The sequence below is a fragment of the Indicator indicator genome, chromosome 12 (genome assembly GCF_027791375.1).
Source record: "Indicator indicator isolate 239-I01 chromosome 12, UM_Iind_1.1, whole genome shotgun sequence".
Classification (NCBI taxonomy): Eukaryota; Metazoa; Chordata; class Aves; order Piciformes; family Indicatoridae; genus Indicator; species Indicator indicator.
This window is the reverse complement of record NC_072021.1, coordinates 18,390,788-18,528,683: the sequence shown is the minus strand read 5'-3', so window position 1 is coordinate 18,528,683 and position 137,896 is coordinate 18,390,788. Positions and strand designations below refer to the sequence as shown.

General features: G+C 40.1%; 1 protein-coding gene and 1 pseudogene across 1 annotated transcript; both read right to left on the bottom strand.

The window, feature by feature from the left end:
* LOC128970454 (basic proline-rich protein-like) overlaps positions 1-3,506 on the bottom strand; it is a 3,700-nt pseudogene extending 194 nt beyond the window's left edge.
* Positions 3,507-23,676: 20,170 nt separating this feature from the next.
* Positions 23,677-104,052, bottom strand: KHDRBS3 (KH RNA binding domain containing, signal transduction associated 3). The gene is made up of 9 exons (XM_054385505.1): positions 103,965-104,052; positions 79,482-79,600; positions 71,352-71,468; positions 66,850-66,996; positions 62,827-62,966; positions 53,289-53,481; positions 41,564-41,646; positions 27,368-27,426; positions 23,677-23,768 (listed from the first exon to the last, which is right to left on the bottom strand). Exons 1-9 carry the CDS (start codon positions 104,050-104,052, stop codon positions 23,677-23,679), a joined length of 1,038 nt encoding a protein of 345 aa, XP_054241480.1.
* Positions 104,053-137,896: the final 33,844 nt, after the last annotated feature.

Below are 137,896 nucleotides of genomic sequence, written 5' to 3'. Positions count from 1 at the left end.
AGGAGGAGGGAGGGAGGGGGGGGGGGGGAGGGGGAGGGGAGGGGGAGGAGAGGGAGGGGGGAGGGGGAGGAGGGGGGAGAGGGGGGAGGAGGGAGGGGGGAGGGGGGGGGGGAGGGGGGGGGAGAGGAAGGGAGGGGAGGGGGGAGGGGGGAGGGAGGAGGGGAGGAGGAGAGGGGGGGAGAGGGGAGGGAGGGGAGGGGGGGGAGAGGAGGGAGGGGGGGGGAGGAGGGGAGGGGAGGGGAGGGAGGGGGGGGGGAGGGGGGGAGGGGGGAGAGGGGAGGAGGGGGGAGGGGGGGAAGGAGAGGGAGGGGGAGAGGGAGGGGAGGGGGGGGAGGGAGAGGGGAGGAGGGGGAGGAGGGGGGGGAGGAGAAGGGGAGGGGAGGGGGGGAGAGGGGGGAGGGAAGGGAGGGGAGAGGAGGGGGAGGGGGGGAGGGGGGGAGGGAGGAGGGGGGGGGGAGGGGAGGAGGGGGAGGGGGAGGGGAGGGGAGGAGGGAGGGGGGGGAGAGAGGAGGAGAGAGGGGGGGGGAGGGAGGGGGAGAGTGAAGAGGGAGAGGGAGGGGAGTGGGGGAGGAGAGGGGAAGGGAGAGGAGGGAGGGGCGGGGAGGGAGAGGGGGGGGAGGGGGAAGGAGGGAGAGGAGTGAGGAGGGGAGGGAGGGGGGGAAGAGGAGGGAGGAGAGTAGAGGAGGGAGGGGGGAGGGAAGAGGGAAGGGGGGGGAGGGAGAGAGAGAGGGAAGGAGGAAGGAGGGGAGAGGGGGAGGGGAGAGGGAGGGGGAGGAAGGAGAGGGGAGGAGGGGGAGGGGGAGGGAGAGGAGTAGGAGGGAGGAGGGGGAGGGGAGGGGGAGGAGGGGGAGAGAGGGGAGGAGGGAGAGCGAGAGAGTGGAGAGGGGACGGAGGAGGGGGGGAGAGAGGAGGGAGGGATGGAGGAGGGAGGAGAGGGGGAGGGAGTGGGAGAAGGAAGGGAGGGGGGAGGAGAGGAGAGTGAGGGAGGGAGGAGGGAGGGGGGAGGGAAGGGAGGAGAGGGGAGGAAGAGAGGGAAGAGGGAGGAGGAGGAGGAGAGGAGGGGAGGGGGAGGGGGGAGGGAAGGGAGGAGAGAGGGGGAGGGGAGAGGGGAGGAAGGAGGAGGAGAAGAGGAAGAGGAGAAGAGGGGAGGAGGGAGGAGGAGAGAGGGGAGGCGAGGGGAGGGGGGGGGAGGAGAGGAGGGGGAGGGGTGGAAGAGGGGGGGGAGGGAGAGGGAGGGGAGAGGGAGGGAGGAAGGGGAGAGAGGGGGAGAGGAGGAGAGGGAGGAGAGGGGGGAGAGGAGGGGAGGAGGGAAGGGAGGGAGAGGGAGGGAGGGGGAGAGGAGAGGGGGGAGGGGAGGGGGGGAGGGAGGGAGGGAGAGGGAGGGAGGAGGGGGAGAGGGAGGGAGGGGGGAGAGTAGAAGAAGGAGGGAGGGGCAGGGAAGGGAGAGGGGGGGAGGGGGGGGGAGAGAGGGAGAGGGGGAGGTAGAGGGAGGAGAGAGGGGAAGGGAGAGAGGGAGGGGAGGAGAGGGAGGAGGAGGGAGAGAGGAGGGGGGAGGAGGGAGAGGAGGCGGAGGGGAGAGGCGGGGAGGGGAGGAGAGGAGAGGAGGGGGAAGGAGGGAGGGGAGGGAGGGGGGGAGAGGAGAGGGAGGGGGGGGAGAAGGGGAGAGGAGGGAGGAGGGAGGGAGGGGGGGGAGAGGGGAGGGGGGGGAGGGGAGGGGGGAGGGGGGGAGGGGGAGGGGGAGGGAGGGGAGAGGAGGGGGGGGGAGGGGAAGGGAGGGGGGGAGGGAGGGGAGGGGAGGAGGAAGGGAGGGGAGGGAGAGGGGGAGGGGAGGGGGGGGAGGGGAGGGGAGGAGGAGGGGAGGGGGGGGGAGAGGGGGAGGGGAGGGGGAGGGAGGAGGGGGGGAGGGAGGGGAGGAGGGGGAGAGGGAGGGAGGGGGAGGGGAGGGGAGGGGAGGAGGGGGAGGAGGGGAGGAGGAGGGGGGAGAGGAGGAGAGGGGGGGAGGGAGGGGGAGGGAGGGGAGGGAGGGGGGAGGGGGGGAGGGGAGGAGGGAGAGGGGGGAGGGAGGAGGGGAGGGGAGGGGGGGAGGAGGGGGAGGGAGGGGGAGGGGGGAGGGGAGGGGGGGGGAGGGAGAGGGGAGGAGGGGAGGGGAGGGGGAGGAGGAGGGGAGGAGAGGGGAGGGGGAGGGAGGGGGAGGGGAGGGAGGGGAGGGAGGGGGGAGGAGGGGAGGGAGGGGGAGGGGAGGGGGGGAGGGGAGGGGGGAGGAGGGAGGAGGGGAGAGGGGGGAGGAGGGAGGGGAGGGGAGGAGAGGAGGGAGGGGAGGGAGGGGGAGGAGGGAGGGGAGAGGGGGGAGGGAGGAGGAGGGAGGGGAGAGGGGGGAGGGGGAGGAGGAGGGGGAGGGGAGGGGGAGGGGGGGAGGGAGGAGGGGAGGAGGGAGGGGGAGGGAGGAGGGGGGGAGGAGGGAGGGGAGGGGGAAGGGGGGAGGGAGGGGAGGGGGGAGGGGGAGGGAGGGAGGGGAGGGGAGGAAGGGGAGGGGGGAGGGGAGGAGGGGAGGGGGAGGAGGGGAGGAGGGGGAGGGAGGAGGGGGGAGGGGGAGGAGGGGAGGGGGAGGGGGGAGGGGAGGGGGGGGAGAGGGAGGAGGGGAGGAGGGGAGGGGGGAGGAGGGGGGGGAGGAGGGGAGGGAGGGAGGGGAGGGAGGGGAGGGGGAGGGGGGGGGGAGGGGAGGAGGGGGGAGGGGAGGAGGGGAGGGGGGAGAGGGGGGAGGGGGAGGAGGGGGGGAGGGGGAGGGAGGAGGGGGAGGGGGGGAGGGGGGGAGGGAGGGGGAGAGGAGAGGAGGGAGGAGGAGAGGAGGGAGGAGGAGAGGAGGAGGGAGGGGGAGGAGGGAGAGGAGGGGAGGGAGGAGGAGGAGGGAGGAGGGAGGGAGGGAGGAGGAGAGGAGGGGAGGAGGAGAGGAGGGGAGGGGAGGAGGGAGGAGAGGGAGGAGAGGAGGGGAGGAGGAGAGGAGGAGGGGAGGAGGGAGGAGAGGAGGGGAGAGGAGGGAGGAGGAGGAGAGGGAGGGAGGGAGGAGGAGAGGAGGAGGGGAGGGAGGAGAGGAGGAGGAGGAGGGAGGGGAGGGAGAGGAGGAAGGAGGAGGGGGGAGAGGGAGGAGGAGGGGGAGGGAGGAGGGAGGAGGAGAGGGGAGGAGAGGGGAGGAGAGGAGGGGAGGGAGGAGGAGAGGGAGAGGAGGAGGGAGGGGAGGGAGGAGGAGGAGGAGGGAGGAGGAGGAGAGGGAGGAGGGAGGAGAGGAGGAGGGGAGGAGAGGAGGGGGAGGGAGAGGAGGAGAGAGGAGGGAGGGAGAGGGAGGAGAGGGGAGGAGGAGGAGGGAGAGAGGAGGAGAGGGGAGAGGAGAGGAGGGGAGGAGAGGAGAGGAGAGGAGGGAGAGGAGGGGAGAGGAGAGGAGAGGAGGGGAGAGGAGGGGGAGAGAGGGAAGGGAGAGGAGGAGGAGGAGGAAGGGGAGGAGGAGGAGGAGGGAGAGGGGAGGGAGAGGGAGGAGAGGAGGAGAGGGGGGAGAGAGGAGAGGAAGGAGAGGAGAGGAAGGGAGGAGGGGGAGGGAGAGGGAGAGGAGAGGAGGAAGGAGAGGGGAGGAGGAGGGGAGAGGGAGGGGAGAGGGAGGAGGGAGGAGAGGAGAGGGGAGGAGGAGGGAGGGGAGGAGGAGGGAGAGGAGGAGGGAGAGAGGAGAGGAGGGGGAGAGGGGAGGAGGAGAGGAGAGGAGAGGAGGGAGGGAGGGGAGGAGGAGGAGGGGGGAGGAAGAGGGAGGAGGGGGAGGAGGAGGAGAGGAGAGGAAGGAGGAGAAGGGGAGAGGAGGAGGAGGAGGGAGGAGGGGGAGAGGAGGAGGAGGAGGGGGGAGGAGGAGAGGGGGAGGGAGGAGGAGAGGGAGGAGAGGAGGAGGGAGGAGGAGGAGGAGGAGAGGAGGGGAGAGAGGAGAGGAGGAGGGAGGAAGGGAGAGGAAGGGGAGGGAGGGAGGAGAGGAAGAGGAGGGGAGGGAGGAGGAGGAGGAGAGGAGAGGAGGGGAGAGGAGGAGGGAGGAGAGGGGGAAGGAGGAGAGGAGAGGGAGGGAGGAGGAGGGAGAGGAGGGAGGAGGGAGAGGAGAGGGAGGAGGGAGGAGGGGAAGGGAGGAGGAGGGAGGAGGAGAGGAGGAGGGGAGGGAGGAGGAGAGGAGAAGGGAGAGGGGGAGAGAGGGGAGGAGGGGGAGGAAGAGAGAGAGGAGGGAGGAGGGGGGAGGAGGAAGGGGGAGGAGAAGGGAGAGGAGGAGGAGAGGAGGGAGAGGAGGAGGAGAGGAGGGAGGGAGGGGGAGGGAGGAGGAGAGGGGAGGAGGGAGGAGAGGGAGGAGGAGGGAGAGGAGGAGAGAGGAGGGGGGAGGAGGAGGAGAGAGGAGGGAGGAGGAGGGGAGGAGAGGGAGGAAGGAGGGAGGAGGAGGGGAGAGGAAGGGGAGGAGAGGAGGGAGAGGAGAGGGAGGAGGAGGAGAGAGGGGAGGAGAGGAGAGGGGAGGAGGAGGAGGAGAGGGAGGAGGGGGAGGAGAGGGGGAGAGGGAAGGAGGGGGAGGGAGAGGAGGAGGAGGGAGAGGGGAGAGGGGAGGGAGGGAGAGGGAGGGAGGAAGGAGGAGAGGGGAGGAGGAGGAGGAGGGAGGGAGAGGAGGAGGGGAGGGAGAGGGGGAGGAAGGAGGAGGAGGAGGAGAGGGAGGAGGAGAAGGGGGAGAGGGAGGAAGGGAGGAGAGGAGGAGGAGGAGGAGAGAGGGAGAGGAGGAGAGGGAGGAGGGAGGAGAGAGGGAAGGAGGGAGGAGGGAGGGGAGGGAGGAGAGGGGAGGAGGAGGAGGAGGAGGAGAGGGAGGGAGGAGGGAGAGGGGGAGGGGAGGAGGGAGAGAAGGGGAGGAGGGGGAGAGAGGAGAGGAAGGAGAGGAGGGAGGGGGAGAGGAGGGGAGGGAGGGAGAGGGGAGGGAAGGGAGGAGGAGAAGGGAGGGGGGAGGAGGGAGGAAGGGGAGAGGGGAGGGAAGAGGAGGAGGGAGGGGGAGGAGGGAGAGGGGAGGGAGAAGGGAGGAGGGAGGGAAGGAGGAGGGAGGGAGAGAGAGGGAGAGGAGGGAAGGAGAGGAGGAGAGGGGAGGAGGGAGGGAGGAGGGAGAGGAGGGAGGAGAGGAGGGAGGGAGGAGAGGAGGAGGAAGGGGAGAGGGAGGGAGGAGAGGAGGAAGGGGAGAGGGAGGGAGGAGAGGAGGAGGAAGGGGAGAGGGAGGAGGAGAGGGGAGAGGGAGGGAGGAGAGGAGGAGGGGGAGAGAGGGAGAGGAGGGGGGGGGAGGAGAGGAGGGAGAGGAGGAGGAGGGGGGGAGGAGAGGGAGAGGGAGAGAGGAGGAGGGAGAGGAGAGGGGGGAGAGGAGGAGAGAGAGGGAGGAGAGAGGAGGGGAGGGAGGAGGAGAGGGAGGGAGGGGAGAGGAGGGGGAGGGGAGAGAGGAGGGAGGGAGGGAGGGGAGGGAGGGGAGAGAGGAGGAGAGAAGGGGAGGGGAGAGGAGGATGGGGGAGAGAGGGGAGAGGGAGGAGAAGGAGAGGGGGAGGGGAGGGGGAGAGGAAGAGGGAAGGGAGGAGGAAGGGAGAGGGAGGAGGAGGAGGAGGAGGAGAAGGGAGAGAGGAAGGGAGGAGAGAGGGAGGGGAGGGGAAGGAGGAGGTGAGGGGAGGAGGAGAGAGAGGGAGAGGGAAGGGAGAGGAGGGAGGGAGAGGAGGAGAGGGAGGGGGAGAGGGGAGGGAGGAGAGGGAGAGAGGAGGGGAGGGGGAGGGGGAAGGGGGAGGGGAGGGAGGGAGTGGGGGGAGGGGGGGAGGAGGGAAGAGGGTGGAGGAGGGGGAGGGAGGAGGGGAGGAGGAGGGAGGGAGAGGAGGGAAGGGAGGAGAGGAGGGAGGAGGGGAGGAGGAGGGAGAGGGAGGAAGGAGGGGAGAGAGGAGGAGGGGGAGAGGAGGGGGAGTAAAGAGGAGGAGGAGGGTGGGGAGGGGAGAGGAGGAGGAGGAAGGGGGGAGAGGAGGAGAGAGGAGGGGGAGGAAGGGAGGGAGAGGAAGGGGAGGGAGGAGGAGGAGGGACGGGAGGAAGGGGAGGAAGGGAGGAGAGGAGGAAGGAAGAGGGGGAGGAGAGAGGAGGAGGTGGAGGAGAGGAGAGGGTGAGGAGGGATGGAGGGAGGAGGGGAGGGAAGGAGGGAGAGGAGAGGAAGGAGGAAGGAGGAGGAGGGGGAGGAGGAGGAGGAAGAGGGAGGCTAGGAAGGAGGGAGGAGAGAGGAGGAGGGAGGGAAGGAAGAGGATGGAAGGAATAGCGAGGAGAGGGAGAAGATGGAGGAAGCAGGGAGAAGGTGAGAGGAGGGCAGGAAAGTGGAGAGGCTTGGGAAGAGGGAAGAGGGGAGGGAAACAGAGAGGGAGGAGGAAGGGAAAGTAGCAAGGGGGAAGGCGACGCGAGGGGGGGGGAGAGGGGGACAGGGGGGGGAGTAAGGATATGGGAGCGGGGCATAGGACGGATAGTGTCAGAGCAGGAGGTGATGGTGGGAGACAGTTGATCGAGGAGGACATAGGATGGTAGGCAGAGAAGGGTAGGGAGGGCTGTAGAGAAGGAGAAGGAAGAAGGAGGAGGATAGCGTGAAGAAGTGAACACCGTCCAGGAAGGAGAAGGGAAGGGGAGTGGAGCATGGAGAGGGAGTCGGTTGGAAACTTTTTAAAGGATTCGTAGAGAGGGAGCGGAGGGGAAGGAGTATGGATGGCAGGTCCGTTAGTATAGTGGCCGTTTACGAGGATATATTATGTTTTACGTTGGGCAAGTGTGGGTTGGGGGGCGAATAGGAGGATGTGATGTGGGATGTTGAAGAGATGGACAAGCGGAGAGGTAACTAGGGGTAGGAACTAATATATGGTAGTGAAAGGTCTAAGCGCAAGTTTCAGGTGTAGTGTTAGTGTGAAAGTCCTAGTAGAGAGACTATAGGAACTATTGTGATGTTGAGGATTGTCGGAAAAGGAGGAGAGAGGGGAAACGCAACAAGTAGGCAAAGGGGGGAGACGGGAGGAGGTGGGGGGTGGGGGGGGTGGGATGGGGAAGGAAAGACACAGGGCGACTAGGGGGCAGATCGGGAGAGGCTAAGAGCGGAGGATACGGAGGACTTGAGGGGCGTAAGGAAGGGGAAGAGGGGGAGGGAAAGGTGATGGGGGCAAAAGGAAGGGAGGAGGGAACGAGGAAGGATAGAGGAAGAGGAGGGCTCAGGGGAGGAGCCAGGAACTGAAGGAGACAGAGACGAAAATGGAGCAGAGGGCCAAGGAAGTGAGGAAGGGAGGCAGGTGAGCGGAAGGTAAGGCGGATTCGCGAAGGGAAGCTAAACAGGAGGGAGGCTAAGGGCAGGAGTAGGTGATAGGGAGGATAACTCAGGGTGTGGAATGGATGACGGGAAAGTCAAGGGGTGACAAGGAGAGGTGGAGTGTAGGAGATTGTGGTGAGGAGGGCAGGTGGAGAAGACGGGCGAGGAAGAGGGCAAAGGCAGGCGAAGAGGAAGAAGAGCCGAGGGGATTAGCAGGACAGGAGGGGACAGGATGAGAGGGCGGAGCGGAAGGGTAAGGAACAGGGAAGGGAGGAAATGAGCGGAGTAGGAATAGTGGGATCAAAAAGGACTAGGGAGTTAGGGAAGGAGGGAGCAAGGAAGTCTAGGTCGGGGGGTGTAGGAAGGGACAGGGGGGAGGAAAGGAGGAGGGGAGCGGGAAGGGAAGAGGCAGGAGGAGAGAAGGGGTGCGGAGGCAGGAGATGGAGGAGGGCATAGGGAAAGGCGGGGGGGAGGGGGAGGAGAGATGAGGTATGCGTAGTGAAGGGGGTAGGGAAGACAGGGGAGGGGAAGGGAAGGAGGGAAGGAAGGAGGGGAGGAGAGGAGGGTGGGTGGGAGAGGAGAGCGAAGGGCGGGGTAGAGAGGTTGTATAGGGAGGGATAGGCAACGGATAGGGAGTGGTAAGGGTGACCCAGGGAGCGGAGGGAGGGGACGAGGGGAGGCGTGGGGGAGGTTAAGACAGTCGGAAAGGGGAGGAGGATAGGGTGGGGAGGCTAGGGAGCGGGGAGGGGGGACAATAGGGGGGCAGGAGAGGGAAGGGAGGAGGAGGGCGCAGGAAAGGAGGGGGACGAAGGAACGGAAGATGGCACTCCCGAGGCGGTGAGGAGAGAAGGAGGAGGGGGAGGGAGAGGAGGAAGGGAGAGGGAGGGGGGGTAGGGTGGAAGGATAGTGGAGAGGGGGAGGGAGGAGGAGGGAGAGGGAAGGATGGGGAGGAGGAGAAGAGGAGGGAAGGAGAGGGAGAGAGGGGAAGGAGGGAGGGAGAGGAGGGAGGGAGGGGAGAGGGGAAGAGGGAACGGGAGAGGAGGGGGAGGGAGGGGAAGTGGGAGGGGAGGGGAGGAAGGAAGGAGAGGAAGGGGGGAGAGGGGAGAGGAGGAAGGAGGGGAGGGAGGGGAGGAGAGGGAGTGGGGAGGGAAAGGGTGGGAGAAGGAAGAGGGGAAGGAGAGGAGGCGGGGAGGGGGAGAGAGGAGAGGGAGGAGAAAGGAGGGTAGGAGGGGAGGATAGGAGGGGGGAGAGGGGGAGAGAGGAGAGAGGAGGAGGAAGGAGGGAGGATAGGGGAGGGGAGGAATGAAGGATGGAGGAGAGGGAGGAAGGTGATGGGATGAGGGAGGAGGGAGAGGGAGGGGAGAGGAAGAAGGAGAGAAGGTGGAGAGAGAGGAGAGGGAGGAGAGGAGAGGGAAGAGAGGAGTGGGAGGGGAGGAGTGGGAAGTGGGAGGGGGAGGGGAGGCGGAGGAGGAGAGGGAGGAGGAGAGGGGAAGGGATAGGAGGGAGAGAGGGAGGAGGAGAGGAAGGAGAGAGAGGGAGTTAGGAGGAGAGGGAGGAGAGGAGAGGAGGGAAGAGAGGATCGGAAGGAGAGGAGGGAGAGAGGAGGGGAGAAGGAGGAGAGGAGGGAGGGAGGGAAGGAGAGGGAGGAAGGGAGAGGAGGAGGAGGAGGAGGGAGGAGAGGAGGAGGGAGAGGAGGAGGAGGGAGGAGGGAGGGAGGAGAGGAGGGAGAGGAGAGGAGGGGAGGAGAAGGAGAGGAGGAGGAGAGAGAGGAGAGGAGAGGAGAGGGAGGAGAGGAGAGGAGGAGGAGGAGAAGGAGGGGAGAGGAGGAGGAAGGGAGGAGGAGAGGAGAGGAGGAGGAGGGAGAGGGAGGAAGAAGGGAGAGGAGAGGAGGGAGGGGAAGGAGGAGAGGAGAGGGAGAGAGGAGTAGAGGAGGAGGAGGAGGAGAGGAGGGAGAGAGGAGTGGTGGAAAGGAGAGGGCGAGAGAGAGGAAGAGAGGAGGAGGAGAGGAGGAAGGAGAAGGAGGGTAGAGGGAGAGGAGAGGAAGGAGTAGAAGTGCAAGGGAGAAAAGGTGGGTACTTGGACACAGGGTCCATGCCTATGTGCAGATATAAGGAGATGACTTTAATTAATTGTATGCCCTACGACGTAATACGAAGAAGAGTCCTTGTCTTTTACTTTTTCTTCTTTGCCTCCTTGTTTTTTTCATATCTTCTCTCCCTTCTTGTTTTCTCTTTTCCTTCTCTCCTTTCTTTTCCTGTCGTTTCTTCCTTTCTTTTCCTCCCTTCCCTTCTTCTTTTTTGTCTTTTTCCCCTTTCTTCTTCTTCTTTTCTTTCTTGTCTTTTTCTTCTTCTCCTTCTCTTTTTGTCTCTCCCTCTCTTTCTTCGCTTTTTCCCCCTTTCTTCTTCTCTCCTTCTTTCCTTTTTTCTCTCTTTCCTCTTCCTTCTCCTCTTCTTCCTTCTCCTTCTTCTATTTCTTCATTCTCACTTTCTCTCTTCTTTCCTTCCTCTTTCTTTTCTTCTCCTTTTTATTCTCTTTTCCTTCTCTTCTCTTCCTTCTCCCCTTTTCTTTCCCTTACTTTCCTTTCTCCTTCCCCTCTTCTTCCTTCTTCCTTCTTTCTTTCCCCTTCTCTTCCTTTCTTCTCCCTTCCCTTCACATGTCCTTGCTTGCCTTACTTCATTCTTCATTACTCTTCCTTACTCTGTAATCTCTTACTCCTTCCCTTCTTTTCTTTTCTCCCTTCTTTTTCTCTTTCCCTCCTTTTTCTTTTTTATTCTTACCTTCTTTCTTACTTCGCTTACTTCAACTCTCCATTATTTTAATTACACTTCATTCTTTATCCCTTCTTGCTGTTTCGAGTTTTTTTTCCTCCCTTCCCCTTCCCTTGACTTTCTTCTACTTCCTCCCTTTCTCTCATACCATATTGTTTTGTTCTTTTCATTCTTCCCGTGTAACTTTGTTTGATCTTGTTCTTCACTTCCCTTTGTTCTTTTCTTCCATTGTTCCTTACTTTCTCTATTGAAGTTTCCTTACGTCTCTTCTGTTTATTTATCTAGTACATATTCCTTCAATTCCACAGTCATTTTTCATGTTTATTCTCGTCGTTTGTGTCTCTTCAATTTACTTCCTCTCTTGAATGATCTCTCATGTGTCAATTATACCACTGTAATTCACCGCTTTTATTGTGAATGCAATTGAGCTTCTATTATGTGTGTAAACGTACATTCTATCGGTACGAGTTTAGGGAGTGAAGGATATGGAATTAGGAATGTTGGAGTCTCAGGAAAACAGGAGGAGGTATATTCACAGTATATGTAGAGGCTGTGTGTCCGGGAATACCGGAGTGTAACTGCTTCACGGTATGATTGCATTAAGGGTGTTTGGAATTATGGGGTGTGTCAAAACTAGGAAGGAGGAACGGAGGTGTAAGACGGAGTGGGGGTGAGGAACTGGAATGCATAGGTGAGGGGCACGGCATATCGCAGTCGGTTTATGGGTGAAGGGGTGAGGGGGGGGGAGGAAGGAGGGGACGGGAGGGGGTAGGAGAGGACCGGTGAGAGGAGGACGGAGGAATGTTAGGAAGGAGGGAAGGGAGTGGGAGAGGGTAGGAGGAGAGGAGGGGGCAGGGAGGAACCGAGGGAGGAGAGGGGGAGTGAAGCAGGGAGGTAGAGCAGGTGGCCAGGGAGAACAGTGCGAGGAGGGAGGAAAGAGTAGGGAAGGGGACGAGGGAGGAAAAGGAGGGAGGGAGGAGGAGGAAGAATGAAGAGCGGAGGAGGGGGGAGAAGAGGAGGGGGAGGGGGAGGGAGGGGGGAGGAGGGGAGGAGGGAGGGGGGAGGGGGAGGAGGGGAGGGGGGGAGGGGGAGGAGGGGGGGAGGGGAGGAGGGAGAGGGGGGAAGGGGGAGGGGGAGGGGGAGGGGAGGGGGAGGGGAGGAGGGAGGGGGAGGGGGGAGGGGAGGGAGGGGAGGAGGGGAGAGGGGGGAGGGGAGGGAGGGGGAGGGAGGGGGGAGGGAGGGAGGGAGAGGGGGAGGGGGAGGGGAGGGGAGGGGGGGAGGGGAGGAGGGAGGGGGAGGGGGGAGGGAGGGGAGGAGGAGGGGGAGGGGGGGGGGAGGGGGAGGGGGGGGAGGGAGGAGGGGAGGGAGGAGGGGGAGGGGGGGGAGGAGGGAGGGGAGGGGGGAGGGGGGAGGGAGGGAGGGGAGGGGGAGGGAGGAAGGGGGGGAGGGAGGGGGGAGGAGGGAGGGAGGGGAGGGAGGGAGAGGAGGGGGGGGGAGGGGGGAAGGGGAGGAGGGGGGGAGGGGGGAGGAAGGGGGGGAGGGAGGGGGGAAGGGGAGGGGGGAGGGAGGGAGGAGGGGAAGGGAGGGGGGAGGGGGAGGGGGGAGGGGGGGAGGGAGGGGAGGGGGAGGAGGGAGGGGAGAGGGAGGGGAGGGGGGAAGGGAGGGAGGGGGAGGAGGGAGGAAGGGGAGGGGAGGAGGGGGGGGGGAGGAGGAGGGAGGGGGAGGAGGGGAGGGGGAAGGGGAGGGGGGGAAGGGGAGGGAGGGGGAGGGGGGAGGGGAGGGGGAGGGAGGAGGGAAGGGAAGGGGAGAGGGGGGGAGGGGAGGAGGAGGGGAGGGGGAGGGGAGAGGGAGGAGGGAGGGAGGAGGAGGGGGGAGGGAAGGGGGGAGAGGAGGGGAGGGAGAGGGGGGAGGAAGGGGAGGGGAGGGGAGGGAGGGGAGGGGGGAGGAGAGGGGGGAGGAGGAGGAGGGGGGGGAGAGGGAGGGAGGAGGGGGAGGGAGGAGGGGGAGGGGAGGAGGGGGAGGGGAGGGGGGAGGGAGGGAAGGGGAGGGGGGAGGGAGAGGAGGAGGGGGAGGAGGGGGGAGGGGAGAAGGGGGAGGAGGGAGGGGGGAAGGGGAGGGGGAGAGGGAGGGAGGAGGGAGGGGAGGAGGGGGAGGGGAGGAGGGGGAGAGGGAGGGAGGAGGGGAGGAGGGGAGGGAGGGGGGAGGGGAGGAGGGAGGAGGGGGAGAGGAGAGGGGAGGGAGGGAGGGGAGAGGGGGGAGGGGGAGGGGGAGGGGGGAGAGGGGAGGGAGGGGAGGGGGGGGAGGGAGAGGGAGGGGGAGGGGGGAGGGAGGGAAGGGGGGGAGGGGAGAGGGGGGAGGGAGAGGGGGGGAGGGGGAGGGAGGAGGGGAGGGGGAGGGGAGGGGGGGGAGGAGGGGGGGGAGGGAGGGGGGGAGGGGGGGAGGGAGAGGGGGGGGAGGGGAGGGGGAGGGGAGGGAGGGGAGGGGGAGGGGGAAGGGAGGGGGGGGAGAGGGGAGGAGGGGGGGGGAGGAGGGAGGGGAGGGGGAGAGGGGAGGGGAGGAGGGGGGAGAGGGAGGGGGAAGGGGGAGGGGGGGGGAGGGGAGGGGAGGGAGGAGGGGGGAGGAGAGGGGAGGGGAGGGGGAGGGGGGAGGAGGGGGGGGGAGGGGGGAGAGGGGGGGAGGGAGGGGAGGAGGGGGAGGGAGGGGGGGAGGGGGGGGAGGGGGGGGGAGGAGGGGAGGGGAGAGGGGGGGAGGAGGGGAGGGGAGGGGGAGGGGGGAGGGGAGGGAGGGGGGGGAGGGGGGGGAGGGGGAGGGAGGGGGGGGAGGGAGGGAGGGGGGGAGGGAGAGGGAGGGGGGGAGGGGAGGGGGGGAGGGAGGGGGGGAGGGGGGAGGGGGGAGAGGAGGGAGGGGGGGAGGGGGGGGGGGAGGGGGAGGAGAGGGGAGGGGGGAGAGGAGGGGGAGGGGGAGGGGGGGGAGGAGGGGGGGGGAGGAGGAGGGGGAGAGGGGGGGGGGGAGGGGGGGAGGGGGAGGGGGGAGGGGAGGGGAGGGGGAGAGGGGGGAGGGGGGAGGGGGGGGAGGAGGGGGAGGGAGGGGAGGGGGGAGGGGAGGGGGGGAGGGGAGGGAGGGGGGGAGGGGGGAGGGGGGGAGGGAGGGAGGAGGGAGGGGAGGGGGGGGAGGGGGGAGGGGGAGGAGGAGGGGGGGAGGGGAGGGGGGAGGGGGGGGGGAGAGGGGAGAGGGGGGGAGGGAGGGGGGGAGGGGAGGGAGGGGGGGGGAGGGGGGGGGGGAGGGGGAGGGGGGGGAGGAGGGGGAGGGGGGAGGGGAGGGAGGGGGAGGGAGGGGGGAGGGGAGGAGGGGGGAGGGGGGGAGAGGGGGAGAGGGGAGGGGGAGGGAGGGGAGGGAGGGAGGGGGGGGGAGGGGGAGGGGAGGGGAGGGGGGAGGGGGGGGGAAGGGAGGGGGGGGGAGGGGGGAGGAGGGGGGGGGAGGGAGGGGGAGGGGGGAGGGAGGGAGGGGAGGGAGGAGGGGGGGGGAGGGAGGGGGGGAGAGGGGGGGGAGGGAGGGGAGGGGGAGGGGGGGAGGGGAGGGGGAGGGAGGGGGGAGAGGGAGGGGGGAGGGGGGGAGGGGGGAGGGGAGGGGGAGGGAGGGGAGGGGAGGGAGGGGGGAAGGAAGGAAGGAAGGAAGGAAGGAAGGAAGGAAGGAAGGAAGGAAGGAAGGAAGGAAGGAAGGAAGGAAGGAAGGAAGGAAGGAAGGAAGGAAGGAAGGAAGGAAGGAAGGAAGGAAGGAAGGAAGGAAGGAAGGAAGGAAGGAAGGAAGGAAGGAAGGAAGGAAGGAAGGAAGGAAGGAAGGAAGGAAGGAAGGAAGGAAGGAAGGAAGGAAGGAAGGAAGGAAGGAAGGAAGGAAGGAAGGAAGGAAGGAAGGAAGGAAGGAGGAAGGAAGGAAGGAAGGAAGGAAGGAAGGAAGGAAGGAAGGAAGGAAGGAAGGAAGGAAGGAAGGAAGGAAGGAAGGAAGGAAGGAAGGAAGGAAGGAAGGAGGAAGGAAGGAAGGAAGGAAGGAAGGAAGGAAGGAAGGAAGGAAGGAAGGAAGGAAGGAAGGAAGGAAGGAAGGAAGGAAGGAAGGAAGGAAGGAAGGAAGGAAGGAAGGAAGGAAGGAAGGAAGGAATGTATGTATGTATGTATGTATGTATGTCCTGGACAACCAGCCAGGAGTTTGTCATTCAAGTTATAGATGCATAAATCGGAATTGAAAAATCCATCTTGTTTCTTTAACAACATTTAGAGATTCCTTGTTACTCAATGAGTAGATGCTGTTTCTCCAGAAGCATAATTTACAAGTTAGTCACAGCATTGTCTGCATGAGGAACAAAAGTTCTGTTGTTATGTTAGTAGCTGTATCATCTTAGCAATACTTTGTGCATAAAGGCAGTAAGCATGCAGTGTGTGTATATACTGCACAAAGGCAGTAAGACATGCAGTTTGTGTATATAATATACATACAGATATGGACAATTTATCTTTGTTAATGAAAATTATTTTGACCATCTTAGTCCTCACACATTATTCTATTAGCCTGCAAATCAGGACAAAAAGGGAAAAAAAATGGCTCTTGTGATGTTTAGAATTATACAGGCATCACAGATCCATGACTTTCAAGTTTAGACATGGTTATTATATCTTTCATTCTAGTCTGCTATGGGAAAAACCAACAGAAGCCCATTCTTCTCTTTTTAGTCTGCTGTCGTGGTTAATTACTCATAGGTAAGCCTAATTTCTCATTTAAAACTGTAGGATTTTTACACTCAACACTAGTTCTTACTTTTTTTCCCCTCCATTCTTATAGTCATTTAGTCCTTGTTATTTTTTTCTTTGTGCAAGTAATTATAAAACATAATCAAGCTTTTGAAGTCTCTCACAGTAAGATAGCTTCTGTCATCTGAATTATTCTTCTCAAGAGCCCTTACCAAATATGCTAAATTATGTACATGTGCATATAAATAATATTCAGAAGTACACAGTGTCCTTTGAAAGGGGTACTGATTAAGTCATTTACAAAAATTATCTGCTTATAACTTTGAAGAATATCACAAAAGATTAATTAAATTATTCCTACTGTGTGAGGGATTCCAATACCAGACTATATAGATAGAGGCATAACCCACCCCCAAAAAAAAAATCCAACCAAACAAAAAATGGTAGTTAGCACAGACCATGCCTGTGATCTATGTTTCTCTGGCCTAGAAAGTACCACTTCAATTTTCTGACATCATCTCTGTCTAAATCATGTGTGAATTTCAGGGAAGAATTGTTGGAATAGCCTCTGCTAAAAAAAAAAAAAAAGGAAGACATTTTACAGATTGGGAGCTATTGTATGTCTCCCTTGGTAGTTCAGAGAATGGAATGATTCAGCTCAGTGCTTTTAGAATTTACATCGATTTTGATCAATCTATCTTCCCCACCCCTCCAGTCCAGTTTCCCGTTGTCTAATGTGCTTTTAAAATTTTCTTTTTAATTTTCATTTTTTCAGACCTTACTGAGTGTATTACAGTAAATGCAACTCATGATCACCCCTGTAAAACATACCACAAAAATTCACTATAATCCCTTATGCGTTTTTTCAAGAGGTAACTGCCTGAGGATCATCTGCTTTCTTGATTTAGACTTCCTTAATTCTGTTGGTCTTAGAGGGACTTTATTCTGGCATACAGTCTTCGAGTGAATAATGAAAAAAGGAACCAAAAAACCCACACAGGCTTTCCTTTTTAATATTCTGTATGAGAAACCATCACCAGAATATTTTAAATATCTAAAGGAATTTTCTATTCAAACCATTTCAAGTTAGAGCCTCAAGTGTTGTAAAAAAAGTGAAACTTAGACTAAACAGAATAAGATTAATTTGCACACGTGGGTAATTCTGATCAACATCATGATTAGGCAGATGATTTCCAAAATGCATGTAGGCAGCAGTCACCATAGTTTATATTTAATCTTCTTCTTTGCTTTCAAGTCTGCAATTAACTGTTCCAAAAGGTCTGCTGCATTTTAAAAACAATTAAGTATTTATATTGTGATATGAACACTGAAAAATGATTTAATAAAGCCCAAAGTCTGTCAATACGTTTAGCAGTGTAATTCTGTATTAGTCTTCCTCATATGAAGCAAGAGCATCTTCATCTGTGGATTTTTGAGCTGGTAATTGCACTGTTAGAATAATGAACTTGCAGACAAGTGTATTTTCCTTCTTTTTAAAATATTCCTAAGTAAATGAATTTTGTGAGATATAGTCTGCATATTTTCCTCTCAGTAAGAAACCCACAAGCAGCAGCTACTTCCACATTAAGAAATCCTGTCAACAGAAGAATGAAAAACAAACAAACAAACAAACACAAACTCCAGACAAACCAGACCCAAGGCAATTTACCAAATTCATAAAGTGTGTTTCATCTTTGTGAGATGTTTAGGGCATCAGGCTCTCTGACAAGCAGATCAACCAGTTAAGTTACCATTTGTTCTTTTGCTGTAGAAGACAAGTAACAAGTTCATAGGTTGCTGCTTGAGTAAGCATTTGGAACAATTCACTGTTCTGCATTAAGAGGGCAATGAAAATAGTCTATAGAGGTTGGTAAGAAAAATAGCTTCCCTTTACCTTTACAAAGGGGCTGGCATTTCAATTTAGATGAAAACTTGTTCTTGATTCTAAATCTCGGTACAAATACAAATACAGTATCAGTTAACCTATTTTATACCAAATAGTTCTAGGTTAAACTGGTTAAATGTTTATCTTTGCAAATGCAGAAACTCAACTCCATTGACTTACATTTGATTTCTCTCAGGATACGAGCAGAACCTTTATTTGTCAGGAATTTTAGCTCAGTAACTTTGTCTTGAAAGAGGAGCTATTTTGATTACTGGCCATGAAGATTCCAGAGAAATTCAGTCATAAACCTTTATTAAATCTAAATTATTTTAATTTCATAATTTTCAAGTACATCTTTGACTGAAAAGTGAAAGTTTCCATAAAGTCTGTTCCCTAATTGGCTATTTTTAGGAATGACATCTCAAGCATTTTTAATACTTTCCAAATGAAGAACCTTAAAAAGAACTACACAGCAAAGCAACTTTATTTCTGCCATCGGCTATGGTTTCTAAGCATTTTTAAAAATCCAAGTGTGCCAGATATTCTCTTGCCTTGCAGCTGTAGAAAAAGCCTGCCTGAAGACAGGGGTCAATGCACTGCAAACTCATTGAAGTGTCTGAGGCCGCACAAACATTTATCATCTTAGAAATATATGCTTTAAGACTAAATACCTTAAATAATTTCCATTACCAAAGGGGTTTTTCTCCACATTAAACAAATGCAGCTGTCTTGAGCAAAATTGCTGAGCTAGTGAAAACAATCTCAGCCCCTTTGTCCAATTAATCTTTTTCATAATCTTAAAAGATATTCCAATTCTTAGTGCACATTTACTCAGTAGCAACTGTATTAAGGTTCTTGGACATTGGTAGCTTGAAAACTCTACTACAAGTTGGGGGTTTTAGCACACCATTGTGAAACTGGTACAAAAATATAATTATAATACCAAAAAAGTAAAAAAAATATTGCAAGGTTGTGGGATAAAAAGGGAAGCAGAACCATTCAAGGGCAGACTTGAGCCTATTTAAAAAAAAAAAAATATATATATATATATAATGATAGGTGGTGAAGTTGAACTTTTCATTTTGATCTATTAAGTTTTTGGTTATTTGCACAGAACTGCAAAGCACCAACTTGAAAAGTATGTTCTGCGATGTAATTTTGAAATACATATGACCACAGGACTTGTTCTAATGCCTACAGTCACAGAATATTTCATATATTCATTAGGTACCTCAAATGTGGTGACATCAGCATCAACATCTTGCAAAGACTGTGATGCAGACTGGACAACTCATCAGAAGCAGCAGGCTCATGTCCTTGCTCAAAACCTCTAAGTAAGGCAGTAACATGCAGAGCTGGTATCACGGAACAGAGCATCAGGACTGTCCTAGTGTAGGTTAAAGTCACCAGAGACAGTGCTGACAATGCCAGTGGTCTCTTGAAGTGAATGACAAAGCTGTTTCAATGAGACCCAGATTCCACTCTAAATACAATCACAAGAAGTAGATAAATCTCTACCTTGTGATAATAATCAGAAGAAATGACACTCAGGCTTCAAAATAGAGAGTCAGTCTTTAAGTTCTTAGTGAAATGAAGCAAAGTACTTGCAAGATAAACAGCTGGATAGTCTGCAGTCAGCCAGCTTTGACTGGACCCTTAACGATTCCTGTGGTAGGATACTCAGGACAAGATCTCAGCAAAATTAGCAGATTTTCTAGATAGCGTGGATAGTCAGATATTAAAATAAATTATACTAGCAAAATATTTTTAGTAGTGTCATTAAGAAGGTCTGGTGGTCATGACTTCAGAGTGGAAGGCTTGCTACTTCACTCCTGAAATAGTGCATAGCACTCCTCAAATGAAATTGTGTTGGTAATCCTGGTGTCCAGTCCAAATTACAGCAAGTGAAATTGCATTCCCCTTATCTACATTCCCCCCTATAGCATCCATATACCATTTTTATACTTGGCTTGCATTTGAAATGTTAGGTGCTGTTCCACACCAGAGACTCCGGCCCATCACTCTGAAGGGAATGATTACACATCTTTTATGCTTATTCAAAGGTTGTTGCATTTTCCTTTTACTTATTTAAATAATTACTATTGCTTGCTGTGGAAAATATTGCAGGAATGCAGTTATAGTAGAGTGAGAGGTGATGGCAAGGAAAATATTTTCAGATTGTGAGAATGATAAACTAACTATAAATATTTGAAGGTTAAAAAGCTTTTTTTTTTCTTTACACTGTCAAAGTTTTATTAATCTATTAAAAATTATATTTTACTCAAGACACTTTGATCCATGCCACGGTTAATTTTCTTCACATCCTCATACATTTCAAAGCTACCCTTCAGTAGTCAGTATATGGTATTAGAAGTTATGAATGTTGAATAGAAGGCATGTGGTGTGAAGCTATTAAGGGATACTGCTTATTTTCAAAATAAACAAGACAGACCCAAATTATGCTTTCTTGGAATAGATTTGAGATTTAGTGAAGGAAAAATGCATCTGATGGAAGCATACCTGAGGAATGGGTCACATACTTTAAAAGTATCATTTAGAAAATAAGACCATCAAAGGTTAAATTATCAGAATTTTATTTATGTTACAAATTGTCACAATCACAATTAATGTAAAACAGAAAGCACTGAGGAAATGTGACTGTTAGATACAAGATTTGAGGTGTAAAAACCTCATCCAAGACTCTAATACTAGAAAACCTGTGCTGTTCATTAAACATTTCTATGCATCAAACATCAAGTGAAGAGAATAAGCAGCATATTATAATTGACAGGGATTAAACCACCTTCAGTTATACAAGTTTCTGAAGGAAACTGAAGTTGGTGTATCATTTCTACCCAAGTTTTCTTTTGGGTAGATCTGTTTACAATTAGCTATTATGAAAAGCTTCAGCATAAACCACCAATCTTCATTTTAACTTCCCCATGTTGTTCATACATCAGACAAACTATTTCCAAAAGTGTTTAAATTCTAGTCATGAGACTTCACACACTCTCTTCCACTTGCTGCATAAGGCTAAAAAGGAACTAAAGGAACATGAAGTTGCATTATTGCTTTGTAACAGGAACTTAGACAAAAATTCTTTATTGAGCTCCAAATAAAACATTGTCACATTAATATACAATTAAGAGTTTAAATATACAACTGCTTTAAAAAGTGTATACTGTTGTACACTTTAAGGCTTTAATACAAGAAGTACTGAACAGGATTTTCATACTCCGTAGCCTGTCTTCTTGTCTAGGCACACGGGTAAGAACAATGCTCTAAGCAGTCCGTAATGAACATAGCAGAAGTTCCTGGAAAAGAGCAAAATATTATTTATTTGTATACATCTTGAGATTAATGACTATGAATTCTCTGAAGACTGTCAGATTATAAGCAGTGGGATAAGGCAATTATGCATACAATGTATGCAGATTTATGGAAACCACTGCAGAAACTGCCACCATTGAAATTCCGTACAAATGCAACAAAAAGTTCAATGAAGGCAAACTTATTCAGTACAAATGCAACAAAAATGTTCAATAAAGGCAACCCTAATAATAATAAAGGCAACCCTAATAATATGGTTAATTAAAATTATTAACATTACTTGCTTGATTATGATTGATTATAATCATTAATACTAACTTGACTTGGTAACTTGCTGTACCCTACAGCAATTGACCAGTGTTAGAATACAAACCCTATTAGAACGGATAAAGGCTTCCAAGGTTACTTGACAGTAAAAGAAAGGCTGCCTTCTACATTAATTTTTATTTTTAAAATTTAGACACCTTTTCAGATGTTTCTTCCCTCTTAAAAGTTTAATGGATTTAATTTCAGAGATTACTCCAAAGGAAAAAAAAAAAAAAAGAAAGAAAAAACACCATAGAAATGCAACAGCAGACAATGTTTATTTCAGGAACTGTCAAGAGAAGTTCTGTGCTACAAATATGTAGTTTAAATATATCTAACACCAGCCATACCACCACTGACTACTCAATCTTGTCAGATGCACATCTGGCATGTGACCAAAACAATCATTTCTGACCACAGGGTAGGTTTGCTTTTAGCAAGGAGGAGAATTCTCTTTTCATTTACTCCTGTAACCTGCAACATCCAGTCATACAACACCCTGTCACCCAGGGGGGCGCCCCAACAGCCTCTGCATGATTCATCAGGGAGACACTCTTTCCCACAAATGGAACCTGAAGCAATTTAAAGGTTTTATAGAACCTTCGGGACAGAGTAGCAGAGAGTGGCACAAAAGCATACTGACACATGCATTCTCCATATAGGAGGCGCTAAGGAAAGAGCTGGATAAATATCACAGAAGGCTGAAATCACTTCTGTTACACTTATTTGTCTAGTAGCTGTCCTTGCTACTATTTAGTTTCAATCCATCAAGTCTCATCATAGGCGGTATAAAATTTCATATTTGCAAATGAAAACTTATGTAACTCATCATATTATGCAATTTAAGATGTAAGCAGAGATTTGGCAAATTACCTAATAAATATATTTAAAAAAAAAAAATCTCTAACACTCAGTTTTGACATAGCAATTTTAGCAGCTGGTAATATTTGCCCTTTGAGCCTTACAGGGTAGAAACCTTCCCCAGGATCTGTTAACCTTAAAAGAGCCTTTGCTTTAAATCTTTAGAATACTCTCAAAATTGTTCTAAAGCCATTTGGTATGTACAAAACATTCCTTTAGCCTGTGACAGCAGTCTCCTAAATTTACTGTGCTGTGCAGAGGCAGTGCAATGTATGCAATACTTCAAAGTACAGAGCTCTATTTATCTAAGTCATGTCAACCACAGGCACTGAGATCATAATGTTAGCTGGAAGAATTACCATTCCAAGTAGGAAATAAAAAAAAAAAAAAAATCTGTTTAAAATCTGAGCATGAATACAGTTAAATTTTTATGTTGAATTCACCAGAAACAGTAGAGCTAGCTATTCTTCAGCTGATGTTTCCAAATGGATTTGTTCTTTCGTTTGTGCCAAAAAGTCAGCCTGCTTCTGGTTCAGAGATGCTTGACTTAAAAAAACCATTATACAGAGTGCTTTCTTCAGCTTTGGAACACTGTTTTAGACATGCTTGCTGACCAGATTAGAGTCTCAAATTCCCATTTGAACACTGTTAGTATAAATTAAACGCATTTACTTACACTTTCTTTTGTCCAATGAAATATTAATTGGTTGGAATACTCACAAAGCCATGTATATCTTTCAATAAACTAACAGCCAGAGGACAGTGTCCACACACTGGAACACAGGTTAATGTTCTATTCAGTGATAGTTTAGAACTGTGAGTTTTCCCACAAGAACTGAACACAGCCAACGATTTTTGCTGGCTTCCAGTAAATGCAAATTCCATGAAAATTCAAACCTTGTATATTAAGAATTAAGGATCTGATCAGAAGCTCCATTATTTATTTGACAATTTCACGGATCAGTAAAGGCACCTACCAAAGCATCAGAAGACTAAGGTTTTTGTTCTCTTGGCTGCCCGAGGAGGTGGATTTCCTGATAAGAGAAAATAAAGATCTTTATTATATTTCAAAGGCTTTCAAATAAAAACTAAAGAAAACAATGTAAATCAAGCTGATTAATAGCAACTTAATGATTAAGAAAAAGCTTTAGATAACATTTGTAACGTTTAAATTACTAGAATTTATGGAAAAATAATATATTACAAACTATTGGTTATGAGGTTTTACAGTTGTTTAATAGGGAATAGTTTGTCCAAATTTAACTAGCTAAGCTAAGGCTTTTTAGATTACTAATACAAACTAAACGTTTTAAAATGAGAATTTATGTGTCCTCAAAGTCTTTCCTACATTCTAAAATGAAACTTTCTAAGTTGTACCCTCCCTGTTTTTTATTGGTTATAAATTAAGTGAGATTAAAATCTTATTTGATTTATTTACCTTTGCAAATGAAGACCGTTTTAAGGGTTACACATCCTCTGCCTCTGACGAAAGCGACCTCAATTAGTCAAGTCAGAAAGTCTTTAAAAGCTTTGTGTTTATTGCATCCAGCACGGAGCGAGGTGGTCATTAACGTACCAAAATTCTCATAAAGTTGCACTAGTGAAAAAATGCTCAACAAGATGAAAACTAGTCACATCTTTTTCAGAAAATTCATTAGCTATTTTAAACCATTTTTAACAAAAAATATTTTGATTTAACGTGGCACTCACGTGGATCCATACCATTTGGATACTTTAAACAGCATTTATATCTATTGTGAGCAGATCGATAGACATTTAGGTTTATACCATTTTTGTTTAGAAGAAACTGTGCAATGTTTAATGTGAGCCTTTTATGCTTGTAACTGTTAAACATTTCTCCCTGTTTACTACTATTTATGAAGTTTTATTATAAGATAAAGCATAAAATTACTCTCACACACACTGATTTTCTTTCAAAAGTTTATTTAGTATCAAGCAAGGGTAAAACTTTGCTTAACACTACAGAACATTTCAAGACTTGAGTTACAAAATACCACATTATTTGCATTTGTAATTTGCTTCCCTTTTTACGCATGTTTGCCAAGAGATAATCTAGCAAATGGCTGAAAATAAAAGCTAAAAACTAAGTTGTTGAAAACCTTTAAAATAAAAGGTTACGCTTATGTTAAAAGAATGGACTAACATATTTAGTAAACCTATTTTTTGTTTGTTTAACACTAGTTAATCAAAGGTTATTTTTTTGATCACCTATTTTTTCAAATACAGTTTGGAATATAACAAAGTTCCTCGCTTTACACATCCTTCTGTCCAGGTTGTTCCTTCAACAAAGTATTTTAAGTTCAGTCCATCCATTCAGATTTTTATGCACTTTGATTTAATAAAAAGGGATTGTTCATAGAAAAAATTACTTTGAACAGTATACAGGACTGGTGGAGATTGGATATTTCACAACATCAGACAGTACAATCAGTATCTGGCATATGGCTGGTCTCTGTAGACTCCTTTTGTTGTCCTTGCAGAAGGTGCCTTGTGTCGCGAGTTGCTCCATTCTTCTTGCCCTGCAAGAAGGGAAAAAACAGTTAAGCTTCCTTCCAGTGTTCTCGGATGTTAAACTTCATTTCTTATATAATTGTGAATTGGATAGTGAAATTATTTACAGAAACCAAGGTGTACAAAGTGAAATCTGACACATGAATCAAAAAACAGCCAATCAACCAAACAAAAAAAAAAACCCCTGGGTACAACACCTTCCCATGAGCTATTCCACAGTGTTTTTTCAGCACATAACAGCAGGGAGTGCAATAGCCCAATGGCAAAAATATTTAGGGCTCTGCAAGTATACTAAATATCAGCTATAGTAGCAAACCTACAAATAATTAGGATGAAATGAATGGATGACATTAATTATGTATAGGCAAATAAGCTACCCTCAGAAAAGTTTCTTTGCATCAGTACCAATTTAGGTTTAATTCAAATATTCAACCCAATAGTGAAAAGCCTTGACTATCACTACAAAGGCTTGTGGCTTTTAACAATCTGGGGGGAACATTCAGCATCACTGTAAACATCCACTTCTTCTAAAATACAAGAAATTGGAAAGCAGAGTATAAAAAGATTAAAAGAGCAAAGGAAGTTGCTTGATTGAATTTTGAAAATGAAGTTTGCAAAATACTTATGCTGCATTTAATACATCACAAGCATACCACATTTTAGTGGTAATAAATACTAACATAGACTAGCAAAGTGTCATCTTAAATGAGCTGGACCTACTCTGCTAGGCATTTACAAGAGGGGAAACACAGGGCTAAGTGCAGAGTATGACAAGACAATAAACTTTTAACAGGTAAACTTTTAACAAGTAAATTCAAGTCAGTAGTACCTCAGAGAGAAAAAAACCCAAGCAACCAAAGAACAAAAAAACAAGAAAAAAACAAAGAAAAAAAACAACAAAAAAGTGGAAAAAAATAAACAAAAGGCAAACCTCTGACAACAATGTATTTGCTTCCATATTTACTTTGAAAGATTGGCCCTGCCCTAGCAGACAGGGATCCAAGTGAACCCAACCCAATTAAGGGTGGAAAACAAATGCTTCATAACCCCAAATCTAGGCCTTACTTTGTCTTTATAGTCTATTACAAAAAGGAAAAAAAAAAAAAAGAGGAGAGAGAAAAAAAATAAAAAGGGGGGTCAACAGTCAAAGCACCCCCATACTTTGAATGGTAAGGTAACTTGCTCAGACAACAGACATCTGAAATTAGGTGACAAGAATCCCACAAATCAAGGGCTCAGCCTAACAATCTCTCCATAGAAGTCTCACCCTAGATACATAATTTAACAAAATGTAAATTGTTGCTTACAGAGCCCAGATTATATATCATACCTAGACAGTCAGAACATTTGCCTAGGAGGTAAAAGGAACAAGTTCAAATTTGGTGTAAACCTAAAAAAATTAAAAATGTACCTCAGGCAAGTTCCACAGGAATCTGATAACAGAATGGCATAAACAAGCAACCTTTTGTACTGCTTCACCATATAGAAAGCAAGGCATACAATAAGGAAGGAAAAGAACCCTAGCCTAAAAGTGAAGGAAGTTGGCTGAGGGGTAAGAATTCAAAAACCCCTTTCTTTTAAGCACCATTCCAAGAAATAGTTTGAGTGGAAAAAGTCTTGGTTACAGTTTAAGGGGAATACTTGCTCCTTTTCAATCAATTGGTCAAATCAGAGGGCAAATTAGAGTCACCTTAATTTTTATCAGCTTTAATTCTTGTGCCATTCAGGGTTCTGAATTCTAAAAATACTGATTGGCATCTGAGCTTCTCAGGAGAAACATTTCAGGTATCTTGGGGAGATCCAGGCTGGATGTGAGGAAGTTCTTCCCCATGAGAGTGGTGAGAGCCTGGAACGGGTTGCCCAGGGAGGTGGTCGAGGCCCCATCCCTGGAGGTGTTTAAGGCCAGGCTGGATGAGGCTCTGGCCAGCCTGATCTAGTGTGAGGTGTCCCTGCCCATGGCAGGGGGGTTGGAACCAGATGATCCTTGTGGTCCCTTCCATTCTGACTGATTCTATGATTCTACTTCCTGGGAATCTGTTTCCTCCTGGAAGGTACTAGGAAATCTGCTCACTATGGAGTCTAATGAATTTTAGTTTGATGCACCTAATGTTCTTACATACTCTAAGGATAATTAATAGTATGTAATTCTGCATTTGAGAATCAGCTAGTTAAGAAATGAAGAGCACAAGCATTTATTTGTATGTGCAAAAATTTCAGTGGGTGTAACGTATAATCATTCTTCAAGGTATTTATAGTCTTCCTCTCAACTTGAGCAAACACATCACTTAATATTCTGAGTGGCTGTGCTTTGATAAATAGAACATGAGTTTTAAATGCGAAAGCAATGAGAAATCCATATTTTCAACCTTAAATACTCAATCCACATTTTTCCCCATCAGTCAACTCTATCTGCATTAAGCAGTTTCACACATTTTTTTCCTCATAAATTTTCAATTCATGAAATAGTCTTAGAAATGTCAGGCTTATAATGGCAAATACTGCATTATTTTAATGCTGAAATAAAGATTTAGGCTATATATCAACAACAATTGAAAGTGCAGTGGGACAGAACCACTTAAAGGGACCTCCCCTTGATGAGCTGACTTTCCCCTTAAGCAAAATAATTAGTTTAAGCAGACAACACTGAGCAAACTTCTTTATTAGGTGCATTTATCACAACAACTTGAGGTAATGTTAGTTTTCAGCAGGATGCACTTCTAAATGGAGTTCAGGAAAGACACCATGCAAAAATTTAAGCACAGCTCTGAACTCACTGAAGTATCCATTACCCAGAATCACAACTCTTTTACACTCTTTTACTACCAATCCCCAACTGTTTAGAGACTCGAGTGACCTAGATCATATTTCTCTAATCTCTACCCAGAGATTTAACATTTATCTCTTAACCAAAGGTGCCTTTTATTTATCATGTTTTATGCTTCTAATCCATAATGGATTTTTTTAATTAAACCCATCAACTACCATAATTTAAGTTTAAAAAATACGTGATCTTTACCACTGCCACTTGTTTCTTGCCTCATTACACATTGTTTTGTCTCCATACAAGTAACCCACTGCCCCCCATGACTATTAGCTACCTATAGTACTTTCATAACCTTTACATAACGACTCCCTGCTTGATTTCACAAGGCTGATGCATGAAAATGAACCAATACAAAGACACACAAATCTAAACTGCACTCAATTAGGCTCCAATTCAGCTGAGAATTTCAGCACATTTTTACCTTGTACCAAGTTTCAGTGCCAGTTGTGCCACTAGGAAGCATATCTTTTCAGGTCCCGAAAAAACTGTTCTATGCTCCATGTTTTTTTTTTCCCCTAAACCTCATTGAATGTGACATGAAATGGGTACTTACAGAACAATTCAGATTTTAGTTTCATGTAACTATGTTAGCTAACAGAAATACAGAAACCCCCTTCAGTATTTTTCTCAATAACCACATTATGAGCTCTGTGACAGTGCAGGGATCCCTGCACAGCTGTCACCCACTGCAGAACTGGAGCTTGCCTATTGAAATCCTTCTTTGATTATATTTTTTCAAGAGTCTACTATGATGACAGTCATTCAGCTCATAAATCTACTTACCATAAGAGTCATATGTTTCTTCACTTAGTCCATGGCCGTAGTCATAATAATCTGCTCCACTGCACAGAAGGAAAGAAGTAGGAAGAATAAGAAATAAAGAAGTTATGTTTTGAGAAGCAACTATTATCATTACACATTCTACCTTTTGAAAGAAGAAAGTTTGAAGGATATAGATGTGCCCTAAGATAAGAAAGGTAAGCATGTAATAATGACAGCTTAAGACCTCAAAAGTAACTATCATGTTTCTTTCCTACCACAGCCAGACCCAGGGCTGCTGTTATTTGTTAAATACTCCATAAACTGATGCTACCGAGTCATTACCTTCTGAGTGAGAAGGAAATCATGAATATATTATCATTACCAAGTAATCACTAATATTGACAAAATGTTTCTAAGATTAGATTAACTGCTAACAAAAAAAAAAAAACCCAGAGAAAAAGTACTTTATGGCCTTAAAACAAATTAACAGGTAAGCCATTTACATAAATAACATCAGAATCACTTTTAAACTGACACAAGACAAAGATAATTTCTTGTGTTTGGGTTGTCTGTGTTTTAGTTTGTTGGGTTTTGTTTTTTTCTAACTAAAAATGTTTTAAATCCAACAAAATAATCCAGGCCAAATAATAATGCAGTTCTGGTGTGTACAAACATCTAGAAAGTGTAAATAAGTACTTGTTATTGCTAGCACAAGGCTTTCTAAACAAAAACTTTTAACAGACTGCACTAAGACAACCCAAAAAAAGGACTTGTACACAAACTAAACGTAATCAATATTTTGTCAGTCCATGTGATGAGGATCTCAAAATAACCAAGCCAAAGTCTGAAGCATAAGAAATAACAATTTTCCTCAGCAGTAGCCAGTGATAAAACAATCTTTATTCTGACAACCAACTTAAAACTGATGTGCACTATCCTTCCACCCAGTACTTGATTATTTTAAGGCTGTCATCAAGTTTAGAAGCCTGTAGCAGCTGAGCCCTATCCCCATATCTGTCAATCCTGTCAGAATGACTTTTGCAGTGTTTCATTTCATAGACCTAAAATATCTATTAAGCAAAAAAATGACTCATTCTCCATCATGTAAACTGCAAAACGAATAAACATTATAAAGAGAAAAAAATTTTACTTATACTGAAAGTATATCACGACCCATCTTTATTAGATGAGAAACCCTTCAAAATTAATCTGTTCCAAAAGTACAAGTTATAATGGGAAGTCAGGTTGCCTAGTGCAATTCAATACTTTCTACTGACTGCTTTCATTTGTGCTCTGTAACAATGCCAACACACTCTCAACTCAGCTTTATGCTAAAAAACTGCAAAACTTGTCTTCTCTGAAAGAGTATGAGCAGAAGAAAATGGTGCACACAAACGGTTGTAAGGAATTCTGGACTGAAAAATAAAAAAGGAAAAAATAAAAAAGGAAAAAATAAAAATATTTACTTTTTGTCTCATTTATAACAGTCTGAATAACCCATGGAGCAAAGGGGGTTTAGAGGAATTACTGAAAAACCTAGTACTGTATATGAAGTTACAGCTTACAGAACTGTATTTTTTTTTTCAGAGCAATCACCTGCTAAAATAAACCTAGCCAAAGGAACCTTCAGTACCAAAGTTTTAAAAATTGTACATTTCAGCTCATTAACTGAGATAGTAGAGGTCAATTCTGTCATGAGCAATTAAGTAACTCTATTAAATAATTTTCCCTCTGGACAGAAGATACAACATCAATTCTTGTTTTATAAAGCATCCTTGACATTTACACTTTCTTATATAGGTTCTCTAGCATCTTAGTATTCTGACTTAGGACTACTGAAACTCTGCATTTCCCTTTAATGGATTTATTCTGCAAGGGATGCCCTTTTCTTTCTTTTCCTTCATTTTATCTCATAGAATGAGAACAAAGCCACAGGACAAGTTCTTTTTCTTTAATTCCTGTGTCTCTGTCCTTTCAGAACAAGGAAAAAAATTACATGTATCCTTTTAACTTAGGAAGATTAGAGCTGGGGTCTACTTTGACTTCCTCTGTTTTCAGATGTGAAATCTTCTTGAGAATGTTTTCTTCACTATTCAAATGTTTTCCCTACTTCTCCAGGTGTCTATTTTGTAGACGGATAATTGCATTACATATACAGTCAGCTGAGTTTAAGCATCTTCATAACCATCAAGCAAGCAGTACAAGTGCAAGCAACACTGGAATATCAGTTATTATTCAGATCTTTTGTACAGTTAGAGTTCTTGCTTGTATCTCCTCCTACTTATTTTTTTCCCAATCCTATTCCAGCACAATGTTTTGGGGATAATGAGAGAAGAGATGGCAAAGAAAAAAAATGTTTTGATTTTCCACGTCAACATAAAAACTTGCAACCATCTAATGTTATAGAAGAATTAGCAAACAATAAATTTAAGTAAGTCACCTCTAATTGCTGAGGGATGGTCATTAATCCTGCAATGCTTAAAGGAAGTGCAAAGTGAGGCTTAATTAGTTTAAATAAAGCCAGGGGGAAGTGCCTGGGAAGTGAGCAACCTTAGATTTTAGCACTGCATCACTGATGAAGTAAAGCCTTAGAGGAGATGTTTTATCTAGTGAAGCAGAGGACTGAGAAGCTTCCTGCCATTTTTTAGAACCACAGTGCTCTGAGACTGTCTTAAAATACTTTAATTTAGAGTTATTCAACATAAGCCTTCAATGGTCTTGTGGAGTATGACCTGAATTTCTCAGGCTTTTCTGCTAAGCTGATTGTTTCTGAAAATATCTTGATGAACCAAAACAGAAGAAAAAACATTATTAAAAAAAATAAAACAACCAAAGAGCAGTAACTGCTCTGACAATGCTTAAGGAACTCTTACTACATTAACTATTATTCTGACTATAAATGTTGGAATATTCTCTTTGGGCAGGTGTCGACAGAACGGTAGAGTTTCAATCTGACACTCATGATGATGTATCACAATAGGTCATTAGGCCATTTTTGAGACAATCATGGAACAGACATGCCAACCAATGTGCAAATACTTGGTAGCACTTAAAAAAATTCAGAGTTAAAATATATTGTGACTAATGAATGCAACTGCTATGGCTCTTTAGATTTCATAAAGGCATCTTCTAGAAATATGCCATTTCTGTGTTTGAAACCAAACTAGCATGGCAGGAAGCCTGATACATAAGGGGAGAGCAAAAGGTCTAATTGAGAGTTTCTAGTTTACTGGATACCAGGTTTAAGCACTGAGTGATCTGAATCTTTATTTTCAGTGATGAAAAATGCCTTTGCTAAAAGTTCAGCTTCTTGTAATCCTTGCTAGGGAAAAATAATAAAAAAAAAAAGGTCTATTTTTTCTTTCACATACTGGTATCAGAAGTAACTCAGAAAATTATTTGTTTAGACAGAAGCCAGGGCAATTTCAGAAAATGAAATAAAAAACAACTTTCAAACACTGAAGTTTCCTTTTGCACTAAGAGTAGCTCCACTAGCACCACCTTTGTCCTTCTACACAGAGGCTGCACAGAACAAAGCAGAAAGAACAAATGATCTTTCTAGGAAGAGGTTCGATACGATTGACCCTGACTGATATGATCACATCTGAACCAAACCCTTCACAAGGACAAGTCTTTCTACCATTCCTATCAGATCTTCATGCTCAGCTGCTTCCAATATCAAAAAGCATCTGCCAGCAGTAAACAGGAAGAGTGTCCCACATGTTATTGTCAACACAATCACTGCAGTGAAACTTCTCATAACTCCATAATTGTGTTGAACATTGAGCTATCTGTTCTTTATGGTTCTGCAGCTTGCTAGAACACCACATTCTGTAAGCCAGCTTACAGCAGGATAAGATAAAACCAGGATATCAAGAAGGAATTCACACTGTTTCTTGCATCTCACAGGTTTTTATTTAAGGTCCAGTTCTGCCACCTCTTATAAGTTTCTTTAGTACAAACTCTCACCCCTGCATCTCAAAGTTTGTCTATAAAAGATAACAACCTGAGAAAACAGCTGATGCCTATGTCAAAGCTCTATACAATACAGAAAAGTAATACAATTTTCCTTAAATTACATCCCATTGTACTCTCATATGGACAAACAGCAAACCTACTACTCATAATCCTAAAAGATGACCAGAGTGCCCCCTCAAGGATTCCCTTAGCTATCAATATTTAAAAATTACTTTTTATGGCACAAATTGCAATAAATTTCACCTCTGAATAGCAAAAAGACCTCAGGCATCTGTATTCTGGTGATATACCTACCAGACATAGAAATGCCTATCTGCACATTTCTAGCAGACCTCTATGCAGGTCCCTAAAGCTGGGAGTTTTACCATCTGAAATGTTCAGTTATTGTTGTCTGTGAACTTGTTCTTCCTTCCCCCTCACCCCCTCCACTATTTTTTTAATCTCTCAGAACAGGAAAGGCAAATGGCAAGTAGCAGAATTGGCTGAAGCACACAGTATACATAACGCTTCTCACCAAAAGCAGCAGTAAGGAGTTATAGGTTTATATTAAGGCTACAAATAGAATACAGCAGCAATCCCTTCCTAGCCATGAAAAATGATAAATGTCAAAAATTCATTACATCAAACAAGAAAGCATCAGGAGAAAAACTAAAAATTCAGGCTGTGTAACCATCAGCATTTTGGTTTGGTCTGTGAATTAGAACCAAGCCCCAGCCATCTCACATCACATTTGTCTGGTTTGCAAAGCAGTTCATGGGAACTGAACCAGACTCTAACCAGAAGAAACTATGCTGCAAGTCTTAAACTATCCAGGTGTGTATCAAATATGTTCTAACTACTAAAAGGGGAACACATGTACCAAACATTAGCATTGGCAAAGGATGTGTTTTCTCCCCTTTCCCTCCAAACACACACTACTAGGGACAGTGGAAGCAGCAGATAATCAAAATCTTTAGACTATCCATTGCAGTACTGGAAAGGGCTGTGGGCATTATTTCATCTAAGTCTTGGTTATCCCTCTTGAGTCTTGCATAAGATGTTGTTAGAAATCTGAGATGGTATTACTTGTCACAGACTGGAGCACAAAACAACCTGCCTCTAATATATCACCCACAAAAGCTGCACAGACAGTATGTCACCATTCTGTCATCAGAAATACTGCTCAGTAAGATACACATCATACCATCTTGTCTTTATAATTTACAGAAGGACCAGTACAACTTTCATCAGTTTCCTTTATATCTTTATTCACTGGTTGACATTGAAAAGCATTTGAGAGAAAAAAAAAAAACCTGTAATTTTGTCCCAGTTTTATATAATTATAATTCAAAAATAATGAGTGCCATCAACAAATGTATTTGATTTGAGCTCATGGCTGATTATCACAAGCATCTCAAAGATCTTAAAAGCAATGTATTACTATGTTTTGGATCTTTCCAGTGCTCTCTAATGCCCCTTACAAAGCAGGGTTTGAACCTTACCTCAAGTACCATAAGGCAAACCTCTTCCTCTGTGCTGAAGACAATTCAATCCACTAAGACTTGTTTGCTGGGCTCATGTGGGCTCTACCAAATATATCAACATATATGTTACAAGCACATTGCACCTGATAATTACACCATGAAAAACCTCAAATTTTGATGGTTACTAAACAGCATTTTTCATTGCCTAAACTGAATAATGCCAAAATTGTTCTCAAAAATACATATTACAGCTCCCAGTCTTTTCTTCTAAAATAGAATACAGGCAGGAGAAATATTTAAATAAGACCAATTTAAAGTTTTCCTGCAACCACCTCCCTTTTCTAAAGTTGCCCAATTAAATAGATATTTCCTTACCAATGGAAAGGTGCAACATTTTTCTTCCCTTGGAAGCAAACCAAATGCTATAGGATAGTCCAAGAGAAAAAGATGCAATTTTCAATTACTGCTAGTAAGTAGACATACTATGTTGACTACCAACCAGCAAAATAGGGTCAAATCATCTAAAAAAAATGTGTTCTGTGATAAAAATACATTCTGAACTAACGAGACCTGATTTCTCATGCCTCCCTCATTCAGTACACATTGGCTTCCAAGTGTGAGTTTCCAGTAAAGTTCCCTCTCTGCTCCACATGGGAAAATAAATCTCCCCTACGTATAGTCTAAACTATCCACTGCAGATGTGAATTTATGATGCTGTCCTTTCTCTATTCAGAGAGACTAGTTTCTTTTCCTTTTCTTGGTATCTCTTAATGAAACTGGTAGAAAGTTTATTATGTAAGACATTTGAAAAGTTATTTCTAAATGAATAACAGCTTTAATTTATAGGCCTCATTATCCAAGTTCTGTCTCCAAAGACCATGTATCTAGTGGCATTGCTGCAGCATCCTGCTGAGACCTAGCAACTGGACACTCTCCTTCCTCTGTTACCAACTTGATCCAAGCTTAAAGCAGCTTTTTTAAAAACAAACCAATGTACTGTAATTAAATTGACTAATTCCACAAGCTACCATTAATAATTACAATATAGCATTTAACATTTCAAAAATATTCACAGTTAATGAGTTTTTCTTCCTATGAAGAACTTCTTAAGAGATACTATTTAATCTATCCTTTTCTCATATTTTCACCTGTTTAATCAGTCATGGTCTCTAATTATATTGTGGTTATTCAACCACTAAGTTAAAGATGTATAACCACCTAAGTAAAATTAAACTAATCATGCAAAACTGAATAATCTAATTTTATGGGGTTTTTTTTGTTGGACTTTTTTTTTGTTTGTTTGTTTGTTTTGGATTCCTCACGTATTTTAAATTTCATATTACTACTTTTTTGTCACCGTAACACCTTTATGTAAGTTTTCTCCATAGATCTCAACTTTTAAATGCAATTTTGTTTTCTAAACATTGAGGAGTAGTCACAAGTGTAATAGCAAAACCATGTAGAAAATGACCTTTAATTTGTATTTAAAAAGACTTTAAGTATAATTGCTACAAATTAAAAGCAATTCTAATTTTTAATACAGTGAAGTCATCTACTAATGTCAACAAGCCTTCTCCAATTTTGAGTGCAGCGTGAAATAAGCTTATATTAAGATCAATTTTTCCTTTAAAGGTAAGTTTTTTCTATTGTCATAATTTTGTTTTTCCTGCTTACTGATGTTTGAGATCTGATTTCAGTCCTGATTAAACCGTTAAATAAAAATATTAAAAATGCAAGCATGTATTCTAGATTCACAATGAAAGGTATCTGTTCTACTGAGGTACTTCTGAATATTTTATCTTGCCACATTAACAGGCAACAAGAAAAGCAAAACATCTATCTAAATCTGAAAAATCTTCCAATAATATAAGTGTATAAATTAACAGGAAAGCAAACAGCAAGGATTTTCAGTTAAGAGATACATTAGCTTGTTTATGCTAATGTTTTTGAGCCTTTATATGTGTAAAATTATAACCTCCAATAACTACATACATACCAAGTGTTCATAAGCAACAATTGCAAAATACTAGCCATTTGTAATATCTCCAGAAATCAAATTGCTGAGGATTGATTTGATTTATAAGTCAGGGCATGGAATACAAGCATCTACTAGCATAAAAATCCAAAGAATTACATCCTGAAAAGCCACAGTAACAGACACTGTTTTGCATATGCTGCATATTTATACAACCTGGAAATGCATAATTGCTGACAAACTTAATGTAAATTTAAAACACTGAGCATCACAAACAAAATGTTAGCAATTAAATTTCAAATACCAATAGCAAAACTTCCATAAGCTAATTTCAAATCCATAGACTCAGCTGTTTATGAAAATCCTCCTCTTCTAAACAGTAATGTCATCTTTTGCATGACTACTAAGCAATATTTCAGAAAACACCGCAAAAAGAGTTCCTCACGGAAGATGAGAACCACGTCATCTCTGGATCTTGGCGAGAACTACTTACTTGGAATCAGGTTTTCCAAAAACTAAAGTATCACTGGAGTGGGACAAAATTGCAGATTTAGAGGTTTGAAGGGATTAAAAACTGTAAGTTTAGTTGCATTATTTAGGTATCTGTTGACCAATGTCCATTGCCTGATTTCGAGGTGGGGTTTTAAGTCCACTCTTGAACCTGACATCCAGTTACATTTTTCTTAACTACCGCAAGCTGCAAAAACCAAACTTCCTCAAATCTTTTAAGCCACGGGGTCGTTGTACACAGTATCCTGCTTTAAAGGAGTTATGTCTTGAATTACACACTGTTGAAAAGAACAGTAAAAAATAAAGCCTCACCACATGGCATTTCATAACATTGAGCTTTTCACATGCTTAGGAATTACCACATAGACAGTTATATTTTTATGCTTTTAGATACTTAGTTTAAAATAGAGATGTAGCACGTACTTCTCACTTCCTAACAGATTAATCAATAAAGAGAGTGCACTAGGGGAACTGAATATAGATAGCTATACTAAAGAGAACTTGTGATTTCCCTCAATTCAGATTAGCTTGATGATGACTAAGTTTTGCAGGCAGTTTACAGGTATTTCACAGAATCACATGTTAGTATGATTTGAAATGGCAGTAATTATTGTTAGACATGTGAGGAGAACAACTGAGAAGCCCATGGCACAACAGTTGTTGCTGAGAGCATTCTAGAGCATTAATAGCCAAGTGTGGAAACCAGAAAATATTGCAGAAAATTGTAGACAAAGCAAGCAATTACCCTAAGTTGTAACCTTTCCCCTTTCATATCAGTGCTTAAATTCTGCAACAGTGAAGGTCAGATCACCTTGAATGAAGATCTAAAAGAGTTTTAGAACAAAGTTCTAATTAAACACAAAATTATGAAATTACTGCAAGAGTTATTTATTCTTGTCCCTAAATAAACACAGACATCCAATTACACAAACTATTCCTTTTATAGTTGAGGCTGATCTCTGTTGTGGTAAATAACATGAAGCTAGACAAAAGCTTTTCTTTTTTTTTTTTAACTAGGAAAAGAAGTACTCAGCTTTAAATGCTAGCAGACAAGTCTGAAGAAGTCATTTGAAACTCCTGAATGCTGTGAAGCAGGCAGATGGGGTTCTCCACTTTTTTTGAACTACAGTAACTGTGCTAGTCATTCGCTTTTGATAGTAAACTTAAAAGCACACAGTAAACCTTCAATGCTGATGGAGAAGTAACAAACCCAGCCCCCTTTCTCAACAACCTTGTCACATAATCTGAATTTTAGTAACAAACCTCATTCTCTGGCATGTTAACTCTCTGCAGCATCTGTCACTGCTATGAATGGTTGATCATAAGTACCTCTGTAGTCATCTCAATGCTATTAAGCAGATGGCAGCGCTAAATCCGAATGATGTAGTACATCTCCCTGGTGGACTTTGTTTCCATACACTACCATTATTCTACAATTCCTCAGTGATAAATCTTATGTATTCTAGAGAACATTAAACAGTGAACTGACAGTGCCAATTGATTTATTAGCATCCATTTCCCTTTGCCCTATTATTGTCTTCGTAAACACTTGTGCAGATCACGTATGGGGCCACTAAGGGACAAAAACACTTCTGCTCAATTTGAAACATATTTCAGAGATTTAAAATACTTAGAAATTTCTCCATTTTGAAAATGTTTTAACTGATCTACACATTTAAATGAAGACCAAACTAAATGTCCCTACTTCCTCCACAATATTCTGGGTTTTCATAATAAAACTGGCCCAGCACTAGGATAAGGCCATTGAAATCCTCACTACTTTCCACAGTAAATCCAATTAAAGAATTACAGATGCAGAGACATTTGAAGGAGTCCTTTAAGAGCCAGTTAGGCTGTGAAAGGATGCATCCATGCTGGTGAGGGAAGCTGACAAACCCACATGCACCTGACAAAGGCATATACTAGCACTGGGAGTCACAAAAATGGTTTTCCATACATCATGCACTACCATAAGATTTAAAAAATGGTTTTGGCATACAACTGTACATTTTAATATACTACAAAGGTATGGAGAGGAAATTTTATGAAGGAATTACCGACTGCCCTGCATGACATAGTAATTCAGCCTAGCTCACTGTTCTCCTTACCTGGGTGTTAAGTACAGAGCAGGTGGCTATGCATTAAGTGATCAGAGTGTTTGATAGTTTTCTTTATTTTCTTTTTGTTAAATAAATTTTATGTTGGAGATTTTTTTATACCAATACTTAACACCTCTGTCAATTAACCATCTCAGTTCAATCTGGTAAAAATATCATCAAACAATATTCTGCAAAAAACTACATACATAATTTAGCTGCATCTCTTCTAAAAATCAGTTATCTAGTCAAGCTCAGTACAGTTCCAAGGAATTTTTAAATTTTAAGTCTTTTTGACTATTAAAAAAAAAAATTCTGTTAAAAGATACCCTGAAACATTACTTGAGGCTTTGCTGCATGAACAAACAACTGCAGATAGGAAAATGTTTTAAAGGAAAACAAATTTTTACACAATTACAGAGCATTAAGATGGGAACTTGGAGAAAACTGATGCTTCTCTCCCTCTTAGTGCTGTGACAGATTGTAACTAAAACTTCAGATGGCCAAGCACAAGCAGGGATAAAGTCTTTTACAATTTTGAATAAAATGCCACAAACTTTTAAACTTTTCAGCAGCAAGCAGTCTGCACTCAAAGGAATTTTTTTGCAGAGATATGCAAAGTTTCAACTACCTTAATGCATACAAATACACTGTCTACTATTCTTCATCCATCTCAGATTCGGCCACTTCTGGGAAATACATTAGAAATGTCAAAATTAAAAACAGTAAATGAGAGTCATGCTGTGTTGTGCTGAATGGTCAAATTTGGAGAATTTCCATCTCTAATAGAGGATTCACTAAAATAAACACATTACAACAAATGTAAGTATTTAAACTGTCTCTACTGTGTCACACTTGTAAACATTAATGAGATTTGATGACGTGCAGGAAGGAGTTTCACATACTGAAAAATTACTGCAAATAATTTGATGTGGAAACTTATCTTTTTAGTTTACTATCTATTTCTCAAGTTTCCTCTTTAATACACAATATCATTAATATCATGGTCTTCTAGATAAATTAATTTCAGAATACATACTAGAAATATGAATACTTTAAGATAACTACTTCCAATTTATAAAAGGAAGGACGAAAAGTTATTTACACATGCTAGGCACTAAATGGTGCATTTTAAACGTGAATGCCCTTAGGTGCACGTGAATTTTCCTTCCATGCCTTATGAGGGAAAAATATCAAGAATGATGTAAGGCAAAACTATGGAAATGATACTTTTCCCTAATTTCCATCACAATAAGAACATTGTAATGCACCTAAATAAATATCTCAGTGGTTACACAATGACATTTTGCAATATGGGCTACTATTTGATATTCAGATTAAAGACAGGAATACTGTTCTAGGTAGCTCAGATGGCTTTACAGTTATTACTTTTTGCCTGCCAATACAATTTAAAAAATCTTTTTGCCAAGCCAGGAAACGTGCCAGAAAATGAGTGTCAAATGAGAAACATAAAAGTGAATCATTTCTTGTTTTCTTTTACCACACAGCACATCATAAAATTATGCAGTGGGGGGAGGGAGGAGAAATGAAGTAATCATTCAGAAGATATGTTACAAAATCTAACAGTAGGTGTAATGTGAAATTACAAGTCAAATATGAAGCAGAGCAATAACTTTATGAAGTACCTCCTTCAAGACTGGGCTAAACGTGTGGAAAATAAGAAAATTATACATAATGTATTTGTCCTTCTTAAAAATTATTTCATTACTTGGGAGATTTGCTTTTTGTTAATTTTAGTTGAAAGGAAAAAAAGTCCTTAATGAAAACCTTCCTAACATGGAAAACAAATACAACATCCAAGTCATTTTTAGTTTTGGGTCAGGAAAATGACTTTGTAATGAAATAGAAATGTTTGCGTGTAATAAACTCATATACCAACACTAGAAGCAATAAAACAGAATTACCAACATAAAAGTTGTTTACAATACTCTGTAGGCACCAAGTATCAGACAAAGGTATTTTATAAATTCATAAAATGGTTTGGTTTGGAAGGACCTTAAAGATCATCTAGTTCTAACCCCCTGCCATGGGCAGGGACATCCTCCACTAGCCCAGGTTGCTCAAGGCCTCATACAACCTGGCCTTGAACACCTCCAGGGAGGGGGCATCCATGACCTTCCTAGGCAACCTGTTCCAGTCTCACCACCTCACTGTAAAGAATTTCTTTCCAATACCAAGTATAAATCTACCCTGCTCAAACTTCAATGCATTCCTTCTCATCCTACCACTACAATCCATTATAAAAAGTTCCTTCCCAGCTTTCTTATAGTCCCCTTTCAGGTACTGGAATGCCACTATAAGGACCTCCACAGAGCCTTCTTTTCTCCAGGCTGAACAGCCCCAACTCTCACAGCTGTCCCCACAGGAGAGGTGCTCCAGCATTCTGATCATCTTTGTGGCCCTCCTCTGGACCCACTCCAGCAGTTTGATGTCCTTCTTATGCTGGGGGCACCAGAACTGGACACAGTACTCTAGGTAGAGTCTCTTGAGTGGAGTAGTGGTGGGAATCATCTCCCTTATCCTGCTAGTCACAATTCTCTTAATGCAGCCAAGTATACAGTTGGCTTTCTGGGCTGCAAGCGCACATTGCTGGCTCACGTGGAGTTTTTCCATCAACTGACAATCAAGTCCTTCTCCTCAAGACTTCTCTCAGGCCATTCCTCACTCCCTTCTATTCTGTTAGTTCTCAGTCATGATGACACTTGAACTTTCCACTAAACTTTTTCACTAAGTTGTTGAGCACAAGAAAATAATAATTCATACAACAAAATTTAAGTTGCATGTATCAACACTGCAGCAAAGCAGATGTTCTACTGTAAACAGATTTGTTCTCAGCTTTGCAATGAACAGTTCTGGACTATTTTAGATAAGGCAACACTGTATAAAAAAAAACTTACACCTTTAGTAGAAGGTAAAACCAGTCTAAGCAGTATCTATTTATCAACATCACCGTATCTACCAATATCTCCCTTTCCTACTGTTGTATTCCCAGTGGGCAAGGTCTGAAGCTCTAACCATCCCAAGCAGGCAAAGGAGTAATTGAAGAACTATAGCACTTTATTTTACCATTTTCTCAATGATGTTTCACAGAACCACAGAATGATAGGAGTGGGAAGGGACCTCTGGAGATCATCTAGTCCAACCCCCACCATCAGCGCAGGTTCACCTAGAGCAGGTTGCACAGGACAGCACCTAGGCAGTTTTTGAATGACTCCAGAGTTGGAGACTTCATCCCCTCTCCAGGCAGCCTGCTCCAGTTTCAACTGTTTGAAGTTTATTGCCATAAAAAGTTTAAGAAATTCTCACAAAAATGTACTACTGATCAAATGCTTGGTCTAAGGAGTAAAAGAGTGAGAATAAATTACAGCCCAGCAGAAGGTGCACAGAAGTTCTCTTCCCAGACATACACATCAGAAGTACCTAACAGTGGGAACAATCAACCAAGCTGACAAATAATGTCATGTGACATTTGCCATTAAGTTCAAATTGCCACCTAATACAAGTAGTTTGTACTTCACAGCATTTCCCCATAACTGGGACACATTAGTATTCCTTGTTATTCATGGAGTTTCCAAAGAGCAACTTCTTTGAAGAAAGTAAAAATTTAAGAAAATAAATCATAAGTCCTTAAAAATACTGATGTGAATGAAGCAGGGGAAGGAATATAAGCAGTAAAAGATCTAAATTTGTCAGCAAGACAGTTCCACAAAGGAGTAAAACTAAAGAATGTACTTTTTTACAACCAAATAAAACACTGGTATATAACCCTGTTTAAGTAGTAACAAAATGCAATTCTGTTCCAGTTGATTTAATATCTTTTATTATAAAAGGTTTTTTTTCCACTCCTTTTTCCTCCCTGCACCCTATCCCTTGCAGAATGAATCTGAATTAAATATGCCTAAATTTCCTGAACATTTGAGGACTTTCTGATTTATGATTTGACAATAATAAAACTATTTCAAGTTCTCTTTTCTGGTTCTTTTCAACCAGTCAGTAACTTGATTTTTATACTCATGTGATACTAGAGACAAATAACACTGGTAGTTATTCTTAACAAGCCCCTTAAAATATTTTTGCTCTTTAAGAAGAAATTGAAGAAATCTTTAAGGAAAACTACCTTTATAACTAACTTCACAGTATTTCAAATGGAGTGACACCAGACTTGGAGACTTACCTTTGTGCTTGAGTGCTATAGCTGTTATCATACGAGTCATAGCTTTGCTCATCATAAGCAGTTCCATAACCATCATCATACTCCTGAAATAATATAAAAGAAAAGTAATATTAACTGTTTTCCTTTAAGAATCTTTCTGTCAGAAAACAAAACCAACTAACAGGATAAATTAGGCAGGGATGACAAACAATGGATTCTTCTAGTAGAAAACATCTCTAGTGACTGGAATCTGACAGCTTTGTGGCCAGTAAGGACAGCATTCTATAGCAGAAACCAATGACATCCTCAAAAGAATTGAGAGGAAACTGAATTTACTACAGGAGTCTAGCATTTTTTTCAAATAATTTGAAATTGCTTATGTGGAAAAGCAAGCAACCTGCCCATCAATACTGCTTTGCTCCCAAAAGATGAGTGAATATGATTGTTTCCCAGCAGTGATTAGAAGTGTCTATGAATATTTCCATCATGAACGAGTAACAGCCTATTCTTAGGTCTCAAAAAAGAAATGAGGATTCTTTCAACTGTCCATTGTGAAAAAATTCATGGATAAATAGACCCACTTGAAAAGGAAATGCATTATTTCCTCTTTCAGTAATTCACTGTCCTGAAACTAAATATTAGAGTCTGCGTCGGTGTGAGCTGAAATTCACCCCCCACCAACAAGTAACCAGGCTAGCCCAGTCTGGAAGCAAATGAAGGCTGTATTTACAAGCAAAGAAATGCAATGAATATGTACAAATATACAAAATTCACAACATTTACAAATATATACAATCAACAGAAAAACACAACCAATCTCCCTCTGCTTCCCCCCTAGGGGACCCTCCCAAAGGGGCCTCCCTCTCCCAGGAGCTTCCCCCCCAGCCCCCCCTGGACAGAGAAGCAGAGTTAGTTAGAGCAGAAAGTTGTTAACTTAGCTGCCAAGATCAGTGTGTGTTATCTTCAGCCAGAAGAGAAGAAGAAACAGCAGCCAGACAGCCCAGCAACTGCCCCCACTGCCGAACGCAGAATGTACAGAATGCCTACTTTGTTTTGGGTAACAGTTCTTAAACATTTCTATCTATCCAATGGAAGTGTTTAGAACAATCAGTATTTTGCTTTCTTACACCCAATAGTGACTTATTTACATTCTTTCACTTTCTCTGTTATGAACTTTGCAAGGAAAAATTAAAAAGACAGTTTCAAACCATCACAGAGTCTTAGCATTTTCTTTGCCCATCTGATATGGATCTCTTGATAAGCCACATACTAAACCCACAAAACCATTGCCTCCTGGCAGTTATTCTGAACAAGCACTTTATTACTTATTGATGCAATACACAGACATCTGTTAACAATACAGACATTAACAGCAGAAGCTGTCTGAGCCAACTTATTTGCTCTGTTCCAGAACATTTATGTGACATTTTGTCTCCCCTCAGAACCTCCACACTGTGAACCAGCCATCCCTAAGAGGTGTTCCCAAACTTCAAACTGTGCACACACAGAAGAGACAACAAATGACAGTGAAGGACTGAACTTAACCTTTTAACATCCTACAAAAGCTTTGCCACTAGGCAATCACTGGAGATTTCTTAAGCAATAAGTTCTACTAATCACAAATACTTGACTAAAAAAAATTGATTATAAAAGATGGAAAAAATCAGACTACTCTGAAGTTATTGTGTATCTATGACTTGCTGAAGACAAAGGACACAATAATTTTGAAACAGGAAGACAGACCCTTGTCAAGGTGCTTAGCAGAACAAAAAGACAATTTTGGAGAGGTCCATAGTGTAGCACACCTACATGTTTCTACTATTAGCATTTCTTTTCCTCAGAAATTTTGCCCAGAACTCATTACTGTTCACAATTTTGTGTATTAATAAATTGACTACTGCAAACATTAAGCCTTGCCTTACTATATTGAAAAGGGTCTCTTATAAGCTTTGAATGTAAAAGTAGTTTTTAAGTGGGACTTGTCACTCAGTATTAAAGAGATCAACCTGTTCTGTTGCTATTACTATAATCTACCTGAATAGATCAATTCTTCCATTTTATTGCTGCATTTACATTTATACAACCAAAAATTTACATTAAAACCAAGATAAACTTCATCTGCAACATGCTGCAAAAATAGAATAGGTTTAGAGAGCTGCTCTCAATAGCTTGTTCTGTTAAGAGATAAGAGATTCAAATTTCAAAACATTTGTTTACTGTGCACTATTCCCTTGAAGAAGCAATTAAGCAGAGGCAGCTGAAGTATGTTTCAGAGCTTTTCCTGAATTAGGTCTGACACAGTTCTTTCTCTTAGTCATACAGTATTTGAAAGCTTTTGCTTTCAGGAGGTTACAAATAAGGTTGGCCAAAGCAGAATGTTTTATATTTTAGATTAAATCCACACTAGTTGAGTACTTTCTTTCTGAAACACAGACCTCTTGCAGCTTCAATAAATCTATAGTATCTAGGTGAAATATTCTTGGCCATATAGCATGTTTCAGTACTATAAAATATGATGCTAACTTCAAATAACTATCACTTTTACAAATTTATAATGAAAATGAACAGGATGAAACTTAAATACATGCAGATATTCTGTACCAAAGTACATCAAAGCTGACAGGCTTTGGTATATAGATTTCTTTATTATATAAGAAGAATTACATCTTCATCAGAGGATTTTAATTACATTTTTCCTGCTGATTTTTCTGCTGGTTTTTCTAATGTATTTAAATAAGCATTAATTTTTGTATTTAAAATCATTATTGTTCATGTGAATGATAGCATTTGCATTCTGACTACCTACCAAATGCAGTACAATGGACTTCCCACTCTACTTCAATTACATAGTCTACAAATAGCTCTTCCTAAAGATACTCAGTAATCAAAGTTTACTGGAGAAGCTGTATTACCTCTCCCAAGGTAACAAAAAACCCCAACCCAAACAAATAAAACAAAACCAAACAAACCCAAACAAGATCGTAAGTTCCTCTCACGAACAGAAGGATTTTTTTTCTGTTATTCTGCTTTTCAGGATAACCTGGTGCTGTACACTTTGTGCTTAAAACAAAAAACGTAGAAAAAAGAGCAGAAAATGATAACGTCCTAAACTACAGGTATTTCCCATACAATATTTGAAATACCAACCATGAAGGTATGAAGAGCAATTGTCCTGACTTCTGCTCCTTTCATTCTTAAGAATCTTTCCCCAAAGTAACAGAACAGCTAGAATTAGGAGACAGATAATCTGAAAAGAATATGAAGTTATTCTGTAAACCTTTAAACCAGACTATCAGCCAGAATGACCTTACATTTCCTCCTAAAGAGAGAATCTGCATGCAGGTCCCTCTATAACAGTAGCCAAAGAGAAGCACTGGTAACAGTAATTGTTCAGTGCAAAGTGCAGAAATTTTTCATGAACAGAACTGAAAGCAATGTGTAAATATGTACCCTTCAAATACATTAAGTTGTAACTTATTAGCACAGGTCAAAAGATGGCAAAAGTAATGAAAGCAATCTTTGCAAAAATCTCTGCCTACTCAAAACATTATAAATCATGCTAAGCCTTGCTCATCAGTGTTTCTTTCTAATAATTAAGCACTCTACACACACTCTTGTTCATCAGCAATAGGAAATGGTGGCTTTAAATCATAATCTGCTGGCAGTGACAATGACAGACTAGTGTTTGGGCCCTCTTTAGGGGAAATTAACAGTGTTTCAAAAGCAATAAGACAAGAGAAACAGTAAGAAGAGGGTAAAAAGTTCCTATTAACAAAAAGGCCATTTGCAGTGCTGGCTAAAAAAATATCATGAAGTCAATAAGAAATCAATTTTCCATCTCTCTCCAACTAAAAAAAATCCATCCAAGGGAAAAAAACAAGGCTGTTATCACTACAACTCAGAGGTTGCCTTTTTCTTTTTTTTTCCCCCATCATTCTCTGAAATTAATACTTACAGCAGTACTTTATCACATAATACTGCAGGAATGTCTTCCTTTTGGATAAAATCTATCACATTCAAAAAAACCCTGTTTGTGTAAATGTTAAGTTGAAAGAGAAAGAGCATGAGACAGTATCAGCACAGTGCAATGAAGATTTTTGGGTTTTGCAAATTAGAATTGTAAAGGGAAAGCATAGCCTTTTTGGTATGTGGAAATAACACACCCCCATCATGTAATCAACAGGGAATATGGGGCAATCAAAACAAGTATAGGAAGCTACTACCATCTAAAGTCTAAGAGATAACATTAAAGACGTTAGCTGCAAACATGCACAGACTTCAGGATCTTATTTTGTAGATTTTAATCTGTTTTTGTCTAGAAAGAGTTTAGTGCATATTCAACCAGGACAAATAAAGTATTCCTGGAACAAGAGATGTACTAGTGGATTGTCTTTTATACATCTCCAAAAATAAGAAGACTTCCTAATGAATATAGACAGTAACACTTAAACCCAGTTACTGTCAGACAAACCAATTCTGTCAACAGCAGGGAGCAGTGTCAGAATCAGAACAACTCACCCCCAGTCAATGATACAAAATCAGAAGATGGACAACTTAAGCTACTTTGAAGAGAAAACTTTGTAAGCATATGATAGGTTAACTTTCAGCTTCAAGATAGATAGGTGGAATATCTTTTCATAATTTCTTCCAAAATATTCCACTGTTTCCACAGCCAAAGTGACTGGAGTTCCTGAAAAAATAAAGATTTTCCATTCTCTCTCCACCTTATCCTGAAAACCCCAGAGAAGAAAAATAGAAAAGATTCAAAATAAAACAACTAACTGAGGTACTTATTTTTTTTTTCATGTTAAATAGGACAATAGAGAAAAAATAAATGTAAAAAAAATTATAATTATCAAAAAAAGTAAAGAAATCATGGATTGATATGAACTTCATCTTGACTCTAACAATCTTGTTAACACTCCTGAAAAGCCAGAGTTCATTAGATACAATACTTTCACATATTAAATGCTTAATGACTAAGTGGAAACCACAGCACAGAGGGGAACAGACAGAATGAACAAAAGATTTCTCTGTTTCTTGGAGAATGAAGCTACCTCAAGCCCTTTTCCAGGAATTCAAACAAAAAGCTTCTCATTCAAAACAGCTAAGCAAATAAAAACATTTGAAGTGAATGTCACAAGACTAAGGTAAATTAAAACATAGTATGATTCTTACAAAGCAGCTTTAAAATTATACTTGAATTTTATTCATGAAGAATTTAAATTACTTTCAAAGTCTCATGTCTTTAGAACCAGCCTTTAGTTTGCCTAATATTTTGCTACCTTCACTCCAAAAGCATGTATTTGTAACAAAAAATTTTTAAAAAAGCCTGAGGATTTTATATAGTATAAAGTTTTTGCTCTTTTTTTTTCCCAACTGATCTTTCCTTCCTCAACCATAAACACCAAGAGAGCAAATGAATGTCAATGAGAAACAAGTCTACTTAAAAATCAGTTCACAATGCAAAATCAGCATTGTATTAATAGCTCCAGGAAATTGCTTCCACATCACTCCAATTTTGTTTTTCAAAATCGAAACTAAATATGATCTCAATGTAGAGATAGGGAATTCAAATGAAATGCTGGAGATAAAAACAGAATTTGCACTAGTTGTCAAGGCAGGTACACTAAGTACCTAAATATACTATAGGTTATTCAGCTGAATGGGGTCTCCCATGTAAATGCTAAGACTTTGTCTTCATTCTTTTCATTAATGGTAATTTACATGCATGTTTTATAATCACTGGATCATGAAATGGATTTTGTTCTTAGCCATACAGCCAAAATACTTGTAAATGAACGTCCCTTAAGTCTCCCCAGAAACTTGTAAAGATTTCTTACAAAATCAAAAGGACAGAAACTGCTACCCCTGCCCCTGTGTATACTAGGACCTAGGGTATCCTGGTGATCAGCATGCCATCTCCAGAAAGAACTAAAGGAATATGAATACCTGTGACAGTCATTTGAAGCAAGAGCATTCCACCACTGGCGAAATACTGACCTTTCACTTAAAAGAGACAACATCACAGTATCTGATCATTGTTTTGGGTAAGAACTCATTAGACAACACATAAGGGGAATGCCTTTTGGATCTTCCCCACTTCTCTCAAGGAGCACAGTTGTATATTATTGTAATAAACTGTAATATATATGTACTTTGCAATTTATCTGGTCTTACAGCATGTGCCTAGTATGAGAATTACAAGCTTAAGTGTGAATTCAGTCTGAAACAATGTTTCATTCATCAGTAAAAACAATGTATTTCTGGAACTATGCAGAAATGTATGCTTCAAGAACTATAAATCTTAAAAACTTAGCTATTCCCAACTTTTAGGATCTTTCACAATCAGGGAATAACTAAACATCTATTTCAAAAAGTAAATTTTAAAGTTTCTTGTCAATGTCTTTGTTGCATCCAAGAGTTCTGTACATCCTTCTAAGCAGCCTGCATCTATATCCAAGTTTAAAAAGCAAACAAACAAACAAAAAACTTGGCATGGAATTGGAAGTATTTCATAATGTTCCTTTTCAAGTTATAATTTCCTTAACATAAGAAAGGCTCCTTTGGTCATACTGGTAGACATTCCATCTTAATACAGTTTTATTAGAGAAAGCAATCTCATTGAAGCATTCTAATTGAAACATTAATGGCTAGAAATTATACATGTGGTCACTGCATTAGAAAAATCTGCCACTGAGGTAACCCTTGTCTGAACAGAAGAAAACATCAATGAAATTTCCAGAAACAGAGATAAAGCTCTGCAACAACTTTCCCACACACAGACTAGGGAGGAACATTTAGATCTGATTGTTTTCTGATGTAGTGTTGAAGCCCTGGCCATAACTTGCTAGATTGATGAGTTTTAATTTTCACTACAGACATTCCGCACTGCTGTGGCCATGGGTTTAAATCCATGTTTGAAGTCCAATTCTCAGTGCCTAAAGATCTGATTATGAACTCAAATAAATCACTTTGCCTTTAACAGTCAGCCAAAATGACACACTTTCATCACAAATTTATTCCTGTAAAGCAATATTTACAGATTTTTTGCAAAATATTTACCTTTGTGGAGTGAAAATAGCAGCAAATAAAAAAATCAACCTTAAAAGCACTTCAGCCAAAAGCACTGCTGTTTCTAATTTTGATAAAAGCCTCAAGGGTTTGAAACTGATGAGAGGACAACAGGAAGAGGCAGAAAACAGCAACTGTTACTAGAAAGTAATTGATACTAAATAGTTCTGTTCTAACTTAGCTGTGATTGAACTTTCTTCAGGGAATTGACACTGTTGAAGAGTAGCGAATTGCCAGCATACTGTTGCTAATTTCCTGCTTATTGAAAATTATGGAAAATCTAGTAGTTAAATACAATTTCTATTTCTTAACAGAATAAACTGCCAACTTAAAAAAATAATCCATGAAAATATTTTTACTATTATAAAATTTAGTTCACTGAGTACAGTAAAAAGATTCACATAAGAGTACTATGTCTCTGAAACTATCTGTAAGTGCTTCAACAGATCTGGCAAACACCTAATACGATTTCCCTTATCCAAGTATTATAAAAATAGATCTGGACATGCTTCATATATCATAGTGGACTTTCTCTTGACCTAAGTAATTGAGGACATAAAAATGGGAGGTGTGTTAAGCTTTCAGAGAAAGTTTATCACACCAGAGTAGTGAGTGTGAGAACAGTGATTATAAAAGCTGCCTGGTCATAAAGGCCTTAATTTTTCCTATCATCCAAGCTGATGCTACAACTATTAAAGGGAATGTTTACAGAAAATAAACTGTCATTTAGTGGCTTCAAAAACTTATCAGACCAACGACTCTCAGGTATCTCAGCCTCTCCTTGTAAGACACATGCTCCAGTCCCTTAATCATCCTCATGGCCATGCACTGGACTCCCTGCAGTAATTCCCAGTCCTTCTTGAACTAGGAACCTCACCAGGGCAAAGAGGAGAAAACCTCCCTCTGTGACCTATTGGCCACACTCTTCTTAATGCACCCTTGGTGCAAGAATTCCTTGATGGCCTGGAGGGCACATTGTAAGTTCATGGTGAACTTCTCTACCAGCACGCCCAGGTCCTTCCCTGCAGAGCTGCTTTCCAGCAGGTCAACCCCTAAATTGTATTGATGCATGGGGTTATTTCATCCCCAAGTGCAGGACTCTGCACTTGCCCTTGTTGAATTTCATGTGGTTCATCTTTGTCCAACTCTCCAGCCTGTCCAAGTGTACTTTCATAGTACTTCAGAGCAAATGGGCAAGGACTTCATGTACTGAAAATCTTGCATCACCTCTGAGATATTTACAGAGTTACAGAAGCAAGTTGTTGAAGACTTACATGCACAATATAGTCTGTTTCTTTCTGAACTTTTATAGTTTCAAACACAGGCTTGCAAGCCAAAAGGGAACGAAAAGCTTCATGAATCCTTGCAGACTTTCCTATCCTCAGTGGAAAGTCTTCCTGTGGTAGGCTGCCCCTGACTGGATGCCAGGAACCCACCAAAGCCACTCAATCACTCCCCCTCCTCAGTGGGACACAGAAAAGAAATAATTTAAAGCTCATGGGTCTAGATAAGTACAGAGAAAGGTCTTTCATCAGTTACTGTCACAAGCAAACCAGACTCAACATGGGGAAATTAAAATAATTTATAACCAAATCAGAGTAGAATAATAAGAAAAAAAAAAAAAATCTGTAACGCCTACCAACCACCCTTCCCCTTCTTACTGGGGTCAATTTTACTCCAAAATTCTCTACCTCCTCCCCACAAGCAGTGCAGGGGAATGAGGAATAGAGGTTTATCACGTATCTCTGCCACTCCAGTGTCCTCTTCACATTCTTCCAGCACAGGGTCCCTTCCACAGGGTTCAGTCCTTCATGAACAGACTGCTCCAATGTAGGTCCCCCGTGGTGTCTTAAGTCCCATCAGTAAACTTGCTTTAGCACAGGCTCTTCTCTCCTCAGAGTCACAGGTCCTGCCAGGAGTTCACAGGGTTCCCACATGGCCACTGCTTCCCTCAGGTACACCCAACTACTTCAGTGGGGTGTAGATACTTGCTCCACTGTTAATTTCTGTGTGCTACAGGGGAATCATGCATGCCTCAACCATGGTCTTCACCATGGGCTGCCAGGGAATCTAAAGCTCCAGCACCTTCTCCCGCTATGTTCTTTGATGACCTTGGTGTCTGCAAAGTTCTCACATTCTCATTCCTCACTGGTTGCAACTGCTGTTGTGCAGGTTTTTTTCCTCCCCTCCCTTCCTAAATGTTATCCCAGAGGTGCTGCCACTGTTGCAGATTGACTCAGCCTTGGCCAGTGCCAGGTCCACCTTGAAGCTGACTCTGTTAGACATAGGGGATGCTTTCCAGTATCTTCTCACAGAAGCCACCTCTGTTGCTCCCCCCCCTCACTACCAAAACCTTGCCACACAAACCCAATACACTTGTAAAACCTGCTCTGTAACCCTTCTAGACTTCTCAGTCTTGAAGCCTCCAAAACTACACGATGCTTAAAATAACTTCCTATGATACCAGCGATCTCACTGATGTTTTTGTTTTACAGATGCTTCTCAGCAAACCATGACACCTTACCCCACTCAGATACTCAGTTTGGCAAACCAGTGCTTATGCCATACGGCTGAACAGCAATTAAAGAAAGGACTAAAATGCCACTACAGCTTTCTACCAGGCTACCTTAGCCTGCAAATGATAGTTAGGGCACTTTGAAAATGTACTACAAATGAGCAGGTAAAAAAAAATTACCACGTAAAAGCTTTTACCATGCAATACACAAGCAAAACGTTTAGTGAGTCACCACTGCAACACAACAGACACAGAAAACATGGTAATTTAAAAATGGACCAGCTAGCATTACTTTGTCCATTACAGCTTTAAATATACCTATTCCAGCTAAGATTTTTTTTTTGACAGAAAAGTGATCTAGTTCTAGACATCAGTCTTTTCAGAAGTTACTTAGCAGAGCACTATTTTACTTCATAGTGTTATTTTTTTATCCTCTCTCAAAACTAAATCATATATCACAGTACTGATTCAAAGAGCTTCTACTTCTATGTCACTTCCATACATACATGCTATAAGCAGTAGATACAGAAATGTGAAGTTACTCAGGGATGTTTATTTTCTACCATATTAGCATGCATTCTACATGGTAGCATGGGAAATAAGGTGTTTAATGAGGACTAATCCCTTTGACAGTATTGTGAAATGGCCACTCATTTACTGTACCACCTTGACTAGACAAGCCAGATATAGCCAGGGGACATTTAGATAATTGTTCAAGTACTAGTTCTCATAACATTAATAAATGACATTAATTTCTTCTAAATTGTTCATGTACTAATGTTTGTACTTATGACATCAAATTTTCTGCATAAAGCTGTGTTATATAGAAAATTAGTTTTCTGATAGAAAGGATAAAGGTTGACATTTGATTTACAAGGTTTTTGAGTGAGCAGTGAAAGAAGAGGGAGAAGATGAGTGGAAAAAAGTTTGAGAAAATAACAAGAAACGTCTACATAGCAAAACCATTTTCTGGAACTCAGAACTCAAAAACTCCTTTTCCACTAGTCTGAATAACAGAGACATAGTCCAGACAGATCTGGTGTTGTAAAGGGGGCACGTTAAAAGACATAAAACAATATAAGCACTATTCTTGAAAATGTCATTTTTCTATATGACAAAATCCATTTTTATGATGATACTTTTGATTTAATTATTTTTTTCTTTATCTCACTGCTCTGTACGTTCAATTTAAATTAAATTTATGCCAAATAGCCATAACTGTCTATAATTTTCAGTCATGCACAAAATAAAATATTTTTATATGTTTTTTAATTTTTAATACAATAAAACCAAGGTAAATATATATGGTTTATTGAGCTACACTGTTCATTCATTTAGGATCGATTCTGAAGCTTGAATAAAAATATTTTAATTTTCTAATCATTGACAACTATATAACCACAAAGGTTTAGGAAGAAGAGTAGAATATTGTTCTCAGTTTTAGCTGGGAATTAAAAAACTACTGACAAAGTGTTTTTTTCAAATTCTTTGTAAAACAGAAACCTAATGACGTTCATTTTAGTACATAACTATTTTGCCAAATGCACTGTAAATATCTTTATGGTATTACATATAACCTGAGGTTTTAACATGAAACAGTTTAAAGGGCTGGAGCACCTCCCCTGTGAGAACAGGCTAAGAAAGTTAGGTTGCTTAGCCTGGAGAAGCAAAGCCTTCTAGTATTTAAAGTGGGCCTACAGGAAAGATGGAGAGTGACTCTATCAGGGAGGATGGTGATAAGGGGTAGCAGTACTAAACTGAAAGATTTACCTTGGTCATATGGAAGAAATCCTTTGCTGTGAGGGTGGCAAGACACTGGAACAGGCTGCCAGGACAAGTTGCAGATGCCCCATCATTTGAAGTGTTTAAGGCCAGGTTGGATGGGACTTTGTGCAACCTGCTCTAGTGGAATATAACCCTGTCATGGCAGGAAGGTTGGACCTAGATGATCTTTAAGATCCCTCCCAATCCAAATTATTCTATGATTCTACAGAGCCTGAAAATTTGACAAGAGATGACCACATTTGCCATAGATTCTGAGTTCAAGACTTTACTTAGTACCTAAGCAAGGGATTCTACTAAATTCTAAAGTGATAGTTAGGATCATTCCTCCAAAATGAAACACTTTACAGATGATATGTCAACAGCTTGACTTACATATTCGCCATATGTCTCCTGTGCCGGAGGTGGTGGCAGGGGTCGGTAGCCTGCAGGTGGAGGTACTCCTCGTGCCCTGGGTGCTAGAAGTCCACGACTGCGACTGACTGGTCCTCTACTGGGAGGCACTCCTCTGGGTGCTGGTGCCCCTCTTGGTACTCCTGCAGGTGGTGGAGGCACTCCTCCACGGCCCCTGTGGATACATGAATCACTTACCATTAAATATTACAGCCAGGGACCATCTTTCAACAATTCCCTCCCCCATTTCATGACAATTTCACTTTGCTACAGCCAGAAAGTGTAAAGAAGTTTATAGAGTGTCATTTTTCTGTACATATTAGTCCAATTACACAGAGTATGCAAAAAATTCTGAACAATATAAATTAGACATAATTCAGTGATGAACTTCTTACTACCTGGAGCCATTCTTGCACACTGAGAAACCCAAACCAATTTGCTGGAATCAGTGAACTTCACTAGAATTTAACTTGTAGTATGTGAAATCACCATCATAGAGTAACAGAGTAATTTGAAGCTGTTAGGCTGTACCATACTCAAATCCTGCACAGAGGAGTCAGTTGCAACTATCTTCTGGTCCTGTGTAAGCTTCTAAACGTAATCCAAAGATCACTCTGCATGTACGAGTGGGTCAGAAAATGTCCATTTTCTTGTGGTTCTAAAGAGATTTCCAGCTCTTGCAGGAAACATTTAGACATGTAATGAACATGCAGGGTGATTACAGGATATAAAACTTGATGTGCTACACGTATTTAAGAACAAGAAATAACAGTGTGTTTGGGTTTAAAATTCTAAAGAATGATAAGCATTAACTTGTATTCCATTAGACACTTCACATATAGATGAAAAATCTGAGACCTAAACTGAAATAGTTATCAAAAAAATATTTGATCCATTTAGAAGTGGCATATCCCATGCCTCCCTATACTAAAGGGAGAGACTTAGAGGTACAATCTAAGAAATTTGTATCATTTATTCTCTTTTAACCATGATAACTAACACATTTTTAATAGACATCTCCTTTGTAAAGGAGATTACTTCACCCTATGAACTACAACTGAGTTTAAATGACTGCTCTATAGGCATACAGACTTGCTCCAAGGAAGTCCTGGCCTTACTGTATGCTGTAACAGATACAGGGAATTAAAAAAAAAAAGCACAAGCTCTACACCACCTTTCTACTTATCGAGTCACCATCTAATTAATCTTCAGAGTAGTATCTGATTGCAAACACCGTCCTGATTTCAGTAGAAATTTCCAACTTTAGCTTTAAGATTTAATATGCCATTTCAAGTAAGTCATAATTTTTCATTGGTAAACTTATCAGAAAAAATTATGATTGTTTTAACAGTTAGCATTTGAAAAACTGCATCACTAAATGAAGAATGCAAATGTAAACACTTCATACAATCAGGATAGATTTTATCAATTTTCAGTACTGATTAAAACACAGTCAAAGTAATTTAAACAAGCCTAGAGAGTAAGTGATTTAAAACTGTGCTTATTACTTGGTTTTGGCTAATCTGTAGAATGCCTCCTCAGGACAGGGTACCAGCTGCTTATTTGACTTCATTGTAGTGGGGGCAGGGGTGAGCAGTGAAGTTCCCAGACACAGCCTGCTGAAGTAATATAAAGAAATAGCAAATGTGATACTTTCCAAGTGAAGCCAAAGAAAGGGAAATGAACCTATTGGCATAGACAACAGTCAACACCAAGTGGAAAAAAAAAGTCAGTAAAAGGACTCAAGAATCACTAGCCATAATCTTCATGGCATCCTTCATACAAGGTGCAAGCGAAAGCAGCAGGAAATGGGACATGCTGAAAAACATGGAAAAACATTTGAGGGAGTGGAGAAAAAAAAGTACAATTTGTCATCAGCACAGACTTGTTCTCAAAGAGTAAGTAGAACACCAGATACATGTGATAAGAAGGTCTTTTCTGCATTTCAAAAAGAGTTAATGGAATCGGAGTGGTGATGGGTGGGAAACCATAATTCTGATTTAGGAGACCATTCACACGCTATTTTAAGAGGAACCACTTTGAATATATCATATACTTTTCCAAAAGCAATACATGAGTTCTGGTATTCCTTAATTTGGACAAGGTTTGACATATAAATTATGTTTAAAGGGATTTAATGGTGAAAATGTATATACACAGTATGGGAAGACATTTAGAGAAATCTCATGGGAAGTCAGAGCAACCACAAAATTGTCAAAAATCTTGAGCAAAAAGAGCTCACTTAGGTAGAGGTATTAAAAAGAGGTATCACTTGAAAAGCTGAACCCATCTCCAACAAAGGACAAATACTAATATAACAAATGTAAAATACTCAGGAAAGCAGGTCAGAGAATGCAAAGAATTTATAAAAAGCCTAAAACAATAGAAGTCTTTCAAACATCCTGAAATTGGAAAACCTGCCAGAGTCTGAGGCCAAATCACCAGTGCAGAACAATAAGATATGTATATGTATGTATACCAACAACTTAAACGTATACAATCAAGAAAGACCAGACAAGCTTCTCATGCTACCGTCTTTCCTTATGGGGAATGCATTGGGTGGTGTTGCCAACTGAGACAAATTACAGAACAGAATTAGTAAGTAAAAGTAATTGCACTACCTTCCTATAAACTACAACAGGAGTTCAGTCATCTATCTCTTTAATCTGTAGTTGAATCCCAACATGGTTAAGGAAAGGGAAATAAGCCAAAAAAAAAAAAGCTCAAAGCAGCAAACTATAATAAGAGGGAATACTTAGGATTTAATGTACAGACAAGCACCCAAATTCACAGTTTCTTTATGAGGATCTTATGGGGAAACAGCAGACAATATCCAATAACCCTTACCTATGAGGCCAGCCATAGAATGCTATCTTCCATTCATCTTAGAATGCTATCTTGTTTATCAAGCATGACTTTCCCTTTGTGAATCCATGATTACTATTGATGAACTTTTTTCTGTGCCTGAAGTGGTTTTCCAGGATTAGTTGCTCCATCAGTTGAGGCTGACCAATCCCACAGGTCTCTCTTGCCAATTCTGAATGTAGGAGTGACATTTACTTTCCACCAGTCCTCAGGCATCTCTCCTAATCTCCGCAATTGTTCAAAGATTTACAGTGGCTTCACAATGACATCTGCCAGCTCCCTCAGCTCTCTTGGGCATGTCCCATTGGAGCCCACGGCCTTGCATCCAGTTTGCTTATCTATTCTCTAAGCCAATCCTCTTCCACCAAGGATATGCCTTCCCTCTTTGGGTTCCTCGATTTCAGAAAGCCACTCTCAGTAGTAAAGACAGAGTCCAACACCTTAGCATTTTCCATGCACTGTGTCACCAGGGCTTCTGCTCCATTCAGCAGAAGGCCCACATTTTCCCTCGTCTTTCTGTTGGTACTGAGGAATTCCTGAAAGCACTTCTTGTTGACTTTGACATCCCTCATTACATTGCTGATGATTCCTGCAAGTTCTCTTCTCATGTCTACATAACAGACATGTCCATCCTTTAGGGGCCAAATTGATAGTCCTAGGACTGTTTAATCCCCAACACATCTCATAGAATTCTCATCTGTCTGTGCTTTAGCTAGTCCTTCCACATCTCTTTTTACCTAATTTTTTAAAAACTCTGCTCTTTGGAATCCTATGTGAGTATGCTACCCAGAATTGCCTAATTTCTTTGGATGAGGGAAACTCTACTCTTTAGGTACCTATTAACAGTATTTTCTACTAAACAGACTGTAGAAAGCAGTATTTTCTACTAAATACACTGTAGTAAATACACAGTACTTAAACATACTCAGTAAATCCTAGCCAGGTGCTCTTACTGTCACGTTCAGACATGCTGTAGCAAAGTCATCATCTATGTACTTAAGACCATTGAGTCCTACTCTTGAAGAAACATCTTACTGCCCTAAACTAGGTTATTATGGCTCTAAGAAAGTTTGAAATACTTCTATCTGATCTTTATCACTTTGTTTTTAATTTTTCTTAATGTATAAATCTGGCAGTGGTGAATCCAGTGGATGATGTTAACCCTTCCCTGATAAATCCACAGGCAATTTAGGTAGCTAAGTTAAGGCTAATCTTACTGTCAAAGCTGTGTAATTAACTTGCAGGGTGTGCACTGGAAAAAAAAGGTCTTTTTCAGTCTGGGCTCCATGGACTAAAAACAAATCCCAGTAACTAATTTGATCCTTTGTTTCACTACGCTGAAGAGTGCACCAGAACAGTGAGGGGGAAAAAATTCTAATTTAATTCATATGTCACAGCATCCCTCAAAGATAATGTCATTAAATGTATTTTTTGTTGAAACCTAACTCTTCCCCTTCCCATAACATTTCATTACTTATACCTGCAATTTAGTATGAGAGAAAAAAGAACAGTAAGTGAAGCATGTAATTTCTAAAAAGGTATGATATATACATTAGAAAATATGAGAATATGCCTTTCACTGAAGTGAAAGAATATGCTAGTGTGATTTGTAAATACTGTAATTATAGAAGATAATTTCAATGTAGGAAACCCTGAAAAGCATACTTTACTGTGTACAGTTAAATTATTACTTAAGCATTGGATTTTTGTAACTGATTAGCCTCCCACAGTTAGAATAAAGAGTTTAGTGTGTGGGAAAACATTCTAAAGAAAATCTAATAACATTTAGAAGCACATTATACTATAGCAGAGTCCAAACATGAATATTTAATAATTCACAGGCAATATAATCATTTATTGCCACTAGAACAGTATTTTACCAACTCATACAATGCATCCATAAAAACTACTGAAATACTTCCTCTTTGACCTTTTTTAGAAAGATTTGGTTTTTTTACATTTCTACTTTATAGTAGTCCCATAGTGTTTCTAGAATTTATTTCCAGCAACCTAGTTTATCACCCTTGACCATCACAGAGCATGTAGCTGATACTCCCTTCCAGCTTCCCTCAGCAGTAGCTCTACTTCCAGCTTTTCATTTATGACTTTCTTCTCTCTACTATTGTGCTTATTTTTATTTCAAGTTTCACCTTTCACTGAATGACTGAGTAAGCGTAGTTGTGATTTCACAATCAGAATAGATCAGGCTTTCCTTCACTATTAGCGAAGAGTTTATATGACCTGAAGCTCCTTTTTGATATCTCCCCTCCAGAAGGGCAAGCAAACATAAGGAGCTTTAAAATAAAAGTACGTGTGAAATTTAAGACCAGTTCCATAACACTGTATTACTCAATGAGGAAACACTTTTAATTCTTTAATTTTAGTATTTGTCATTCCATATCTGAAAACGGTAACACGTGTCATGTTTCAGTTTTGCAAAAAATGGAAGGCAACATGACGCTAAAGAAAATGCACAGAACATAGTATTTGTTCTTGTCCTAGACTCAGAACATGCTTTGTCATTTTTTTTTGAGCTACACAATCTTGCAGTATGCTACCTACATGTCCTCCATAAAAATTTATTCTTCGAAAAAGAAACCAGTTTATTCCAGACACATGTCCTGAGAACAATTGGAAACTGTGAACACAATGCAGCATTGATCCACATCACCTCATATTACTTCTGACATAAGACAGCAAATTCTACAACTTCTGTAACAGTATTATCAACTTCTGTAACAGTATTATCAGTCCCTAGATAGAGTGGTAGTCATTCAACCATTAAGATCTCATCCAAGCATACACTGAAATATGAATAGAAGGGAAAAGAAAAATAACCACAATCTCATGCAAACATAAACCAGAATTCTGCTGTTTCTTTGAGTATTCCCTACATGTTGCCTCTATGAGAAATTACGTTTTCTTCCCCTCAGTGAAACTAAAATACACTTTCAAACCCAACCAGCCCTTCAATAATCAAAGCGGGGGACTGCCTATAAGAGAGGTGGAGAGACACTTTTTATTAGTGCCTTTAGTCACAGGACAAGGGATAATGGCTTTGAACTGAGAGAGCATAGGTTTAGATTGAACGTATGGAAGAAATTCTTTATAACAAGGGTACTGAGATACTGGAACAGGCTGCCTAGAGAAGTTGTGGATGTTCCATCAACAGATATGTTCAAGGTCAGATTGGATGGGTCTCTGAGAAACCTTATCCATTGTCACTTCCTATGGCAGAGGGATTGATGTAGATGATCATTAACGATTCCTTTCAACACAAATGATTCTATGAGTCAGTGATTTCTAGATGAAAGTGACATGAATTGGTCCTCCTCAACATCAAGGTAGCAAAGATTTACTCTTGTTCACAGACTTACTATTATCATCGTCTAGAATTTTGATTTTACAATGTATCTTAAGAGTCAGAATTGAGTGATCCTTAAATCTTTTTTATTTTATCTTAAAACAGGAATGTGAAGTTTGAAAGAAAATGCTATTTTACTTGCCAAATGTCCTTAAAGGTATACATTAACGTGTAAGTTACCACATTTATTTGCAGCCTTTAGTTTATCAGAAGTCTTGAATTCACATTTTGGTATTATTTATATTGCACTGATTCAAGTACATTAAAGAAATAATGATTCTGAAAGAGGTACATCTAGCTACTCAACAATGACAGTATCACATTGACCATCATGGATCCTCTAAGCTTGCTAGCACAATAAAGTAACTGGTATGATCTTTCATTTTATACAGTCACCTCAAAAAAAAAAAAATCAAAACAATTAAAAGCCTTGTCAGTTTGTGATAAACATAAAAGGAACAAAAACTAGACTATCACCAGGGAGAGAATTTTTGTGTTCCTTCTCTTTTTGCACAGAAGAGGCAGTTACTACCTGAACTGGTTAAATGCTCAGCATGAAGAGAGATCACAGAAGTGCTGTAAAAACATCTGAAGGTCATCTTTAACAGCATTAGGAAGAAGGAAAAAAAAAATAAAAAACCAAAACAGAGGGAAGAGGGCAGAACAAAGCAGGTATATGCCCAATATTAATGATGAGAAGGAAAAGCATATTTCTAAAGGTAAAGCTCAAAACACATGTATCCCTTCCATAACAAATTCCATCCAATCACCCCCCAAATATTACTGGGCCTTGAAGTCAAAAAATTCAGTCAAGAAAATTTGGAACAAGTCAGAAATAGCAGAATTAAAAGTAACAATATAAAATAAAAAATAATTAAAAAAACAAACAAACAAACCCACAAAATCCCCACAACCATGAAGAATTTACTTACCATATAAAGGAATACCTGTGCACAAGCTAGAATTTTGTATGCAAGAACAAATGTATTGTTTCCTACAAAGTAAAATTTTGGTATGGAGCTAAACATACACGTAACAAGTCTTCTTAAAAGAAGGCACTTGATAAGATGCATTATCTCCAGTTTCAACATGTCTGATAAGGAGTAAAAAAAGGCATAAATTAGTACTTCGGTTCTTTTTAGTTGAACTATTCAGGAATAATAAAGGCTTAAATCAGGAACTTAAGCACTCAGTAATTGCATCCTCAACAGGATGTTCCACATATCAAGGCTGATATCTTAAAAATTCTATGGATTATAAAGTGAGGTTAGGACTTGAGGTTTTATACTTCACTTCATGAATGTGCTTAAGCTTTGCTTCAACCTCTCCTGGATATCTACAGGATACTTGCTATTGGAACTGTTTTATTTAATACCAGGACAAAGCCTTTGACAAAGCCTGCCTTCAACAAAAGTATTAGTGACTGAAATCAATTTGTGCTACAAGGAGCATGGCATTACAAGTGAGTTTAAGATCTTAAAAACTCAATGGCTCTAGTATCTTAGAAGCAATGGCATTAAATTTCAATTTAAAAAATCTTTTATGCTAACAAAGCTTCAATTTGAGGGGAAAATAATCTTGGGGTTTAAGACAAGACTTAAAGTGAGGACAAAGCTGTTCATCTGACTTCCAGTTTTCTTTGAAACATACACAAAAAGGAGATGACAAATACAATTTCAAATTGTCATTTCCAAACCAATTTTAAATTTCCTCTGAAGACACTTCAGTTATAAGCCAGTAGGATGAACTACAAAGGATTGTGAGCTACCTAAAAGTACATATGTCATACATGAAATGTAAGCTTGAAAAAATTCACCAAAATCCAGAGAATGGGATAGTGATGTAAGAACTTGAACAAAAAGCTCATTATGCATGCATGTGCTAGATACTAGTAGTCGAAAGTAGGTATAGAACTTTAGTGATAAGATCAGACCAAACAATAACTTCTGTATCCAGCTAGGTTAATGACATGAAAAATGAAGACAATATGAACAGAACAGTGAGCCTATCTGTACTGAACATCTGTAGCAGAGCTGTTCTGGGCATCTATGAGAAAGTTAAAAATAGATATTTAAGAACAGAAGCAAAATTTGCAAAAAAGCTATCTCCAAAATCAAGGGATCTCTAATTGGCAAGCACTTCTGTATGGCTGAATAACAGTGATGAAGAAGTGAACCTTTTTATATAATTACTACTACTCCAAACAACACTAAAATAAAGAAGCTGAATGGATATATTACATAATATTATGTAAGATACGAACAAAAATTTATGGAAAATTATTTTTACAGGGTAAAAGTAAGGGTAAGTGTAAATTCCCTAAGATTCATTCTGCATTGCATTTGCAATCATTATTGCAAGATACATGTAACTGTAAAGGGATCTGTAAATGGAATAATTCCTTAGTGCTTTTTCTTCTAGTGTGCTTAATCTGAGTTCAAAATACTTCAGAATATTGTTTTGAAATTTTAAAAGCTGAAATGTTAAGTTTCAAGCTTGTATTCATAAGTGCCATGGCCACAACTGAAGGGAAACAGTTGACTGTAGAAAACTGTTACACTTAGCTGCTGCAGTCACAACCTCTCCACACTGTAACAGAAACAGTTATGTGCTTTATTTAGTTTGTTTTCACACTTTGAGACTCAAAGGACTTGAAGCTGTCATCTTAGTGCTGCAAGGAAGAAAGGGGATGCTAGAGTGAAAAATAAAGCATCTCCTGTGCCAAAGAAAAATAAAGCAAGAGAAGCTATAGACTTGTCTATTCCTGAATCAAAACCCTCTTTTTATGAAATAAGCATAGCACAGATGAGACTAAATCCAAATTCTACCTCCAAGTCACTTGCATAACATTATTTTACTGTGACTATAGAAATTTTGTAATGCAGCATAGGAAGTATGTGTATTCTGTAAGTTAGAGAAATTAATCCAAAATCATGTCAAAGCAAGACTTCAAACTTGTGATCTCCACAGGGCCAATGCGCAGACCTTACATGCATCTGTGGGACAACTGAAAGAAGCCAAGCAGCACAGAACTAATCTTACTGTGCTGCTCACAGCAAGACTGCACATCTTTATGATGGACACTGTTTACTAATATTCAATATTGGTATTAAAGTTAATTCAGTCTAAGCGAGACTACTTTCAACAGATCAAGATTTGTTTCCCTCTGTTGCTCTTATTTTGGGATTCCTTCACATTTCACTACTGTATTCTGGGTTTTTTTGGTGTTTGACAAGAGCAGATAAAAATATACACATTCAAGTTCAGTTCCTCTGCAGCTGACATACTTACCTGGACAAAGCAGGAACTGGTACTCCTCTTGCTCGAATAGATGGTTTTCCACGAACTACTGGAACTTCTGCATTTTCTGAACCCCCATTTAAATATGTTAATTCTTGAAGCTGTGCCTGTCTGATTTCATCATTGTAGTCCTAAAACAGAGGGGAAAGTGAGAAAAAAATAAAATTGTTCAACCAACATACCAAGCTGGTCTCAGCAAACACTGCTCCTCAAAGTTTCCTCTTAAAATTTTGAATGTCTCACGAAAAAAAGCTTAATATGCAGAATATAAAAGGCATACTATTCAGTCAAAAATATCTAAAAATTCTACATATTAACTGCATTGTTTTGCTCAAGGATGTTTCTTTCCCACTGAATATTACCTTCATCAGTTAAAATGGCAATGTTAAAATGCTGTACATAAAGACAAACAAAAATAAAATTAATCAAGGTCCCTTTTCTGAGCTGAGATCTAGTTTTGTAGCTCCAGTTGGAGAATGATAGCGTGCTGAAAGCATGAAAAATTGCATTGCCTGGTATTGCAAAGCAACACAGAGTACACTATAGAAAACAGCCTCTGACAACTATGGAATAGATTAGTCATCTACACTTAAAATCAGAAGTTAAAGACAGAATAACAATGAAACGTATGCAATAGAAATACGCACTAATATCTAATAATAAGAGCTCCGAGAATTTCAATTCTAGAACACGCAAGGATAAACAATTTGAAGACACATGGCTTGTTTCTCATTCTGCACAAATCCTCTCTCAAGGTCTATCGAAAAGAAAGCTGAAGCTATTTACATAGAATTAATATGGTACTTCTCAAATACACAAGACTCTCTTCAGGGACCTTGAGCCAACCTCCAAAACTAAACACATCACACAGGAATAAAATAGATAAAGCAATGAGCTCTTGAGCTGTATATATTTTTCTGCCACTTCTCTTCTACTTCAAGTAAGTCAAAGAATGCATCTGTAAAGGTGAATTAGAAAAAGAAATATTTTACTCCATGTTTATACATACACAGTATGAAAATATCAATAGGTCCTCTAATAAGAATAAAGTGTTACTTCTGATATAATAGCTTTTATCTTCTGCAAATCCTCCTATTTCAAAAGGAGGTAGGTTTGTCCAAATGCTGTCTTATTTTCAGATTTCACTTACAAGATAGGGATCTGCATCTCTTATTGGAAATCCAACTTTTGTTATATTTATGTACTAGGCAGGTACCAAAAGACTATCAGGCAGCCTTGCAGCAAACAAGTCACTGAAACAACTCCAGATTGAAAAGAGATTGAAACATCTATGAACTCAAAGATCTCACATACACCACTGCAGCTGCTGAGGCTGAACTTCAATGCAATGGTGCTTGTTCATGAATCTAAAAAGACCTGAGAAGAGAAGCTAAGGTATTTTTGCTGTAAGTAACTACTACAAGGCTATTCTGCATCCTATATTAGACTGGACATTAGGAAAAAAATTTTCACAGAAAGAGTGATCAGGCATTGGAACGTGCTGCCCAGGGAGGTGGTTGAGTCACCAACCCTGGATGTGTCTAAATGTCGTTTAGACGTGGTGCTTGGGAATATGGTTTAGGGGTGAACTTTGTAGAGTAGGATTATCGGTTGGACTTGGTGATCCTGAGGGTCTTTTCCAACCTGAATATTTCTGTGATTCTGGTATATTCTAGCACCAGCTGTGATTGCATATTAGGGCTTGATCTGCAACCTATATCTCTATAAAGTTCAGTGTCTACATTTCTTGAAAGGAAAAAAAAAGCCTAGTAAGAACAGAAATTAAGATCACATTCATACATACTGATAACAGGACTTCTTGAAATAAAACTGATAATTGCTAAGAAGGCCAAAACAGACCTTATAGTACAAAATGTAATAAGGAGGAAAAACAATCAAGCCACATTTCGCAACAGTTCACCAAATGGTAGTTTCTAGAGGACAAAGCTGCTCCTTATTACTTACTGGAGTGGCTGCTACATGGGAAGGAGGGCACAGAAGAGATTAAGACATTTAGAACCTTTAGAACCAATCTGATAAGATTACATTTGAAAAGCCAAAGGGAAATTAAGACAGAGTTGGCTTGATTCCATAGTTCAGAGGAGATTGAACCAATGCTACATACCGATGTAATGATCAAAAATTGAGATGGAAGTGTACAACCAACAAATGGAACTGCTCATTATCAGTCTAATTCTAGTGGCTTAGCAGTAGAGCAATGGCTACATTTTGATAGGATTAGCTCAATGAAGAAAAATGCAACCTCTGAAGGGGGCAAGGGGTTTAGATGTATCTTTATCTTCGATGCACACAAAAAGCCCTTATCAAATTGAGCATATTTCCAACCAAAAAGGAAACAGCTGTTTGCTTACTCAAATAGCAAAAAATTAATTCTCCCTTACTTCTTCACTGAAAGAAACCATAAATCATACACATATAGTAATCTTTGGTACTATGACAACTCAGCATTCCTACAAATATTCTTTTGAGTATCCTCTAGCTAATCAATTAGTATGTTTGAACAGGAGTATGTTTATTTACCTCTTATTATATACATCAAGATAAACATTTTTGAAACCTGCAGACAATGTTATACTGTGGTGCTTTCTTTTTTATATAACTTAAAATGATGCTCAAAACATTTCTTTGGGGTTTTTTTAACTGTCTTAAGTTGCATCTACATTACTGTGTCATTTCACATCAGGATGTATATTCCTAAACAAACCTCCTGATGACCATCACTTATAATTTGGTTCAATTCATGGAGTAGTATCGAAGCATATGAACTAACTTGAATTTAGCCAAAACATGCCAGAAGAAACACTCAAGGAGCACAATTGACTCCACAATCCACTTGGGGATGGTTTCACGGACTGAATAGATTTAGCTGAAATCCCCAAAATGAATACAGTACTGCTGTCAGGCCACTAGCAGCAAGTGCTTCATCCTGTAATACAGCTGGCAATTCCAACCTCATCAGGCTGTAATGGTCATACAACAGGCATCCCACGTGGGCCTGAACACAGCTACATTAACTCCGCTGCCAAACATTTATGTGCTACTGTCACTCAGATACACACCTTAGAGCTTCCTTAGCTAGGTCCCCCATGTTTCCATTTTCTGACATGAATCAAGACTAACGTTTAGTTAACATTTTCAGCAGCAAAAAATCCCAGAAGTCAATGTACCCTAATGATTCTTTGCTTTCTATATTTATCCTGTAACCAATAAAAATAGAACGAGATTTCACTGAAGAGTTAGGAACTTCAAACAGCAACATCACTTCAAATGCCCCAGCTTCTTCAGAGGACTTGGACTGTTACAAGCAGTTTAATATAGCAAAGCAATCAAGGTTGATCCATATGAGAAGCAAATGAAAGAATTTTGTGTAAAGACACTGGAAACCCTGCAACACCATTGTCTATATGTATATCTCAGAACTCAAGTACAAACCTATACCAGATATCACAACTCATTTTATATATTCATACATTGCAAGCTGAAGTATATACCAGAACAGAATTATCATCCAGGTAGCACTAGCTCTGAAAATAAAAGAAGGATACAAGATAAAATGATATTGATTATCAGCACAGAACACTAATCCAGGATTATGGGTGGGACTAGTACAACATAAAAATTTCTCTATTCTTAGTGAAACAGAACCCTATGCTTATGCTTGAGTTGTACCTAGAACACTTTAAGCAAAGAAAGTTGTTTTTTCCATTATTTACAGGCTTTTTACAATTTTTAAATACTTTGGACATGACCAGTTAAGCAAGAATAAGATGTTCTTTTACTATAGGTCATATTATGAGATGAAAGTGTATGTGGACAGTTATGCATTCACTAAATAATCACCTATATCAAAAGGAAAAGTATTTGTAAGCAACAACGATTCTTTTGCAGGTGAAGGAAATTATGCAACATGACCAATACCATAGAGTAAGTTAGTTTTAGAGACATTTTCTCACTAGAGCACCAGAATTCTTATGAAAAAGTTAAAATACTAACAGGGATGAGGAACTTCTTGATTTCTTCCAATGCATGTCCCATTCTGGCATATGCTTCTGCCGGTGGAGCAAATACTTCAATTAAAACATGCAGGTCATCATTTAGGTGAAAGTACTTTGCCTCTCCACTTTTTCTCAACTCTTCCTCCTAGAAGATAAAGAAAACATTGAAGTTATAAAATGCTAGAGTATGAAATTGCATACTGTTCTGATACACTTCAAATCCATCATGATGCTATAATATCAGAATAGTATCAGTGAGTGACTTAAGACAAAATAGGACTCATCAGCTTCTGCTCACATACAGAAACTGTAGCACAAGGGATAATGTTCCCAGTTTTCCCAGGTGCAGCAGTTTCATGCAGAAGATGCTGAGAAAAGTAAAAGCTGCAGCCTCTTCTCAAAAGTGTTTAGAAACGGGCTTTATTTAATATTCCACAAAAGCAAGATTCTTTTATCAGTGTTATTTCAATTGTAATATTATTGTACTGCTCAGACACTTCCCATTTTCTGTTCTGAGATTTTGACCACATGAGTGCATCCTTCACAGAACTGTTGCTGCTCAGACATGAAACTACGAGCACATGGAAGGAGGACATTAAAGAAAAAAGTTCACTAGCTATTTCAGAAGAGAGTTTATTTCTTTTATTCTACTTCACCCAGCCCACTTCAATATGATTGAGAATCTATGATTTCAATGCAGTGGAGCAGAACTCACTTATTTCTTAATTAACTCAATTAATTCACAGACCTAAAGGGCATTATTTGTTAGTTTCGGGTAGGTTCCCCCACAATGTTTTTTTGACAGGTACATTCCAAGAGACTAAACAACCATTAAAAAAAATCTCATTGTATTACCAGATGTTATATCAAATTCTTAGCAGTTCTGATATTTGGAAAACAAAGCCCTAAGAATTCTCCCCTACTGTTTATTCTATTTAGCAAACACCAGTTAAGTACTTCATCCTTTAGATTACTAAACCTATAGTTTCAATGATAGTTGAAATATTCCCATGTACAAATATTCCTATGTACACGCTCCTTAATTATGGGTTCAGGTTTATAATTACAATCTATTTCTGCTTCTCGTAAGTGCAATTCTCATCATCATACCTCAGGTCTGACTGGAATGCTTAAAAAAAAATCAGCAGAATCCAGTTAGCTGTTAGAAAGTCCAGAAGAACACCAAGAGGCCAGAGTCAGCAGGATTAGACTTTATCAGTAAAACCACTATCTTGTTGATACAAGTAACAGACCTTAGACACTGGAAGTAAACTAATATAAACATTACAGTTCTTACACAATTTTAACAGGAATTGTTTCTCACTTCATCAAGGATTAGGGCTGGGCTGGCCACTAAATGAGTGATAGACTCTAATTCCTCTCTCTCTTTAAGCATAGTTATTCAAGATACATGAAGAAATACCTAGCTCTGGAAGCTGATATTTTTTCATCAGTGGGGCTTTCCATATAACTTGTGAGGTGTTTTTTTGTTGTTTTGTTTTGTTGGTTTTTTTTTTTTTTTATATACATGCTATCAAGCATTCTTTGCCCCTTTTTTAAGGGAAAAAGTCACTGTGCAGTTTGATGCACAAAGAATGGAGAATCAAGAAAATTCACTTCTATAGTTATCAAGCAACTTGCCCAGTAAATGCAATAAGCAATAGAAAAATCACAATTTCCTGTGCCTGGTAAAAAAAGGATTTCAATCAGTAATTTTAACAAAGCATAAGGAATTTCAGTGCAGATTGTTCTAAAATCATTCCCACTGGCAAGTTTTTAAAATAACTTTATCTTTTTCTTCTTGCTTCACTTGCGAAGTTCCCTGTGATTAAAACTTTCTCATTTTCAATTCTGTAATCCAATTTGGCAACACGCTCCTCTCCATAACTCTTAAAGGCACACAAATGACACTCACTGGCCTACATCTCCCAACCTTGGACACATATTATTTCAGGGGCTTTTTGTTTCCTGTGATGATCAACAAAAGCCACAGCTTGTTCCCATTCCAGAATCCCTGACAGTATTTCTAGCACCCAGGAAACTCTCTGCCCTCCATTATTTGACAGTACATATATTGGCTAGGCTTGCCCAGTGCATCTGGATGCTGCTTGGCTGGCCAAAACAGAATATTTTTTTTTCACCTCTACTACAATGAAGTCAAACCAAATGTGGAACAAGGGAGCTAAAAGGCAGAAAGGTCACAACTTCCTTTAAAAAAAAAAAAAAAAAAAAAAGTTCTTCAAATATCTATCTTATTGCACAAAATTTATCACATCAAATGGCACACGGTTTGGACAATCTGATTTAACTTCATATTTCCAATACAGACACAGCCTTGCAATACTGCACTCAGGGCAAGCTCTCTCATAAGGTTCTCAATTTGCTTTGTACCTTGTGCTCTTGTATTTCATTCCCTTCATGGTCCACAGCAAAGCAGAGAACTAGCACAGCTTATGATGTATCGCACCATAACACATGAGGCCATGTCCACTAAAGTTAGTATACTTTGTCCTGTATTCTTTTTTATCTATAGAGCTATATGTTCTTCATCCTACTTGTCAAGGTATCAAGAAACAGGTATTAGTCCTAGAAATCTACTGCTTTAAATCCTAGGTTGACTAGCAGTATTTCTCACAATATGCTAATAGAACTTTGATTTAGGTTTGAAGTTTCTTTAGATACTACCTGATATCTAATTTTAATGTTATCTTAAATTTGGCTTCTGTCAGATTTTGTAAACCATTCAGAATGCTCAAGTTGTTGAAAGGTTTGTACCAGTCTCAAACCATTGGTAACATGTGAATAACCCATTGGAGTGGAAGGTTTTTATATTGTAAATCTGAGGAAATAATTTGACGTAATCTTGTCATGAAATAAATACTGAAATGGTTCCTTTTACTTTTCCACACTCCTATAAACACATGAATGCCTCAGTAGTCTAGCAGAAGCTGTCTTGCTAGTAGGAAGTCAATGATTAAATAACAGTACAGCTTGGGAAAAAAAAACATTAATTGGAGAATTATTGAGCTTAGATATTGTATTGAAATTTTCTGCAAACAACAACTCAAGCTAACAACCTTATTAGCCACTTAAAATTACTTAAACAGCTTTGGACAGCATCCCAAGGAAAAGTCAAATAAAAAGTTGAACAATTACTTCATTGAAGGAAACAACAAAAATTCAAATGGTTTTTATATAGAAACCTTTAAGACTCTTTCCAGGGATTCTAAGACTCATGTTAGGATCTAAGCTTTTCAGCAGGAGCTTCAGCTTTTAATAAAACAAAGTTTTTTTATACTGCAGAGTCACTGGAAAAACTCAGGGGCCTTCTTACTCCATGACACATCCTATTTTGATACAAAAACATGTAAATGCAGCAATAGAAGCATGTCAGTTTGACACATTCTGCAAGAACTGTGAAAATTTGACAAGCATTATTTAAAGCAGAATTTGGAGATTTACTTTGTCATCCTGGCTTAGAACAAATTTAGTTTTTATTCTTTCTTAAGAGGAAATTAGCTCTTTAGTTGCACAGAATGAAGTAATTTGTGGGCTCTGATCGAGTTCTTGATAAACACTATAAATCACCTAACATTTTTATTTTGCTGATGGAGAAATGTGCTAGGAAAAAAGCAGTTTAGGAATTTCAGGAGCCAGCCATCTAAGTTATTCTTCCATATGCATGTCATTATCTGCTTTTATAGCTCACAATATTTTTAAGTTTCAGCTTACAGAACCACTGAAAGATTTCACTGGAGGCCTATAAAACATGGTATACTACAGGCAAGAAATATGTTCAGTGTTTTAATTTGTATCATTAGGAAGGCTCCAATTTAAAAATGCAGCTCACCAGACAGGTGACAGCTCTTCATATACATTTATCTGCTACATATTTAAGCAAAGATTAATTTCAGCAGAGAGTGAAACTGATGAGTACAAACACCTATCAAGCTAAAGGTTTCTTTTCTGACATCTTCTTTGGCTCTTGTAATGGACACATCCACTATAACAAAATACTTCCCATGAAAACAGCTTCAATTTGTCAACTGCTTCAGCTGCCTATGTCATCCTCAGAGATGTGAGGGGTTTTTTTAGCTGGTATTCTTTATCTCCATTTTTGCCTAGACATGTTATTAAGTGTTACGTGAAAGTGTTCAGATTTATCCAAAATTTAGGTTCCTTCAAAAGGGAAAACACTGCCATGGTCAGTTGGGCATCAGTGACTACAGACTGCTCAAGACCAGTCTAGAACACACCACTGGTAATGCCACATTTACATCCCCAGCAACCATAGTTTATGAGGAAAGGATGAGGGCACTACATGCAGCTCACAGTAGCCTCAAAATATGCACTAAGAACAGAATCCTTAGAGAAAAGAGATTCCATCTGAATCTAACTAATACTATGCCTTTTATTTGCTCCATTTTTTTCCCCCACAATTTCTTCACCTGCAGTAACTTTACAAAATTCAAATACTCCACTAACATACTATGGACTTACCTTTGTCTTGTCCCTCATGGAACCTTTTCCCAAAATGGACATTTTTGTTAGGGTTTCTTCCTGTAAACGCTTTAGGGAATTGCCACGTGGACCCAAAAGTTTTCCCACAAAGTTGAACTGCAAGAGCAAAACAAACAAACAAACAAACAAACAGCCTTACTGGATCTTTAAGCATAAATTAACATGTAAAATGGAGCATTTTGATGAATTTTTTTTTTGTTCTAGATGTAAACAAGTATCAGATCATAAACTACACAATCTCCAAGTACAACTGTGTAGGACAGTTAACAGCATGTCATTAGTTCCACCAGGTGTCAACAGAAGTACCTGAACTCGAATCAAATAGTATAAAGAAAACTTTGTGTTTAATCCATTCGACTCTAAGAACAGATGTGCTCAAACTGCAGTTCAGTTTTTCCAACAATTGTTACCAGGTACATAACCATAAAAACAAAGCTGGCAGCATTCTCAGACACAATACCAACAAAAGCTCTGAAGAAAAATATTCTAATTGCCATATCCTCCCCTGAAGATTAATGAAGTAACCCAGACAATATAGCTACACTAAAACACAGAAACAAGCAATGAATTTAATCCAGAGAACATAAGCATATAAATTGAGTCCCCAATCAGAATCAACATGTGAAGATCTACACAACTACCACTCAACTCTCATTATCAGTTTAACAAAGCCAGTTGCAATTCATTACCATGGCATTACACCATTAAGATAACTAGGGAGAAGAAAGTGGAGCCACCAAAAAAAAAAAAAAAAAACCAAAAAGCTGTAAACACTTCCTGAAAATAATTTACTTCTATATTGTGTTTACGTGGTTAAGAATTTGATAGCAGGAGGATGCAGAGGTGACCATTCTGCAGAGAACCCAGAAGCCAGCCCTGTGTTGGATAGAGCCAGTTCCAAGGCAGACCCATCACTACCCAAAGCTTGGCACATTAGCAACACATCACCCGTGATAACACATCTAAGAAATTACAAACACACTGCAATGCTGAGACAAGTGACAAATCAAGAAAAACTGCTGTGTAGATACTAAGGTCAGTGAAGATGAGGAAGGAAGTGATCCAGCAGATTCCCAGGAATATTAACCCATGAAGAAAACCATAACTGAGGTAGGCTGTCCCCTGGCAGCTCATGAAGGATCACAGTGGAGCAGATATCCACTATCACATGTGTTAGGATAAAAAAGCCCACTAAATGCAAAAATTTAATTCTACTCCCCTTAATACTTTCAAATTCAATTCCCAATGCAGACCTGCATTAGAAACAAGGTTTAAGTCAACAAATTGCTTATGGATGACTACAGTCCACAGAAGGTATTAAATTTAAGGCCTTGCATGAGCTAGACTTCTCTGAAATTATCAGGCCAAATCTGAAGAAATACTCAGGCAATTTCTTTATATATTTTTCCCTATTGTAAACCCTAAGACAGATTCATCAGAAATAGGTTGCCCAGCAAAATTATGGAAAACTTCCTTGCACTGAATATTCAAGACTCAGGGCCACTATGCAACCTACTGTCATGATTTCAACAGAAGGTTGTACCAGATGTTCTGCAGAGGTCCCTTCCAACTTGGACTTTTATTATTTTTAGAGATATAACTGCAAGGAACACAAACACTGAAACAGCTTATAACAGAACGAGGGGACACAGTCTGAAGTTGTGCCAGGGGAGTTATAGGCTGGATATTAGGAAGAAGTTCTTCACAGAGAGAGTGATTGCCCATTGGAATGGGCTGCCCAGGGAGGTGGTGAAGCCAGCATCCCTGGAGATGTTCAAGAGAAGAATGGATGAGGCACTTGGTGCCATGGTCTAGTTGGATAGGGTGGGTGATAGACTGGACTGGATGATCTTGGAGGTCTCTTCCAACCTGGCTGATTCTATGATTCTATGTTTGAACTTCCAGAAGTTAATAACTCCTTGTCAACAGTTTCCTTAAGTAAAGGATCATTACTTATGAACAGGGAGTTCATAGTTCAGCTCAAATGAAAGCTTTCACTTAGTGGAATACTACATAAATTTTTCAAACATTACTTAGGATTACTTATGTTTGCTTTAAAATAGCCTTGTAAGATATTAGGAACAAAAATAAATACTGCATACTCATTTAAAATGAGATATTTTCCATTTACAGTAAGGTATGCTGACATTATTTCAGAATGTTGAGTGCCTGCAGTCTGGTACAGTCTAAATTTCCAGCAGCACTCTTAGTTGAAATTTTCAGGTGAAGTTTTACTCATTTTTTTGTCTACAGTTTAGCACTAGGCAGGCATGCATTTAGCTATGCGATGCACAGCTCTGAGTATCACTTCCTAACTGGAACAAACAACTACCTGACAATTAAAATACAAACCACAAATCATAACAAATGGAAGTGCATGCCTGCAACAGAAGCAAAATCCATTTTGTATGCAAAGTAACTACAAAGCTTTGGTACTCAGGAAGGATTTGAGTGTTACAAAGCAGCTGTATTGTTTATTTTAAAGTCAAATAGTTTAGTATATTGTGTAGATCTAAAACTTGACCTACAAAACTTTAATACCACCAAAACCTGTCACCTTCAAAAAAACAAGTGTGGAAGCTAGGTATTATGGTAACTATACAAGTAGCTGCACAGATGACATGTTTGAGACAACACATTTCATAAACACAAAAATGCATTAGTTGTATCTTGAGATCCACTGAACTATTCCTTCCTGTGCATTGAGGCTCCAAATATTAGATTTGACAAGTCTGAAGCATGAGAAACCTGTGCTGCAAGTCTGCAGTTCTGCTGATTTGAAAGCACAGTACCTCTAGATATTAAGTATTACTTTAAAATGGCTTACAATGCAGTCTCAAAGCCTTTTTCCTCCCATATAAAAATCTAAAAGGCTTTGGAAGTTTTCAGTTGATCATTCCATAAATACAACCTATTTATGATATTGAATGAATCCTTTCAGTAGGAAACAATTATTTACTTCAAACAAAATCCAGTACCTGTTCAAACCACTGGTTTACCTTCCTTTTACTTCAAATCAGAAACATCTGATATAAGGTTTATTTTGAAGTATTTCATAGAAGCAGTCAAAAAGGTATCAGCCACTATGTTACTAACACTATCTATATATTTCTTTATCTCTGGCAATCAAGAAGTAGGGCGACTCAACAAAAGGTATCAAAACCACTACACAGTTAGCAAGTTTTCATTACAAAATTGACAAAACCAGCCTATCTGCTGATTTAACAGAAGTAAGCCTGGCAGACCCAATTTAGCTCTTACAGAAGACAGCACAAGGACAAAACAAATTCAGATCTATCATTGCACTAAAGCTTACAAACTATCTCTGAATTAGAGGCACCGGATAGTTACAAAAAGACATCTGAGCAGCTCCATACCAGTCAGATAGTCACTCTGACCAGCTCTGGCCCAGAACTAAACGTATCAGACTGCCGCCTTCTCTCACTCTTCTTCCTAGTATAGCACAATCATATCCAAACTGCTGTACATATTCAAAATTGTCTTCATGAAGTTCACTAGCTTCATCTTAAAATTGTATTAAAGAAGTTTAACTGCTTTCCAGCACAAGCTGGTCTGGAAGCTACAGCAATATTTACAGCTCCACAGGAGAGCTGAAGATTCAGTCATGAATGTTACTCTACACTGAATTAATTGCCTACATCAAATCTCTGCGTTAAAACAGCTTCTGTTACCTTAGGATAGAATCAGGGTATTATGAAGGTATGTAAAACACAAAGAGTATACAAACAAGTGAGACACTTTTCATAAGCATCTGATCTGCTATATGAACTTCAGAAAAAAAAGGAATGCATGCAAATGCTACAGCATTTAAAAATGTATTTATTACAGAAAGGGGGATATAATAGAAAAAGTAATCCTTGTTTATCCCCACCAAGACAAGATTGCTGAAAATGCTTCATCCAGCTTAAAATATTTAGTGAAAATATAAATGCTTGACCAAATGCTTTCCTGTAAAGCTCTAAGCAAGCCATTGTCATTAAAATCATAGGAAGCTTTCTTGGAATATTAGTTTTCTGAAATGGTTCCTCTGTGATAGAGTCATTAGAAAAATCAGTTACATGAAGACTACATTCCCTTACAGTGACCTGAAACCAGGAAAACTTCAAGATTTTTCATACTCATTTCAAGAATATAAGATTTCTATAGAAAGGTAGCACAAACTCTCTCCTTCACACAACACAGTCATAGGTCTTTAAACATTTACAACAGAAAAGTTGGCCAATTACTATAAAGTTTCTCAAAAGCTAACCCTAGTACTACATTTAGTGCTCATTCTTCCATGTCACTTAAGGTTATACAACCTTATACAACTTTTTCACATTTCTACTCTGAGAAATCCTTACAGCTAACCTGTAAGAAAAAAATGGTTTTTACCTAGTTATGGGATTAAAATATTCATCTCTCCGTGACTTTGTAACAACTGCAGATATATGGTATATGACAATTACATTTTAAATAAAAATTTTCATTTTAAATGTTAAGCTAAAAGGCTTAAGTGGATACCAGTTCCAAAACTCAGTAACTACAGACAACTCCTTACTGACTCCTGAGATTTACCCTGTATTTAAGTGTAGACCTATAAGCAACTTTTAAAATGGTAGCCTGTTGTAAAACAAAAATGGTTCCCATAGTTTTGATTTACCTCACGGAAAATTACCATTCTGTTTATCATCCATGGAAGTAATTTCCTCTCTGAATTCTGAACACTTAAGTTCACTAAATGGTCAAAGCCAAATCGGATTTAAGACTAAATTTCCTCATGATGAATATTCATTAAATGCATCTAAGCTATGAAACACATTTCACACACACTGGCATTTCATAGCAATGTTAGGATAGATCCAGAGTCCCTTCACCAAAACACCCACGTTGTGACCTTCTGCGGACAGCTCACTTTTTCTGCCTCAAGTCTGTGAAAGCTTGAAGATTGTTTTCAAACATGAAATGCACAGAAGTACATTTTCACACTTCACCTAGAGTAATTTGAGGCATTCAGCTGATCAAATAATGAGGTGTATTACATTACCCTGAATCCCATCGCCTAAACTGACAATTGGATTTTGAAGAGACTTGACTGCTGTTGTGAATATTTTTACAATATTCACGGAGGAATATGTGATTTGTGTCAGTGAATTTCGTTTGGAAGATCGTTTTCAAGGGGCTCGATTTGACCTCTTATTAGACAAATAAAGGTGGCCTTGCCTGGCCCTGCCTTGGAATGTGTGTGTCAGATAAGTATGTGGGAGTTCTGCGGCGTTCTGTGAGAAAGATGCTTTTACTCTCTGATCCTTTTTTTTCTCTCCCGAGCACTTCAGAACATTCTGGGGGCTCATTATCATGTCCTGCCTTCTATTTAACGTAAGTCTGTTGATGTAAATGAGACAGCTATATAAGAAGGAGAGAAAAACTATTGCTTGGCTGTATTTTTGTCCCTTTTTCTCATCCAAGCGTGCTGTTTTCTTTGCTTGTCCTTATTCTTAATAAAACTTTAAAAGACACTTTTGGTTAGTTCATTTACTACACTGCAATCTATGAAAAAGAGTTTCCACAAAACTGAGTTTCACCAAGTAAAGATTATCTGACACCATATCACAACATTAATTCAGGGTTTATTTTAATGCATACAGGAGTTTCTAAGAAACAAAACAATTAATTCAAACACATAACCAGCCTCAAGCAGAAACAGAACATAACTCCTGGGACTATCCTAAATTGTCATAAAGCAGACAAGACTCAAGTGCCTTCATTATTCTATCACTTTCCAGAGAGGTCCAAACATGGCCAACTAGCTCTAGCATGAGATTAGGACCATTAATACTGACAAGGTTTCAGCAAAGCAAAAGGTCTCAGACAAAAGATATAAATCTATAGCACTGCAGAAGCAAACAAGAGCTGTTGAGCAGGAGGCAAGTTAAGCACATCACCACAGACTCAACTGTTTGCACACCAAGCACACCAAGATCAGAAACTCCTCAGTTTTTGTTTTTTTTTTTTTTCGCACAGAGGAAAGTTGTTAAAAAAAAGAGAAAACCTACTTTTGAATCTGAGGTCTACCAGATTATTTACAACAGAAATCCAGCTGCTCTGACCTTCAGTTGAATAGCTTTCTGCTGCAGTTGACCTGTCACCTTCCAGGGCTGTCAAAGGTAATGAGGCTGAATTTGCACAGGACTTAGCTATGAGCCCATGAGAATATATCTGACAGGACAGGTAATATGAGTAGGCAGTACAATGCTAGGCTGATCAGATCAGAGCTAGGACTTCCTGACCTGTGTTGAGAATATTATGATTTATTCAAGGAGTCAGAGTTACAATTTTTAAGCAGGGAAAGGTCTATTAAATACTTAAAGGAAACTTAGTAAACCTCATGTCAGGTCTAGTAAACTGTCTGAATGGGGATAGTATAGTGGTGGGCTGTTCATATACCTCATTTATTTGGGGAGGCACTACTTTATTCATGAAGTTTAAAATTTTTTTCTGACCACTTCCTGGATACCCAAGTTTGCCAGGTGCAACCCAAACTGGTACTCTAATGCTAATTTGAGAGATAAGTTACTGTAGTGACTGGGTCATCTTCAAAAATCAGATTCTCAGTGCACAAACACCAAAAAGACTAGATCTCCCCACGACCAGATATATCCTTTTGTTCAGCACAATAGCTAACAGTATTAGTGTGGACTGCAGGCACAGGCAGGCAGAAAGATGCCAGCTTGCTATGAGATCTGCTCTAAATGCAACATTTGCATGCAGAAGACATTTGAAGATTTCAGCTATATTTTAGTCTTAAGTTTCACTCTTCTGAAACATTTTTCACCAATCCTGATCAGCAGGGAGGAGATAATGCTCATAAATTGGAACCAAATCTTTTAACCATTTTCTGAGGAACTTGGCACCTTCTACAAATGACACATTTGTATTAATACTAACACCACTTGTAGGCAAAATGGTTTAGAAAAACGCACACATGCCCAGAGGAGAACATAGAGGTATAAAGAATTTACATAAAGTATCCCTGCAGGTTTTATAAGCACCACACAATATTTCCTGCTTAAATTTTACAGAATCTAAACATACAATGCAGGTGCTCTGAATACAGCTCTGTGAAACCAAGACGACTGTAGTAATTCTGTATATACTCCAAAAGACTTCAAAAAAGCATCCCTAATTTGAGCCCTCCTCTGAACACATCTAACAAGAGGATTAGCCTTTAAAGCAACCATTAGGATGCAAACAGACTGTGTACATGCATTCAAAACTCACGTCACTCAGTGCAGACTACAGTATATATCAGAACAAGGCTCTCAGTTTGTCATGCTGAAGCTATGTCACTTCATACAACGTATTTCAGTTTATTTCATCCCAGAAATAAAACCAAAAGCCTAATTCAGGTAAACAAATGATACTAAACAGCACTGACTGCTTGTGGTTTAGAATGACAGAATGGTTTGGGTTGGAAGGGACTTTAAAGGGTATCTGCCATGGGCAGGGACACCTTCCACTAGACCAGGTTGCTCCAAATCCCATCCAATATGGCCTTGACCATTTCCAGGCATGGGGTATCCACAGCCTCTGTGCAACCTGTTTCAGTGTCTCACCACCCACACAGAATTTCTTCCTAACAGCTCAATCTAGCCTCTTTCTGTTTAAAACCATTACCTCTCATCCCGTCACATCCCTGATGGACTGTCACTACCCACCACTTCTGTAGGCCACCTTTAAGTCCTAGAACGCACTATGAGGTCTCCTCAGAGCTCTCTCTTCTCTACATTAAGCAACCCCAACTCTCAGCCAGTCCTCACAGGAGAGGTGCTCTTCAGTATATTTCATTCCTTTTGATGCTACAAAGAGGATCCCACTATCCTGAAAATATGACTCATCATTTCTTCTCAGCATATTTTGTGGCAAGCACTTCCCTGAACATTTTTTCCAGTATGAATCATTCCTATCTTAGAATTTCTACAGACCAGACTGCAGAACAGCAACAGTAGAGACTGCGAATAGTTTTAAATGTAGCTGCTAGAAAATTCTAGTTATTAGTGGAATTTTTGTACGTCAGTAAGGTTTATCAAGTATGAAAATCGGACTTACCTTAGGGAACTGTTTTACTGGAATCAAAACTTTTTGCCCCAGCTTCATATTTTTATTGATGACTACATCAATATACTTTTCTTCTTCTTTTCCTTCCCCTTTTTGGAATTTTTCAATTTCTGTTAAAGGAAAAAAAATAAAGTTCATTGTTTATTCAGTTTAATACAATCTAAACTCTGAGACTCTTCAAAGTCAGTATAAATTAAAAACTTTAAAACTAATATTGTATGGTGTATTTGTATAACTAATAGATATATTTAGTTATACAGGTCAAAGAAGAAAACCATGTTTCACCTTTTTGGACTTTTTTAATATTCATGTGCATAACAGCTTAGCCAAACCCAACACAAACTATTTTAAATGCCAAACAGAATAAGTAGTAAAGCAACACATTTCTTACTCCTGAAAAAATCCATGCATCATTAGCAGCTTTAATGAGTCCCCGTCTGTTCCCATTTACCACAGAAATGAAGATGTTAACATCTTTCCCAATAATGGACACTCTGAACTTCCATGTAAGTTTTCACCTCACTAGCAGTAAACTGGCAACAAATACAACTGCATTTTTTTCAAGTTAGTCTTCAGTGACCAAAGAAAGCCAAACTAGCCTCAGATTACCTGAAGATCTCTTGAATGAAAAGCTTCCTCAGCTTTACTTTCTCATCATCTTGGTAAGTCTCTAAGAATTTTTTTTGTTTTTTAAATCACATAGATTTTAGTAATGTAAGCACTCTGGAAGAGCCCCATCAAAACAACCTTACCCACCAGCACACTCAGAAAGAACTCAGCACACAGGCTGACAGCTACTGAGGAACAACTTAAGAGCTGAATCCAGGTAAAAATGGAATTCACATGCTTTTTGCAGATATTACTTTATGGACTAGAGAATTACAAGCAATTCAACAGATGCAAAGTTACACTGAAATTCTTAAGACTGAAATTTTATAGGGCATGAGGCTCCCACTCAGAAAGCAGATGATGGTATCTTATAGAAGCCAAAGTTTCTGAATGTCACATTCAGATATGAGTGCAGTACTATCACAGCTCTTAAATACAATCTACTTTTCATAGCAACACTGCTTCTCAATAGAAGGACAGTTATGATAAAGCTCTTTGACTTCTGGAAAACAAGCTTTGAGGTTGTATATTTGACAAATGAAAAACAAATATAATACTGATTTTTAGTGCTGGTGTTGGTATACAGTATTGACAGTATAAATACTCAGAGCTCAAAACTGATCAATGTATGCTGATTTTTAGCAGTATTTTGCACAGAGAAACACCAAATATTAAAACTAATAAAAACAGAATCATAAATGCATTAATGGTGGAAAAGACCTCCAAGATCATCGAGTCCAACCATCACACCCCTTTTTGTTATAAAGCAAACATAGTTACATCAAAATCTGACTTCATTTGGAACTGACTTCAAGGGTTAGGACTAGAATTTGTTGAGGAAAGTCAGAACAGCATGGTTCAACTCCACTCAAAATTAAACATTAAATTAGCACAGTTCAGCAATATTTTGGAACCCGTCCACACAAAAGAGTCCTAGTAGATCAACACAAGACCTTTATAAGTTTTCAGCAGCAATGATTACTTTCAGTATGTACAATTACTGTCACAGTGAAGGTCTTCTTCCTGAAGTAATCTTACCTAAACTTACAAAATAACAATGTCTTTCACACTAAAGCCCCACCAAGTTTTCATGAACTAGGAAAGCTAAAAATTTGCTTTCTCCTTTTGAGTCATATACTATTGTACACAACTGCAATCCTTTCGCTCATCTATAAATTTGGTTTAATAAAAATTTTATTTCCAGAAATAGTTAGAAATTCTAAATTAGAACCACACTCCAAGTTAAAGGATGAAGAGTGGTTTAAGGACCTTCTTAGAAATTTCCAGGAAGTATTACATTTAAAAGTCAGATTTGTTTCAGAAACATTCAGATGTCCCAAATGGAATTGTCAAGGTTAAAATGTATTTGTATATCTAAGAGAAGAATTCTAACAATCTCAGCGACGTTCTCCCTACAAGCCAGCTGCGGAAGTTCCTTGAGAGATGATCACACCGTTACTTGTATTTGCTAAATATACTAGCTTATGTAAATTACTTGAATCCAGTACTTGATGAAGTCAATTGCAACAACTTCACTAATGCTAGATACACTCTAATTCTATACTATTTGGATTTAGTAAAAAAAAAAAAAAAATAACAAAACTCCTAGAAAGAACATTCTTGCTATAATAATCACTCCACTTGAAGTACATGAAGGAAATGTTGAAAAAAAAAATCCATTGATTGCTACATACTTTAATGACCACTAAGAATAATCATTTTAGTCTTTAACTTTCAATTGAGAATCAGCTGTCCATTTGCTTGATGATATTGAAACTCATAAGAGGCTGACAATCAACTCTCGGCAAAAATGAATCACAATTTTCCCCATTTGTTTTAAAGGCAAATTATTTGTTTTGATTCTAATAAACAGCCATAGCCATAGCTCCTTGCTCCAGCAGTACAAAGTAAAAGATTGTTTTCCTATTATGGGCTGAAGTTAATCAAACTGACTTAAGACCTTATATCTATTCACTGTTGTCTATTCACTTTCATTTTGAATAAACAGTCAAGGCCACTGAAATACTAAAAATTTATCTCAGAGACCACATTTTATCTAATTTTTCTGGTGTTCTTTTGTTTTTGTTTTTAATTTCTTTGGACTCAAATCTACAATTAATAAAAAAAAAAAATTGAATTTTATCCATATCTGTACAGCTCACTCAATTATCTACCACTCACGTACATCAAGCTTTAGATAATTAGGGAAAATCATGCCAGATCACATAGAAAATCCAATCAGATTTTCAAGGTCAAATGGATAGGAAGATTTGCCTTTTCCTAATCCTTAGATTACATCTGTACTGCTTAGCTATATGAAGCAATGACATTTCCTAGATCACAAATAGTAAATAAACATGTGATTAAAGCTTCCCATAATGCTAGAGATTAAAATCCCATGTTCTCAGACTAAGGATGCAGCTAATGCAACAGTCCAGGAATTTAACTGAAGTAATAACTGCAAGGATTTTTTTTTCTTTACATTTAATCATAGCAGAAAGATCTAAGCAATGATTACTCCTCAGTTAATTCACTGAATCATGTTTTTAGATACATCAGAAGTTGAATTGTTTCACTTTAATCTTTAGGTAGAATTAATCTTCCTGTTGGAGAACTACAAGCCAGGACTCTGCTAAACAAATAGAAAATAAAAACTTGTGTGATATTCTGTATTCAGCTGTAGTAAATCAATACAATCAACGTTAAGATCAAATGCCAAACTTAAAGTAAGCAAATACTTATTGCATTTGTCCTTAATACAACATTTCCAAAACACAAGATCAGGACAAAACAGGAACCAGGTAAATTTGTCCACAAATCCTTAAGAAATATTCTACTATTTCTCCTTAGATTGAGAAATCTTATCAGCACTCTGTCAAATCCAAATAATCTCATGCAATGTTTTTCTGCTTCAGATGGAAGAACAAGTGAGGAATTCAAGGCTCAAATTGTAGGGCATACAAATGATCAGAAAACAGCAGTCTGACAGACCTGCACTGCAATTTCACTAGAAATAGTTTCCACATTAATTTTTAAAGTGAAAATACTGTAAGAACAAAATTACCTTTTCTAAATACTCTTAAATAACACCTGACTGAAATACACTGAAGTGGTTTTGGAAATTACTAATACTTCACAGCAGCAGCTGTATATTTTGCTTCATTTGGACAATTCCAGTTGTATTAGCTTGTAGCTAATGCATCAAAATTTAGATCAAGCCAACCAAAGGAGTTTGTTATGAACAGGTTTGTTATGTAACTGGGGAAGTATGCCTGATAACAGTAACACTTCAGTAAATTCTCAAGACTTCAGCTGACTTTTGAAAGAAAACACCATCTTCAGGCTCTTAAGTCAAAGTGAAGGCTGTGGAAGTACCTTTATATACCCTCCCTGTTCTTTTATTTCTTGAAGAAAAAAAAATTAAAAAACAATCCAATCACTAGTACTGACCATTGCTGGACATACAACATTGAGCTAGATGGGTATCTGGTCCTTTGTAAGCATAATTCCATACGGCTGCACATCATAAAAATAAAAATGCTACTACTACCCAAAAAAAACCCACCAAAAAACCAACCAAAAACCCACCAAAAATACCCAAACAAAACACCACCACCACTCACCAAAAACAACACCAAACATGAACAGACTTTAGCTTATTAGTTTGCATTTTACAAATATTTCTTTTAAGCAACACACCCCAAGCTTTGAAAAAAGGCAAGTATCCAGAGGAAGACAAGAGAATCCATGTCAGTCATAGCAGAATTTCAGAACAAAAATACTTTTCCTTAGTGAGACAAAAATCATGGACAATCTTGGTTCTGTTTTCTCAAACACACACATTCTGAAAATACTGGCAGTTAGAACTTCCACTATGAAGCCAAGTCATAAAAAGTCTGCTCTGCTGGATGGTAATATAATGCTCACGGCCGTTCCACAACTTCTTGTGGTAAATACAAAGTGCAATAGCATGGGATGACAAATCCAACAATAGTTCTCATTTTGATGACATTGAAGAGCTTAATCTCATTATTGCCATAGTAAAATTCTCAGCTGTGCTTCAGATGATGCATCTGTTATTGGACTCCTTTATTCCCTGTCCGACTAGTGGGGTGATTAAAAGTTATCCAGAATTGTACCTCTCCAGCAAATATTTCTTGCCTTTTCAGCTGAAAATAGTACTGCACAACATGAACTTGAACTAGAAACCCCACACTAAGGCTTTCATGCATTTCAAAAAGCTTTCTGAAAAAAAATACCACAGATCTGAAAGCAGCCTTTAAGAGACCTATCACTATGCCAGTCTTCCTGATTAATATGAAGATGGATGACTCCCCAATTTTTGCACTAAACAGAAGACAAACTTAGATTACTGTTTTTAAGTATCTTGAGAGATGCTTAGCATAGTCTAGTTAGCTTTTTAACAGTTTATCCATGTATATATTCACAAAATTGCACAATTCCTCAGCTTTAATTGTACATAGCATCCCAGCTCTCAAAAAAAAGCCCACCGCAATTAAGAGGAACAACTGGTTTTCTGATGTAGCAAATGCTTGGACAAATATCCCTTTTTCCACGCACAAAATATTTCAAAAATAAATACTAATTAGTGCATCTCCATGAAAGAAGGCAAATTAGAGAACTAAAGTAATCAAAATAAACAAAAATAGCCTCAAAAATTTTAAAATAAAGGAGTTAAACATATGCAGAATGGCTTCATCAAGATCCATCTTGAATGGGTCTAAAAGACCTGAATCGAAAATGCAATAAATTTTTCAGCTTAATGCAGCTGCATATATTGCACCTATCCCTATGAACTTCAGAAAACTCCACCTCCTATCCTCCTCAGCCCTCAATTTGATAGTTTAAGAAAAGGTCTTTGTAAATCAGATTTATCCTCCACAGTAGGTCCCAGTTCTGAAGTGGTATAAAAAGCAATCCATTAAGGGTATGAACTGTTCCTAAGAAACAAAAATTTGTTTCAACGAATCCACATTTTTACAATAGCTGAATTCAGAATAACTGTCTCTCATATGCCACCTTAATTTTGTAGAAGCAACTGACAATGAATCTAATTTGAATTTACAATAAAATGAGTGGTTCATGCTAGAATGATGCCTACAACATTCAGCATACTCAAATTAATAATATCCCTGTTGAAGGACTCAAACCAATCTTTATTTAAATTGCATTCACAGGCATTGTAAGTTCTATTTTACAGTCTAAGTACTACTGTCTGCACTGATCTGAAAATACATTTCAGTTACCAATATGACAAATATTTTGAATAGGCCTTTTTATTTGAGCAATTCAAAATTAATTGAGCACCTATTACCTTCACATCAAAAATGACTCCACTAAAATCCGTTTCAGCTGATTAATATTAGCAATATAGTAGAAAGTACCACAGTAAAAAATTGTCAGAAGTCACATAAGATATGAACAGATGTTCAGTCAGTCTTGCTCAGAAAAAATAAAAGATGTAAATATAGGCTTCAGTCCCACATACCCACCCTACTTCACTGAAAATTATTATTTATCTCATGAAAACGGTTTGTGAGCTTACAACAAAATGTGAAAATCTCCTATATGATTTACATGCTGTTGACAGCTTTCTTTAAACATGAATGTTTTCACATTAGCAAGGTCAGGAATCCAGCAACTGCAAAAATGTCACCTCATTTGTTCCATAGCTTAAAAAAAAAAAAAAAAATTCCAAGGGCAGCTTAAACATACTTGTAGGAAAACAGTACCCACTGTCTTACACTCAAGTACTTCAAACTTGGATCTGTGTCCTATCACAACAGAAATACTTGACTGCCATGTTCCAACCTGCTTCAGGAAGACCTAAACATGCTGCCTAGATATTGGCAAGAGTATTGGCTTTTGCTCTGCTTTAAGCAGAAGACCTATCAGAGGTTTGTTATAGCCTCAGGCACCTTTTGACCCTTTCTATGAGTAGGTGTGTGAAAAGGCTCTCACTGGTTTGTTTTTACCTACTTGCATCTACTGCACAATAGCCTGTAAATAATGATCCCCTTCCTGCAAGTAGTATTTTCTGTTTCCATATGACAGCACAAGTAGCTCATAAGCCCCAAAGGCAAAGCTCTGCAAGACCTCTAAACTATTTAGATGGTATATTAGGAACAAATGGAACATTAGTATTAAGTGATCTTTATGTTTAGAATACATTTCTTACAGAGTTTTAAACATGAGCCTACAGTAATTCCCTCAGAAGAGCAACACGTGCAAGCAACATTTTGGCAGTAGAGATATAAAGCTGCTTTGGATACAAATTTCAAATAGAAAGGCATGACTATTTCAGAAAGGGGTCCCACATATAGACTGCCTTATGCTACTTGAGGCATAGAGCTTAAATGAAATCAAGTTATTATTTTGTATCAAGAGCCCTTACAAAGAGCTGTTCCATCTTTTTCATTTATGTGTAGGAACATGATCAAGTGGCCCTTACACTGGATTTGCCATCTTGTTGAGCCATCAAGGAGGGTCTATATCCTTTCTTCCTTATTATGTACATAGCACTACTCATATTTTCTGATTCCTTTGACAAGGAAAAGCATAATTCAAATCTCACTTGCAAAAAATGGATACAGCCTGCAGCTCTTAATATGTATATATCACCTCTAAATTGCTCAGATTGCCAAGACCTCATATCTGCAACTTTTACTAAAGCACAAAATCAATGCACAAGTAAGCTGTGTAAAAAGGTAAACTTGTACAGAAAGAACATGAAAGCACAGGTGAATGAAGGAACAGAATATTGTGGCTGGGTTGTTTTAGTCCACAAACCAAATATATGAGTCAAGAATTTGAAAAATACTGTCAGAATACTTATGAAAAATGTGACAACCCAAACAGCCTAAAGAATTTGTATATTCTGGTCCACACATATATGAAACAAACCTATGGAGGTCAGTTGGTGGATGATGGACGAAGGGGATTAATTCCAGCACACCATTCTGGATTACATCCACACATCCCTAATCCTTCAGAAGGCCACTACTCCTGCTGCCAGCAGATAAAAGCTACTTTTGATACAATTATTGCAAGCAGTACTTTTATTATTTGTTATCCATTACAGCCCTTGGCTGCAGTAATGTAGCTTGGCAGGAAAAACATACAAAGGCAGCTTGCACATCTACCGTCCTATGGGAAAGTGCAGCTTAAAAATTCATGTGGAAATCTTATGTATGAGCTTCAGCAAATTCATGTTAAAAACTCTTAGCATCCAAGTTAATTTTTAACTAGCAGGGAGATAACAAATTACTAACCCTTCCTCATGCTCAATAGCAGATGAATCCAAGTACCTTCTCTGTGTATGAAGATCCACATTATACAACAAAGCAAGCTGCTACCGCATTCAAATGTTTCCAAATATTCCATTCAATTTTCTCATTAAATCAGTGGAATCACATCTTGGAATTTTAGACCAACACCACACTTCTTCCTTGAAAGTCCAGTTTATGGACTCATTCCAGATGTAACTCACAAAGGAAGAACTATCATCTCTGCAAAAAGACCAGTTTCTCCAGGACAGAAGTGAGATCTAAATCTCTAGAAAGCCTGTTCTCTGTAGGGTCATGTGCTTATTAGCCATGCAACACCTTCACCAAGGAAAGCAACCTTCTAACTTTTATGGCATCTGTTAGAGAAAAGGTCAAGGGATTTTCTTAAAGTAGGATTTCTAGCATTCACCTAACAGACTATTACTCATTTTTCCAGATTCAAGTGAAAAAATCTTTTTTGTGTTTACACCTGCATAAATATCAGAAGTAACTACCAACTTATGCCAGTAAACTTTTCTGAAAAACCTTGTAAAGTTAAAAATATACTACAGTTTTAACAGCATTTATGGTATGATTTTTGTTTGCCATAGGAAACAGCTCTGAATTGTAACTTTTTTTATCTAAGGAAAATGTCTTCATATTTAGTTGGAGTGTAATCAAACAGCTCCTTCAGAGTAAGTCATCTATTTAAGATCAGCAAATTTGTTCATAAAAAAGGATCTTCCAGTAGAAAGCATTTTTGAAAGCCCAAGGTCGTGTTTATTTCCAACAGACATGGTTATTTTATAGCTGTAGAAACAGAATACCTGCATGACATTCTGTGCAACTACTCAGCAGTCAAGACACAGCAAATTCATTTGTCTTTTAATTTGTTTTGAAGACAGTTTAAAATCGAATGCTTATATGGAGATGGAAAATAGAATGCCTCCATTTTGCTAAAGTTTCAGAAGTTACATTATCTTGTGTAGTTATGTGATGAATTAAACTTAGAAAGATTACTGGTTTAGTTTTAGTCCAGCTAATTTCAAAGTCCCAGCTTTCACTGAACACTACAACTTATTCCCAGTGATGACTCTGTGTGTGTGTGTGTGTGTGTGTTAGGAATGTTATGGGAGTAATTCCTGTACTTAATACTTTAAATAGACTTCTGTACATGTTTTCAGATTTTACCCAAAATATTCAGCTACTAGAAAGTGCCACATGCACAAGGCAGCTGACATATTTAGGCACAATGGAAAAATTTCCAGCCAGGGAGACACATCTACTTTCAAGGTAAGACAGCAAAACCAAAACTGAACTGGTTACACTGATATCAGCAATGTCGGGAAAATACAGCTGCTACTAACCACAGACATTTGCCCTGCCTGTCCCCCACTTGCCTTCCTAATCCCTTATAATCAAGTTTCTGCTCCTTCATCACATCTATTAAGAAACAGTTAAGTGCCAGCCCCAAGAACGTGAGATACCATTACTTTTTGGTTCAGTGATGTTTGAATTGCTTCTGTACACAAATGGAAATTTTGATGCTCCACTTTTGGAAAGTACAGAAACAAGTTACCTACAAGATGTGACAAAGGACAAAGAGAATCCATTGGGAAAAAAAAAATGCAGTTGCCTAAGAAATTCAGGGTCTGGGTGTTCGATGGATAAAGAAAAGTTGTAACGGCATTAACCACTTAATACGATAGATTGTTCCATCACTTCTTGCTCCTTGAGAGAAGCAAACCAACAAAGTCTATTTTGGAAGAACAAAGCACCAAACCAGACATTATGAGTACTTATAATCCCATGAATAAGTCGTCATAAAGAATGGTTCATGTGTATATTAAGTGTCAAACCTCACTTTCCCCTCTTGCTTCACTGATTTTAGAGCACTATATCCATGCCTTAAAAATACAAACATAAGACTAGACTATCAGAAAACTGGAATGAGGAAAAGCTTTTCCTCCACTAAATTCATACAGCTTTTATTTTAGCCCTGCATAACATCTATTAGCAGTACCTCTTGACAAGAGATAAGGGATTAACTATGCAGCAAGTCAGGAGCATCTATTCTCTTTAATGTACTTTTCTGAAGGGGCCACCTGCTCTTATTTCTTCATTTTGTGGCCTAGCGTGAACTGCATTCAATTAGTTACATGTACAAATTCCTCCCATGTTGGAATAGCTGTCTTGAGGATGAAATACTGTAAGGTGAAGTGGAAAAAGAGTTTATTACCAAAATCTGATTGACTATAATTGATATAGCTTGACGAGCTAATTAGTCATCAATAAAGGAAGCAGAAATAATGCTTTAACACTTGTTTTATTACAACACAGCTTGACATCCATTACTGACAAGTATGCATAGCCATGCAAAGGTACCAAATCTGAATATAAGGACTATGTTTCCTTTTTGTATGCTCTGTGCTAATCTCTTCAGACAACTCTGCAGAAAAGCTTAAAACCTCAGCTTTGATAACAGCACCAAAACCTTCCAAAATGAGGTACCCAAAAATCTACACAATTTCTGACAAGACACTTCTCACGACTAGCATAACTTCCACTAACTTACAAATAATGAGTAGTTCCTTCCAAAGGAAAAAAAAAAAATTACTGACTACAAGCTACTTGTTTGAGCTCTAGCCAGGTATTACTCCAATACAATAACATTAAGAAAAGGATTCTGAAAAGACTGTACAGAAGGAAATCTGTGGTTTTACACCCTACTTCATCTATGTGGGAAAAAAAAATCCACTTCTTTTTTCTATGCCTTTCACAGTTTTCCCCTGAAAAAAGACCAAGCAGGAGACTTTCCAGCAAGCAGAGTATTACAGTCAGCGGATAGACTAGTGCATGGCTTGAGTTCAATCTGCTGCTGCTGCTGATTCAATACCACACTGCCATCACGCCAGCTTCAAAATGAAAGTGTTGGCTGGAGCAAAGTACCATGGGACTGGAAGTTTAGGTTACAACAGGAGAGGCTGCTTCTGATTTCCAGGATTTGTGGGGTCGGTCTTTTCCACTGGGCTGGCTGGTTAATGCTTGGAGAGAAGGGGGGAAGAACAGTTTTATTGCTGGTTTCTGCTGCTGCTTCTGCTTTTTTGCCACATTTTTCTGCAAACAGGGGAAGGTAACTGCATAGCGTATCATTTGCAGTAAAATCTCTCTCAACGCAGACCATTTTTGCATTACTTTCTCTTCTCCCTGTGTGAGGGGATGGAGGAAGCTTATGAAAGCCAGCTGTGTTAAACTAGTACAGTCCATATTTGGCACCCAATGTGGGGCTCAAAAGCATCTGCCTTAACTAAGACAGTCATTTTGGCAGGAGACAAAGTGGTTGAGATAACAATAGGTGAGACAATGAAAGGATCTAATCAAGACTTGAGGCTTGTTAAGAGTTTTATATACTTTTTATATACTTTTTTCCCTGTGGTGTGTTCACTATGTGGATGCAGTTGCTTTTTGGAGGCAGCTGCAGCCAATGTGAACTTGTAACTGATGCCCTCTGTGTTATGGTCCTCATATTATGATATGGTTATTCCACTAGCCACTGGCTTAGATGTAATTTCACACAATTGATGGGCCAGGTTTTGTCCTCCCCAATACAGGTCTCTCCCAAGAATCACCTGGAGATCTGGCCGAAGGCTGGATAATTATGAGTGGCAGGGTTCATGGGAGAGCATGGGCAAGTGTTTAGGCCAGTGGTCTAAGTGTTTTGAAATTTCACCCCTAGCAAAATGCTGACAAGTTGGTGAAATATTTGGAAAAAGTTTGTTTCCAGCCCAGAAGCTCCCTAGACAGAAGTCAGTGAGACGTGCTGGGGCCTGCCCCGTGTGTTGAGCCCTTCTCATCACTGGTGAGAGTGGTTAAGGGGCAAGAGAAGGTCTCAGGCCTACAGACAGACCAACAGGCATGGCAGCTGCACCAGAAAACCAGCCTCTGTCAGTATCAGCTGTCCCTGTACAGAAAATGAAACATACAAGGAAAGAAGCTCCTCTGGCAAAGGATGAGGATGAAGCAAGGCTACTGAAGAACTAAGAGCAAGACCTACGGATGGTCACTTGGTCTTTAGCTTTGGTAGCCAAGGACAGTGAATGAAACAACTAGCAGGCTCCAGCAATCAAGAATCAAGAAGGTTGGAAGATATCTCAAAGATCGAGTCCAACCTGTCACCCTAAACCTCATGACTATCTAAACCATGGCACCATTGCAAGGGAAGTCTCTTCCTCTGTACAGGCCTTTTATTCCAGCTGTGAAGGAACTGTCCTGGAAGGTCATCCTAGAACAGGGTAGAGCTCCAGAGCACATGCAGTGAGAATACTTCTGTGTACTGCAGGGCAAACTCATTTAAAGTGAGAACAGTGAATGATGTGAGTTAATGGTAACTGCTGCTGGGCTCGATATGCAGTTGGTATAGAATAAGGGGTGGAGAATGTCATGGGCTGAGTTGATGCTGCTGATGATAGTCAACATCATGCTGCCCTTTATGCCACCTTCAAAATGAAAGTGGTAGCTAAAGCAAAGTACCATGGGGCTTGAAGTTTGGATTGTAACACAAGCGCCTTCCTGTTCCAGTTGCTGCTCCCAGTTTCTGGGGGTTGGTCTTTTGCACTGGACAGGCTGCAGGTCAAGGGGTGGGGGGAAGTCACTGGCTTCTGATGCCGCTTCTGCTTTTTGCTGTGCTTTTTCTGCAAATTTGCTATCATTCTGCAAATAGCATATAATTCCCAGCAAACTCTTAATCTCAACCCAGAGGGTTTTCCTGTGTTGTTTTCCCTTCCAACTGTGTGGGAGGAAGAGGGCTTGTGAGAGCAACCTGTGTTAAACCAGCACAACTAGCTAACTTCTCAGCATCATCTTCATGCAAGCCACCACAGCAGATATCCTTCTAGCCTAGACAACCCATAATTGAAAAGCTTGGGTCATTGTTTTGAGCTCATTAAAACAAAAATAAGGGATTAGTGCCTTTAGGACCTACAAGCTACTCAGAGGCAGAAAATACATTATGCTAGCATAATGCTCAGCATACTATTGAAGTTTAAAGAAAACATGACCTGCTGGTTAAGAAATCAAATCACATCTATTTTCCTCTACTGGGGCACTAATTTAAAAAGGGATAATTTGCCTAGAGTTCTTCATAAAGCTGATCTCACAGGCCGTGACTTGCCACTTATGTGATAATGAAATATAAGTCAGCATTTTTAATTAACCTTATATTGAACTCTGTGAACTATTTCTTAGTGTTCTAAACAAGATCTGGTCTAAATTCTGTAAGTGCATCTATGAACAGGTTATTTATAAATAGCATTATGGTAGTTTACCTGCACTCCCCATTTAATCAGCTGATAATGATGTGATAGTCCAAAAGTTTAAATGTTGAAAGTCTGGAAAGGTATTTCATTAAAGCTTCATGTAACAAATTAGAGTGACCGACAGCAGTCTTACAAATTAAAGTACACATCAAGAGGATAGCACAAGCCAAAGCTGTGTCAGGTCCAATCCATATTTAAATTGTATTTGGGAGCTCTGTGTCTGAAGATAAGGTAGTTCCATTACAGCCACATCATTCAGTCTGTATTTGAGCTTAAGCTTGTGAATGAGGTCACAGGATCACAGGATGTTAGGGGTTAGAAGGGACCTCCAGAGATCAAGTCCAACCCTCCTGCCAGAGCAGGGTCATAGAAGCTAGCACAGGTCACACAGGAACACATACAGATGGGTCTTGAAAGTCTTCAGAGAACTCCACAACCTCTCTGGGCAGCCTGTTCCAGTGCTCTGTCACCCTCACAGTGAAGTTCCTCCACATGTTGAGATAAAAATCTCCTGTGCTGTAGTTTATATCCATTACCCCTTGTCTTATCACAGGGTGCAACTGAGAAGAGCCGGTCCCCTCCCTCTTGACACCCAGCCCTCAGATATTTATAAACATTTATTAAATCCCCTCTCAGTCTTCTCTTCTCCAGACTAAAAAGCCCCAGGGCTCTCAGCCTCTCCTCATAGGTCACATGCTCCAGTCCCTCAATCATCCTGTAGCCCTCCTTTGGACTCTCTCAAGTAGATACCTGTCCCTCTTGAAATAGGGAGCCCAAAACTGGATACAATATTCCAGGTGTGGCCTCATATTCCAGGTAAGAGCAGAAAAGACAAACACCAATGAGATGGACAAGCTGAAAAATACAACAAATGCAAATTTTAAATAGGCCATTTACCAATTAAACCTTTTATATCTTGAGCATCAACTTTTTACCTTGCCATAGTGAAGCTGTGTGAAAAGTAATACAAAAAGATTCTCTAAGCACTCAAGTCTCAATTAACCAAATATTGGCTTCAGGAGAGGCCTATGTTTTAAGGTGTAACCAGAGAACATTCAGCTGCAAGACCTACTGTGACAAGTGAACATCAGCAGCACCCAGCACTCATGTGCAGCTCCTGGCTGTCCTTCCAGAGCTGACACTCCTTTCCAACAGTCCCAGATCCCTGGAGCCCCTGCAGACACCATGATAGTGCTGTCAGGCTGAATGTGTGGGTTGCATTGCGTTTTAAATAATTTAAAAATTGGTCTAAAAGGCCCTTCAAAAAAAGCTCCACAAAAAATTAAAAACTGTGCACTGATCTCTAATAATTAGCAACCTACTACCAATTCAACAGTTTTCTGACACAGAAGACAGCATCCAAAAGCCTTCTGGATACATTGTATCTTCAAAATTTTACCATCACTGTATCTACAATGCTCTGTAGGTATTCGACAAGAAATCATTGTGCAACACTTCCACAGTGTGGTCATATTAATACTTCATAACTGCACAAGATATCAAAATTAGTACCAAAAAATATACCTTTGTGGCAGTTTAGGCTGGGTGCCCCCTGCCACTGCCGCATGAGATACATCTCTGGTGTCCTGGGTGCCCACCCAGGTCCGTGCAGCTTTGGAAAGTCTCAGCGTGCTGTTGCCTGCAAGGGGTGGAAGGAGTCGAGTCGGTGAGCCTGATTGCTCAGACTCGATTGCCCCGAGGGGTGGAAACATGCCACTTGAGTGGATGGAGAAATGCTTGATTGAGAAGTTATGAGGTTGTTTCCAGGTGGCCAGGATGCTCCATTGGATCCAGCAAGAGTTCACCGTGCAGAAGAATGAACTCTGCGTCGCTGGGAGGTTCCACAGGATGAGGGAGAAGAGCTGGACTGAATTGTTACCTGAGCCCGAGGGAGAGACTCTTTGGAAGGACGCCCAGATGGAGACTTGGACTTTGCCAGACATGTCATCTGAAAGTTGTTTCCGATTTGATGATATGTTTTGGGTGCAGGAATTATGGGTATGAAATAAGGGGTGGCATGTGGCAGTTTAGGCTGGGTGCCCCCTGCCACTGCTGCATGAGATACACCTCTGGTGTCCTGGGTGCCCACCCACAGGGGTGGACACAGGAAACGGCGTATTTCTACCCATAAGTCCTGCACCCTATAAGGCCATCTGCAAAGTCATTCTCTTCCTCTTTCTTCCCTCTCTGCTCCCCTGGGAGATGTCCTCTCTTATCGGGTAATGCCAGGGGAGTATCCTCAAGGCCTCTTAGGCCTGCCTAGGCCTAATGCCAGGAGGAGAAAGGAGGGGGGGCAGTCTCAAACCTGGCCAGCCTGAGACTTGCCTAGCAGCGGGAGGGGGAAGAAAGAGCCTTGGGGGGTTTGGGTTTACCCTCAGGTGGGAAGAAGAGAAGGATTGGGAAGCCTTTGGGAATTCTGTGAGGGGTTCTGTACGCTTTGGGATATTCTTTGTCACTATGCTTTGTAGTTTGTAGTTCTCTGTAGCTTCACCAATTGCTTTTCCATTTAAACTTTCCATCACTCTCCAATCCGTTTGTGTGAGTCTCATTCTTTTGTCCCTTTCGGGGCAAGAGAGGATCTGTGTCTGGCCCCAGACCAGCACAACCTTCAAGAAATCCTAGTCATTAATTCCCTCACAAGCATTTTATACAGCTACACTTATGTCATTCCTGATGTGCTTCACATGGTATTAACAGGATTCAGAGAAAGCTTCAAGTGTCTGCAGAAAAAATGTCTGAAGAACAGATGCAGTAAGCTTTAAAGACATGATAAATCTTCTGTTGTATGCTTTTATACAGTAGGCCAATAAAAACCTAATCATTTTTCCAGACCATGGATGCATGGTGTAATAAAAAGGTCAAGGGTATATGATTAAGCGAAAAGAATCTTTAAGACCAATTTGTGTTACACAAGACAAATTGGACCACAGTAGTCCTTTACGGTCTTAAGGTCTAGTACTAAGGTGCCACATTTCACCTTGCAGACTAGTCAACTTAGGATATCATTAGGATATTGCTAGAAAAGCAGCAAGTGTTAACTAGAGCTAAGGGTGTCACTGTATCCTATCTGCTGTGAAGCAGAACATGAAGTGGATTAGCTCCTCCACACACATGATGTTTTAAATGGGAGAAACTGAGCCAAATTAATAAGAAACTGTTTCACTTTGAGAAACATCTCCACCTTCCACAAAAGTTTTGGGGAACACCTGTAAGGAAGGCAGAAAAACTCATTTGCTACACATCTCTATTCTTTGAGATTAGGACTTCTTGTTCCTACAAAAAGCAGACTGGAAACAGCTGAAGTGAAAAAACACTCCAGGTTCTGAACCTCCCTGGCTGAACACAGGACCAAGAACATTACACTGAAACTGTATTAAGACAAGTCTAGAAAAGAAAAATGAGGTTCATTCAAAATCAGGGAGAGGTATGGGGTCTAGTCAGGCACTATAAGTGACCATAAAAGAATCAGACATTGTGGATCTTAGTACTTTAATTTTATTATTTAACATTACTTTGAAGGTAGGCAGAAGAGGAAAAGGTGATTTTACTGGACTGGTTTACCCCATAGAGTATCAATAAAGACTGCATACAATATGGCTCATCATTTCTGCTTATTAGCAGGAAAAAGACAACATGAAAAAGATCAGATCCTCTGTATCCAAGGGTTAAGGAGGTCAGGAAGCAGAATGTGGGCTGCTGACCAGATACATGAGAGGAATGGAGCTTCACTTCCACCTCTAGTTAATTAGGACACAGATTAAAAGGAATCAGTAACAAAAACTTTTGTACATTATCAGTTAACACAAAAGAAGACACATGAAAGGAAAGATGACTGCATTAAAAGCAGTTGTTCTATTTCTACATCTTTCAGAAACATCATTATCCCAAAGCAGCAGGAAAAATATCCTGTCTGTAAATATCTAAAACCTTTCGCTTTCAAACATCTGCTTTCCAGAGTACTGGCAGTGGATGATCAGAGGCAGTAAGAGACCGCAGATGCATTTACTATCCAAGCACTCAGCAAATGCAACAGCATTCAATATCTGAGCATCAGTAGCAATTTTTACTTCTTCCTAAATTTTGTCTTGTCCACAGAAAGGCATTTTCCCCTACTATATTAATTTTGTACAAACCAAGCAGATTAAGATTGAAGAAAATCAGTAAATCCTCAAAGGATTTCCAACGTTAGATTTTTACTGTCAGTACATTATACTAAGATCTGTATAGCAGCAGTTCTTACAACAAATTTTCTTCTGGATTAAGTACAAGAACAATAGGTTTACTGAAATGATTTCTAATCTTTTAGGTTTCCAATTATTTTGTCAAGAAGTGCTTCCTAGAAAATAAAGGCCTATAAAAACCACCTATATACGCCAAGATTTACCAACTACAAGAATTAAACTGACATTTGTTTGCTGCCTTGCAACTTTGTTCCTGTTGAGCTGGTAGCTGAAGCCAAAAATCTGATAAACACATCAAAATAAGAAATGGAGGGCAGCCAGCAAAATAGAAACTGGAAATGGAAAATAGGAACTAAATCCATTTAACTTTCCAGTTTCTTATTAATTTTCCTTTGACAATAAGGTAAAATGATGGGAAATGACAACACAAAAGAACAAGTGATAAATACGACATTGAATTCAAGTAAAGGAATATTTTAAGATAGGAAAAACACAAAGAATAACGCATCCACTGCTCAGCTGAGACACTCAAAAATACAGCTTTCTCAGCTTAAAAATGGTTCAGCATTTGACCTCTCCACTTGATACTCTTTTGTTTACTCCTTGTCATAGACAGCCCAAAGCTACTGTATATTCCAAGCTATTGACAGTTCAGTAAAAAGCCTAATAATTTACTTGAAACCAAATGTCCAGAATTGCATCTCATTTTTGAATCACACATCAAGAGATGCAAAAATCTACTAGTTCTTTTATTTTAATCACCCACTGCCAAAGCACTGAGCTTTTTCAATTTCATTTACAGTTTTCTAGCCAGAGATTTCATCAGTTTAAAGGGCCTTTTAGCACCTTTATTTACCTCTGTGAAGGTAGTATGGCACTCAAACCACAGGTTAATGATCGTTTTCACAAACCAGACTATTAAGAGGCCCACAGACACAGCACTGGTTTTCATGATCTTCTCAAAAATTAAGACATGTGGACTTCTGTAGGTAGAGTGTCAGAAGAAAATTGAATTGCCTAGTCCATATGCCCTTACGGCTTTAGCTTAAAGCCATGGAAATATATGTTCTCATTAGGGTTGCACTTGGAAGTCACTCAGACAATAGTAAAGTAACTCCCAGAACTACCACCACCCCTACCATTCAGCTTCCATTGCACAGCTGAGACATGCCTCCCCAGGTCTCTGGGGTAGATAACCACGTTTTTCTCAAGATACTTCATTTACCTAATACAATTGTTGTGTCCTTTATCATTTTCCATTTGAAAAACTGTATTAATAATGTAAACATTAAGCTTGCAAGATTCCTGCATAGCTCAGCTAAGAACAGTCAGTTAATTCACTATAAAATATTAGGTGTGTCAATTACCAGTTAATCCATTTAAACAGGTTTTTTTACTGAAACTGCTAAATACTAATTAAAAAGTCATGAGTACCAGACTGAATATTTTGTAGAGGCTACTCAATTCTGAACTTTGATACCAAATTATTTCAAACCAAATTTAGATTCTTTTATTTCTTAATTATACTTGAAAGTCGAGGTGGAACAAAACTCAGAGGGCAGAAAGGCCACATGCATAGATTTTAAAAACATGCAAGTTAAGTTAAACAAGCCACAGGCCAGAAGAGCAGCTATTCAGTGCTATAGACCTTCTTTATGAATTCTCCAGTAAGTACTCAGAAGGTTACAGTTTTAATTTGCATGGCTGGTGTCGAAAAGGATTGAAAGTGACAAACCATGTCAGTCTAAATTTGAAACCTTTAAATTCGATCTCTCTCATTGCCTGCCAAAGTAAGTGTGCAAGTGAATTAGAAGTCAGTTTTAGACTACATGTGATCATCGGTGAGTGGCTGCAGACTGGAGTCACACTTCAGAGCAGATGAGCCTCAGGTGAAGTATGTATGATTATCTTCTGCTGCATTTCACAGCAGTCCTATTAACATGACTGGAATACCTGATAAATCAGCTCCCCAGACTTTTAAGAAATCAGGACTGGAGTATAACTGTTAATAAGCCCTATGACTTTCCCAATACAATTTCACCACAGTTAAAGCAAAGAGCAACCACAAGAACATGAACTTCTGAAGTGTTACTGGAAAAGAAGGCTGAGAGGAAAATTTCTGAAACATCCTTTCTTCACTCTAAATCTTACTATTTTTCATGCTGGTTTAAGACTATAGAAAAGAACATAAGTCAGCCTTCCCTGGTTTTACAGTGCCACCATCACACCATATCCATTCCTATTACTGTCACAATTTCTGATCACACAGCCTGTCAACCAATTCCACCTGCACATTTTCATAGATTGTTTTGAGCCTGATTACTAGAATACAGCAGAAGAGTTTATTATTTCTGGTTAACCACTAAGAAAGAGAGATGGTCAAAAAGATTTTCTGAAGGGTAAATTACAAAACTATTTTATTCATTTTAATAGGATGCTCTGAATAATCTTCTTGTACTTTACGAAACACTTCCAACCTGCATAAAAAACAGACTCCAAGAACAGGATGCTTGAAAGCAATGTTCATGTAACTGGGACTACAGTAAGTAGTGTCAGAGTTTGCAGTTCCACAGCAAGAGTGTTTGTAGCACCATTAGAGATGGGAACAAGAAGCATCACGTCTGTTCCATGCCACGAAACACCTGTGCTCAGAGGAAATGGATGATACACAGTAGCAAACATTTATATTGCAACATCTGTATGTAACTTCACAACATAAGAATACATTTTAGAACTGTGAAAAATGAGAATTTTATTCTTGAATAATGAAAGAAAATCCTTGCTAAGCACACAGAAGCCCTTGCATCCCATGAAAGATTTATTCAAAATCAGTAACACCTATGGAACCTTAATTTATTAAGTTCCTACTCTACCATTTTTACAATGGTTACCTGGTAAAAAAAACCTACAAAACCAGATGGTTAATATCTTCTACAATGCAGAAACATACTCCATCCATTCTCATATTTAGGGAGCTACTATTACTACTCTATTTGGTTATTGAATTCCTACTCAAAACTTAACTCATGAAACAGCAAGCATCTCTGCTGATCACTACCAGACACGTGGCTCAGCAAAGTCATTTGATATAAAGGCTAGCACATACAGCCATCTACTGATAGGAAGGCTTGTTATTCCTGTACATCTTGACAATTTAAACAAAGCTTCACCAGTTTAAGATATCACCTCAAATCTCAAAGTAGCTAAAATGAGCTTGTAAGGGAGAATTTGAATGTCCACAGACATTAAAGTTGTGGCAGTGGCACTGGGATGCATAAGGATTTCAGCTGCCCTGATTGCAGTCTTCCCCACCCTACACATTTAACACTACACAAATCAAACAAGCTACAGGCATCCGCTTTAATGTCTCCACCGTAACAAAATATGTCAGGTATCAACATGTTTTATTTACCGTTAGCTTCTTCCATCTGCAATTTCACATACTTTACCCAGAATCACAAAATACTTGTCATAAATCAGGACTAGGAATAGAGGTGAAGACAATGAAGATTAATTCTTCTCTTACAGATCTTTCAGGTTTTTTTACAACATCACTCCTCCTGAACTATGTTACAACCACAAACATTACACTTGCACATTTACCAACGTTTACATACAACCCCAAGTGCTAAGTCAGTCTTCAAAATAAAGGCCTCAAAAAGCATTAAAAAGGTAAGCTGCTCAGTGGCTTGCAGTGATAGACAAAGAACTAGCCTGATTTCACAACAAATATCACTTTCTCATATAAAAACATCTTTTGGATTTTGCATAATGATGAGCACCTGAGAACTAGGAACAGTAGAAACACATGTACTGAATTCTTGATTCTTCACAGAATCTTGCCAAGGTACTTCAGTGACAGAATTTATAACAAGATAATAATTGGACACAATGTTCCCAGTTCCCATTGTCTGATACCAGCTGCAAATTAACCCTATTGACATCATCACCTTACTTCACATACAAAGTATGTCCACTTCCAATCTAACTTTTAGAAGTTTACAGGTAAGATTATGCTTTGCTTTTAGGATGGCTTATTGTCCATGTATACAAGGAAATCATCTTAATTAGAGCAAATTATAGTCTTGTCTCCTGCAGAAGTTTCCTGCTGTCCTAAATTTTAAGCAGCAGCTGAATGTTTCAGTGATGATTTAAAGCAAAAATTACATAATTTGTCTTATATTTGTCTGAAGGACAGGTCAAATACTTGAGTTTTCAATGAGAAAAATCAGCACTTCAGGTACTACGTAGGAACAATTAAGGATACTGCTCTTTAATTTTAATGCTTTTGAAAATGCTTAAAACAAGGTTTCACTAGGGCAAAAGAAGATGCTGTTTCTTAATTCTGTAATACAGATAATAATACAGCCCAGGAAAGCATTCTTGTAGCACCCTAGTTATCTCCACATTCTTTTACAGTCAAAAGGCTACCCTGGAACTCTAAAAGCATCTCAAGCACCACTTCCCCTCCCCCCTCCCTCCCCCATATCATTTAAAATTATGTAATTCATGTGTATCCAAATCAGAATTTGTAATTGTAAGTATAATATGCAAATGTGCCCACTTCCATTTGAGAACTATAATTAACACATTTTCAACGTCTAGACACAGGACTTCCATAGAAACCAGATTTCAACATGGTTAGAAATTTCTTCAAGATTTGGCTCTTTTGACAAGGCAGAACACACTTCAATTCCTTCAGCATCTCAGAAGGATTTACTAATTTAATCATACAATTCTTAAAGCAATCTTGAGTTTCTGAAATTGGCTGATCTACAGTATTTCAGTTTAAATAAATACAGATAGCAACTGTAATAAGACATCAAAATGCTATTACATAATTAAGCTGGTTATTTTAAGCACTTAAAACCTTCCGTAAGACATTCTCATACATACCTAGAAGCAGCCAAACTTAGAAACATGTTTCATTCTGAAATGAAAAGCTAAACGAACCCAGTTTTAAAAAATTAGACAAGGTCATTGCTCACTAAATGCCATCAAAAGAACTCAGTGGACCTCACATATGAGGTACAAGCCAGAGTTATAACATACATTTCCACAAATATATGTGTTCATTTAACTGCACAGAACTGTTAAAATTGAGAAGGAAAAGAACAGTCACTGATAAAGTCAGTCTCATGACAGGATGCAGAACATACCCTCTTATATTTCCCACTTACATTATAGTCACTTCACCTTATTTGTTCATTTGGAAACTCTACAGCTGCCAAAAATATTTATTTTACATAGGTATTAGAAATATTTGCATTTTAAACTACAGTTAATCAGTTTGTAGTCACCTTGCTTAATCTTCTTTACCTGTCTCTAACATGTGAAATAATTCAGATTTATTGCAAGACTTCATTTTCAAAGAAAGCAAAAAATATCTATAGATGTACTAGAATAAAGAGGCTGAAATCAATACCCATCTATATTCATTTTTTACTGGCTAGAGTTTTGGAGCCAAAGTGCACATGAAAATAGAAAGTCTTATATGATAAAAGCAGATAGGAGTTTGTCTGCCTTCTAACTTCTCATTCCAACCAAGAACCTTGAAAAAAAAAAATTGTAGTCCCAGCCATGAAGCCATACTTACTTCCAAAAATACTGTTTGTAAAATAATAAAGCACGTATTTCTGTAACTTCCTAAAATAGTCAACATACACAGAAAAGATTCTTCCTTCACTGTGTGGAGTGACATTAATTTACAGCCTTAAATTCTCAGTCATCAAGCTAAATTTCATGAAGTTTTCTTTTTTTATTTACACCAAACAATACAAATACCTATTTATTAACCTATTTATTCCTTCTCCCACTATCGACAATGGCATTTTTCCAAATTCGAAGTTTGGAAACACATGAAAAATACCAACCACCCAAGGACATGAAGCTACAAATCACATGGCATATACATTCCACAGCTAAAACAGTGACAGCTTCTCCTAACTCCAGAATATTACAGGTAATAGTTGATGATTCTTCTGATTTCAAGATGGGCATTTGCCCTCCATTACACACCAAAAACTACAACAATGCATTAATAAAAGCCATATAGATTTAGATCTCTTCCTGTTAATGGAAATTACACTAGCATAGCTTTGTAATCACTTCAACTAAAGCCAAAATCATTCCATCTATCATTAAGTTACATTAGAATATCATAACTGATTTCACTTGGCCATCCCAAGCACTAAGCATTTGTCTCTACAGAGCTACACTTGAAAGTCACCTGCCAATTACATAATCTTTCCAAATTACATCAAAACATGGTAAGTAACACAGATCAGTTCTCTCTTCAGTATCATATGATTGAAACAAAGTAGCACTTCAAAGCACATCTGACAAGTCAGATGTAGAAGAGGTAGGAATCCCTTATTACTTGGAGTTATATAATTGCAAAAGAAAGCATGCTTTTGAGTCTCCGACAGGTTCACCAAATGTTGGCTCCTTTATTTTTCAGTTACAGAGCCAAAAGTTCCAAGGAAAGGACACCGGTTGTAAGCTCCTTTTTAAAACGCTCACACACATACAACAATAAGCTATTTCTTCGTCAGAAACATAGTACAGCAGTAGAAAAGGAAAAATCTTTCGAGTTTTTTTTTTTTTTTAACGAACTTGAAGCCCAAGCCGAGCGCAGAAGACCCGAGCTGTTCTACAGAGCAATTTAACTTGGAATAATGAGGAATTCAAGCAGCGAGCGTTCATGTCCCCGCTATTGTAAACAACACCTAAGAGAGAGGAGGAATGAGGGGAGGCGGCCCAGCGTTTGCCTCTGTTTGGGGAGATGCTCTGCTTGCTGGAGGGGTAGTCGGGAAGGCTCGCTGACCTCGGGCACTGCCGGGGGCGCAGGCAGAGCCTTGTCTGTGCAGCGCACGCCGGTACTGAGGCTAAGCCCCAGACCCCTCCGCACAAAGGGAAGGGGGCAGGAGCCGATAGACATCAGTAGCCTAAACACAACAAAAGCCCACCGAGCGCAGCACAATGAAGAAAAAGCCCCTGACTGAGTATCCTCGGTGGCCGCCACTAACTCTGACTCGACGAAGCGGCCCCGCTCCGCCTCTGCCGTGCCCCGCTGGCCCTCACCTTGGTTGACCAGCCGCAGGGCGTGGGTGAAGGACGGGTCCAACGAGTCCTTCTCCGCCATCAGCTCGGGCAGGTACTTCTCGTCCATGGCCGCGGCCCGAAGCGGCAGCGAAGCCGGGGCGCCGGGTGGCCTCTTTGGGAAGGGGGCGGCGGCACGAGTCCGAATACCAGACAGCGGTAAATCCCCAGAGGCAGAGCTTCCCCCTGGTCGCCTCCCGCCCGGGGCTGCGGGGACGCATCCAGAGGGAAGCGTCGCAAGCCCCCGGCCGGGAACGGGGAGATAAGGGGCGCGGGCCAGGGAAAAGCGGAAAAATCCCTCTGTGGAAGCGCTCGGAGCGGGGGTGGGGGCGAGAAAGATAAAAAGATGCGCCTCGAGTGGCGCTGACCCAGGCGGGACGGACCCCCTCGGCCTCCCGCGCACACGCGCGCAGAAGAAAAGAGAGCAAAGAGGCAGCTAAGGCAGACGCACACCCGCGCCTCTACCAGCGCCGCACCGACTGAACAAGCAAGACCCTCCGCGCCAGGTTTAAATAGCACTGCCGTGGCCGTGCCCACAAGCACCCCAAGCCCCGCCCCGGCCCGCCGAGCCACGCCTAGGGCGATGCCGCGCCCCCGGCTCCTCCCAAAGGGCGGTGATAGAGCGCCCTCGGCCCTGTCGCTCCGCCTACTAGGATGACGACTTCTATTGGGTGGTGTCGCTTGTCAGTCAGGGGGAGCTGCAGCCTCTGATTGGCTTTCTGTTTGTCCTTCCCTACTCCGCTCTTCTCCGCTGCCGCTGTGTAAGGTGGCGCTGGCGTTGGCGCGGGATGGGTGACGTAGTCTGGTGAATGGTGGGCAGTGAGTTCAGAGTCGTTTCGCGGTTGAGTGGCTGCCAGAAGCAGCGTCTCCTTTTAAAGCCCTCTACTGGGAGGAGAGCTGTTCTCTGGAAGCTCGCAGACACTGTCACCGCACCAGCCGTTCTCCGGGCGCTCGACTTGTGGGAGCTCCCTGAACACGACCTGCAGCCAGGCGAGGGCAGAGGGATGCAGCCACACCAGGTGTGAGAGGGGCTCAGGGGAGCCGGGGCACCGTCCTGACCCGCCCTGTCAAACCTCAGGGGCAGGGGAAGGGCAGAAAGGCAAAATTTGTTTCTAAAGAGCTGCGGTACTCGATTTGTCCCACGTTTTGTACTTACGTATCTAATAATGCAAGGCACTTGCAAATACTCGCCAGGAAATCTTGTTTGCGATGAATTGCACCAATGGATTGGTGTAAATGGGTTTGTGATTCAGTAGCAGCCTGTTCTTCAGGAAAGCGAAGCAAAGTTTTTAAAAGACCTTGCTCAACCCTATTTTCCTACTTTTTTTTTCAATGAATACACTTGGTATATTAGATCATTATTCACTTGGATCTCTAGCTGTGAGGCGTTACATAGTTGCGTTATTAGACCTTAGGTGTTTCATCAATGAGTCTTTGGTGACAAAAGCCTAAAGGCAGCAAGACCAAGTTTCCTCTGTCACAGAGCACCAGGGCAAAACACAGGAAAATTACTAAATCGTTGGAGCAAAAAAACCCAATGCAAAAGCAGTATTTTAGGTTGATCAGCAGTTAAAAGTGCACTGAAAATATTCTATCTATGCGAATAAATAAATTGCATGTTTACTTTTGTATTCAGAAAAAGGTCTGCAATGTATCTCACTCATGTTCATACAAGATGAGGAGGAAAAAAACCCAAAAAATCTAGCATAAGAAATCACTCAGAGCTTGGAAGCAGAGGTTAAGGTTCTGTTCTCAGAATTACATCTGCTCTTTCACCCTTAAAACAGAAGGACCATATATTAAGGTATCTCATTTCTTGTTGCATTTTACAGACCGGAATATCTCATAAAACAATGATATATTACAATATGAAATATACTTGATTTACATTCTCTCTGTAACCCTTCCAAATAAATCTTGACCCAGGATGAACAGAAACAAATTTACAAAGTTGTATTTTAAAAATTCTCCTTCATGACACCAAGCTTGACAGGTATAACTGAAATAAACACAACTATAAGAAACTGGTTTACAATGAATATTTTATTTCAATCTTCCATATACATCTTTTATACAAAACTACTGAAATGCAGCCATCTGTTGTGAGACAGGCAGGCACATACAACTTTGACACAGAACAATATGTAGGAGTGTAATCTTTATTCAGTGACCTGCAGCAAAATAATCCCTAGCTTTGCCAAAAATGTATTTTAAGTCCCTATACAGCATACAAGATCTCAGAAAGAAAGGTAGCTATAGTTTTACAAATGATATAAACCATAACACACCTTGCTTGGAAAGAGTCGTATTCTCCTTGATAACTGATTTAATAAACACTTGTTGTTTCAAGAAACTTGGGAATTATAAAATTATCCACATTTTGCCCTATTGTTCAAACTTAAACCTGCACAGAACAAGTGCAATATATTGTTTTCTCCAGTAAAATTAAGTAGGATGTAATAAATCAAGAGGAGGGCAGAAAGGGTGGGAAGTAACTAGCCTTGAGCCATAGAAATCAGTCGAGCTGGGAAAAGCCTGCTGAGCATAGTTCTTAACTGTCCAGGAATGGCAGGAAACACCAAGTCCTTAGGATTGATTGCCTTCTTGCTACTGAAATCTATACAAAGCTTGAAAAGCAGCTTGGTCAAGGAACTGACTAATATTAGCTTTAGTGTTCATGAATGTTATGAGTCCAAACTTCTAAAATTCACAATTTAAATCTGTTTATCACTACTCTCCAACAGTGAACTAAGTGGGATTTTTACATATGTCCACTCTGCTGCCAGCATGCTAGGCGGTAGTCTGAGGAAGTTGTTTGGTAGGTGTACATCAGGCAGGAAACAATGTCAGACTAACATCCATTACTTCTTTTAAAGCACCAGCTGACTGACCTTACTGTTTGCCTGCCTGTTTATAAACAAAAATTGTGCATACCTAAATTAATATTTGTATGTAACAGAAACACAAGGACAAGCTTAGTACCTTCACTCTCCAGAGTAAGATTCCCTTTCTTACTTGTACCTTTTGATGCTGCCAATGGCATGTTTAGGGACTGTGTGTGAAGAGGCTAAAACTGAGCTGCGTCCTCTTCCTGGTGTGTAGGTTCTGTACAGCTTACAGCAATTACATCTTCCTTATTTGCTGGATCAACACAACAAGCAGTATTTTCACCATTAAGTCTTTGTCCTGATACTGTAAGTAAACTTAAACATTCGTAATTTTACTTATGTCACCACCCACCTTTTTTTTTTTTTTAATATATTACTAGTGATAACTCCATTTACTCAATGATCATATCAAGCTACCACTGACCCTAGTAGACTTTACATGGCTATAGTGTAAAGATTTGCTTCTGATGTACCTCTGGGTTCCTAACTGAAAGCTCAGACCACAACATGCTATCAAAGAATCATTATTTATTTGAGTCTTCAGCTCATTAACATGCACAGCTGAAGACCTATAGAAGCAGAGTCTATTTTGGGAAATAGGTTTTCACAAATACCACATCTAGCAAATATGTCCTTGATGTGACTCACCACATTTCTGATTAGCATGTTGCTAAGTAGGTGCTGGCTTCCTTAGTGTACCAATACATCACTTGCCAATTTATCTTAAGTACATAAAAATTACCATTGCACTCCTTTCTCCAATATTCCCATGGCTGATTTTTGTTTGTTTGTTTGTTTTTTAATTTGCACATGTGTGAAAGTATGAAAAAATAGATGACAGTGTCATATCAAGACATCCATCATGAAGCATTTTCAAAAACTGGATGCTTTCTTCTAAAAATTCATGCCTCTTGCTTTTATACCTTTTGCCCTATAGTTCAAAGGTTAGACTATTTTCATCCCTAATGATTTTTTTTTTTTTTGTTATCAGCTATATTAAGTTGTGTTTGGGGGGGGGGGAGGGGGTGGGAACTTGGTTTGGTTTGTTTTTAAAGATTTGTTATATGGTTTTCATATTCACTCTTTCTGTCATAGTGTCACATGCACCTGTTCACCCAATTATTCTGTTTTATACTTTGCTATGTGATATTAAATATTAGAAATGGGCTGATAGGATCTCATGAAATTCAGTAAATGGAAGTGGAAAGTCCTACACCTGGGAAAGAATAACCCCAGTCTGTGGTATATGCTGGGGGCCACCCAGATTGTCAAAAAAGGACTTGACGGTGTTGATGGACACCAGGCTGAACATAAGCCTGCAAAATACCCTTGCAGCAAAGAGGTCTAATGGTATCCTGGACTGCAGTAAGAGACGCAGTTCTGGATTCCCAGTACAAAACAGGTATGGACATACTGGATGGAGTTCAACAAAGAGTCAGGAAGATGATGAAGGATCTGATGCATCCATCCTATGAGGAAAGGCTGAGAGAGCTGGGACTGTTCAGCCAAAACAAGAGAAGGTTTATTAATGTATATAAATAACTGAAGGGAGGGTGTAAAGATGGAGCCAAGCTCTTTTTGGTGGTGCCCAGTGACAGGAGAGGAGACAATGGGGCACAAACTGAAACAGGAGGTTTCCTTTGAGGATCAGGAAACAGTTTTAAACTGAGAGGATGGGTGAACACCAGCACAGCTTGTTGTTTTGGTCTTAAGAGATTGCCCAAGAAGGTATGGAGTCGCCAATCCCTGGAGATACTCAAAAGCCATCTGGATATGTCCTTAGACAGCTGGCTGTTGGTGGCCCTGCATGAGCAGGGGAGTTGGACCAGATGACCTCCAGAAGTCCTGCCTGAACTTGAAGATTCTGTATAAATAAATAAGTTTTACATTTGTGTTTTTTTATACTGTGTTGCAGCATCCGCACTGAAAGAGCCAAAGATTAATCAAGATTTTTGTTGAGTCTGAACTGAGTGTTTCATTTTTATTTTTCCTGTGTAGCCATATATGTGATGGGGAAAAAAAAGTATCCTTGAATGAGCCAACATACTACAGTAGAACAAGTTGATGACTAAATCTTTCATGTTAAGGAAAACATCATCTGTGAAATCATTCAGATTGTGATCCCAATACCATCTTTATCCTTCCTTTCCCAGTTGCTCTAGATTTCTGCCAGTCTGAGTCATATTCATTATGTTTTTCAGCACTTGTGAGAAGAAAATATTTTTGCTTGCTGTAAGCACTAACTTTAGAAAGTTAGATAAATCTCTTTTCCAAAATTATTAACACCAATTTTCCATCAGCTAGGGTTGAATTTTTGATTGCATATCCTTGTATCTTTTGCCTGTGACATTAGGATTTTGCTGTAATCTTTTGGAGTTGTTTCAGTATAGTGTCAATAATGGCTAATTTCAGACAGTCCTTCCAGTATACCATTGCACCTTCCTTAAATATCTCATGTGCAACATGACAAAAAGTATTTTTTTAATTGCTGTCTTCCAGAGCAGTAAAAAGTAGATGGCTACACTCTGCCCAGCCAGAACTCCTGGTATCCTGGTAGAACCTATAGTAGATGGAATCTATGACACCTGCAGAGCAAAGATATTGCATCATCTGTAGCAGGTAAATTTTAACATCCCACCATATAGTTCTTTTAAGGTCTTAAAAGCTAACACACTGTATCAGAACAGTCTCTCCAGTTTCTAGTGCAGTAATTGAGGCAATAAATTGCAGTAAGTTCATAACCTTTTTTCATTATATTTGTGTATGCCATGATCCAAGGGGCTTTTGTTTCATTCCTTTAGGTAGTTTGCTATTGGCAATTTTAACATGGACATAGTCCTGGAACTGCATGCACATACACCTTGATAATATGATGTACCTGTAGACACTGTGACAAACCTTCTTCACTCTGAAGTACTTTGTGATATTAAAAGAGCCTTTTCTAATTTTATTTTAAATAATGATTTTACAGTTCTCTGGCTTTGTATTTATTAAAAGGTAGATTTTGACACTTTCCCTTATGTGCTTGCTAATACTTCATACAATTCTAACGAAGCAAAACTTATTGATATTATTATAGTGAAAAGACATTTTTGGTATATTCTTTTATGTCAGACTTGGGTATGGTAACTTCTTTACTACTCCTTTCTTGATCCTGTACTGTAGCTGTGGAGGAATGCTTCACTCATGCTAAATTCCTCTGCTAGAAGCTTTTGCAAATTTGTGTGTTCTTTACTTTCCTCTTTTCCTGTGTAATTTGTTTATAGATGTCATTTGCTTAGTGCACTTCTTGACTGTCTTCGTTACTGCTGAGCAATCAACATGTGTTACAAACCTTGATGCATCTGGTCCTCCCACATACTTCTTTTGTTCTGGATGTGAGGGATTCCAAATCCAGTACACCCTTAGCTTTGCTATACCTGTCTTCTTCCTGGTTACATCTCTTTTAACACATCGTGCTGTGTGCTAATGAATGTTCTCTTTTGTTCTTAGAACAGTTTTTTCCAGTATGAAATTGTTCGTTACTGATTTTTTTCTCTTATATCAATCCCATTAAAAGCCTGTCTTTCACAGACTGTGTTTCTTAACTACCAAGGCCTCAGCAGCCATAATTTATCAATTGTCACAGTAAGTCCTCAATGTCTCACAACATGTATCTTTGGATGGTGATATTTTCTTTAAAAAGAAACAGAACTCAACTCAGAGTGATAATCTGTGTTTTCCTGTCTGCTCATATGAGTTTAATGCTTTGAAAATACCCCTGTCTTTTTTTATTTTTTATCTAGTAAAATGAGTGGCTCTTCAAAGTAAATAATATTATGTACTCCAACCCTGAAAGAAATCTGCTGCATTAATATCTTCTATGTAACACTATTTCTGCAATACTTCTTTTCTGATCTAGCCACGGTCCATTTCTTTCATTATTCTGCACAAAGACTGTAAATAGTTTCTTTTGTTCTGATAATATATCAGAAAATATTCAGACTACCCAGATCCTCAGGTAAATAGTAATAACCAAAGTTATTACATATTAGAGGCCATTCGGTGATGATGGTTTATTGCATTTGCTTTTAAACAGAGTTAACTCAGACAGTAATCATGAAGCAGTCATATAAAACATATTTCTTAAGCTCATCTTAAGGGGAAGAGGGTTAACAGTAAAACATCCATGTTTCTTTTGGAAAAAAAAAATCTTGTTTAAAATGCTGCAAGATGGGGCTTTTTAGTCCAGAGACTCAGCTGGGCCAGCTAATTCTGTAAGAATGAGCCAGAACATACTGCATGAAAACCTTTCAGACTATGATGAGACCAAAGTACATACAAACATAGTGATGCTTTTAGGTCAGTGCTCAAGAGTCTGCATATCTGAATTGAGAATATGAGGCAAAGCAGCAGCTGTAGGAAAGCCCCAAAGGAAGTGCTGGGGAAAAAAAAAATAAAAAAAGGCAAAAAAAAAGCTTAAAGGACTCTAACTCATTCATCTTCTGTTTAGGAATGGGAGCATGCTCCTTCTGCATCTTCTAGAGGCAGCAGATGAAAGAGGATGAGCTCACCATGAAAGACAGCAAGACTCAGCTTCTGCTCAAAGTTTACAGTACGTGAAACATTGATTTTATAAGTGCTCCCATTCTGCCAGCTATATGTCCTGCAACAGAAGGATCAAGCAGCGCTAAATGTTTTCCGTATTCTATGTTCTTGGTATCTTTTGTGGCACAGAGAGTTAAGGGACAGAAACAGAATCATCAAACAGTTGCCATCAGAGATTTTCTCAGCTCACTTGCAACTGCTGAAAAGACTGATGTGTTTTTATGTGTAGCTCCAAATAATGTCATTTATACTTACAACACAAAGTAGTTCTGTCTTCCAAGGCTGTGTGTATTAATAATTATTAGTAATAGAAAAAGAGAGTGCCTGTGATGGCAAGGCAGAGTTGTTCAGTTTCTGTATTTATGAATCTTATCTCACAAGAAAATCACTCTTTTCATCTCATAGAATCAGTCAGGGTTGGAAGGGACCACAAGGATCATCTAGTTCCAACCCCCCTGCCATGGGCAGGGACACCCTACCCTATATCAGGCTGGCCAGAGCCTCATCCAGCCTGGCCTTAAACACCTCCAGGGATGGGGCTTCAACCACCTCCCTGGACAACCCATTCCAGGCTCTCACCACTCTCATGGTGAAGAACTTCTTCCTCACATCCAGTCTGAATCTCCCCACTTCCAGCTTTATTCCATTCCCCCTAGTCCTGTTACTACCTGATATCCTAAAAAGTCCCTCCCCAGCTTTCTTGTAGGCCCCCTTCAGATGCTGGAAGGCTACAATAAGGTCACCTCGGAGCCTTCTCTTCTTCAGACTGAACAGCCCCAATTCTTTCAGTCTATCACTTTATAACTTTAAATTTAGTTCTAATAGAACTTCTGATCTTTGTGGTTTGGTCTTATGTTTTGAAATAAAATGTTTCCATACTTAACTTTGTCTATTTTTCTTTGCAATAAGCAAACTAAGTATTAGATCTTTAAGTTTAGCATTTCTTGCTTTAGACAGTAAACAGAGTACGCAATTTCCATTTCAGTAACAGTCTGATTTAATTTTTAGCTTTTCTTTTATGTCAAGCATGAATTGAAATTTAAAGTGCCTGCTCTGCAGTATGGTACTGCATCAGAACAATAATATTGAGTTCTTTGTAATCATTTTATGTCCTATAATAATTACATAAAATATAGAACCATATATTTATTTCTGTGCTTGAGATAAAGTAGTCAGGATGGAAGTATCTGTTAAAATTGTTTATCAAGATTCACTCTGCAACTAATTATCTCACTGTAGGAAGAAAGCAATGTTTGTATCATTGTTTAAATGCTGAGTGATCACAGCATCAGGTAGCACTACATGGAGATAAGGGGGGAGTTATTACAAGAGTTGTCACAAACTCTCGTACTAGTTTTACAGTTATATGTGGTATTTTGTAAGCTGTCTTACGTTCTCCTTTACTGTATGCAGTTTTAGGAGTGTTTAAAGAGGTTAGGTAATTTCAAAATGTCAGCTTAAAAGATGAATAACAATTTTACTTTCCCTGTTAAAAAAAAAAAAAAAGTAGGATAGCTTATAATTGCAAAGACTGTATTGAAATTTTTGTCATAAAACAAACAAACAAACAAATTTACAGAAGTTACAAGTCTGGATACATTTTAAATATCTGAGCACTAATAAATTCCAGAGGAAAGAATTCTGAGAGTACAGTCCGTCCATTGTATATTAGAAGATTGAATTTTGAGACTTGAGCATTTCTAGAAATTCTCTCAGATCTGTGAGTCCTAAATGTGATGTGGAAACAAGACAGAACACATAGAGCAAGATAAGAAGAATTGAGAGAGATGTTGCTTTGGGGAAGGGTAAAAAGAAATGTGGCTATGAGGAGAGAAAGAGAAGTCACGGGGAAAAATAAGACAACCTGCTTCTACAAAATTATTCTCTATTATGTAGAGAATTCAGTGGGTGAGAATGCCCTGATTTCAGACTTTTAATTTAAAACTCAATTGGGAAACAATAGTCCTGGCCATACACTCATAAATATCACAGTACATCTGTTCACTTACTAAATTTTAGTAAAATGAGGGAAAGTAAGAAAGAGCAGGACTATTTCATTATAGATCAGTTTATATAGTGAAATGTTAAGATAAAAAATATGCCTTTGCTTTCCTGCTAAAAGATTTTAATTAAATGTAGTCTCCTTCTTTCATCCAATCACTCTCCTTAATAATTTGTGATATTGACTTAAAGCAATTCTGTGACTTAAATTGAGGAATATATTTTTGTCAACAACAAATTACTAAAAATCAATAGTTTGAATTTTATTGATGCAGTGTCTTATTTTGGCAGTGAGCAGGCATGAGTGTAAGCTGGGGTATGAAATGCTTAGTAAGGCTTAAAATGTATCCAAGCACACATTTCCTTTAAAACAATATATCAATGGGCTAATACCTCAATTCTAGGTCTTATTCACAGGCCTCTGGATAGAATTTATATATTTTTTTTTAATTAGTGGAGAATTAGAACACAATACTTCCCAAGGAAACCACTTCTGTTGGCTGAAGGAAACTGTTGAGTTTTATTGACTTCTGAAGACTTAACCTCTTATACAGTTCAAATAAAAGTGCAGTGTTTGAAAAATAGGATATGAATGGGTCTTTTAAATTACCTTGAGAAGCTAAAGTTATCTTTCTAGCATTAGTAGTTAGTAGTTGATGCATTCATCCTACATCTCAGCTTTGCTGCTGCAGCAAGTCTGAAAATTAATGTAACAGTCCTAAAGAACAAATGGGTCCCTGGCTGTAAGTTTTCCAGCCACCGATTTTTGTTTTTTGTGGTGTTTTACCACATATCTGTTCCCATGATACAATATGCAGTTAAAATTCTCTCATTTTGTATTTGTTTTTCAGTAAACAGAATGTGTTGCACAAATATGCCATACTCTGGATTGTATTGTAAAACAAATATAGTGTTCCAAATGACATAAATAATTAGATTTTTAATACTCATTTTGGTATCCTTTTTCTTTTTTTTTTTCATTCATGATAGCATACGTTATAGCTATAAGCATAATAATGTGCTCTCTTATGTTCTGTATTACATTAGATTGCCACAGCAAGATTAGGAAGCAATTCTAAAAATATCAAATCCTAAGTATACCCAGATACATTTCTATTTTATTTTCTTATATCACATAAATAGAACCTCTATAATTTTGTACTAGTAACAGATCTAATTTCAGTAAAAACACTTCAGGTAGGCTGGGACAAATTAAAGCATAAAAGTGGGAACGTGTGAAAGAAACATATGCTTTCATTTCAAGATTTATGGTATTCAGCTACAGTAGTGTTAAAGCCTTGCTGTTTTTTCCATATGGAAGAAAACACAAATATTCAGATTTCCTTAACACAATGGGCCAGTGGTCAGCTACAGCTGTATAAGAGATTGTTCTGGCAGATGCTGCTGTCCTGTCCTCTACATGCAGGAAAAAAATCAGCGTGAGGTTTTGGGTTTTTTTTTTTAATCAACAACACAGTCTTGCAGTGAGTTGCATGATACAGAATTGAAGAAAAACAGAGTGAAACAGACCGCACCAGGTCATCCAATCCAACTGTTTACAAAAAAAAAAAAAGTCCAGGGGACGCTAATATCTGCTGAACTGCCTTGCCAGAAAATTGGATGCAATGCCCCTGACAATGACCTTTTCTTATGCCTACAGACATCTTTGATGTAAAGCATTACCGGGATGCAAGTGCACCAGGACAGGGCTTATTGTAGGCCTTGAGCTTTTGCCCTAAAGCTTCAAGACAATGTATATAACATTTATCCCACTTGTTTAGGTTAGGTGGGTTGCTCTAAATGCATACTGCGTCTTGTTTGTTAACATTCACCCACCCCAAAGAATGTGCATAATGATGTTATGCTTTTAGAATCTAATTCTCTATACAAGTGTCTAGTTTGCCTTACTTATATTAAATATAAAATATAAAACTAATTTTACCCCTCACTTTACTGTTTTCCATGGTATGAATTCCTTTGCAAATTAATTCAGAGATCACAGAAGACATGAGAATTAGCACCACCATATCTATTTACATGTGGAATGAGAATATCTCATGTGAAAGAGCTCATGTGTTTTCCACACCACTCTTCCAACATGTTTCAGTTTTCAATAGTTATGAAAATAGTAGCAGCAGTACTGTCTCCCAATTAACCCCCTTTTAGCTGAAAAGGTTAATGGCTAGTCTATTTTTTAGTTAAAATCTACTGCAAAAAAAATACTACAGACTAATAATCCTCTGTGTCTTACGAAATGTAAAGGCCAAGGGAAGGCACTTATGAAAGGTTACCATAGTGGGTATGGCCTTTGAAGAATAAATTCTGATAAAATCTTCATAATTTAAGTGTTAATGCTTAGTGATTTTAGTTAAATTGCTACATGCTGGAATATAGGATGGATATTAAAATCCAATCCCTGAGAAAGATTCAAGAAGAAAGTTTTCTGTTATATAGACCTTGAGAGCTATTGAAAAATAACTGCTTTGCAAAATAGTCTGGGAAATGTAGTTCCACGACAAGTGGTTATTTTGGTAATTAAACCTTATTAACACACTGGGGAAAGGGGATGAAGAACTGGTAGTGTTTGATAAGACCTTATCATACCAGTAAAGGCAACACAGCACTAGCAAGAGAGTGTTAGGGTATAATAAGGGCCCATAACCTTGTTTGTGGTACATTTGGTCTAGGTTATCTGGTGATTTTAGAGCCTGTGTTTTGATTTCTTTCTGTAAAGAAGACAGATTTTTTTTATGAGCATAACGTAGGGCGGTTTCATTTGGGTTTCATTATTTGCTTCATAATAGAGTCTGTGAGCAACATGCAATAAATCATCTGCTGAAATCTGTTAAAACAGGTTTGTTGGTTTTGCATGGTTTTTTAGTAGTAGTTGAAATCCTGAGTTTTATTACATTACTTCCATATTCAAAAGGGTGATACAGCTTTTGTTTATACCCCTCTGTTATCTACATCATGTAATCAATAGTTTTAATACACTATAGAAGTCAAAAGTTTCCTGTAAACTGATGGTGTGATGATCCTGCAAGTAGGTGTTGTGGTTACTGCCGGCAAATTTAGTCCCTCAAATCTGAATGACATATAATTTTGTAAAAAAATTAGACTTACTATTTAGTGTGAACAAAAAGCCCATCTATTACATTTTAGAAACAGGGTCACCAGAACTGTGTGACATTTTAAAGAAATTTTTAGTGAATTATTTTTGCTATCAGTCTGAACTATCAATGGATATTTAAACAAAACAAATGATTTCTAAACTTGATTTTGCATGAACTCTGGCTGCAATTGCAGGTGCATGTTATAAACCTATAGACCTTGTGCTGTTCCACCTCTCCCTATATAAATGGCACCTAATCTCAAGTAGCACTAAATGCTTTTGCTTAGGCAACTGATATAAGCCCTTCCCATTCTTGAACTTTTTTTTTTTTCATAATCTTGCTTATGGAAAGTCAATTCTTTTACAGACAAAAATAGTTGGAATTCTTGGAAATTCTCATCTCAGTTAAGAAAACTAATATTGACTTCATGCAGTGTTTATTCTTTTGTAAGCGACTAGATGTATCCAATGGCCATATTCTGTTTCATTGATGTTAACCCCATTGAAATCTGTCAGGACCTGGTTTGTTTTCATAGACCAAGTCTGCTCTCTGCAAGGCTAATGATTATAAAAAATGTTTTAAGACTGTAAATGCTTGCTCCTCTGTGACTTTATTAGTTTGTGGTTTGGTTTTTTTTTATGTAAGAATTTAAGTTCTTCACAAAGCTTTTCATGTCCTGACAATGTTTCATGACATTATAGTGCTTTGGTAACGTCTTTAAAATATAGAAAACAAGGTAGCATGAGAGCAGATGAAAATGAGTACCAGCATAACTGGTAATAGCTATGACCCCATGTGTCAAAGGTTGTGCAGGTGTTTAACTTCAAGCATATGTGCAGACCTCTTATGATAGCCTCTAATGAGCACATTTATAATAGGGACAGGGAGCCACAGAAGCTGTAGCCAAAATGAGCCTTCTGCATCTTCTCACTTTTTCATGATTGTGTAAGTCTGCAGAGAGCTGTAATCACTTCTGTGAGCAAAGACATCCTGCAAGAACAGCTTCTCTGCTTAGCCATTTTCTGTGGCAGTAATTCAATGAAATAGGACTGCTTCAGTACTAGCAACTTAAGAGTACAGTTTTCTCACACCAGTACTAAAGACAGATGGCTAAAGAACTGCAGTGATTTTTTTTTTTAAATGGTTATTTCTTAGGTGGCTCATCCCAAGAAATGGAAGCCAAAGCCTACCATATGCTTTCTCTGCAATGCTGTGGGGAGAACTAGTTCCATTGGGGAGACAGTGCAAAGACCCTCAGATTCACTAGGGCATTGCTAGTACCTCAGCAGTTACCAGCAGAAATTTCTGAGCATGGGAGAAGTCCATAGTCTTTGTGCTCTGCAATTTAGGCACCACAGTCAGTTCTGCAAAGGGAGTACTACATAGACTCCTCAGAATCCAGACTCAAAACTGATTCATGAGGGTAGACACCCACTCTGAAAGAATGGAAAAAATCCTGTGCTAAAAATATTGTGATGCCCTCCTTGTACAAAATAACCTGCTGGTTTTAACACTTAATTAAAAATGCTTTTACACAAGTGGCTAATGCCTTTATTTAAGAGTGTGGAGTCCTGGAGTCTCAACTTGCCCTCAAGATTATTTCTTTTTTAAAATCCATTGACTACTGAATGCAAAACACAGTATCCTGTAGGTACATTCAAAATGTTCTCCTATGTGGAAAAAGAGGAAAGATTCATAGAGAAGGAGGAGAAAGGATCTGAAAGAGTGAACTCCTAACATTCTAGAGCAGCTTTCTGAGAAGGGACAATCTTCCCTAAGACATGAAAGTTAGTTATCAGCAGTTTCTGGGTCAGTATTGCAACTACTGGGCTATTATAATGATAGATGTTGCTGCAGCTGGGTTTTGATGAAGAAGCTACAAGTGCATTCTGGCAGCATTTGTCCTTTAAAGAGATCTTCCAAACTGAGTGCAGTGACTCTTAGGCATTGCTTTGTGTATTTTATGGATGCTGACAGAACTCGTGCTTTGATCTCTTAGGGAAAGAAGGCAGCACTGCACCTGCTTGAACAAACACCAAAACAAAAACAACAAAAACAAACTACCCCCCCCCCTCCCCCCCATATTTCTATACAGAATAGAGTTAACATTAAAATATACTTAGGTTGTTTTTTATATACACTTTTTAATTGTGCATGACTATTCTTAAACCCTACAGCTAATTTAGTTATAACATTAACTTCAACACCATTTTCTAATTATATAAAGAATGCCAGAAATCTCACAATTGAACCTGCAGGAATGTAAACTTTCCTATTCCATTTGTTCTGCAGATAGAAAGATGTAGAGAGACAGCAACTTACAACATATCTCAGCATCTCCAAATTAATAATGTTTCCTTTTTCTTTCAGGAAGTGGGGCAGAATAAAGTGTTGGGGTTGAGATAAGTGTTTGTATTGATAAAAGCCACATCAATAAACAGGAAAAACATTTACAGAGAAATCCTCAGAGCACAGTTTATTACAACAGAAATTCCACAGCAAGCAAACTGACAATGAACAATCTGTGTGTGCATAATTCATTTTATTTGAGGGAAGACATCAGGAAAAAGCAATGCGCTGGAAAGTATTCCTGGTTTTATTAAACTAAGGGAACCCCTTGGGATTCCTTCACTCATTTATCAATTCTCTTTGAGAAGTAAGCAAAGATCTATAAGCCTCTATGAATATGTACATTTCTAGTGTCTCTAGAACAACAGAATATCATCACATTAGAGTTTAGAAACAGCTACCTTTTTCGTTGTGTTGCCTTTCTCCAATTAAAAATGTTCCTCTACATGATTTATAGCACATAACTAGGTACATGGTTTGTTTATGCATTCAAGTTTTCACCATTGTTTCTGTTTTGTCCTTTTCTATAAAAAAACATGTAAATCTAGTAACTCTCCAAAGGGCACATTTTGAAACAAATCTTTTCCTGGCCTATCTTCTAGCTCTACAGCTACTGCAGAGTGGAAGAAATGGACAGCAACTTTCAGACACTAAAGATAAGTGTGTATTTTCTCATCCTATTTTTATATGGAAAAAATTCTGTTTCTGTACCTCAGTAAAAGCAAGCAGAGCTTTAGTGTGATTTAAGGTAATTTTTACAAATTATGCATCTGATTTTGTTTTCATTGGTGCAAATTAGAAACAAAATTTCACTGTCAATGAAATTAGACTAATGTTAACACTCAAACAGATCAGGACAAATGCTGTCATTACTATTTCTAGAAATATATACATCCAAAATGAGAAGTATAATTAATTATTAATTAAAGACCTTTTACCAGGTCATGACATTGTACAGAATATTACTAAGTTATTAATTATGATTATTATTCTGTACATCTGCAAGAGGATTGTAATTCTCAACCAATCAACTGTTGTTTATATGCTTCCACTCCCAGCAACTTCCAGAAACATTATTGTTCTTTAAGAGAAAAAGAAAAGAAAAAAGAAAAGAAAAAAGAAAAGAAAAGAAAAGAAAAGAAAAGAAAAGAAAAGAAAAGAAAAGAAAAGAAAAGAAAAGAAAAGAAAAGAAAAGAAAAGAAAAGAAAAGAAAAGAAAAGAAAAGAAAAGAGAAAAAAAAGAAAAAAACAAACCAAACCACTAAGAATTCTCAGCCCTGCACAAAATTATGTTCCTAGTAATGAAGATAGGAGAGTTTCATTTGGTCAAATTCCAGATTTCTCTGAAAATGTCTCCCCTGAATGGCTTACTTTGTAGGAACAGCACTGATAATATAATCTGCTGTATGTTCTCTGATGAGCTGCTGGTTGCAAATTCAAGAAACCTGTTCTGGTTGCCTATAACCCCAGAAGTCTGAGGCTAAGTGAACATCTAAGTTGTTTAACAACCTAAATGAAACTGTTTCTTACCTACAGATTACATCTGACATCAAGGTTGGAAATGGTAACCTTTAAAAATTAACTTTCTCTAATACTATTAACTCTCATTAATAGGAATTAAAATATACACCCATGTCATCCTACATTCCATAGTGGTCTCTTGGGGACTCAGCTTTTCTCTTCTAGACAGTAAGCAGTGGGGGGCAGAGCTGCTTTGTAACCACTGACTGTGTGAATCACAAGTCAGTCTGAATCCCACAGTTAACTTGACTTCATAATTTCACAAGTTATTTTTAATAAAAGTAGAAGCAAGCAGCCAGAATATTAGTTAAATTTTTCATTTTTCCTTTCTCTCTCTGTAGTAGAACTAAACTGCCCTTTGTTCCCTTTGCCCAGCAATAAGTAATAAATAAATACATCAAATGAACAGATTTTTGTCATTGTCGTGAAGCTGCTGGGTGTCACAAGCCTGAGGCATATAAACTTCACCTGTCCAGTTTGCTGCATTTTTATAGAAGATAACTCAAAGAACCTCTCTGAAATATTTTATGTGAGCCTCATTACAACAGTATCAAAGTGCATGACAGTCATAAATTGATTTATGTCTACAATACTGTGATAATTAGAGAGCTAATCTTTTATAGAGGAAGATCCAAAGCACAGAAAATTATCCAAAGGCAAGCTAAGATAGATCAGTGGACTACATTTCAGCTAGCACCCCATAGCCCAAACTGTCTTCTGGTGCCCTGGTCTGTGTGATCAGACCTGGCGAAGTCTGCCTACACTGCAGCACAGAAGAGTACAAGCCAGGTGTAAAAGCAGAACTATTTAATGTCATTGGCTCAGGTTTCTGCTTGTGTCTATCATCTCAGGTGACACTCTCTCCAAGGAGCAGAGCTATCAAACCTGGAGCTGATTTGGATTTTGCTAGCTTTGAGTGAAAACAAAATTAAAGCCACGTGTTTCCATCTGCCTGAGCACACACTCTTGGCACAGACAGAAATGCCAGGTGACACCTGATATTCCCACAGATTAACCTGCTTGATTCACTTTAACGTTAAAACCCCTGCATTAAAGAGGGGTTTCAATTGATATATTCTGTGTAGTGAGCTAAATAATTCAAATCATAGTGTGCCTTAAAATTGTTTACTTTGGATTCTTCATATCTTAAGTGTTTCTTCACGTCATGCTGCTAACAGAGAAGGGCCATGAAGATGATCAGAGGGCTGGAGCACCTCTCCTATGGAGACAGACTGAGAGAGTTTGGGTTATTCAGTCTGAGGAAGAGAAGGCTCCAAGGAGACCTTATTGTGGCCTTCCAGTATCTTAAGGGGGTGCTACAAGAAAGCTGGTGAGAGACTTTTTAGGATGTCGGATAGTGATAGGACTAGGGGGAATGGAGCAAAACTAGAAGTGGGCAGACTCAGATTGGATGTTAGGAAAAAGTCCTTCACCATGAGGGTGGAGGGACACTGGAACAGGTTGCCCAGGGAGGTGGTGGAAGCCCCATCCCTGGAGGTTTTTAAGGCCAGCTGGATGGAGGTCTGAGCAACCTGGTCTGGTGTGAGGTGTCCCTGCCTATGGCAGGGGGAATTGGAACTGGATGATCTTTGAGGTCCTTTCCAACCCTGACAATTCTGTGATTTTTCTGGATTAATTGTCTTTGGGCAGTCAAAGGAGATGATATCACATTTATCAAGAATTAGAGGTGTCTGTGTATCTATCTTCAGGTGAAAAAGGGCAAACATCCTGCATATGAAATATTATGGGGAACAGCAGAAAGGCAAAATGTGATATGCATTGAAGGAATTGATTTAGGGACCAGAACCCCAGACACTGTCTTACTGATAGAAGGAGATGCTTTAACCCTGATGGGTGGCAAACCCAGGGAACAGAGCGCAGCTAGAAGGAAAACACAGACAGGTCAGCTCCCTAGAGGCCACTGTGACCTAAGGGAGTTATGCAGGGACCTGAGTACAAGAACAAAGCAAAACTTAGGACAGAATTATGGAATCCCTTTACCTCTTGCTTGACGTTTGCTTAAGCCTTCTGAAAAATATATGCGTTCGTGTGATACTTTCTCTCTGTAGCCAATCATGAATTTACAACTGTAGTATGGACATACCAATGACCAATTACAAGCTGCCTTCTGATGTTGTATTAACCCATATAAAGAAAAAGCTGTGTACAATAAATCGACACTTGGCTTGCATCAGGCCTCGTCCCGTCTCTCCATCGCAGCAATGTATGATCAACTTCAGGAATTAAATTGGGCCAATAGAGATCATTATTTGAAATATCATTTTTCATATGCTATTTTCATAACAAAATAAAAAATTCTTGAATAATCCCATGTTTTTCGAAGTTTATAGCAGCTTTTAAAAATATAAGAAATGCACAACACAAGAATATTAAGTAAAGCCTCTGACTGTGATACTATACAAATGATAGTCAAAATTTTTTAAGGAGTCATGGAATCTGGTTGGGACTTTATCAATGCTTATAAATATCTAAAAGGTGGGTGTCAAGGGGGGTGGGGCCAGATTCTTTTCACTGGTACCCAGTGATAGGACATGGGGCAATGGGCACAAACCAGAACACTAGCAGTTACATCTAAACATAGGGGAAAAGTATTTTGTTTGAGGGGATTCAGAGGGAACTAATCTGCGGCACAAATAGCTTTTGTTTCTGCTTTGTAGATTATAATCAAGGGGTTGATACAGTGGAAAGTTAAGGAAACAAAAATTTAAAGATTTTTATGAACTGTGAGAAGACTCATTAAATCACAACTTTCAGTTTCTTCTATTGCATAGCAAGGCAGTTTTGAAAGATGAATATTCACTCTATAGACATTCCTTAATAACTAATTTACAAAGCAGCTCTTTCATAAGCACATAAACTTTTGGTCTGTCCACTGTAGCCCTCTTTTTTCATTCTACCACTGTAGTTAAGGTAAGGATAGATGATATACCCTAAAAACCCCAAACCCAAATCACTTTAGTCTTGAGTAACTAGCAAAACTTGCATATCACTTTTCTTGCAATTAGTTTCAATACTATTCAAGGTTGGTACAAACATCGGCTTCTAAATGCTAAGCATCTATAGGTGCTGTATTTGCTGTACGTCGCTGCTCTTGTTTGGTAGTTGACTTGCACATGACGCTGTTAGACTGTACCTCCGAGATCTGGTCAAGGGTCTGCGGCAGCAGGGCAGACTTTGATGAGGTACTTGCTGAGTGACGATGCTGCCTCCCGGTGGCTTCCTCCGTCACGCACTCTTGATGCCTTTAAACCTGTTTGGTTTTTTGTTTGGGTTTTTTGTTGTTGTTGTTGTTGTTTCTTTTTGGCATAAATAAATCATGCTGTTTCTTTTGTATTTTGAATGCTAAATACACACGAGTATGTACATTCTTTTTGTATACAACAGGAAAGCTTCATCCATATGTGCATTTGCAGTATGTTTTTTCTGAGTTTTTCATATGATGATTCTGCTGCAGCTGCAGTAACTGAAACTCAGACTGAAAACCCCAACGTGCTCTCACTGTTCTTACTCTGGCTTGGCAAGATTATTTAGGAAGATACACAAAGCATTATATTCCTTAAGTTAAATGTGTGTCTGGGGCAATTTTTTTTTCCAGTATATTGAGCAATCTAATTGCTACCAACTTCTCAGCATTTTGCAGAAATTAGGAATCTGTATCCTTCAACTTAATTATATGCATTGGCCTTTTTTGTGCTGATGTGACCTTCCAAGAACACCCAGCTCCCCTTGACCTGTCTTCACAAGGACCACAGAATCACTCAGACCTCAGAGAGATGACTAGCTCTTCAAAAGCTGTTAAAAGAAAGGTCATCCTTTCTAAAGTTTTGGACACTCATGCCAGCAGCTTCCACTGTCACATTTATAGCTGGCTTCTGTTTTTTGACACTTCAGCTACTTAGTAAGCAGCTGAAAATCTTAAAATGTGATCAAATTGTAGCCATCCATCTGTGTATGGGATGACACGTAGCTAAGAATATGCACAGGATATAGTTAGTATGTAGGGGAACTATCTTTGTAACTCCTGGAGAGTAAGATGTTGAACTTTAAAACCAAAATTGGTATTTCAGAAAATTTCCCGAAGCTTGTGTCAGAAGCTGTCAGTTTTACCTGGCACACACTGGTTAAAAAACATAACCATATACAAAGGGTCATACAGAAGTCTCTACTAGCCATTTCCTTCATGCTAAATGTGGAAAGGAAGAGGAAAGGAGCACAGTATCAGTATCCACACATTAGACGTTGAAAGGGACCTCCAGAGGTCATTGTGTCCAAAGCCCCCTGCCCAAGCAGGATCACCTAGTGTAGTCTGCACAGGAATGCATCCAGGTGGGTTTTGAATGTGTCCAGAGAAGGAGACATTCTGGGCAGCCTGTTCCAGTGCTCCATCACTCTCACTGTAAAGAAGTTTCTCCTCATGTTGAGGTGAAGTCTTCTGTGTTCAAACTTGTACCTGTTGTTCCTTGCCTTCTTAGTGCACACCAGCGAAAAGAGCTTGCCCTTCCCTCCTCTTGACACCTACCCCTCAGATATTTATACACATTGATGAGATCCCCTCTCATTCTCCTCTTCTCAAGAGTAAACAGCCCCAGGTATCCCAGTCTCTCTTCATGGGGCGAGATGCTCAAGTCCTATAATCATCCAGTGCAGAGTCACAAGGATGATTAAGGGAGTAGAACATCTTCCGTACAAGGAGATGCTGAGGGAGCTGGGGCTCTTTAGCTTAGAGGAGATCTCATCAATGTTTATAAATATGTAAAGCGTGAGTCCCAAGAGGATGCAGCCAGGCTCTTTTTGGTGGTGCCCAATGACAGGACAAGGGGCAATGGTGGAAGTTGAGGCATAGGAAGTTTCACGTAAATATGAGGAAAAATTTTTACACTGTGAGGGTGATGGAACACTGGAATAGGCTGCCCAGGGAGGTTGTGGAGTCTCCCTCTCTGGAGATATTCAAAACTCACCTGGATGCATTCCTGTGTAATCTGGTGTAGGTGATCTGGCAGGGGGGGTGGACTAGATGATCTTTCGAGGTCCCTTCCAGCCCCTGAAATTCTGTGATTCTGTGATTCTGTGATCCTCGTGGCTCTCTGTTGGATTCTCTCCAGCAGTTCCCTGTCTCTCTTGAACTGGTGACCCCAAAACTGGACACAGTATTCCAGGTGTTGTCTCAACAGGGCAGAGTGGAGGGGGAGAAGAACCTCCCTAGACCTGCTGGTCAGTGTGTCTAGTGTTGGGTTTCAAAAACAGAAGAGCCCAGTAGGGCTGCTGACTTTTTTATATATAGCTCATGACTGTACATCAACTGGTAATCATGGATTTACATATTAGAGACAGGAATGGAATGTGAGCTAGTGTGAATCTAAATCATCAGCATTCTCAGTGGAAGATGAGAGCTACCAGCACAGAAATGTAGGTGCCCTGAACTGTTTGCACTGTTTTGCCTCCATGAACAGGGCAGTGTCACTATGCTGAAGCTATCAGGTGGTAAAGCTGGATGCACATTCATTCTGACCTCTCTGTGTCAGTATGTATGCATGCACCTACACTGTGCAATAAAGGTGTCTTAATATTGTGAGAGGAGAACTCTTTGTGCATTTTCTTTCACTGAAGCTGTCACCAATGACAGTTTCCTGCAGTGTTAAATACCCATAGTTAAATAATGGTATTTATTTCATGTGTGCCTGCCACGAGACCTGATTCTCAGTTACTTAGTTCTCTGGCAAGTTGCTGTGTACCGTGGTGGTGTAAAACATGACAGAAAGAGTTGCTTTTTCCAATGCCACTGGCACTAGAAGCAGAAGGGAGAGACAGGTTCGTCACAAGTCAGGTAATCAAAGCAATTAGATTCCAAGTTTTCATTTAATATAGGGATAATTACCAAAAAAGAAGTTACAAATTGCATGTCCTCAGGTCTCTTCCTACATCTGTATTTGTGTCATTTCCTATTGCCATGTTTGCTGCCATAGGTTTGTTTTGTTTTGTACTCCATGAGATCTTCTAGCTAGTCGAGTTCCTTGGGTAAGAAGAAATTCTTGTCATACAGCAGCTTTGTTAGACATTTTGCCTGTCTTGCACATTCAATCTGCTAGTGCCCCACAGAAAAGAACATATTGCCTGACAAGATAGTGCTGTTTACTAAGTGGTTAAATCTTTTCTGTGTTCCTGATAATGTGGCTTTGAGGGAGATGGGAGGAGGATGTTAAAGCTTTCAGTTACAGACATATGCTGGAAGGATAATCCTGACACTATGGTATCATATAAAGGTTAAGTGTGAGAGGACTGTTGTGCATTACTGATTGCACAATTCTATTTGTGCAGGAAATATTTCTGATTCTGCTTTTTTTCTTTTTCTTTTTTTTTAAGAGTGATCAGCCCAGGTAAATTATGAGTTTCCCTCATTTTTCCTTAGAACATCTAAGCCTCCAAGGCAGGATTTGGTTAAAATCTTCTTCCTCTCCTGCCTCATAAGCTTGGTAGAATTACTGTTATCAGTTTTCTGTCCTTTGCCAGTATATTTGAACAGCAGGGATGCTGCAGCCCAGAATACAGGACTTATAATGCCTCTGGATGTTCATGATGTTTATGACATATTGTCTGGAGTGCAGCAGAATTCTGGTGAGCATCTTAGGTTAAGAAAGATACATGCTGTAACTAGAGCAATATTCTGTTCAAGAGACTGCTGTAAGTAAGAATCTTGAGTGCTACAAGTTTTCCTCTCTAAGCAGTTCTAAATTAATATATGGCACTGAAAGGGTCTGAGTGCTTGCTATGGCTTTCAGGAAGCTGGTTGCTCACATGATTTAGTCTAGACTTTTTTCCTCCATCTCTGCTCCATGTTTCTCTATTCTTTTTGCAAATGACAGCTCTGAGATGTGTAAAAGTGCCTGAAAGGCAAGAAGAGAATCTAGCTGCTGATGGCAAGAACAGACACTATGTCAGTGCAAGGAAGAACTGCTCTCAAGGTGCTGCTCCCAGAGCTGTCATTTTCCAGAGAAAGGAATGTCTAATGCATGCTGTCAGGAGGCAGATGGGCAGTGTATGCAAAGGATGATAGTAAGAGGGATTCAGGGGAATGGGCAATATTTCCAGCAGGAAAGGAATCATTTAACATGGCGTCCTGGCTTAGACAAGATAGGTAAAGAACAAGAAAGCACAAGAGCAGAAAAAGACAAGAATCAGGGTGTGAAGAAGCATATTCAGAGAAGCAGAGACAGAGGGATACAGAATAATTTTTTACACACAAAGGGTAATTAATTGTATGATTACACTGAAGATGTATCTATTAATGCATATATGTATGTAAATATTTATACATATATATGCATATATTTAGATATGAAATGATGTGTTTTCTTAACACTGTATGAACTTCTGCTGCTTGTTTAAAATTATTCTTATGGCCTTAGTGCATAGTTTGGAAAAAGTTATGAACCCCTTTGCTATGAGAGATAAAAGAGCTCTGTACTTCCCAGCAGAGGGAATATTCTGTAGCATTTTGATACAATTACCTTATTCTAGTTCCTCTATAATTCTGTGAAGTGGATGTAGAAACTTGGATAATTCAAGTGTATGAGTTAATAAATTACAGTTGGAGTATATCCAGTTACCATAATGGCTCTTAAATAATTAAACAAAGCAATCTTAAATAGGATATTGCTACACTACTCTAACTAGAAAGGTGTCATCAGAGTTACTAAAAAGCTTTCCCTTAAGATCCCATCCCACTGTGTATGTAGAGTACAATTAGTGGCTGCTTTGCAGGTCTGAAGGAACTGGGTATAAATCAAAGGCACAGAGTGCCTGTAGCAAATTGGGCAGAATTTAACGATGAGAATTGTGTGGATTGTGGAAAATATGGCTTGGTCACTGCTGCTGATGTCAGATGAAACACCCCACCTTGCTGTGACTTGGTTGACATGCCTGTAGGATGACTGTAGCTCCCTTCCACGTCGCTGCAGGAATTAACGCTTATAAAGTTCTTTCACGCTCTTCAAAGACAGCACTACTTTTTAAATCAACATCTGGAATAAAGATGTATTTGGAAGACAGAAGTGGATATTGACCATGCTTCAATCAGGCCTTGAAGTCCTGATGAAAGCAGAAAGCAATGCTCTTGTAATTAGTTTTGCAAACATCTGACAATTTACTTACACAAGTGAAGGATACAAGATTAGTCCTTTGTTAAGACTCTTGCAGGAGCTAAATTTATACTTGCTAGCAATGAGGTAATAATGAGCTGACTGACCCTTTGTGCAGACCTCAATGAATATTTTTTTTTTTAAACAGATGCCTAAAACAAAAGGGAAAAAAGAACATTTTAATAAAATATATTCTCATTGAATTACCAAGCACATAAAAAAATGAAGTGATATAAGCAAAGTTCTCTTCCATGGAAGACTAGAGGTACTCTCCGAAAACTGAGTAAAGGCTAAAGAGCATACCAACAAAGGACTCTCTAGAAGAACTTTACTCAAAGGCTTTTTAATGTCTGTGGTTTTTCATATGTTCTCACAGCAGGTAGGCCATATATTGTGTTACTTTCTTTGATAAATTGTAGGGAAGCAGCTGGTGAAATACAAAGTGTCATCCAACACTTGTTTCATATACAGTAAAGCAGACCTGTAATGCAGGCTTCTATGATTTATCAATAAAGAGCCATACCATATACTGGAGTTGCCTCTATACAACTCACTCGTCGTTCTTTTAATAGTAATAACTTAGATTTATATAGTGCCTTCCACTCCCCCCAAAGATCCCAAAGCATTTTATTAACTCTTTTAAACACCCTTTTTTAGAGGAGTTAAGAGGCCCAAGAAGAAAATTTGACCAGTGCTTGTGCAAGAGCAATTGTCTGGCAAAATATGTGATACCATAATACAGCATTTTGAGGTATGAAGAGAAGGACAAAGGTGTCAATGCAGAATGGCAGACAGTATATAATTAAATACAATATAAATTAATAGAGTTTATCTAAGTTCCACTGGCACTGGAATCTAGCCATTACACTACAGGACTTCACTTCCCTTAGGAGAGACACTTGTATTTTTTTAATCTGTAACGTGAGATCAGGACAACTCTAAGCCTTGAAATATTTTCCTGTGTGCAGCTGCAGTGAGTATGTATTTTTGTCACCAGTAGTTACACTACCATAGTATCCAAGATATATCAGGGGCTGTTTAGTGGCTGTAGATATGCTTCTGATATTGAAAAGAAATCAGAGGACAAGATAAGAAGGAAGGTGAGGGATGTATAATAAATTACAAGAGGTGATATTGCAGTTTGTTGTACTCCTTCTTTCACAGTTTGGATTTGTCCTGATCATCAAGCCTGATTTACAGTTTGTATTTTCTAAAAAAAACCAAGCTTTTCTGCTTCATGTCAACTGTGAGGTTGTTTTCACCTTTATCTCAATCAATAGGACTACAAGGATTGTGTTCCTACAGTCAGATTGAGTCCAAATCTGATTTAACTTGCATAGCATGTGAGACTCCATGCAGCATAAAGCAGGACAGCCTTTGACATACTGGTTGGTTTGTTTGTTTGTTTTTAATAAATACTATGAATGTGTTGGAGCAGGCTGCGATCTTTTTTAATTCCTTTGCTTACCCTTTTGCATTTTCAGAAGGCCTGGAGGGAATGCCTGTAGGAATCATTTATTTACAGGCAAGGGAAAAGAGGTTTATTGAGTAGTGAAAATATCACCTTGTTTTGTTGTTGTATTTTCCACTTTTATACTGAGAGATTAACCTGTACAAGAAAAGCACTTTAATGGAATATAACTGCTCTTCGAAGAGGGCCTGAAGAGATATCTATGCAGTATTTGTATGCTGTCTCCATTACCACTGCAAAATAGTTTGATGATTCAGCAAGAGGCCCTAACAGTACCTTCAATAATTCTTTCCTGTTTAGATCTCTGAAGAAGAACCAAATCTATAATATTGCTTGGACTTTTATTCCCTTTAGGTCACACATTTCAGTACAGAAAGTACATATGTAATCTTCTTTGAGCTGGAAATGCAGATGAACAAGTCAGCAAGGCTGAGCTGAGTGGAAAGCCAAGAATGTATAACAATGCAAGCTGTTCTCTACAAGATACTTACAGGTAAGCATCTCTGGTTTCTAGTTACCTTTAAAAAAGCAAACAAAAAAACCCAAATGTGTGGGAGATACACCCCGTGCAAGAACACACACAGCACTCTCAGCAGAAATGCAGCAAAGGAAATGTTTTACTTCAAATTGTTTGCGTAGTTACTGTGTAAAGCAAATGTATAAATTTTCATTGTCTCCAAAGGCAAAAGCCCAGGAGTTAAAAGAAGTGAAGAAACCAAGAGCAGACTTTGGAAAGAGCTGGTGCACTGCTTTGTGTGGGAGATGCTGTAAAGAAGAATATTTTTTAACAGTGTCAGAAAGCACATCAGGGGAGTTGGTAGCAAGCGTCAGTCGCTCAAGAATACACGACGAGCTGTTGTTAAGAATATTGTGACAAGTTATATGAAGCACCAAGGGATACTCCAGACTTTATCAAGAGTGAGGCAATCATTCCCACTGCCATAAAAGTATCTTGGCAGGCAAAGACTATAAATGTAATAAAAGAGGGGAGTGGGGAGAAATGTTGTCTGCGCCCATAAAAGAGGACAGTGATTGTGTAGTTATAGTGCTTCATAAAATCCTTCAAGTTAGCAGGAAGGAGAAAAATTGGGTGAAAAGATGAGTACAAAGCAACCCATTACATTTTTGCTGGAAGCTGGTAGGGTGGATGAGAGAAAGGGTCTGAATCCTCAGTCTGATTTTATACTTTTCTATCAAAAGCAGCTACTGGCCACTGTCACGGACAGGATCGAACAAAATGGACCTTTTCTGTAATCTGGTATGGATATGTTTTACATTTCTAGCTAAAACGAGAGATAGTATAAGACTGAGAGAAGCAAAATTACTTCATTAAATACATAACTGTTTTTGAACAGTCTTAGACAAAGACATATACAAAGGACAGGGTGAAAGATGTGAATTAGGTAGGGTTTTTTTCCTTTCTTGAAAAAAAAGAACAGCCAATATAGCTGCTTTTCTTGATATGCTTCAATAATTTTCCACATTGGTATTGCATAAAAACCTCCTTATTACAGGTTCCTTTTCTGACATAAATGGTCGTAATCATAACTACCAAACGAATTATATAAACTAGATCATCAACAGTTGGTGGGGAAAATAATTAGTTCTATCAGTTCAAACGCAACATTTTGTCACTGTCCTTTCTCTTCATTTTCTTGAAGAACTCTTTGAGACTGAACTATTGAAGTTCAATATTTCTTGTGTATATCCCAAACTAACTGAGGCAATGCTGAGAGACTCCTGTTTTACCCTAATGTTTTCAGGCTTTATTCTACTTCTGTAAGATGGAACATGGTAACGGGTAAGGATTCAGACTTTAAAATACATGCTGCTGGAGCGGGAGATTTCGGTTGTTTAGATATAGTGGTTAATGAGGGCTGTGATAGCTCTCTGGAGATACATAAAAGACTACTAATGACTGGTTCATTTATAAGTGATGAAGATCTCTCAAGATCAAAGTCCTTCAAAAATACAACAAATAGAGAGCTGTGAACTTATGGAGAACTTGGCAGTGGTACACTGTCATTGTCACCTGTCATGCTCAATAGAATTATTTTTCATTTGCAACATCTTACAACACATTTAATTTACCTTCCTTATTCTGCATCTCATTTCTGCTTTGCAAAGCCCAGTGGTTTTTGTGGCTACCATATGTCATCATTTTCTCAGCCACATTTTTTTATGCCTGAACCTTTGTGGAATTAGAAAAGTTTGCACAACTCTGTGTACCTGCAATGTGTTCAGTGTCCCTTCAGGTACAGGAGGACTCTCAGACTCTATTCCTTGGGTAGCCAGCCCATTCAGGAAATTTCAGAATTGTTGTGCAAACAGATAACCTGGACAACATCTCTGCAGTAGGTCTTACCCTTGCTGAAATGTCAGTATAGCTCTGTCTAGAAAATACTTATTGGAAACACTATAGACCTCAGAGGTGAGCACCTGATGTGTATGTGGTCTTCTCCATAACACCATCTAATCTCTAGGCACAGAAATGCATGGCCATATGCGAACACTGGAATAATAGCTTTATCTATAAATCTGTTTTCAGAATTTCATCTCATTTGTATACCAATACTTATTGAAATTTAATCATTTAAACAAAACAAACAAAAGCTGGTTGTTTTTATAGCTCATTTTACTGGATACATAAACTAAATAATTATTTCCAGAAGTGTTTTCTTCTGTTTTGTTGATAAACAAATACTTCATTGATTATCTGGAGCCTTGGACTTGGAGCAAAGGCAAACCAATCTTACCTCAAGAGTTTATCTCAATTGTGAGGAAAGTTGGGCATGAAGCATAGGCATGTACTATTTGTAAAATACTTTTATGACTTGTATATAAAATCTATTCTATAAATATAGCTTTACTTTTACTTAGTTCCTTCACAGAATGCTCAATGCAATCATGAGAAATAATTCTCTGTTATTCTTTGCATGTAGCTCTCTCTTGCTCATGTGGGATGGATGGCAAGACTACATTAACTGCAGCAATTGACAGCCAAATCCATGATTTAAAAGTGAACGCAAGTTACAGTGTTTCAGGAGCTAGAGAAGCAGATGTTGGTTCATGACTTGAAATGTATCGAGCATCTGTAACCTTCACTGAAGTCAAATTATAAATGCTTGACACCTCCCAGTGTCCTGTTATTCTGAAATGTAGATTGTGATGAGAGGAGTGAAAACAGCAGTTTAGCAGGAATATTTCTTCAGGGTTAAGTAAACAGAAAATTCATCACCAGCTGAACCGCGTAAGATGGATGGAGCAGATTTCTTTCTACCAAAATGAAAATTGTAATATGCCACACATGGATGAAAAGGATTTTGACCATTATGCCAAAATTAATATTGTGTTAATAATAATGGTAATCCATTCCAGTAACATGAATATTTATGTAATATTGCCGTCTGATAATGGTTCGGTCAGTAAGGAATTTTAATTGTCACTATTGATTTACTCTAAATTATGCGTATTGAAGACTAATGCTGAAATAAGATGTTTTCCCATTCTCTTTTCTACTGCTTCTTTATCTTGTTCTGGTCTCCATTCTTTTATATTGGTCAGTGTACTTGTGAGGGCACAGACCAAACACTCACCTCCTCTGGCTTATCCATTAGGAATTGCCTTCACAAGAGCAACAACTACCATTTAATACATATTAAATAAAATGGAAATCCAGTCTGACTTAACAACACAGAACTAGATAAGATCCTGGATTAATAATGGTGCAAACATTAGTAATAGCAATAATAAAACCAGTAAATAACTAAGTTAATGAAGTGTTAAACTATCCATTGTAATATGTTTCCATGTGTCAGACACCAATTTGTTTATTGAAGGGCCTATTTTTAAAACGATGGTGTGAATAGGTTTCACTTGTACAACAAAATATCGATTTCTTGAGTATGCTGAGATAAATCACTTTCTCCATATTGCTCACTGTCTTAAAGCAGTGAAGAAGAAGAGAATTTAACTCATCCAGAGGGTCGTTAGAAAAGTGACACAGAGCTCAGATCTGTTGACTGTGGTTTGACCCATGGTGACTGGGCCTTAAGATTTTTTGAACAGTAGCTTACTGACTCTTGTTGAATTAATTCAATATAAGACTTAGATTCCTACAAGTAGAGTTCAGTGGTGCTTCGAGTTGCATGCAGATCTCAGAGGTCTGACTTTCTGTATGAGGTACAGGGAGATTTAAGCAGAAAGAGCGAGTTCCGAGAGTGAGGTTTCATGAAAGAGGTTAAACTTCGACAGAGGTGTAGTTTTCTTTCTCCTCCCTTATGCTAGAAGAAACCTGCACTAAAAATAAAATAAAAATGAAGAGTTTTTCTCCTGGATTAACAAAGTGCAAGCTCTCTCGTGGATGTAAGATGCAGTAAGTAGGCTACTCTATGATTATTGTGAGCTGTTAGACCACTTTGACCACTCCATGTAGTCTGCTGAGCATGAGAATGCATGTTTAATCTTGATTGTCTTCCAGAGATGAGAAGTCTCAACAGAGAGACTTATGTAGCTATTAGGAAGCTAGAGCTCTAAGTGTTGTCGTTAACTTTAGCCTCTACAACTGCTCTTTTACAGAGGTCATGTGATGATGATTTATTCTTGTCTTTTTAAAGAGGAAGGAGAAGCAGTGTCAGTGTTACTGCTTTACCTTCAAGACAAATGGTTAGCAGCTCTTACCCACAAAGACCCTGGTCCAAGACTTTTCTCAGCTGTGGAGGTTTCAAAAAAGCTGCAACTATCTGTTTAAACATAATCCTAGCTACCAACAGGGACAGAAATCCTCTTCCCTAACTAGTGTAGTCTTCTGCCTGGAAAGAATGTACTAAGTGATATGACGCACAGAAAATATTGGTGGTGCCACCAGGTATTGTTTAAAATATACATGTAACCTGAAGCTTCCAAACAGCTGTTGGTATGCTGATTACATGATCCTGACCAGACCAGATGGGCTCATCAAAGCACTGTGGACCTACTTTGCTTATTCTTTTTGCCCTTTCTCAGCCCAGGTAGAAAGCAAGAGGTAGAGACCTATATGATTAATGAGGGCAATTTTGAGCATGTACAGTGAGTTCAAGGTCAGGAGGAGAAACTTGCTTTGTGTGAGATGTTTCAGTGGTAGGTATAAACTGAGCTGAGCCTCGTGTTAGATTTACTCCTTCCACTTCTGTTTTATTTGGCAACACTTTTCCTCCCTCTTCCACCCAATCTGGCTCTACTTTGTCTTAACCAGTCATTTAACTAGCAGTGACCTCTGTGAAGCCATGCCCTATTTCCAGTGGTAAGAACTGTTGCTCTCCCTAGTACTATCAATTGCACCAGTGTCCAAGAGTACTTTTATAAAAAAAGGCAGGAATGTAGATTTCTTAAAAATTCTGAAATATATATTTTACTAAGAGGGTCAAAATCTTTTTACTTAATTATCAATAAATGTTTGATGAATCTAATTCAGAACGTAACTTGCCTGGAGAGAATAACATGTGGTGCAGTTGATATGAGAAGGAGGTGATATAGACATGCCTTTCAAACTCTCAGTCCTCTGAGAAGTGAGATGCAAGGGGGCAATAATCCTCTTCAAGATGTGAAATACTAAAGACATCTGAAAATTTTCCCTTGTGGATTTTACCTAAAATTTTATTTACTTTTTTTTCAAGCATATTTAGTAAATATGACCATGTCTGTGACTTGATAAGCCTGACGAATTATAGGATATGGAACTTTTTATCCTTCTACCTGTGGTCAAAAGTGAGTGCAGTGATCTCAGCCCTGTCTCTGGTGGTCAGATGTCCACCTGACTTGTTGGCCTCTGCAGTCCTTTGAGATGACAGAATGAGAGCTTACTTCTTCTGGAGGCATATTTGCAGAATAAATAGTAGCACGCTTGTCATTTCATAACAAAGACCTGTTTTTTTCATTCCCTGTGCTTTTCCTGTTCTATGCAGAAGCTGAGCAACGCATCACCTCTTGTGAGAAATACATTTTGCCTTAAGATGCATTCCAGCTCGAGTTAGTCAGTACCAAGGTTTGATCTTTTATCACTACAAAGGAAAGGTGGCAAAGATGTTTGTTCTTCATTCATCTTTCTTGTCTCACCTGTTCACCACTTCCTTCCACACTTTCCTGTTTAGGGGTGTATCCAAGAGCAGAGTATTTTCATGAGTCAAGCACTTTGCTGCCTAAGCCTCATGCAGTCACACTAAGACAGTCAATTCTGTTACGGAATGGTCCAGGAGAGAGGGAGGTTGGGGCGAGGAGCAAGCCAGCCTCTTCTCCTTGATGGCAAGTGACAGGACTAGAAATGCTTACAAGCTGCACCAGGGGAGGTTTAGGCTGAATATTAGGAAATATTTCCTCAATGAAAGGGTCATCAAATATTGGAATGGTCTGCCCAGGGCAGTGGTGGAGTCACCATTCCTGGAGGTGTTCAAGTGGTGTGTGGACCTAGTGCTTAGGGACATGGTTTAGCGTTGACCCTTCAGTGCTGCGTCAAAGGACTGAATGACCTTGGAGGTCTCTTTCAACCAGATAAATTCTATGATTCTGAAAGCAAAAAAAAAAAAAACAACCAACCAACCAACCAACCAACCAACCAAAAACCAGCACCAGGGACTGAGCAGTGCATACAGTGAACCGAACACGTGTCTGGCAATGTTCCCTGGCACTGTTTGATTCGCTGCATAGACGTAGACATAAATTCTATGTGAAAGCCACATTCATGTGGATATTAGGCAAATAGAAAGAAACCTTTGACCTTAGGAAGCACTTTCTTTGCTACTCTGTCACTTGAAGTGTGTATCCTGTAGGTGGTTGTGAGAAATCAGTACAAGGGTAGCCAGCCTGCTGCTACATCACTGGGGGATTATAGGGAAAGGATAGATGTGCCAATGTACACCTACCTAAATTTAACCTCACCGGTGAATTACGTTGATTGATATTGAAGTATGGCAGAGTTTCAGACAAATTAAGTGGAGAATTGCAGTGCAGAGGAATACTTCTCCCATTTCATGAAATCTTTTTATTTCCCTTCCAGGGCTTCAAAAAGGAAATAAGACATTCTTGCACACTGGGCTTTGAAGGTGAGCTGCTTTGTGAAACCTCCCTGCAGTGCTATGTTGCTGAAGGAAACAGTTCCAAGAAGTAAGCTGTGCTTTGTTATAACCTGTCATTTATGTGGCTGCAGAGGCTAAACACAAATCAAGCCATATCTTGAGTTATATCTGAAAACAAAAAAACAAAACTCCAAGCAAAACCAAATAAAAGTCTAACAGGAGCAGTTTCCCAGCTCCTGTATTTGCTTTCAGCCTTCTGACTTCAGAAGACCCAGACACCCTCTCTTTCTTCCCTTTGTCCATGAATTTGGAAGGTGAACAAGTCCTCATTAGGGCCCAGGAAGGTTCTTAGCCTGGAATATCACAGGCTAGGAGAAACATGGATGTTGGACAGTTATGCCTAGGGATGAACACAACAGCCCTGCTAGGAATAGGTAGAAGTCTCTTTCATTGCTTACATTGCTTGAACATCTTTCAGCCCTTCAGTCCAACAATGGCATAAGCTTAGTATTAATACTCACAGAAACAATAATAGATGTTTTGTTGCAGGGGCTGCTGGTTTTGTAGGTTTTACTCATCTTGTGTATCAGTACAGAACTGATGCATGCAAAATGGTTGCATCTCTTTTCAACGTAAAGCTCTGCACAAGGCCTTTTATTGTATATGTTAGTGATACAGGAATTATGTAAAAATGATTTGATATGATTGATTCATAGTATTTCTTACTTGAACTGTTGCAACTGAACAATATCAAACCTAGCTAACATTTATCTTCATTTC

Bases quoted from the DNA above. Each gene is read 5' to 3' on its own strand.
- KHDRBS3 (XM_054385505.1), bottom strand. From the start codon at position 104,052: ATGGACGAGAAGTACCTGCCCGAGCTGATGGCGGAGAAGGACTCGTTG. The intron at 41,647-53,288 runs GTAAGTCAAGCT...ATATTATTTCAG, and splicing joins AGGAGACATATGGCGAATAT to GAGTATGATGATGGTTATGG. The intron at 27,427-41,563 runs GTAAGTCTCCAA...CCTTCTGTGCAG, and splicing joins TATAGCACTCAAGCACAAAG to TGGAGCAGATTATTATGACT.